Source organism: Sminthopsis crassicaudata, chromosome 3 (genome assembly GCF_048593235.1).
Source record: "Sminthopsis crassicaudata isolate SCR6 chromosome 3, ASM4859323v1, whole genome shotgun sequence".
NCBI lineage: Eukaryota > Metazoa > Chordata > Mammalia > Dasyuromorphia > Dasyuridae > Sminthopsis > Sminthopsis crassicaudata.
Window position 1 is genome coordinate 226,932,480 of NC_133619.1, and position 135,543 is coordinate 227,068,022.

At 37.2% G+C, this 135,543-nt stretch overlaps 1 protein-coding gene across 3 annotated transcripts; it reads left to right on the forward strand.

Moving 5' to 3' along the window:
* Positions 1–6,323: 6,323 nt before the first annotated feature.
* DPYSL5 (dihydropyrimidinase like 5) lies at positions 6,324–113,338 on the forward strand. 3 transcript variants are annotated; one of them, XM_074300127.1, is made up of 13 exons: positions 6,324–6,910; positions 56,691–56,955; positions 84,433–84,591; positions 86,253–86,432; positions 87,224–87,292; positions 88,249–88,293; positions 89,967–90,042; positions 93,760–93,916; positions 97,122–97,263; positions 98,665–98,807; positions 99,670–99,877; positions 109,347–109,515; positions 113,030–113,338. In XM_074300127.1, exons 2-13 carry the CDS (start codon positions 56,695–56,697, stop codon positions 113,113–113,115), a joined length of 1,695 nt encoding a protein of 564 aa, XP_074156228.1. In that variant the 5' UTR covers positions 6,324–6,910; positions 56,691–56,694; the 3' UTR covers positions 113,116–113,338. The 3 variants fall into 3 exon arrangements, with proteins under 3 accessions (XP_074156228.1, XP_074156227.1, XP_074156229.1); XM_074300126.1 differs by having other exon boundaries at positions 6,845–7,053; XM_074300128.1 differs by lacking the exon at positions 109,347–109,515 and having other exon boundaries at positions 6,845–7,053.
* The last annotated feature ends 22,205 nt before the right edge of the window (positions 113,339–135,543 follow it).

A 135,543-nucleotide genomic window follows, 5' to 3' on the forward strand; every position in this document is an offset into this window, starting at 1 on the left:
GACCCAGCAGCCACCAGCAATCTGGTTAGGGGAAACCATTTCCATCTGGACCTGTATCTGTAGAGAGTTGGATTGTCCTGAACTCTAATTAAAGGTATCAAGGACTAGGGGTTCTTCCCCCAAGCAAAGGCTCTGTTTATATTCTAGATAGAAATTAGGTCTCCCAGTTGGGTGAGGTCTCCCATATGCCCTGTGGGTTAGATGCAAATTTCATCATTCAGCCATGACCTTTAAGAGATTTACTGACCTTTTCTGGAGTTGGGTTTTAACAGAAATAAAAAGAAAAGAAATCATAGATTAATACTTAGTTATTAATATAATAATTAACTATTTATCTATGAGAGAAGCACTGCTTCAGGTCATTTACCAATTTATTTACTTCTTTTTATGCAAAAAAAAATTCTTGTGGCCCTTTCACCATCAAATTTGGTTTGAAAGAATAGCAACTTACCTTACAAGTTCCTGAAAAAAAAGGGGAAAAAAAAGAAAGCACTCTTTCTTCTTTCCATCAATTCCCACCTTTTCCCTAAGATCTGTACATACAAGAACTCCATAATGAAAGGACCATACCTTAAGGACTACTAAGATGGAGGAATGCCCTCTCCCATACTATAGTAAAGTACTTTTGTTCTCTGGAGAGATCAAAAACCTTTCCTCAAAACCCTGCAATATAGAGCCACATATTTCACAATACTGTTAAAGTTGAAGGTCTGGATTTGCACATTCACATCAACGATCTCTTGACTACTTGCTGCTGCATACATCTAACTCCAGATTAATTCAGGATCTTGTCTGTTTCTGTACCACTGCCATGCCATTGTTGCCATTTTTGCTCTGTAATTCCTTGTGTGGCCCAGGCACTCCTTGTCATTTTGCTTCTATGTCCATCCACTGTCATCTGTAGCTGCTTATGGCTCCTTGGAACAATTATACTTTTGTAGGGGTCATGTTGGACCTTAACTCTGGGCCCCAAACCAGCCTATGAAAATTTGCAAAATCATTGATATAAGCATATTCAGACATTCTAAGGCCACAGGAGGGATTCTTCCCAAGTAATTGTTCCTTGAATCCCAAAATCACATTGATGTCCTGACTATTTCTGTTTTCAGTAGATCCTGTGGCTAGACTACTTTCTAAAAAAATACTGTTTCTAACAACCTCTGCATTTTTATAGTAATCATAGCATTCCTAATATGGTTTAGAAGCAAAATTATGGCTTTTAAACTTTCTTCCTCTTTACCCTAATAGCCAACTAGTTACTCTTGCTACTTAGCCCTCCTGCTTTGGTGTAATAAAGTTTTGATTCAAAGAGAATCCTGCGTAAGTGTTCTCATTTTGACTCTGAATTAAATGCTCTCTGAAATTTTAAACTCATGGTCCTTATCCCCAAATCTAGGTATCACTCTGGAAACCTGAGAATTCTCCACAGGATCAGGCAGCTTATTCAACACAGTAGTCATATTGTTTTCTTTCCTAAACTTTCCCTAGGACTAGACATGATTTTTTGATATATCAAATCTGAGGTGCTGGTAGTCATATACTGTAAAATGGAGATGTGGATCTGAAGTTTGGCAGCAACGACAGGGTTGAAGACAAAAATTTGAGAATCATCTGCATAAATGTGATAGTTAAAGCCATGAGAGTTAATGAGATGACCAAGGCAAGGAACAGAGAAAAAGGAAAAAGAGAAGACCAGGGACAAAGCTTTGCAAAATTGTCATTTTAAGAGACCAAAAATAAAGAACCTGTGGGAAAAATGAGAGATTCAAGAGAAAAAAAAATAGGACCATATCTTATCTCTGATGCTAAGAAAGGCCAGAATATTTAATGTCAGCAATGTCCCATGCTACAAGGAGGTCAAGGAAGAGTCATAAAAGTGCAACTGGATTTATAAATCAGGTAGTCATTGGTGATATTTAGGAGATTTGTCTATTTTCTTTAAATACAAGTAATAATTCTGAGAGAACCTTCCTAGTATTTTGGATAGAGATTTGGCCTTGGAACCAGGAACACAAGAGTTCAAGTCTTTGATGTATCTTTGATACAGGTTAACTGTGTAACTGAGCAAATCATTTCTTGGTGCCTCGGGAAATTTTCTAAGGACTATAAATTGCAGAAGTTTGAATATATTCTAATAGAAGCTCAAGGCTTCTTATACCATTAAAATCCTGAGCTACAGTAGGAGAAACCTGGAGCTACAGACCTACAACCTGGGAATAATAACTTTGCTAGAGAGCAATCTGCAAACCTGTGAATGCTGAGCTAAGGATGAGAGAATGCAAAGGTACAAACTACAAAGATGTAGGCTAAAAGTTATCTGACCCCTAACCCTTCAGACATGTTAAAGTGAAGAACAGTGTCTGCCATACAGTAGGTACTTAATAAATGTTGATTGACTTAAGGTAATGAAACTTACCACCAATTCAGGCCAAAGGCATGGGAGTTGTAAAACATTTTCCCATTTCAATTCCAATAGTAGGCCTTGGAAAGTTGTTACTGAGGCAGAAGTGAAGCAATTCAAAAGAAAGTCTTAACCTTTGCAGACGGTTGTCTGGTGATTGGCTTGCTGGTGGAGTTCATTAAGGTATACAAATAGAGAATTTAATTTTGTTTTTTCAGGCAAATATTTATTGAATGCTAAGTAATAGAAGACTTTTTATTCATGAAATAAAAGAAATTAAAGCCAAAATTTACTTTAAAAATGAGAAACAAAATAAGTGAATCAGATGCAATTTATAGAAGAACCAGAAGGTGGCAGCACAACAGAGACCACGGCTCCTGATGACTGAAGAAACTCACAAATGGTTTAGCAGAAAGCTAGTAGATAATCATCTTCAGAACAGCAAAAGATACCAAACCAGATGGTTTCATGGCAGCTTCAGAGTCAGAAGGGCTATCTAGCTTGTCCTAGGTGTGCAGTCGAAGCCTCAAACACTTACTAGCTATGTGACCTTGGAGAGATCAACCACTTTTTGCCTTAGTTTCCTCAATTGTAAAATGAAGAAAATAATACTGTCTTCTTCCCAGGATGATCGTGAAGATTAAATTAGATATTTGTAAAGTGTTTGGCACAGTGTCTGGCACATAAGTAGTCACTATTTAAATGCTATTTGCTTATAATTATCATTTTCCTTGCTATTCTATTTTAATTAAATATTCCTTTCACTTTGAATTAATGTTTTCTCTGTGTTGGTCTAATAAAAGTCAGCCTTATGAGCTAGATTTTCTGTGGATGCTGAGCCATATCTTGAAAGTTTTCATATTTGAAGAGTATGTGATACTCCTGAAGGGTCTGAAGATTCTTGGATTAAATATCTCAGTCTCACAAACAATACCATCTAGATTCAGGGTCTGATAGTCATCTCTTATACTAAATAGATGTAAATATCGGTTTTAAATAATGGACCTAGATAGAAAACAAGCAGGAAACTTAAAATGTGGAAAGATAAGTTATTAAAAAGATACTGCTTGTGCCTACAAGCAGCTGCTGAAAATGTCTATGCCCCCAGAAGCTACTTGTACCTTCTAGTATGCTCTTCAGCTTTAAAGTCAGCTAAAGCTGGCAATGTTGATTCATTTCTAGGAATTCTCCAGGTTGGTTCAGCATAGGTCTGTGCCAAACTAAATTAGGGATTTCCCTCGGGTGTATTGTACTTGTAGCATACCCCAAAGTGTGAGTACCCACCTTCTTAACATGCACTTTGTAATCACACTCTATTACATTCTTGAGTGCCTAGGTTTCATAATGCTGGTGCATGGTTGCAGGGAATACTACAAGCACTCAATATCAACTGGGGCTCATAAGAGACATAGAATCTCCTTAGAGTTGAGTGACTCTGAGCAGATAACACAGATACAGTTGTCCCAGTCACTGTTACTTGCTATGTAACCTTGGACAGGTCAACCACTTTTTGCCTTAGTTTCCTCAGTTGTAAAATGAAGAAAATAATAGTGTCTTCTTCCCAGGATGGTTGTGAAGATTAAATGAGATATTTGTAAAGTGTTGTTTAGAGCTGGAAGGAAACTTAGAATTCACCTTGCCCAATCCCCTCAATTTGCTGGTGAGGAATCAGAGTTGATAAGCAACTTGTCCAAGATCACATAGGGGACACTCCAAAAAGCATTTAAGTGTCTGGAATGGACCAGGGACTGTGCCCTAGGGATACAAAGGCAAAAATAAATAATAAAAGCAAAAACCCTTAGTCTCTGCATTTTAGTAAGGGACATAATATGTAAATAACTAGGTATGCACAAAATATATACATAGTTGTTGAATTTAGCCTGACTATGATTCCATTTGAGGTTTTCTTTGGCAAAGATGCTGGAATGGTTTGCCATTTCCTTCTTCAGCTCATCTTACAGTTAAGGAAACTGAGGCAAATTGATTAAGTGACTTGCAGGGAAGGGGGTCACACAGCTAGTAAGTGTCTGAGCTAGATTTAAACTCAGGAAACTGATGAGTTTTCTGACTCCAGGACAGACACTCCTATCTGCTTTGCCAACTGGCTATTCATGTGAATAATGGGTGACAGTAATGGAAAGGGGGAAGGCTGGGGTAGGAACTTAGGAACTAGAAAAAACTATTTGAGCTGAGTCTTGAAGTCAGGGAAATGAAGAAGCAGAGATGAGTAGCTATGCAAGTATAACGGTCAGGGCCAAAGAGAAAGTGTTCAAATAATTCCAAATTGAACAATGTAGCTTAATCCTAAAAAGTAGCAAAGCCGGGATTGGAACCCAATGTTCTCTGCTCATGTTAACTAAAGAAGCCCAAGCCCAAACAGATACTGACCCCAGAAAGGCAAAGCACAGGACGCCAGGAAGTATCTAAAGGGCGGGGAGAGGAGGGCGAAGAGGGAGAGAGCGGGACCGTTTTGCTTAGCTTTGATTAGCCCTCTTTCCCCGCAGCCTCAGATGCAATACTGCTTTTCTTTGTTTTTTTTTTTTTTTTTTTTTTAGGGGTCCCTCTTGTGACAGTCTCAGGGTTGAAATAATGAATAGCAACTTTGCTTGGAAATCTCCCCGGAGGCATTCTTCTCGTAACCGTTCTAGCGTTACAACATTGCCCTGAGGATCCACCTGGGGAGGTTGGGTTTTTAAGGAGGGGAATCTCTCTCTTTTGCTTCGTTGTTGTACTCCCAGAGGTCCTCTGGAAGCGAATGAATGGGACATTTTTCTGGACCCTAAAGCCATTTTCTTCCTTAAAAGTGTTTAGATTTTGGAAATGAAAGGGTAGGCTACTTGACTATCTAGAGTGGCCACACAAGGATTTTAACATGAGATCCCAGAAAACGAATAGGCAACTTTGTCCCAAAGGTTTAGGTTCAAAATAGCAAAATAAAACAAAAAAGGAAACTTGAAGAGTACAATTATAATGACCTAGTTTGAACCAAAAGAAGAAACGAGAACACGCTTCCCCTCCTTTGAAATCCTGCTTTCAGGAGCTCTGGGTGTGGGACTGGCTCCCCACCCCCCACCTCCCAACTCCGCGCTTCTTTGTTTTTGTTGTTTTAAATTCTTTGTTACAAAAAATAACTCTCTGGACCAGGAATGTTTAACAAACAAAGTGATGTGCAAGCAAAAAGCTATCGCCATTTGAATTTTTAAAAAGAAAAGCTCTGGATTCGGAGAACTGTTTTAATGCAAGAGAAGCCATTCAGTAATAGATGCAGATAACAAATTTAAGATTGACACCCTCAGTAATACAAACAATGAAATGTTAAGTTAACTCCGAGGCTGGAGCGTGATTGGGCCGCGGCCCTGCCCCTCCCCCATAGCCAAGAATCGATTCTTTTTCCTTTTCTGTCAGTTAAAGAAAAATAAATGCACACATGTTTAACACACTCGAGTCTTTATTTTGTGTTGTCAATTACCCTTTCTAGTGGACAGCAACCCAGGGGGCGCCATTTTCAAACTTAAGCTGCCCAGAGAGCGTTGCCAAATTATGTTTCTTAGGGATCAGAGGACCGCGTCAGATTTCTACTCTGTGAGAATGGTGGTAGAGACAGATTGTGTGTGTGCTCCACCTGGTACTAAAACCCTGAAAGCCGCCCCTAGAGAGAGAGGCCCGGAGACAGAGGGAACGAGAGGAGCACCGGGGGTTCAGCCCCGCCAGGACTGGGCCGAGCAGCCGGGAGAGCCCCGCGCAGCACGACCGTAGCTCGTTGGTGCTATTGTTTCGACCTCCACCGGGGCTCTCTGCGGGCTCGGGAGCGGGAGCAGGGCTGAGAGAGTGCGCCTGGGCCTCCTTTGGGGTCCCCGCCCCTCTTCTCTTCCCGAAGTTCTCTTGGGAGATCCGCCTTCCCAGGGCTTTGTGAAGTGTCTTCGGTCACTATGGAAACCAAAAGGGAACTAGGGAAGCGGGGCGTGAGCTGTGCTGCGGGTCCTTCTGCGGCTCTCACTTGTCTCCTTTCCCGGCTCTGCCGCCAGGCCTGACGGGAGTCGTAGTCCGAAGCCTCGCAGCGTGAGGGCTCTCAGAGTGGAAGAGCGATGGTCCCTAAGAGCCGCTTACTCTCAGGCTAGGAGCCCGGTCTGCTGAGTGCAGAGTGGGAGGGGAGGCGGAGCCAAGCGCTTAGTGATTGGTTGAAGCTGATCCCTGTGTGCCCTCTTCCCCGCCCCCATTCGTGGTTCCCTCTCGCATTACTCTTTCCCCCGCCCCGGCGGCTCCTCCCTCTCCCCCCGCCCCCCTCGCTTCCCATCCCAGAGCTCTGGGTTAGTGTGCAGGGGGTTAGCGAGCGCAGTGCGCGGCCACGGCGGAGCCGGATCGCGGCGACAGCGGCAGCAGCAGCGGCAGCGGCCGCCTTTCCCGCTCAGAGCATCCCCGGCCCCCGCCCGGCAACGGCCCTGAGGGAGGTCACGGCTACCGGAGGACGGAGGAGGACGCAGGAGTTTGCAGCGGCAGCGGCCAGGCAAAGTGCGTGATGGCATAGTGGGCAGTGGGCTTCCCCCCAAATGACAGCAGCGGCGTCATCTGCCCCCTTATTACCTCGGCGAAGCCTTACAAAAGGGCGTGGGAGGGATGGGGAGGAAACAATCCCCGAACGCACCAGGAGGGAGGTAATTTCCCCACCCCGATTCCTTAAGGGGGCAGAGGAGGTAGGGGGGGAGCGTGCATTCCATCCCCCACCCCCACCCCACAACTGCCACCACCCTCACATACTCGCACTCGAGGCGGGAGAGGTCAGAGGGCCCGGTCCGGGTGGCCTCTGGTCCGGGCTCCTGAGGATGAGAGGGCTGGTGCAACAGGAGACGGGGTGCAGCGGGAGCTGTTGTTGCGAGGGGTCTGGGGGGGTGGCGTGGGATGAAGGGGGCAGTTTGTGTTGAGATGCTGATGGGCTGCAAGCAGAGGGGGTCGAGCTTGGGAGGGGGGTCGAGCCTGGGAGGGTGGCCCCTGGGGATGAATGAATTCCACTCTTGGCCCCTTCTGGCCTCTTCGAGGTCTCCGGTGGCAGCTCCCCCCACCCCGCAGCCTCTGTCCCTCGGCCGGGTTGTGGCCCCAAGACTCGGGATTTCAGCGGCGGACTGGGCGCTATTCTTTTCCAACCCAGTCCCGCGCTGCGTCGGGGAGAGGGCGCGGCACTACGGCATGCCTCCGCCACCTGCCCAGGGCCACAAAGAAAGCCCTCGCCACCGCTAGCTCTGAGCGCAAGGAAGCTGCCTGCACGTATTATTCTGCTCCCCAGTCTTTCGGGCAATGTATTCTGAAAAAGGAGAAAGCTCCACCTTGCAAGCTTGGGGGGCGAGATGGGATGCATCTTTAGGGCTGGGCTCTTGAAGAAGCTGAGGGTGGAAGGGGGTGGGGGATAGAGGAGGGGGCTGTTGTTCAGAGAGACGGGAGCTTGGATTTCAGGAGAGAGAAGGGTGGAGGCAGGATATTGGGTGGGGTGGGTAGTGCTGTGGGCTTCTGGGGAAGAAAAAGAGCTCTGAAAGTGGGAGTTGGGAGGAAATACTTGATGTGCAAAACCAAGGCTGTGTGGGTATGCATGATCTGGGATCTCTGAGCAGGGCATGGTTGTAGGCTGGCGGGGTTAAGGGAGATGCACTAGAGAAAGGTAAGAGCAAAATCTGAGCCAGATGGAGCATTGTTCCAAAGCCTAGGACTGGGGGAGCGAGATCGGCCGCACATTTAGGGAAAACCCGTCGGATTCCCATCCACCCACCTTTTCCTTGTGGAAGCCCGGCGGCTGTCACAACAGCAGTCCTACCGCCTGAGAACCGCCTAAACGTGTTTTGTTTTTCCAATTTGTGAAATGTGGAAACAAGTCCTGAAATCTTTCAGATAAGCATGTCTGGGAGAGGATACCCCTTTTTCCGCCCATCTCGCGCCCTGGGGAAAACGGTTCTAATTCTACCTTCTTGTGGAAATGAACGTTTTACTTAAGCTGTCTGGGGAATATCCTAGGGCCTGCCGGTGTCACCCAGACCTTGCTTTCTCCTCCCATGGGACACATTGTTGAACCCCGTCTGGTGTGGTGAATTATGCGCTGCTCCAGCCTGCTGAGTGTACAGAGCTCGGCTCCTGGCGCTGTCCCCACCCCCTAGTGCTTCTCTGTGGACAATCTGCCTCGCTCGGTGGCGAGGTCGACATCGGGCGTTCTAGTCGTAGCCGCGTCTGGGTTCTTCCGGAGCCCCTTCGGTGCCAACCCCCGGTGCAAAAACGAGATATTCTGGCGGCGGCTTTCGCTTAAAAGTCGGGGCTTTGTCTCCGAGCAGCCTGGCACGACTGGTTACATGTGCGTGTGTAAAAGGGAAGTCGTCATGGTCGGGGATGCTTCTGGTGAAATTCGGAGCAAAGCTGCTGTAAAAATCATGCCGGGGGTAGAGCGGATCCGCATTTCTTAGTGGTACAACGGGGAAGAGGGACGGGCTCGGGTCGGCCGCCAAATGACCACACCCAGTCTGTCGGTTCGGATCTCACGTATTGTCTCCCGACCTAAATTAGGACGTCGGTGGCCTGAATCGGGGGAAAGATGTTTTTTCCCCGATGGAAGCATAAAATAATCAGGAATTTGGCAGAGTTCTCTATTCTTTCCTCTTCGTCCGATCCATAGACGTGGATGTTGTCAAAGCTGCGATTGAAATTCATGTCTCGCTTAGAACTTGATACATAGAATCATGGAGATAAGGGCCTTGGAGAGACACTGTAGTCCAAGCTGCTGGTTTTATTAATGAAGCAGCAGCTGAGGCCCAGAGAGTTCCACAAGGAGCTAGTGACAAAGCTAGGTTTTGAACCTGTGTCTTTTGACCGTGAATCCCCCTGACACCACATGTGCCTTGTCTGTGTTTTGGTTTGTTTGTTTGTTTGTTTGTTTGTTTGAGAAAGATGTTTCTATAATAACAAAGTTAGAGATGATGCTTATTTAAAGTCAACAAACAAGCATCAATCATTGGAGGGATTGGCCTTTTTTAAATAAGTGAAAAGCAGTCTGGTGCCAAGATACCTTTAAGAGAATAACAGCTGAACCCGAGCTGTGATAGATAAAGTGATTTAATCATGCTCCAAAAGAAAACACTAATTAGTTTTTAGTTTGGCCTTCCATTAACTAATGAGATTTTCCCCTCTCTTCTCCCAAGCATTCACTCAGAGTATGATTTTGCCTTTTAATTTTTAAAATTCCGAATTTAACAAATAACAAATTTCCTTATATGAGATCTCCTCATACAGTAGAACAGAAATAAGATTGTGCCTGCAGGTCTCTGTTGTGCACAGCTCCCTTTTGTTGGAGTGTATATTAAATACAACCTGTAGCTTTTAATGCTATTTTGTTTGTGCTGTTTTCTGTCCTTCCTTCTGTTCTCTTCCCTTCATTTTGAAAGATGATGTCTCACTGACCTCCTTTTGAGAACAAATTCCCTAAAATTCTGATGTGCATACCATATTACAATGAAGAAACACTTAGACTGTTTCCCCAGTCAGCTTTTGACAGAAAATACTTACTGGGTGTGTTACCCCATAAAGCAGCAAGGATTTTTTTGAGTTTGAAGATAGGAATCATTTTTTAAGTAAATAAAATAATCTCCCAATTTCAGAATCCTGAATGAATATTGTTAGCCATCTGAGTTTTTTTTTTTTAACCAAATAAAATTTGTAAGCAGGGGACAGCCAGAATAGCATTTTAAATATACAACAAACCATAGGGCAAAATTTGTGGGAAGATAATAGGAGATCCAATAAAAGCAACAAACCCAAACTCTTGACATTGAGATTTCTTTATCTTATTTTATAAATGGATAGGTTTTTCATCTATTACATGAAGGATTGTTACAAAGAATTTGTGTTTTAGGATAGAATCATTTTTGTGATCTGCTTGACTTCGCAGGGATTTTTTAACTGCTTTTTATTCTTCCACTATTTTGGTGTACTTCACAAACATCTCCCTGATGCTCAAGTTTGATGCACCTTGAGAGCTGGTTGAAGGAATTAAATTAAAGAAATTTAATCTGGAGAAAAGGAGACCTGGGGGAGGGAGGAAAACGAAGGAGGAAACAGGGGAGGGTGTCCTAACTGCCTGCAAGTATTTGAAGCACTGTTTTGTGGAAAGAGTTTGAATTGGTTTTCTTGACATCAGAGAGCTGAAGTGTAGGAGTCATAGGTAAAAATTTCAAAGAACTATATTTAAGCTTATTATAAGGAGACAAACTTCTTAACAATTAGAGATGCCCAAAGTGTAGTGAATAACCTTGAAATTTAGAGATCTTCAAGATCTGTTTTTTTGCCCATTTACCAGATCATTTCCCATGATGAGATTATTTGATTCTTCCCTCTGTGGCAGTGTTAATGGTAGCAAGGTAGATGAAATGATCTTATACAGATCACACTAGCATGTAGGCAAAGTATCGAGAGTATCAATTCCCTCCCAGCCAGTCCCCATTATGCATAAATATGGCTATTTTGGTCTGCTGCATCTCTATCCAACCTTGGATGTTCATGACCCTAAAAATGAGGAATAAAGGAATACAGAGCAGAGAAATTATGTTCCATTGGTGGCATTTTTAGCTTTTCCTGAACATGTACATACCTTGTCAGGGAGCAATGGGTAGAAGAACCGTTATGCAACCAGTTAGCATAACTCTTGCAAATAGCTAACTCACATTTTCCTTTGTTGGATTCCAATTTCTTAATCTTGTTTAAATTTTTTAAAAAGGGATTGAGTCCATATTCTAAAGATATTTATTAAGAAATCAAGAAAATAGATTCATGTTTATATTTATTGAATTAATTGGAAAAACAGCATTCTATATTAGAAAGAACAAAGGATTTAGAGTTAGAACCTAAGTTCAAATTCTACCTCTGTCATTTAGTACCTTGTGAACTTGGCATTCTACATTAGAAAGAACAAAGGATTTAGAGTTAGAACCTAAGTTCAAATTCTACCCCTGTCATTTAGTACCTTGTGAATTTGGGCAAGTCCCTTCATTGGTTTGGTTATATGTTTTCGTAATGAGAGAGTGTTCAATGTGGCTTCAAAAAGACTTGGGCTCTGATTCTGAGCAGGATTCTTGATTCAGGCAATTCCCTTGAATTTAGTTTCTGAGTCATAAATGCGTTGCAATTTGTGTTGAAGAGAGTTCTCACACCATGAAGTTCTATAATGACAAAATCACTAATGTATAGAATGGGCTATCCGAATAAAATTATGTACTAAGTACAATGTTAGCTGCATTGGTGTTCAGGAACCAGTTCACATTGACACTCAAGAGCCTGATTTATTAAATTTTTAGAAGGAACATTTCAGAAATTTGTCAATAATGCTACAAACCAGGACTTAATCTATTGTTTTGTCTAAAAAAGTAATGGAGTAAGGTTGAAAATATGCCCACCTCAACAAATGATTAAACATTTACAAGCATATCTCTAGCTAGATTCTTTCTTGCTGCTTTTGCATTCTATTAGAAATGGGATATCTGGAAAGTGCTTTATAAAAGCTAGCTGCTATTATTATTAATAAAGCCATTCATGCTATGTTGAAAGTTCACTTAATATTAAAAGTATTTTGATCAGGTTACATTTGTGAGTGGGGCTTATAGTACCTCCAAGAGTCCTCAACTGGAATTCTTATGCAGACTATGGATTTCAGTCTGCCAAGTTATGGATTTCAAGACTATATCCACCTAGGCCAAGGAACAAAACAGTACAAATCGATAGGGAGCTAAGTACTTCCAAGCCTTCCTGAGGCTGAGGTACTACCTGGCTATACTTATAAATGTGGTGCTGTGCTAGAGACCCATCCATTTAGCCTTATTGGATGAAGTACTTCAGCCTCTATGGAGAGGGGAGCCTCCAGAGGGGCATTTATGTTTTTTGTCCCTGGCACATAATAGGTGTGGACCCATTTGATTGGTGAGGAGCCTGGGTGGAGATCCTCCATCTATTGAATTGCATTATTTAAATGTTGAGAGTCATGGAATGAGGTACATTTTTGGACTTGGTCAGTAAGGGGATTTGTTTAGCCTGAACAGTACTTATCTGTTAAAAAGGTGGGTTTGGGGATTTTTTGAGGGAATTTTGGTTAATTTTAGTTTTTTTTGGAGGGTGTGAGTGGGAAAAGGAACAGGAGATATGGGAAGAGAAAAAACAAATTATTGATAACTGAAAAAAAAAACTTTTAATGTTTGAGAGAAGTAAAAAAAAATTAATCTTTTATTAACCCAGGAGCAGCAGTATGTGATAAGGGTTCTGAGTTGTAAACCTTTTGGTTTTATAATTCGGTATATTAGTAAATTGAGATAAAGAGGAGAGAATGTAAGTAGGGGCTTGTGTGAAGTTTTAGCAAAAATTCATAGATTCTGAGAACTGCATGCTCAAGAGATTTCAGAGGTCTGTCTTCCAGCCCAGCCTTTGCTTGTGCAGAAACACCTCTCATAAAACATCATGGTAGACAAAGATCCCAGAGAACTCCAAAAAAAAAGAGACTTGCCACTCACTAGCCTCCCAAGGCAAAGAGCTAGAGGCCTCAGACTTTTTAGATGCATGTATCTGGTCCGGAAAATGGGCTAAAAAAGGAAAGCAAAGAAAAATCAAAATTTGGAAACAAAAGAAATTAAAAAGATACTGTCATCATAAACAGTTGCTGAAAATGTTTTCTTGGCTCCAGAAGCTACCTGTTTCTTCCCAGAAGCCTTTCAGCAAAAACCTTCAAAGAGCCAACTAAAACTGGCACAGTAGGTTTAGCTCAGGGCATTTTTCAGGTGAGTTCAGTGTTGAGTCCATGCCATGCCTTGTTTAGGGATTTCCCCCAAGTCTATTGCACCTGTAGCAAACCCAGGAGAGTGCATACCAATTTTTACACACATTTATAATTACATTCTATCCACAATTCCTGAGTACCTCATGAGGCAGACTTAATACCTACCAGCTATAATGGTTAAGAAAATGCTCATGTAATTGTGGAAATATATAAAGAAGAATTGTATTTGTTTAACATAGATTTAGATTACTTGCCCCCTAGGGGAGGTGGGGAGAGGAAGGAAGGGAGGGAGGGAGAAAAAAAATTTTTGGAACATAAGGTTTTGCAAGGGTGAATGTTGAAAACTATCTATGATGTGTTTTGAAAATTAAAAGCTTTATTAAAAAAAAAAAGAAATTGCTTATGGTTGTTTCTTAGTAATTTTCTTACAGGGCTTCTGACCCTCCAAAGCCAAGGAAAATAAGCTTAATATGCATGATATTAAAATGCATTAATGCATATTTGCTATCATGAAGAATATAGATTCACTTTGGAATATGCTTTCAACTTGCCTCCTGGATATTATTTTGGTGCTACTCAAGCACACTGGGGGGGGAGGGTGCTACTCAAGCACACTGGGGGGTGTGTGCTACTCAAGCACACTATTTCCTCTCTTTGGGCATCTATCCATGTTTTTTTTCCAGGCAATTCTGGGTTCATCATATCCCACAGTGGATTTTTATTCAGGACATTTTTTGCATTCTCTTTCTTCTGTTGCTTGCTTTTTGATGATTTCTCTTAGGAGCACCTCAACCAGATTTGGAAAGGAAAAAGACAATAAAATGAAATATTGCTGGCCATTTTGCTATGTCATATTGTTTGACAAATAGTTTTAGTGTCAAAGGTTAAAATTATCATCCCAGATTAAATTTTGGGAATGTGTCACTCTTATTGTCTTGATTTAGAAAGCATTGTTCCTGGAGGAAAAAACTCTCTCTGAAAACAAAAGCTGCAAGTTTCAAATCCCATCTCTGATATTTATGACTCTGGGCAAATTATTTAACCACCTTGTGCCTCAGTTTCCTCAAATGTAAAATGAAAAGGTTGTTAGGTGGCCTCTAAAGTCTTTCCTAGATCTAGATCTCTGATTCTGTGAGTCCATAATCTATAGCTCTCCTGTACTCCCTAAAACTAATTTTTAAATTAATTAAAATTAAAATTACTAAAATTAAAAATTAAAAATACCTAATAGTTTTTGTTGTTTAGTTGTCTCCAATTCTTTGTGACCCATTGGGCTTTTCTTGGCAAAGATACTGGAGGAGTTTGCCACTTCCTTTTTTAGCTCATTTTACAGATGAGGAAAGTGGTTTAAATGACTTGCCCAGGATCACACAGCTAGTAAAGTGTCTGAAGTTGGATTTGAACTTCAGGTTCCAAGGCCAATGCTCAATCTGTTTTGCCACTAGCTCTGCCCCTTTTTTGTTGTGTTTTGTTTTTGTTTATATGGAGGCAATATGAAGCACTGGCAAACCTCATAAATCTCTCAGTACCCCCAGCCAGTTCTTTAAATTACTGAGTAAGCTGTTAATGTGCACCTGTGGAGGAAGTTCCCATACATATCCACAGTGAATAAGTCAATACTCTGGACATCCTCTCCCTCCAAATTTCTTTGATAATTTTAAGAAAATTACCTCCTTTCATCTAATTCCAGATAGAATGGGCTGTTTCCTTGTTTTTTCCTGTGATTAATTTTTGGGGATTTTTTTTCCAACTTTACACCTGAAACCTTGGGAGGGAGGGAGAGAGAGAATTGTGTTATATAATTAGCATCTTAACAAATATAGGTAGACCAGAACATAAGAAGTTTCTAGTTATGAACATCATCACTGGATACTCTTTATGTAAGCAGCAATATAAGAACATTAACTGGTTCTGGGGTCAGAGAACCTAGATTCAAATCCTGTCTTTGGCATTTAATACTTGTGTGACTCTGAACAGTTCACTTAACCTCACAGGACCTCATTTTCCTCATCTGTAAAGAAAGAATGTTCAACTAGCTGGCCTATGATGTCATTCCAGCTCTAATCTATAGATCAGTTAATAAGAAATAGTATACATGTAGATTTCTTTTTTTTTCTTTTTAAATTTAGGACATAATTGAATAGATGTCATAGAGAAAAAAAATATTGAACTTTCCAAGATTTGGAAAGCAATTTTTTTCTATTGAATCTTTCCATATTTATGCTTTTTTGTGTATGTTCTGGGACATATCAAACTTGTTTTTGTCATTTGAGATTTAGTAATTAGGTATCTGTAAGAGATTGGCAACAGAAGAATAATTAGTTTAAATGTTTAATTCAGTAGGGATAAAAGTCTATAACATAAGAGTCCCATAGAACCAAACTTGATTGTTTGGAATTTTTTTCAAATAACAAAAAAAATTGAAGTCTTGGTATTAATATGAGGGAAAAAATGGATAATTATGTAATAAATAAGAAATATAAAGAGGGATGCTTTGCTCTAAAAAATAAATTTCTTGTGGAGATAGAAGTTTCAAATTTTGTGGCATAGTAGATAGAACACTGGACTGAGTCAGAAAGACTGGGATTCATGTCCTGCCTTAGTACTAGAGCTAGGTGATTTTAACTCCTGTAATCTCAGTTTCTTCATCCATAAAATGAAGGGTTGAACAAGACTTTGAGGTTATCCTTAATTCTAAATCAGTGATCTTATGGCCTGGATTCAAATCTTGCTTCTGATATTTACTAGCTATGTGATCCCATGGCAAATCAATCTTGCTGAGTGAGACACTCAGTTTTCTTATCTGCAAAAGTGGAGGTATAAAACTAGCATCTGACTTGCCAGATTGTTGAAAGAATGAGATGAAGTCATATAGAATGTGCTGAGCAAGATTTAGGTGCTATATAAATGTAAATTATTATTGCTACCAGAATACTTAGTATTTTAGTAGGAAATTCATCAGAACTCCCATTTATAGCATTAAGTTAGCTGGATTTCATTCCTAGCCTTTTTTTGTAAAAAGTTGACTGACTCAGCCACAAAATACTGTCTCTCATAATTCCCTATTTCCATGTTAGTCATTTTTTTATGTTTCATCTCAATTCCTCAATCTAAACATCCATATAACAGGAACCCTCTCATCAAATATATGTGAATTTCATTCAAGTCTCCAACTCCAAAATAGTTTTTCCATTCCTCAGTTAACCCTTATTAGAACTGATTGGCAGCAATGAGGAAGACTCCATGAAAGCAAAAACAATAATAATGATGGTAATAGTTTGGTATTTATATAGAATTTTTGAGGTAGCAAAGCACTTTTTATTGTTGCATTGGATGCAGATAATTGCCCATCTTGCTATTTCAAATTAGAAAGCTTATGGTGATGTAGTAGAAAGAACACTATATTTGGACTCATATAAATAGTAGCTCTACAATTTGCAACCTGTGCCTTTGGGGCAAGTCTCATCAATTTATGAAATTTATTTTCTTCAACTTTATAGTAAGAGTTTAGAGGTGATGGATCTCTAAGATACAGTGGTGTGATGGTAAATGATTAATAACTAACTTTCTGGGGGGAAAATGTGTGCATGGTGCAGTTTTTAAGTTTAATATAGATGTTAACTACATTTTATATGTAGCGGATTGCTTGTCATCTAGGGGAGGGAGTAGAGGGAGGGAAGGGAAAACTTGGAAAAATGAATACAAGGGATAAGGTTGTAAAAAAAATTACCCATGCATATGTACAGTCAAAAAATTACAATTATAAAATTAATAAAAAAGAAAAAAATATAGATGTTAACTAACATTTTCTCCATCACTTAAGTTTAGACAATCAAAAAAAAAAAAACAATAAATCAAATCCTGATTTGTATGTTTGTATATTTCCAAGATGTAGATGCTTAAATAGAAAATTTAACTAATGGCTTTCGTGAGCCCATTTGAGCTTACTCTAGTATGTCCTTCCCACTATGAGCCTCAGGGAGTCTGAGGTGATTTGTATAGAATTATACAACTTCTAAGTGACAGAACTCAGACTCAAACCTAGGACTTCTGACGATGAGGGTAACATTCTTTTCATTCTACTTAAGCTTCCCTATTCCCTCAAGCACCTATTCTTTTCCCCTTCTTTTTTTCTTTTTAACTGACTTGCCCAGATCACACAAGTAGTGTCTTAGACCACATTTAAATTCTTTTTTTTTTTCATTTTTTCTGTTTATTTTATTCTTTATTTTTCCAAATTATCCCCCCCTCCCTCCATTCTCTCCCCCCCCCATGACAGGCAATCCCATACATTTTACATGTGTTACAATAAAACCTAGATACAATATATGTGTGTAAACACCATTTTCTTGTTGCACATTAAGTTTAGATTCCGAAGGTATAAGTAACTGGGTAGATAGACAGTAGTGCTAACAATTTACATTCACTTCCGAGTGTTCCTTCTCTGGGTGTAGTTATTTCTGTCCATCATTGATCAACTGGAAGTGAGTTGGATCTTCTTTATGTTGAAGATATCCACTTCCATCAGAATATACCTTCATACAGCATTGAAATATACAGCGATCTTCTGGTTCTGCTCATTTCACTCAGCATCAGTTGATGTAAGTCTCTCCAAGCCTCTCTGTATTCCTCCTGCTGGTCATTTCTTACAGAACAATAGTATTCCATAACCTTCATATACCATAATTTACCCAACCATTCTCCAATCGATGGGCATCCATTCAACTTCCAGTTTCTAGATACAACAAAAAGAGCTGCCACAAACATTTTGGCACATACAGGTCTCTTTCCCTTCTTTAGTATTTCTTTGGGATATAAGCCCAGTAGTAGTACGGCTGGGTCAAAGGGTATGCACAGTTTGATAACTTTTGGGGCATAGTTCCAAATTGCTCTCCAGAATGGTTGGATTCTTTCACAACTCCACCAACAATGTATCAGTGTCCCAGTTTTCCCACATCCCTCCAACATTCATCATTATTTGTTCCTGTCATCTTAGCCAATCTGACAGGTGTATAGGACCACATTTAAATTCAAATGCTCCTGACTTCAGGTCTGGTTCTCTATCCACCATACCCCTTAACTGCCCCCTTAGTCACCCATTCTTGAAAGACTTTGGAAGAACATCAGAAAATAGTATTTCCTATTCTTTATTCACTGCTATTAGAATGACATGCTGTGATAATTGTGGAAATATGTATAGAAGAATTGCACGTTTAACATATATTGGATTACTTGTCATCTAGGGGAGGGGATGGGGAAAAAAAGAGGAAAAAAACTGAAATATAAGGTTTTGTAAAGGTGAATGTTGAAAATTACCTATGCCTATGTTTTTTTAAATTAATTTTATAATTATAACATTTTTTGACGGTACATAGGCATAGGTAATTTTTTTTTTACAACATTATCCCTTGTACTCCCTTCTGTTCGAATTTTTCCCCTCCTTCCCTCTACTCCCTCCCCTAGATGGCAGGCATTCCCATACATATTAAATATCTTATAGTATATCCTAGGTACAATATATATGTGCAGAACCGAATTTTGTTGTTGTTGTTGTTGCAAAGGAAGAATTGTATTCGGAAGGTAAAAATAATCTGGGAAGAAAAAAAATGCTCACAGTTTACACTCATTTCCCAGTGTTCCTTTTCTGGGTGTAGCTGATTCTGTCCATCATTGATCAATTGGAATTGGATTATATACGTATGTTTTGAAAATAAAAAGCTTTAATAAAAAAAGAAATCTCTTCTTTTCAAATTTCTTTCTATTCAAATTAGTTTGCTATTTTTGACATGTAGATCTAAAAGGCTGTTAAGAACATAGATGTAAAAGTATGCAATATGATGCTTACATTACCAAAAAATGACTTATGCTGGTCACCATTCAAAGTATCTTTTGTCTCTGAGAACTCTATTGACTTAATAAGGGATCTTCTAGGCCCTTTGGGCCTAGAATGGCACTCCTCATTCTCCAAGTCATCAGTTACCCTTGGGTCATTCATGATGATGATTTTATTATTATTGTTACCTTAGGGTGACCATAACTATGATTTCATTGATACACACACATACACACATAATTTATATTCTTGTGGAGCCTAGGTCACATAGCCAGTTTTTATTAGAAACAAGACTGAATAATCTAGGCTTTCCAGATGCTGAGGCTTGCCTTTCTCTTTACCACATCACACTACCTTTACTAAATGTTATGTCCAAGATTCTTTCTCCAGTATCAAACAGAAAAAAAGAGTATTTGTATTTGTGTTCAATAGTGGTAAAATATAATGAATGAAAATGTTCTGGCTTTCTCCAGTTAAATATATAGTTTCTTAAATGCGCTTCTCAGGTTTAACTCTAATGTATATTCAAGGTTTTTAGATGATATTTTCTGGCTCTTTCTTGGGTGGCATGCTAGATAGAATTCTGGGTAGAAGACAACCTGAATTCAAATCCTGTTTGAGAGCCTGTTAGGTTTGTGACTTTGGGCAAACCATTTGATCTTTCTCAGCTTCAGTTTCCTTAAATGTAAAATAAGGAAAATAAATAGTACCTAACTCACCACAATGTGGTTAATTCAAATGAGTTAAAAGGTTAAAGTACTTTGCAAATCTTAAAATGCTATAAAAATGCTAGCTATTACAAAGATGATGGACTTTAATCATTTAAAATATAGCATGGAATCCTCCCCATCCTAGCTTGTAGCACAAAGTATCTTGCATTGTCATAACTATTCAATAAATACTTGTTGAATTAATAATTGGGGAATGTTTTTAGATTTGTATATAGTATCATTTTCCTGTTGCTCAGACCTTTGATTCTCTTTTTAAAATTAAGATGAATTAAGTCCAACTTTGGTTTAAGAAAGACTTAATGTTATTGAGGGAGGAGAATGTCTGTATTTTCAATTGAGCGAGAATGTCTGTATTTTCAATTGAGCACTGTGACTGAGTTTTTTTTCCCCTTCCATCCACCCTTTTTCACCAGAAAGTTTCCTGAGACTGTCACTGCCTTGACTTCTCATGAATGTTTGTTTCATAAACATTCTCTGTGCACCAAGAGACAATCTCATTATCTTTGTGTTCACCTCAGTTTCCATTTCCAAACAGCCTCTTTGTTTAACTTCAGTCCCTCTATGGGTTTGCTCCAGCCTTTTAAATCTTGATTCTCTGTACTCCCTCCCATTGTCTGCTACAGGCCTTTTCTTTGTCTCTCTGCATGGTGAAAGGCACACTGTTGATGCTGAAGCCTCCTCCCTTATTGCTCCATTTATAGCCATATTCTTCCATCATTGATCTGAGCTAGGTCTTTCAGGTTTAAAATCCCTTTGGAAGCTTGAAATTTTCCATCCTATTTCCTTTTCTGTCTTATTTCAGTGCCTCTTTAAAGTCTCTTCAGATTTATTCAAATTAGTTTGCTATTTTTGACATGTAGATCTAAAAGGCTGTTAACAACATGGATGTAAAAGTATGCAATATGGTGCGTACATGACTATTTTCTAGGTCCCTAAAGACTAAATTATACTTGATAGGGATTGATCAGATTGCTTTCAACCCATTTAATGCCTTAACAAAAAAGTGTTCATTTAAGCAGTTTCAATATGAGCCCACATAGCCTCTCAGTTCAGTGAAAACAATTGTCAAGTTAGTTGTTGAATACTGGAGTTAACAGAACAACTGATTGGTTCACTGAAAACGTCCAGTTGTCAATGGATTGTTCTGCCTTCTGCCTCTTGCTGGAGCTCTTTGTGTTGAGAGACAAGAAAATAGGAGGCATTGTAACTCTTGGTACATGAGGCAGAAGATCATTCTGTCGACCTCCTGGTAGCCTTAGGAAAGATTGGCAAGTGATTTTCATTCTGAATGTAAACTATTCTGTGTTTCCTTTTGACAGACAGAATGGCAGTTTTGAGTTTTAATTATATTCTTTGGCTTGCACATTTCCCAGTTTTAAAAAGTGTCAATTTAGAATAACAAAATCAAACTTCTTTATTTTGGAGATATGATTACAAAATGAGAATCAACATAATGTGTGACCACTAGTAGGCCACTAACCTCTCAGTGGCCCAGCGACTCTAGATAAGATTATAAATTACATATGACTATGGGTTATAAAATAGCTGCCAAGATTGAAAATTTTATCTTTGCATTCCTGGTTATAGAAATAATGAATTCTTGGTTGGTTGGTTGGTTGGTTGAAAGAACTTCTCTAGCTTGAATTCCCACTTTAGTGAAATCATAGATGTGGACCCCCTCAAAAAATGCATATCATTTTGTAGTCAGTTAGCATTTAGTAAGTATGTACTATTTACCAGACACTGTGCTAAGTTCTTTTGTACTTTTGACATAGGCTTACAAATTTACAGTTGCTTTGGAACTATTATTTCTTTCATGTATGATTTTGTTTTCAGAGAAAGGAATGATACTTTTATCTGAGTTTGTAGGCATTGTTTCTTCTTTCACTAATTATTTTTGTTCAGATTTCAAAAAGAAAAAGTATGAAACTTTAGGAAAATGGAAAGAACTGACTGTGTAATCTAATATTACCCTTCCAAGTCCAATGCAGAAAGTCAGTAATGAATCTCTGCCAGTGTTTGGCTCATCTGTTCAAAAGCATGATGGCATTTTTAATCACTTCCTTTCCAATACTATTTCTAGTCTAATAAATATAAAAGTAATGACACTTTCCTCAGGACTTAGTTCAGATTTTCTTTTGTCCATCTTCCTCCTATTAATCACTGATCTTCTGTGTGACTGAGAGCTGGCACCCTATGGATACAGGGTGTGGAGGGGAGGGGAGAAAGGGGGAAAGAGAATCCTCCTTTGTCCTTCCTTCCACATTCTCCTCTTTCTGGGTTTTTGTTTGGATGAGGTCAGGATTAGCTGATTTACTATTTAAGAGCATTGTCCCTGGCTCTACATAGCAGTTTAGAATAAAGGCTCCTGTAGAGTCAGCTTATTGTTTTTTTTTGTTTGTTTGTTTGTTTGTTTTTTATCAATTTTCTGAAAAGCCAGAGAGGCAAGGAGTTTGGAAGAGTTGGTAAGGAGGAAAACCAGGAAAAGAGAATGTACCAAGGGATTTACTGCAAGTACTTAGCGAACTCAGAAGTATCCAAAGTAGCTCATATGTCTACATGGACTGCTTCTGATATGTTGTACACAACCCTGGCTCTCTGTGTTCCTCCTGCACCCCACAATCAGGTCTTTGTATTTCTCAGTCCAGGTGTAGGCTTGAAACAGTGTCATTCTGTGAGAGTTATATCTCTGATAGAGAGAACAAGAGGCCATAGAATCATAGGGTTAGAGTTGAAAGAGACCTTAGAGGTCATCTCATGTAGTACCATTTCCTTATTTTATAGATAAGGAAACCAAAGGCTAGAAGTTAAGTGATTTGATCAATCTTGATTCTCCCACTTATTACCTGTGTAGTCTTGGACAAATCCCTTACAAGTCACTTAGTCTTTGCCAGCCCTAGTGTCGTCATCTACATAATGAGAAGGCTCATTGGATGACCTGTAAGGTCCTTTCCAACAATAAATCGACTCTTTAGCCCTGTACTTTGTGCCCATCCTGGTCCAGATACAAATATTACTAGCATTACCTGCTTTAAGGGTTACTGGGGGGAAAGTCTTTGAAAACCTTAAAGTTAGATAAAAATATGATCCCTGATATGATGAAGATGATGATTGAGGATGGTGAAATCCTTAGCCTTCATATCTAAGCTTCCACTTTCTATACCTAACATTAGCTTTTGTCAGTTATTTTGTCAGAAAGACAAAGAAACAACTTTGGAGTTAAGTCCTTATTGTATCCAATTTGATTTTGTAGATGTGCATTAAGTGCCTTCAATGTGCAAAATATTATAGTAGAACCATTAGATGACATAGAGATGAGTAAGAAAACCTCCCTCACTTTTTTAGGGCATCCTTGTGTACAATGAGAAGCTTATAATGTACCAAAGGAGATAAGACATGAACTATACCACACCCATGGTTAGCATTCCTTTTAGCAGTGGCTAAGGGAGGATAATGCAAACTCTTCTTCTGGCCACTAAAACCTCTTCAGAATTCAGTTCCAGTTTTATCTTTCCTTTTCTTCTTTTTAAAAAATTCAGACACCATGTTAAAATCTTAACTAAAACCTAAAATAAAAATCCTTTCTGCAGTGTTTCTGACAAGCAGTCAATCCAGCCTCTTTGAAGAACTACAATGATGGAGTACCTGCTTCCTCCTCAAGCAGAACATTCTATTTTCAGATAGTTTTAATCGTAGAAATGTTTTTCTTATATCCAGGCAAATCCTATCTTAAGCTTCCATCTATTGCTTCTAGTTTTGCCCGATAGGCACTAAGCAGAAAAAGTTTAATCAATCAAGGAAAGACAGTGGGGAAAATGTTAGATTTATAATCAGAGGACAAAACAGATTGAATTCTGGTTGTGCTACTTATTCCCTTTTTGGTTTAATTTCTGAGCCCTAATTTCCTCATTTATAAAATAAATGATCTAAATGACCTCTCAAGTCTCTTCCAGTCCTGAAATCTATGATCATAGACTCTCTTTTCTGTAAGTTATCATGTCTTCCTAAATCACTTTGGGACCGAATATCCCTTGTTGGATCTTGAATCCCTTAAACATCATGGCGACCCTCCTCTGAACATCATGTAGTTTGTTAATTGGAGATTAAAGTTATACATTAATATAATAATGGAGAATGTGATGTGAGGTACTGAGAGCACAAGTGGAGGACTTAAGCTATACTAAGAGAGATACTTCTTCCCTTGTGAGAGGAAATAGAGGGGAAAATGTAAGTGAAGTTACAAAAATTAGTTGTGAAGTAGGATGAGATTTCACAGTAGAGAGCTTCTTCTCTCATTGACATAAATCCCCTTATTAGATAAGTGACTACTAAGAACTGCCTTGTTTAGTAGCTTTAGAATGGGACAACTGAGGGAAAACAGGCTACAATTAAGTTGTTTTATTTTTTTTTTAACTTTCACTCTTTTTCAATTAATAAGTATTTATTTTTTTCACTCTCTTAACTTTGTTTCCCTATATCTCAAAGATCTATCCTTTCCCCATTCAAACATAGAATAATGCTACTTTTATTTTATTATTTAAAGCATTATATGTCTTCTTTTAAAAGTGATATGAATCAAGTCGAATTATAACAGACTTCTAGGAATAAAAATTCTCCCTATAAGTTTTATTATCAGGAATGTGGATTTAGGCAAAAAGAGGGTTAGAACACTCAGTTGGTGAGAAGGAAGAGGAAAAGAAGAGTTAGATGTGCTTTTCCTTCCTTTATTCCCTTTCCAGTACAGTATCTGAAGTGAATTAGAAATGTGCTGTGGGTGAGGACACTGTTTGGTTCTTTGAGAAATACAAAGCAATGTTACACAATGTAACAAAAGATAGTCAACATTACTTTTGTTGCTTGGATGAATCCATTTTCATTGCTATACTCTTCACCAAGTACAGATATTAATACATCTATCCCTTCTTATATAATTCTTATCTGTAACATTCTATAAATCTCTTCCACCCCAAACCAGAAAATTAACCATATATGTTGATATCCCTCTTCTGACTGGATGTTAGCATAATCCTTGGTCTGCCTCACTTCCTGCTGTCCATTGCTTTGCTAAGTTATTGGCCCAATTCCTTTTTCTGATTAGATACTTTCTGGATGATATTCTTTATACCACTTCTCATATTTCAAGCCCCTTTTGGTAATATGCTGCAGTATATTTAAATACTCCATTATTTTAAAATGCCCTTTGAGACCCATGCAATTTTGTTTCTTCAGAAAGCATGGTGGTTTATTATTCATAACCACATAGCATCACTTGGAAACATATTCATGTTTTTTTTAAAAAAAGATGGATTTTGGTCATAGAAAGAAATGAGATAATTGGAAATACTATTTAATTTCCCAAACATGATTCAGCCCTTCCTCCTCCTAATCCTATTTTCATCCTTGCTCCAACTTCTTATCTTTCCACAGTGCCCTTAGAAGATATATTTACTGATAGACCAATTCAGTGGACTGCAATCCAATTGCATGTCACAATTTAAGTAATATTAATTCTTCATCTGCTTGGTTTTTCCTGTGTGGATGACTAAGAGATATCTCTTTAGAGTAATCATAGATTAAATTGAGGGGGCTTGATAATATTATGGGGCTTGAAGTAATTAATGAAATGGCATCCACTTATGGGAATAATATCTGATAAACTTTACCTTATAGAGAATGATTCTTCCATTTGAACTTTAAGACATCTTTCATTACACCTTCTATACATATAGTTCTGTTAAAAATATTTACATAGGACTTCAAGGTTATAGCAAACTTTTGAGTGCTATATAAATACTATCATTATCATTATTATTGCTAATTGAGAAAAATTATCTCTGCATATGTCAAGGAATATTATATAATCTAAACTTATGAATATGGAAGGCAATATGTTAAAGCTCTGTAGCAGGTTGAATGGCTAAGCCTAAAAAACAATTGAGTTAACAAAATGAGTTTTCTTCTTTGGACTCACATCTCTAGTGTAATGTCCTCCTCTTCACATCATCTATATTATACTCTCACAACAATATCCCTTCTTCTTATCCCTTGATTAATCTTTACCCAAATGTTCTCCAATATATTTCCTTCTCTCCCCCCTGCTGTTCCTCCCCCCCCCCGCCCCACTTTTCTAGAACCATATTCTCATCATAGGTCTCTTCTGATTTCAGAAGAGTCTTTTAATGTTGTGCATATAACATTTGGCTCAAGAGGTAAATTAGAAGCCAGAAATCTTGGTATCAGAGGGCAAGGGATTAAAAATTAAAATTTCCTCAAGTATGAGGGTTAGATTGAGCTATAAACTACAAAACAATCCAGAGAAAATCCACAGGCTGGTCATTACCATTCATTTCTTATTTCCCCAGAAAAGTGTAGTTTTCCACTTTTTTTCCCAAAGGTAACACCTTTAGATCAGTTCCTCCCTGAAGAAGGTAACGGTTTGCTACTAGTGAGCCTATTGGGATTCATAGCATTAAGTGATACGATCTAGCTGGTAAAAATGCATATGAATGAAATAGATTAATGTCTAAGTAAGTCATGAATGACCTTTCCTTCTTCAGAACTCCTCTAGTTCTTTTCTTGTACTTCTTGGATGATTGTTTATCATATATTGTATTGTAGTTATTTGTATATATATCACATCTCCTTATTATCCCTTATAATAGGAGTTCTAAAACTTTTTCCACTAACAATCCCTTTTCATCCAAGAAATTTTACATGACTCCAGGTATATAAGTGTATAAAATAAGTATACAAATCAAACATTTACTGATAATAAATCATAACTTTGCCACTCCCACATTCAATTTAGAGACCCCCCCATAGGGTTGTGAACCACAGTTTTAAGAAGCTAAACTTCAGAATATGTCTGGAAATGCTACCTATTCTAGAGACCAGGGGTTCTTAACTAGCTGTTATTTTTAAAAGTAATTTTGGCAACTAATTCAATAGAATTACTTTTCTTTTTAATCCTGTGTGTTTTATTTTATGACTTGCATCACCCCTAAAACTATTAAGCTAATGTGGGGAGGTGGAATTGAAATGAACTGACAGGAGGATAAGGTAGCAGAAGGCTGTTCTATAGATTCACTGTAGGCTACTCTGTCCAATCCAGAAAAATCAGTATTCCAAATAGCATCTTCACCATTAAAAATTAAAAATTTGTATCAATAAAAAAGAAAAGATAATAACTAGGGATTAGTCAGAATTTCCCCCCAAATCCCCCTTTTCTTTCTTTCACAAAACTTTCTTAAGAGAAATTACCTACTTAATTCTAATGATATTTTAAGACATATGCTGTTTCCAATTGTTATTTCTGTACTGATATCATGTATTACACTTCATTTCCACTCCACATTCTAGCCATATCATCGACCCCTTGCTGTTATTCATATATAATGTTGTATCTCATTTCTGTGCATTTACACTGTCTGTCCCTTCTCACTTCAGCCTCTTGGAATTTCTGGCTCATTCAAGACTCAGCTCAGGCCTTACATATGAAGCCTTCTCAATTGTTTTTTCCTCCATCTTCATGAACTACTTAGTATTTGTTTTTTATATATCCTTTTTTTAAACTTATTTATGTAAATATTGCTTCCTTCCTTAAAGGGAGGAATCGTTTTGGAAAGCTTTATCTGTCCTTCTATCCCTATTGCCTAGCACATTCCTGAGACAGAGTAAGTATTCCGTAAATGCTTGTTGCATTTGGGGAGAAATAGTGTAGCAATATTTATAACAAGTGATTGTAAATGCAATATATCAGCTGAGCCAAGGAAGTCAACATTGATTAAACTTGGAACCAACATTTCTTTTCACATTTCAATTCAATTCAATACTGCCCACTATGTATACTGCTACTAGGCTGTGATAAAAGATAAAGGCTACCCTTAAGAAGCTTAAGGGTACAGTGGGAATTAGATATATGCACAAATAAGGACAATACAAGGCAGAAAGTGATAAGTCTATAAGGAGTTCCATTTGGGCAGGATGGGGACTCTAGGGCTCTGATCACAATGGCAGGAGTGGAGGTGAACTAATCTAATGGTTCAAATAATACTTAGTGCATCATCCTTTTTGGTATAAATCCTATATATGTTTGTGCCTAGCGACCTCAGCCTGACTTAAAGAGGCAGAGGCAATTTGTGAATAACCAAAAGATAAATGATGAAATTTTTCATGTACTATAGTAGACGTTGCTGAACTTGATAAGCTTATAGCCAAGGAATCTCTGCTTTGAGGATCCCAACTTTATCCTTTCCTTTGTTAAGGCAGTTTGTTACTCTATGCTATGACCTTCAGTCCTGCAGTGACTGGATACATCACCCCTTTTTCAACTCTGATTCAGTTGCCAAGGATAGACATTTTAAATCCCTAATACTTGATTCTTTCTCACCTAATACTGATAGAATGTGTTGAACTAGGCAAAGTGGTTTGGAGGCCAAACTTGGGCCTTGTATCAGTCAGTCAGTCAGTTAACATAACACTTATTAAATGTCTAATATATTTCAGGCACTGTGATACAAATAAAGGATGAAACAATCTGTATTCATAGGTACTTATGGTCTAATGGGTAATGGTGGTAGACAATAGGGACATAAGTACATACAGAATAAATATAAAATAAATTAGAAATAAATGTTAATGATAAATTAGAGGGATTAAATAAATACAAATTTAAATTTAAAGAAGGAAGGACAATAACAATTTGAGACAGTCAGCCAAAAAAATACCACCTAGCTCCAGCATGAGATGAGAAATAGGCAGCTGGTTAGAGATTTAGGCTAGGGAATCTGAGTGGTGTTCTAGGCTAAAGAATCTGAATGGTTTTCAAGCCAATTGTGCTGTTGGGCCTTAGTTAAAAATTTATTGTTTTGAGACCCTAGGATCTTGGAACTTAAACATATCTAGAGTTAATATAGTAATACAACAAAATAGATTCCAGAGTTTTTGATAATATTTTACTTCCTAGTAAGGTTTGCCCCACCCTACCCCATTCCCTCTGTCCTGGTAGATGATTGAATTGATAGTATTATTTTTCTCACTCACTTAAATAATTAATTATAAACAGAGCTGATAGTATTTTTTGATGCTGTTTCTAGGTTTTGAGCATTTGTCAAGCTAGTGCATCCCTAAAATATCAAAGGATGATGCCGTCTTTTCACCTAGTCAAACTATTCTCACTTTTCCCCTCACTGCCAATGATCCCATAGTCTTCTAGACTCAAAACTTTGGCATCATTTTCAATTTCTCTCTCTCTTTAGCTAAACCTTTTACCTCCTGTCACATTTCATATTCAGTATATGATGATTTACTGTCAATTCTTGGTCTATAGTGTCCTGTAGCTCTTAACTTTTTTTCTACTTCTATAGCCAAATGGAGTACAGTAGCTGCCTACTAGTTGCTTCTAGTTAAACAAATAATAAGCACTTATCAAGCACCTACGACTGGTCAGACACTGGGGATATATATACAATAAATGTAGTAATCCTTTATCTTGTCTTTTACACACAGAATCTCTAATCATCTTCAGTTAATATAATCAAATTTTAACCTTACTTTAGAACCTAAAATAGGTGCCAAGCATCTCTCTATATAAAATACAAACTCCTTAATTTGACCTTTAAAGCCTGTTTACCATCTATTCCATTTTATCAAACTCTTTTTCAACTCAGCTCAGTAACCTTTTAAGTACCTACTATACACAATGATGATAAAATAGCCCCTGCCCTCAAAAAGATTGTATTTATTGACCAAATTGGATAGGAATAATATTTATGCAATTAAACAAATAGAGAAGATATACAAGATAATTTCTAGAGGGGACAAAGTGCTAAGTAACTGATGGCATCAAGAAAAGCCTTAAGTAGGAAGTTTATGAGTTGGACTTTGAAGCAAGCTTCCACTTTAAAAATAAGAAGTTCCAGTGATCTTGTGATGAAGAGAGCCATCTCGCTTCTCCATATTCTCCTCCCCTCAACAAAAGTCTCCTTCTGATGGATGCCTTGTCATGATGTGGAGGCAGGAAGCTTTAGCTGAGAGGATTGCAAGATCTACCAGATTTGACCAAACTGAGAAGACTCCAGCATGGACCCAGCAGTGGGCAGGATATCAACCAGCTGAGTCTATTGAAGTTTGGTGAAGGCAGCGGCCACAAAGGCATAAATCACAAGCTTGACCTCAAGTGATGAATTTTTTCAGCCATAGCAACTCTGGAAGTAGTGTATCAAATTACAAAGGGATGTGATCTTTGGTAGAAGGAATGACCATCTGAAAACTTTTGTATCCTTGTATCGCAAGAAGAAAGATCATCTGTCAATCAACAAGTTTGAATTACTAGATGCTAGTACCAAACCTGTTCCTTTTATGCATTTTTCTGTGTCCAGTAGTATTCGGTTCACAAAAGAACTCCTGAAAGTCTAATGTCCAGTATATAAGGGCACCTAGGTGGCACAATGGATAAAGTAGTGAGCCTAGAGTAAGAAAAACTTCTCTTTCTGAGTTCCTAGCTGTGTGACCCCCAGGCAAATCGTTTAATCCTGTTTACCTTTAGATCTCTTCTCTAAAATGAGCTAGAGAGGGAAATGTCAAATCATGCCAGTATCTTTGTTAAGAAAACGCCAAACAGAATCATGAAGAGTCAGACACAATTGAAAAATGACTGAATGTCATAATTTGGGGGGGTAAATGAGGAAGGAAAGAGGTCTGGATCTGTGATTTCATTGGTAGGGAATTTTCAGTGAGAAAACTCCCTATATCATTGCAGGTAGCCTTGTGATTTACAGTCCTGATTTCCCTCCCTCTACCAATACAGATAGCCACTGGATTATGATTTACAATCCTGATTTCTTATGACACTGAGAGGTTAAGTGTAGTAAAGGGCCACAGCCAAGCATGTGTCAGGCCCTCCCATAACACATATATAATGAATAAAAAGGAAAGTTATGGAAGCTAAAAGTTTTGTGAATCCCCTTAAAAACCAAGCTTATGGAGATATTATGGAAAATAAGTGAGATTATGGAGATATTATGGAAAATAAGTGAGAGGGATCAATAAGTACTTCTTGTTAATGCTGACCATCTCAAGGAGTTCTGTTTTTCATCTGTTGCCCAAGAACCTTAAATACCAAGAATAAGATATGAATCCAAGGAAGTTTCCATTTGCATTGTCCGTCTTTGCCATTCAGATTCCAATACTTCCAAATAAAGAAAGGTAAGTAAAGGTAAAGTAGAAATATCAGATTGATTTTTCAGGAATAAAAATTTCAACTCAGGAGAGACTATTAAGAACATCCAAGAGTAAATTGTCTAAGCTGGTCTGGACACCTTTTGTGAAATGCAATATTATTTAGAAATCCAAGTCTTATATAAGCAGTCTTTTTCAGAAGGGAGAAAAGCAGGTTTTAAGTGAGATATCAAGAACCTGAAAGTCATTTAAGTGGTAGATTCATGAGCTACTCTAAATCTGAGTTCAAGGCTTTCATTCTGAGTTCTTGGCAATTTTTTATGATATAATAGAAAAAGAAACTGGGATAACTCATGGATTATTAAAGTGCGTAATGCCCAAAGGCACAATCTTAATTTTTTATATATATTTTTGTTTGCATATTATCTGAATTTCTGTACCCATCATTCCCCCTCCCATTCCAGAGAGCTATTCTTTATAATAAAAAATAGGAAAAAAATAATTCAGAAAACTGATGAATTTGCTGAAAAAATTTAATGTTGTATGCAGTGTTTCATACCCATGGACCTCCATTTCTGCAAAAGAATTGGGAGAAAAATTACCTCATATCTGTTCTTTGGGACCAAGCTTATTATTTGTGATTTGTGGTTCATTTTTTGATTGCTTTGTGGTGATTGATCTTTCTATTTAGAGTATTGTAGTAATTATGTATATTGTGTGATTGACTCTGCTTACCTCACTTTGCATCAGTTTATGTTTTTCCCATGCTTTTTAAAATTCATCATTTCATATGTCCTGATAATCCATGTAAGTTATACTTAGCCATTTTCTCAGTCCATGGACATCTATTCTGGTTCCAGTTCTTTGCTATAAAATATACAAAATATGCTGCTATAAATTATCTGTTATGTATAGGAACTTTCTTTGTATTAGATCAAATTTTTGAAGACAGAAGAATAATTTCATGACCTCCTAAAAAGAAATGGGATTTCATTTTACCCCTTTCTAAGAAATTATCATAAGCTTTTAACATTTTAAAAGTAGAAAAAATTCTCCCTTTTCCTTACTGCCTGTGTGATATTAGAGAGTTGCTTTACTTTTTCAGAACTCAGTTTTCTTATCTGTAAAATGAGGGAGATCAGAGAAAATGATCTCTAAGCTCCTTTCTAGGACTTAACCCTCAGATCTTCTCCCTCAGTTTTTTTCCTCAAAAAAAAAAAAAAGTATCTTAAACTGATTTAATGGGAGAGCTCAGATCATTGATGCTCTCTCATCAAGGCCCTTTTCCTCATGCCCCCCCTTTTTTCAAACTAATAGGCAAAACCATAGACTCAAAAGAATGTTCCTCACTCTTTTTGTTGAAATTTTTTTTGTTGAAAGGCTCCTAATTCTACCTCATTTTTTGGCTCTTCCAAGTCCTTGGGTCCAATCTGTTGGCCTGATGGAATCAGGTTGTTGGGGAGCAGCTGTACTCTCTTTTAAAGATCTTAAGGAATTACTTATAAAGGTCAAAGACAGCTGGTATGACGTAGACCAAAAAGGGCAGGGCAAATGAATATGCCTGAGATCCAGCTGTTGTGGAAGGATTTGGGGATGGTATACGTGTCATCAAGAGCCCTGGAATTCTCTAGGGAAATTCTCACTGAAGATGTATGAGAGATTCTTGCTTAATATGTTCACATCCTATTTTTTGCCTTTCTTCAAAGACTTGAGAATCAATGTAGCAGAGCTAATACATAATTTTGAAAAATACATTTTTAAAAGAAAAGACATGACAATTTCTCTTACCCAAGCTGGAAAGTACAGAGACTATTTGTGGACCCAGTTTCACCACTAATTAATGGGAACTTTGACCAAGATCTGACACTTCTGACCCTGACCCCCAAACAGTTTTCCCCTCCACAGAGCACTCAGTGGTCTCTTGTCCCAGCCAACCCTAGAGCCAACATAGCCCACTGCAACCTCGGAGCTCAAAAAAGCCTCTAGTCTTGGATTCCACAATTAGCTGGAAACATAGCACTATGCCTGGCTATATGTATACTTTGCTTTATTTTTATTAAAGCTTTTTATTCACAAAGCATATGTATGGTTAATTTTTCCAATATTGACCTTTGCATAACCTCCTGCTGCAAATTTTGCCCTTCTTCTCCTCATCCCCTCCCCCACTCCATCCCCTCCCCCACCTGGCAGACACTCCAATACATGCCAAATGTGCCGACATTGGATTGTATACTTCGAATAATTATTTTAAATAGTTTTTGTTTTAAAAATATCAAAATAAATATTTGCCCAAAAATGACTTCCCAATTTCTAAGTTATAAAGCAAGGAAGTAGAAATCTTAAGTCTAAGCAATTTTTCTTTGCTTATTTATATCATAATTACTTTACTTTGATATTCTGTTACCTGTTGTCTCTTTTGTACCCTTTGTTGGCTTTTTAATATATCAATCTATTCACCTTCTATCTCCCTTCCAGCCTGGGGAATTTTTTTAATTCTTTTTTTCCTTGTAAATTTATTCATTTTTAATACACATTGCTTTATGAATCGTGCTGGGAGAAAAAAATCAGAGCAAAAAGGAAAAACCATGGGAGAGAGGAAAAAAAACAAACAAAAATGAAGTGAATATAGCATGCAATTTATATTCAGTCTCCTTAGTTCTTTTCCTAGATGCAGATTGTATTTTCTATTCAAAGTCTATTGGGATTGCTTTGGATCACTGAACCACTAGTAGTTCATTGACATTCTTGCTGTTATTGTGTATAATGTATTTCTGGTTCTGCTTGTCTTGCTCAGCATCAGTTCATGTAAATCTTTCCAGGCCTTTCTAAAATAATTTTGTTTCTCATTTTTTATAAAGTAATAATATTCCATTACCTTCATATACCACAACTTGTTCAGCCATTCCCTAATCGATGGGCATCTACTCATTTTCCAATTCTTTGCTACCACAAAACGAACTGCTATAAACATTTTTGTACATTTGGGTCCTCTTCGTTTTTTTTTTTAATTAAAAAAAAAAAGCCCTCAAATACATAGCAGCAAGTCTGCAAAACAAATTCCCACATTTGCCATATCCAAAATGTATGTCTCTTTCTGGATTTTAATATCAGTACTTCATCTATTTGGGGGGGAGGGAGCTGTTCTCTTATTTCAGCCTTGCCCTTCTCATCACCATTATGAATTCCTCTCAAAGAGCTTACAATTAATTATTAATCTTCCAAAATACCAAAGCAATAGCATTGTCTCTGATCATCAACAAGATCATCAACCATTTGGTCCTCTTATACATTTAGGACTTCCCAATCTTTTTTTTTTTTTTAGAATTTTTTTTCCCACAGTATATATGCATGAGTAATTTTTTTTATAATATTATCCCTTGTATTCATTTTTCCAAATTATCCCCCCCTCTCTCCACTCCCTCCCCCCGATGACAGGCAATCCCATACATTTTACATGTGTTACAATATAACCTAGATACAATATATGTGTGTAAATACCATTTTCTTGTTGCACATTAAGTATTAGCTTCCGAAGGTATAAGTAACCTGGGTAGATAGACAGTAGTGCTAACAATTTACATTCACTTCCCAGTGTTCCTTCTCTGGGTGTAGTTATTTCTGTCCATCATTGATCAACTGGAAGTGAGTTGGATCTTCTTTATGTTGAAGATTTCCACTTCCATCAGAATACCTCTTCATACAGCATTGAAATGTACAGCGATCTTCTGGTTCTGTTCATTTCACTCAGCATCAGTTGATGTAAGTCTCTCCAAGCCTCTCTGTATTCCTCCTGCTGGTCATTTCTTTTTTTTTTTTTTTTGTCTTTACATGTAATTTTATTTTATTTTATTTTTTTATTTTATTTTTTAAAATTCATTTTTCCAAATTATCCCCTCCCTCCCTCCACTCCCTCCCCCCGATGGCAGGTAATCCCATACATTTTACATGTGTTACAGTATAACCTAGATACAATATATGTGTGTAAATACCATTTTCTTGTTGCACATTAAGTATTAGATTCCGAAGGTATAAGTAACTGGGTAGATAGACAGTAGTGCTAACAATTTACATTCGCTTCCCAGTGTTCCTTCTCTGGGTGTAGTTATTTCTGTCCATCATTGATCAACTGGAAGTGAGTTGGATCTTCTTTATGTTGAAGATTTCCACTTCCATCAGAATACATCCTCATATAGTATTGTTGTTGCAGTGTACAGTGATCTTCTGGTTCTGCTCATTTCACTCAGCAACAGTTCATGTAAGTCTCTCCAAGCCTCTCTGTATTCCTCCTGCTGATCATTTCTTACAGAGCAATAATATTCCATAACCTTCATATACCATAATTTACCCAACCATTCTCCAATTGATGGACATCCATTCAACTTCCAGTTTCTAGCTACAACAAAAAGGGCTGCCACAAACATTTTGGCACATACAGGTCCCTTTCCCTTCTTTAGTATTTCTTTGGGATATAATCCCAATAACCTGCTGGTCATTTCTTACAGAGCAATAATATTCCATAACCTTCATATACCATAATTTACCCAACCATTCTCCAATTGATAGGACTTCCCAATCTTAAAGCACCCATCCTTCATTTGACCCCACTTTCTCTTTCAACCACCGCTTGATTGTTCTCTTTTTTATGGCTAAACTTTTTAAGTAGTCACCTATACTTCTACTTTTTCAGTGCTTGATATCCATTGTCTACATTGTGAAGCATGGTCTTTTCCCTCACAGAGGGGAGGGACTCTAGGTTTCCTCTGTCTGACTGAGACAATGTTTCCTCTCAATTACAGCCACAGGTTTGCAGTGATAGGTAGACCTATAAAGAAATTTTTTTCAGGGAAAATCGGATGTTTGTACTTTTCAGTGCCATCATAGGTAGCGGGCTAGAAGATAAATCAATCCGACTTAGTATGACAATTCTTTTATATTCTTAAAGAGGATGTCATTGGTGACTTGAAGGCAGTTCCAGCAGGAAGTGTAGAGAGGAATTTTACATTACAGTAATGAAGATGGGTAGAAAATGTAGCAGTGGAAATAAAAAGAAGGTTGGGGGAATTTTTGAGATGCTGTGCAGGTAAAGTTGAAAGGAGTTCGTAATAATTGAAAATATGAAGTTAAATGAGAGGGAAACTTCAAAAGCTAATTCCCAGGTTAAGAAAATAGAGGAGTTAAGTCAGTGGTAGTGCCACTGATAGAACAAGTGCAACAATCAAGAAACATTTATTGAGCATCTACACTATAGAATAAATGTCACAGATCTGGAGAGGGAAGGAACCTTAGAGGCCATTGAGTCCAGCTGCCTTATTTTAATAAATGAGACTTGCTGAGGGGTTACAAAAGTAGTAGCATGTTGAGCAGAAGATTTGAACCCAGACCCTCCAACTTCAGAGTCAGTGTTCTTTCCACTGTACCATCAAGTTTTTGATGTAATTGAATTCTTTATGAGGAGAGGGGGAGGAATGTGCACATGGAGGTATGTAAAAAATAAATCTGTAAGCTTAGAAAGGGTACTGTTAGTGGAGATGAAGTAGAAGGGGAAGCTTGAGCTGTTTTTGAAAGAAGGGATTCTACCAAGCACAAAGAGGAGGAGAGGGCATTTTAGGCTGGGTACTAGCTAGTGAAAAGGTACAGGGACAAAGTGGGGGGTAGTAGTAGAAATAAATTAGATTAAGTAGGGCAGATTCTAAAGAATGCAACTTACATGTCAGAACAGAGAATTCAGATTTTAGTATGTATGTAAAGGTTTTACAGATGGTTTTTGAGTAGAAACTATGAATATTAAGATTCTTCTGTTAGTAGAGAGGATGAACTTGAGGAAGAAAGTCCTAAAATGGAGAAACATTAAAAGCCAAGAAAAACAAGTTTAGACCTCATGGATAAATGCCTGAACTAAGGAAGTCAGTAGTCAACATGGAGATATATGGAAGAAGTGTTTTAAAGAATGCTATATAAGGAGGGCAGCTAAGTGGCTCCATTAGGCACGAAGCACCAGGCTGGAATCAAGAAGACTCGTATTTCTGAGTTCAAATCTGGCCTCAGACACTGTGTAATCTTGGGCAAGTCACTTTACCCTATTTACCTCAGTTTCCTCATCTGTAACATGTTATGGAGAAAGCAATAGCAAACCACTCCAGTATCTTTGCCAAGAACATCCCAAATGGAGTCATGAAGTGGAGGAAGATACATCTGAAATGACTGAACAGCAGCAGGTGTGTGAGAAACTGAAAATTCTGGTAGATTGTAGAATGGAAGAAAAAGCAAGTGGAAAGATAGGCTGGGGTCAGATTGAGAAGAGGAAAAGATACGTGAAGTTTGGTTTTTGACATGTTGAGTTTGCATGTTGAAGTTGGATGGGGCAGCCAAGCTGCGGTCGTTGGTCTGGAGCTCATAAAAAAAATGTTAGGTCTACAAAATAAAGACTTTTACCTCTCCATGACCATCATTTGACATAGAGGTAATGATTGAAACCATAGGACTAGATGCAATTGCCACGTGGAAAACGTATAAAAAGAGATGGAGGGTAAAGAAAAATCCTTGAACACTATCTTCCCATGCACAAACAAACTTGGAGAATCCCTTCTTCTTTTGCCAAGAGACCTGATGTGGCCAAACTTGGGGCAGTTAGAGAATTGGGGGTTTCGGCAGAGGAAGAAGAGCAGTTGGAAGAAACAACAGAGAAGAGCCTCTACAATCCAAACAGTCTCCTCAGTAGCTGTGGTCTGCTGTTGATAGGATTTCCACCCTAAAATATTTACCTAAAATTGCTTACCATGCTATGCTAATTGTCAAATTCCATCACAGATCCATTTAAATTAAGAAGCCTCTTTAAAGAGGTTTAGCTCCAGGAATCTTTTGCTGTGAAAAGGTTAATGGTCTTTCATACATTAGTATGAATTAGTTTAGTAAGCTAGGATGGCACTCCACTTTGAATATCACCTAGGATTTTTGATAGTGGGGAGAAGTAAATAATTTTGGATTATGGGGTACTTTACAAAATGGAGACAACCTGTTGCGGTTTAAGGATTAAAAGTAGCATGTGGCACTGAAGACTTGAGATACAAGTTTGCTCTTCATGGAGAAGTGCCTGGACTAGTGAGTCTAGTAGTGAAAATGGAGAAAGCATATATGGAAGAAGCAATGCTATGTGAGAGGAGGACACCTAAATGCCACAGTGGAGATAGGGTGCCAGGGCTAGATGCACTTTCATGAGTGTAATCTGACACAAGGTGTTTAAGGACCTGGAAAAAGGGGGATACCTTGATGTCAGAAAGAAAGGTGAGAGGCTGTCAAAGATAAAAACTGCTTATTTCAAATTTCACTTAGGGTACCATGATCCCAGAAAAGGAATAGGAAGCTTCTGTTCTTACATTGTATGGTCTCTACTTCTAAGACTCACCAGGTTTGTGGAAGGGGCAAAGTCAAATAGATTATACCTTATACCAAGCCAAAGAATTTAGGCTTTATATCCTATATGCACTGGGGAGAGATATAAATGTTTCTGAACAAGAACTATGATTCTGTTGATGGCAAGAAGGATGAACTTAACAGACAAAGGACTGGAATAAGAAGGCATGGAAAGCTGAGAAACAAGGTTAGGCCCCTTGGAGAAGCATCTGGCTCAGGAAAGTAGTAGTGAAAGTGGAAAAGACATATTTGGAAAAAGTATTTTAAAGGACTGATCAATAGGACTTAGGGACTTATATGTAGGTGGTAGAGGAGAAAGAAGAGTCTTTAAGCTTGAATAATTTGAAAAATGGTGGTATAAATATCAATAAATTGATATAAGGAACGATTTTGGGGGGGATAAGAAGTTGATTCTGCTTCTTCATCCATGGTTATCAATCAACAATCACAGCAGTCGATTATAATTAGCATTTATTAGCCTGCTAGGCACTGTTATGGATGTTCAGTTGTGTATATCCTTTCATGATCCCATTTGGGATTTTCTTGGCAAAGATACTGGGGTGATTTGCCTTTTCCTTCTCCAGCTCATTTGACAGAGGAGAAAACTGAAGCAAACAAGGTTAAAATGATTTGCCTAGGCTCATACATCTTATGTAAATACCTGAGGCCAGATTTAAACTTAGGAAGAGGAGTCTTTCCAATTCCAGACCCCAGAACACTATCCACTGGGCTATTTACTGCCTAGGCACTAAAATATATATATGCAAGATCCTTGAGGGCATTTTTGATCTTGCATTTTTTTATTATGGAAAATGCTGCATGATGGGGCAGCTCTATCAATTCTATCACAAAGAAGCTGTATCAACTTGGGGATCAGAAAAGAGTTCTATGAATTGATCCTTGAACACAGAATAACTGGTTCTAAAAGATAGAAAAGGAAAAAAGAATTCGAGGAGTGCACGAAAACCTGCACAAGAGACATGAAGATGAGATAACATGTCATTTGCAAGAAACCACAGTTTGGCAGGAGCATGGAATGCCTGAGGGGAACCAATATATAACCAGACTGGGAAGATGAGCTAGAGCCAAACTCTGGAGCACTTTAAGTGGCAAAAAAGAATAGTTTTTATTTTATCTGAAAGAACTAAAATTTGTTGAGCATGAGGGTGAAGTGGTTTAATCAGTCTTTTGAGAATGTCAATGGAAAGACCATCATTTACCACATGTTGATGACCTCCTTCCAACAAAATAAGATAATCCAGTCCTTCTAAAAATGTAGGCCTTTTGGTACTGAAATTTGAGTCTAGTGTATGAGTTCACTTTGCCTGAATGACCTAAAAATGGTCAATTAGCATATTAGATGTTCCATTTCTTTGTATATTTGGAATTGGAAACAGAGCATTCATTTATTCATTCATCCATTCATCTTCAAAACACTTATTGTGCTTGTACTATATAAGACTTTTTATGTTAGGAGCTGTATGAGTTTTATGGTTGCAGATTGGCTAGTGATAATGTGGCTTCTTTTGTATATAGCATCTATATGAACTACAGATTTAAAATTTTGTCTGGTAGAAGACTATATATAGCATCTATATGAACTACAGATTTTAAATTTTGTCTGATGGAAGGCTAGAAAATACATACTCAGATTATATAGGGAATCCAGCAATTTCCTGTTTGCTAAATTATAAACTAAGCTCTCATGCAAAATACCTGTTCTGATCTTTCAGCCAGGTGATCTATTTCTCCCCCATCTCTGGCTAGTGTTCTGTCACTATTACCTGTAGAGGGCTGAAGCTCTAAAAAGGTATGCTTGAATCAGACAACCCAGAACTTAATAATGACTCTATTAGCATATGTTTGGATAAATGGCTCTTCTTACTGTTGGTGCTTGCTAAATGTTTGATGTTAAGAAAATGATAGGGCAAGGGTTGGAGGGCAGAGGGAGGGAGGCCAGAGGCACCTGGCAGCGGACTAGGAGGAGAGAGACTTCTCCCCCTAAAGACCAAGGACTTTAATTCATCCTGATTCTGGCTGACCCCAAGGCCTCCAGAGAGCTATCCCATACTTTACAATTATCCAGTAGTTAAAGAAAAGAGATTTTTTTCCCCCTAGGCCAAATCCCAGGTCTTCTTTTACTCTCCTTTCCGTTTTGGTGGTAAGTCCTTCCCCAGCCCTTCTACTGCAGAGAATCAGACTGTTGGAGATAAGAAAAGGAAGACAAAAAGCATCACTGGGAGGGATGGGAATTAGTAGTAGTTCCAGAAGCATATTTTATCACTTTACCATTTTATCTAGCTCTCTGGAGAGTTAAATAAACAACAACAGTAGCACCTTACCTTTATCTACTGTTCTAAGGTTTACAAAGCACTTTCCTCACTACAAACTAGTGAGGCAGATGGTGTGAATTTTATTATCTGTATCTTATAGATGAAGAAACAGTCTCAGATGGTAAATTACTTCATTGTTACACAGTAAGTTATGTCATAGCCAAGGCTCATTTCCAGATTTTCTGATTTAAGACCATATTGGTAAAACACTGGAAATTTTTTTTTCTAATGAACAAAAATTTATTTCTCTTCCTCTCCTTCCCTTTAGAAAAAGGAAAACAAAACTCTTGTAACATACACATAGTCAAGATAAATTAATTCCCATATTTAAAATTTCAAGGAAAAAAATTATCTCATTCTGCGCCCTGAGAGCCCCCATTACTTCTCTGTCAGGAAGTATTTTATCATCAGTCCTCTGGACTGATCATTGAATTTCCTAAATATTTCAAAGTTTTTTGTCTAGTAAAACACTTTTGGCAGAAATACTCATATATTTCAGGAAAAAGTACTTTTGAGGCCTTCAATAATTGCCTTTTATTTTCCATTTTGGAGTGTCATATTTGGGGGAAAGTCAATCTGATTTAGCTGGAATGTCATATTTGGGAATAAGTCAATCTGGTTTAACTGGAATATCAAATGCATGATGGGCTAGAAATGTAACCTCTGGGCAGCTAGGTGGTTTAGTGGATACAGCACCTGGCCTGGAGTCCAAAAGATGAGTTTAAATCTGGCCTCAAATACTTGCTATAGGTATGACTCGGAGCAAGATTATTTTGACTGCTATATGGAGGATGAGTTAGAGAGAGGAAGAGATTAGAAATATTGCAATATAATCTAGCTAGAAAGTGATACAACCTTGAACTAGGTTGATAGGTGGTAAAAAAAAAGGGGGGGGCAGATGTGAGAGATGTGGAAGTAGAATCAACAAAGACTTACTAGCTCATTGGATATTTGTGGGGAAGGGATAAAGAGGAGAGAAGAAGAGAGGATTTTTCTGAGGTTATGAATCTGGGTGCCTGGGAAGATAGTAGCACCCCCTATAAAAAGGATATTTTGGAAGCATAGATGAGTCCTATTTTGTGCATGTTGAGTTTAAGATGCCTGTCGAGCTGTCCAAATTGGCAGCTGACAAAATGGGGTTGGAGCTCAGGAGAAGAGATTAAGGCTGGCTGGATAGATCTGAGAGTCATCTGCATAGAGAGGATAATTGAATCCACTGGAATTGATGACGTTACCAAAATATAAAAGGAAGAGAATCAAAGGGCCAACCTCAGGGGACACAGTCAGGGAGCTGGGTATATTCATACTCTTCCATCTATCAACAGAATGGAGTTAATATCCCAACATTCTCTAGCACTGTAATAAGTTTAGTTCTAAATGGGGATCTATCGTATCTCACTGGGGTGATAACTGAAAGGGCTACTTCCAGTAAAGAGAAAATAGGGGGAAAGCAGTAAAATTAAAGGTCAGAGCCTTTGACAGACTCCATTCCTTGGTACTGGAAGCAAAAGTTAATTGGAGGGAATAGGATGTGGATAATAATCCAGTAATAAAGCAGAATAGGGAATGGTTATGTTCTTAGACTCATGTTATATAGAATGTGTGTGTGCTGACAGAAGTTGATTTCTTTTACTCCTTGGCAATTGTCCTGCATGACAGAACAACTGGTACCCCAGACACTTCATTCTTTGACAGATTCTTGACTTCAGTGGAATAGATATGCCTTTTACCTTTTTTAATTCTATGTAATTCTTGTTCATGTCTTTCCATAAAGGCGACACAGAAGATGTCCTCAGTGCATCAGAGGCCTTCCTTTGGTTATTTTAATATCTTGAGACCAGTGTAGAGACCTTCATTTCACCCCAAAGCCATCACATCACATCAAAGAGGTTTTAATTTTTCTCTTGATTCTACATGTGTCCATATGGGTATTTGAAAAGTGCACACATCCTTTTCTTTGCATGTGGCAAAAATATTGACTACATTAGCACCATTCATGACACAGTGTCCATCAACGCCTTTTGCCAAGCCAAAGTCTGTCAGCTAAGCTGATGTCAGCTAGCAGCCATATGGAATCGTGTGGCTTTTCTAATTGTGCCCTCCTGGAAGAGGCATGTGCAGAGAGTATTTAAGAGAGGCAGACAAAACACATTGTGCTGTTGTTGCCTCCCTGATAGACTGCCTGGAAATGTGTGTGTGTGTGTGTGTGTGTGTATGTGTGTGTGTGAGTGAGAGAGAGAGAGTGTGTGTGAGAGAGAGAGAGAGAGAGAGAGAGAGAGAGAGAGATTTATTTTTAACTTATTTTTAATATTCATTTTTTTGAAAAACTCTTTTACTCTCCCATCCATTGAGAAGGCAAGACATGTGATACCAATTAGACATGTGAAATAATGTAAAACATATTATTTTATTAGCCATGTTGCAAAAAAGTAATAAAAATGGTGAAATATTATGCACCAATCTGCACTTGCATTCTTTAGTATTCTTCCTGAAGGTTGATAGCATTTTTTTATCATAAATCCTTCAGAATTGTCTTAGATCATTGGCTAAAGCATTCATATTTGATCCTTGTACATTATTGCACAATATTGCAATTACTGTGTACTGTGTTTTCCTACTTCTGCTCAGTTTACTTTGCATCATATAAGTATTCCAAGGTTTTTCTGAAACCATTCTGTTCATCATTTCTTATAGTATATTAATATTCCATCACAATCATATACAATAATTTGTTCAGCCATTCTCCAACTGATTAGCATACCCTCAATTTCCATTTCTTTGCCACCACAAAAAGAACTGTTATAAATATTTTTTATATATAAATCATTTCCCTTTTTAAGATAATCTCTTCGAAATACAGAGTAACAATGGTATTTTTGAGTCAAAAGTTTTGCACAGTTTTATAGGCTTTTTGGCCTAGTTCCAGAATAATTGGAACAAGTTTAGAAGTCCACCAACAGTGCATTAGTGTCCCAGTTTTTCCATATCTTCTTTAACATTTATCATTTTGTCTGGAAATTTCTTTTTAAAAAAAATTATTTGTTTTTAACACACATTACTTTATGAATCATGTTGGGAGAGAAAAATCAGAACAAAAGGGAAAAAACCCATGGAAGAGATAAAAAAAAAACACACACAGAAAAAAGAAGTAAACATGGCATGACATGATTTACATTCAGTCTCCTTAGTAGTTTTTCTGGATGCAGATGGTATTTTCTATCTAAAGTCTTTTGGGATTGCTTTAGATCACTGACCACTGAGAAGAATCAAGCCTTTCATAGTTGATCATTGCACATTCTTGCTATTATTGTGTTCAATATATTCCTGGTTCTGCTTGTTTTACTCATCATCAATTCATGTAAATCTTTCCATGCCTTTCTAAAATCGGCTGGTTCATCATTTTTTAGAACAATAATATTCCATTACCTTCACGTACCACAACTTGTTCAGCCATTCCCCAATTCGTGGGCATCTACTCCTTTTCCAATTCTTTGCTACCACAAAAGAGCTGCTACAAACATTTTTGCACATGTGGGTCCTTTTCCCTTTGCTTGGAAACTTGTAAGAGTTTCATAGGAATCTCCTGAAATAGAAGTGACTACTACTTTTCCTGTAAAATTTCTATATAAGAATAGTCCAGTGAAACAATAAAGTCAACAAATACTTACTAGGTGCTCACTGTGACCCAGATATGGGAGCTACAAAAACGCATTTTGTTTAATTAGGAAGAGAAGTGTTTCAGTTGATGAAGTTTTTGTTTTGTTTTGTTAACAAAGAGTTTTCAATCAGGAGACATTTATTAGGCACCTACTAATGTCATTTCTAAGCACTTCTAAGACTTTAATATTAGTGTCCAAGGTAGTGGTTCCACTGAACTTAATGTAAAAAAAAGTTTATTAAAAGTTTTTGAAATTCTTTTCAGTTTTCCTCCTGCCTGTAGTTTTCCTTCTATTTTCATTCTTAAATGATCTAGGGATAACTTTGCTTAAGTTAGATAACTTGTCATACTTTCTTTGAAATTTTTTTTTACTTTTACTATTTCCTTTTGGTTTATGTGACAGTCTGACAGTTATGAATTTAATCACCTTTTTTTGAGCATCTAACTCACAGATATTTATATATTCAGTTATAGGCTCCTTCACAAGTTTCAGTTCTACATCATCAATTGCCTTTTAGACATTTTGTACTCAATGTTCTGCAAGAATCTCAAACTTGACATGTTTAAAATAGAGCTTGTTATCTTTGCCCTGAACACATCCCTCTTCTATACTTTGCTAATTGCACTACAACACTTCCAGTCATCCAGATTCCTAATTTTAAAGGCTCTTCGCTGTCACTTTCATAACTCATCAATTTATCTTATAGTTTCAGCCTTGTGGCATCTCTCACATGCATCTCCTTCTCTCTACTCAAATAGCTACACCTCTTCTTCAAGCCTACTTCACTTCTTTTGTGGGAGATAGGTTTGGTAATAGGCAGGTAGACTTAATCGGTCTTCCTAACCCAAGGCTTCCCCACTCGATTTTTCTAAAGCACATCTCTGACCACTTCAGCCTCTTATTCGTGGTTTTCTATTAATCCTAGTATTGAATATAAACTTCTCTGTGTAGCATTTAAAGTTCTTTATAATTTTGTCCCATCCTACCTTTTGAGCCTTACAATACATATTTCTCCCCTCTGTACACACTTTGATCCAGCCAAACTGGAGATCTTTTTTTTTAATTAATTTTATAATTATAACATTTTTTTTTGACAGTACATATGCATAGGTAATTTTTTTTACAACATTATCCCTTGTACTCCCTTCTGTTCCGAATTTTTCCCCTCCTCCCCTCCAACCCCTCCCCTAGATGGCAGGTATTCCCATACATATTAAATATCTTATAGTATATCCTAGGTACAATATATATGTGCAGAACTGAATTTTGTTGTTATTGTTGTTGCAAAAGAAGAATTGTATTCGGAAAGTAAAAATAATCTGGGAAGAAAAACAAAAAATAAACAAATAAAAAAAATGCTCACAGTTTACACTCATTTCCCAGTGATCCTTTTCTGGGTGTAGCTGATTCTGTCCATCATTGATCAATTGGAATTGGATTAGCTCTTCTCTATGTTGAAGATATCCACTTCCATCAGAATACATCCTCATACAGTATCATTGTTGAAGTGTATGATTTCCTGGTTCTGCTCATTTCACTCAGCATCAGTTGATGTAAGTCTCTCCAAACCTCTCTGTATTCCTCCTGTTGGTCATTTCTTACAGAGCAATAAATAATATTCCATAACATTCATATACCACAATTTACCCAACCATTCTCCAGTTGATGGACATCTGTTCATTTTCCACAAACTGGAGATCTTGATTTTTTTTACACTCAACCTTCCACCTTCCATGTCCATGCCTTTGTCCTAACTGTTCCCCATACTTGAGTGTACTCTTCCCCCATGTCCATCTGTTGGAATCCTTGGGTTTCCTTCAATATTTAGCTTAAGCACTACCTTCAGCAGGAGGCCTTTCCTGTTTTTCCCACAAACACGTGCATGTGTATCCATGTAAATGTTGTCTCCCCCATTAGAATGGAAGTTCCTTGATAGTATGGATTGTTTTACTTTTTGTTTTTGTTTCCCAGTACCTATAGCACAGTGCCTGACTCCTACTAAGAATCCAATAAAAGCTTATTGGTTGATTGATTTCTAGATGAACTAAAGGAATCTTGATTTCAAAGATTACCGAGTTCTTTGATGTCAGATCACTTCTCTAATGTTGAAATTCCTTAAGCCATTATGTAGCAGGACTATGGTATAAGAAGAACTTAAAGCTTTGTATCAGACTCTACTGTCAGTCTAAAATCAGTCTGGTGCTGGCTGAATTGTATAGATGTTGCTATACCCAAGGTGACCAAGTCCCTTGGTTTTTTTCTGAACTTTCCTTTCTAGTATTCTAGTGAGTAATTCTGTTTTGGAATCTCTTCAAGGGCATAGCCTGGGAAAGACCCCAGGAACAAATGACTGACTCAGTTCTTCATGTTATAAGCAGGATTACTCTAGGTTCTTGGAAAACCGTGTAACTTACCCTCTCTCCCTCCATGATTCTAGCCTTGGAATGATGATAGGAAGGCAGTGCAGCCTTTTTGGACACCATAATGTGAAGCAAAAGTACCCTTTGGACCTGCTCGGGTCAGAATCAGCCTTTTATTGAAACCCAAAACACCTGGTAAAAACTGAACCAGCCTTGGGCACATAGTCAAATGTTCATGACTCTTATTAATCAGTTGCCAAACCTTGAAACTAATAATATATACAATAAATCTTTGACATTATTTGAAACCAAAGGGCTATTTTTGGAAGATAATGGAAATGAATTTTTAAAATCCCATTTTGTATAATATATAATTGATGTACAAATTAATTTTTTTAGCACTGAATAGTTCACTGATCTGTTCTTAAGTTTGTGATTTCCATTCTCACAAGTTCATAGATTTAGAGTTGGAAGGTGCCTTAGAAGCCATCTAGTCTTAAGTCCTCTCATTTTACAGATGAGGATGTGAGACCTAGAGAGGTTAATTAACATGCCCAAGATTACATAGTGACTGAAATAGAAGTTAATCAGATTCCAAGTACAGCACTCTTTTCATTGTATTTTCTGGTCTTTCAAGACCCTCTAAAATGATTCTTTTCATCTAGTATATGCTTTAGGATAAAAGAATTCACCTTGGAACCAAGGAAATAACTACTAGAAACTCTACCCCTATAAAATTTTTAAAAAGGCCTGGATCCTGTTTCTTACATCAAAAGGAAAAATAAATATGTTCTTATCCACACTTCTGGGAGAGAAGATTTCAGGATTTGTGTGCCTTCATGGTTCATGGCACAGAAACCAATAAATTGAAAGTTATCAGCAAAATGAGACAGATGGTTGGGCTGAGATCTAAAGAAGGGATTTAGTGCTGTGAAGGACCCATATGTTTCTGGATCCCTTCCAACTCATTCATAACCTCCTCCTAAAATCATCACAAAAAGTCCTGATTTGGGAAGAGCATAAATAGAGAGGCTATGAAGCTCAAGGGTTAAGGAAGGAAAAATGTGAAGTTAGAGAATTGTTTTGTATTACAAATGCTGGCATTTGTCACTTAGTGCTCCTCATTTTCTAGTTTTTCTCTTTCTATACTCTTTGCATTTCCCCTGTGAATAGGATTGGAGATTTAGAGCTGGAAGGGACCATGAAAATCATCTCATTTTACAGATAAGGACACTGAGGAAATAACTTGTCCAAGATCACACAAATATGAAAGATCATGAGTGGAATTTGAATTTCAGTCCTCTTGATTCTAGGGATAATTTTTTTAGGGTTTTTCCCCCATTGTATCCCACCATTTCCCGTGTTGTCCTCTTCCACTCTACTGCTTCTAGTAGTCTGTTGGCTTTCTTTTCTAGGTCCTCTCTTTTTTTTAAATGGTATTTTATTTTTTCCCCAATTATATGTCAAGACAATTTTTAGCATTCATTTTTACTATACTTCGAGTTCCAAATTTTCTTTTCCTTTCTCTTCCCTTCTCCCTTCTTAAATGGTAGGCAGTTTGATATGTTATAAATAGTCCATCACATAAAACATTTTTGTATTAGTTAATTGTGAAAAAAAGACACAAAGCAAAAGGAAAACAAAAACAACAAAACAAAGAGAATAAAGTGAAAAAAGTATGCTTCTGTCTGCATTCAGAGTTCATCAGTTCTTTATCTGGATGTGGATAGCATTTTCCAGCCTGAGTCCTTTAACTTGTCTTGGATCATTTTATGGCTGAGGAAAACTCAGTCACTCATAATTGATCATCACACAGTGTCACTCAGACTGTATACAATGTTTTTCCAGTTCTGCTCATTTCATTTTGTATCAATGCATACAAATCTTTTCAGATTTTTCTGAGATCTTTCTACTCATCATTTCTTATTGCACAGTGGTATTCCATGACATTCAGATCACCTGGGTCCTCTTTTAAATATATTTTGATAACTCCCTCCAAATCTAAGGATTTATTAAGTAATACTTTGTGCAAGGTATAACCCTGGATGAAAAGAAAAAGACAGATACTCCCAGGGATCCCTAAGTATTTTCTCTTTCAAAGGCTTATAGGTTTATAGATCTTAAACTGGAAGGGACTTTTGAGAAAAAACTTTCGAAAGCACTTTATAATAAATGCTTATGGATTATCAATTGATTGATTTATTAGAAGGTAGCAGACCTCACAGTCTAGTGGAAAGAACACTGCAATTGGAAGTCATAGTCATAGGACCTGAATCTGAATCTCTGCTCTGATACTAAGGGCTATTGGGTCTATCAGTGGATAGAGTGTTGGGCCTGAAATCAGAAAGACTTATCTTCGTGAATTCAAATCTGGTCTCATATACTTACTAGCTGTGTGACTTAACCCCATTTGCTGCCATTTCCTCATCTATAAAATGAGCTGGAGAAGGAATTGGAAAGCCATTCCAGTATCTTTGCTAAGAAAAAGTGGGATTTTTTGAAATTATAGATTGATGATCTTACCTTTCACAAATGCTAAAGTAGCCCACGTCTAGCAGTAACCCACGTCTATCAGTAACCCACGTCTTCTCCCTTTTCTTCATACCTGACACTCCCAGTTCCTGACTCATTCCCTTTTCTCTGACTATCCCCCATGTTTGCAATGTTCTCTCCCTTCACTTCCACTCCCTGGCTTTCCTATTTCCTTCAAGAGTGAAGTCAAATCCCATCTTTGCAGGAAGTTTTTCCTAATGTATTTCCTATTGCATTGTATATTTTACATATATTTTCTATAAATTGTTATCCACATTAGGATATGATTCTTGGTCAGGAACCATATTTTTTTTGCTTTTCTGTATATCTCTAAAATTTAGCACAGTGTCTGATGACATAGCAAGACTTCAATAAACACTTAAGTTATGACCAGACTGAATGGCCACTAAGATCCCTTCTCTTCTCTGTGATTTGGGGAAAAATTTTAGCAATTGAGTTGAGCAGCAAGATTCACATATTATTGTTTAAGGTTTTTATTTTAGGGCAGTGCTTCTCTTGAGAGATTCTGACAACTCAGAGATATCAGGATCCTGTTGTATAAAATGTCACTATACACAGTCATCCCATGAGTATTAGGAGCATTTTTTCTTTGATAGAATTAAGGAAAACCTGAGGGTAAGCACTGAGATAATTAATTGTTAATGAACTCCAAAAGGAAAGGAAGGCAAGATCATCTGTTTTTAACTTTTATTTTCAATTAACAAACATTTATCTTTTCTCTTCCTCCCACTTGACCATAGTGCATAGTCAAAGAAAACAAATTCTCAAAGTGACCATGTACAAAAATTTGTATTCATTTCTGTATATTGAGCTTATCACTTCTCAGTAGGTGCTTAGCTTTATTTATCATCCATCCCCAGGAATCATAATGGGTCATTGCATTAACCAGAGTTCTTAAATCTTAAAATCGTTTGGCTTTACAATGTTCTCCTGGTTCTGCTAACTTCACCGTGCATCAGTTCATACAAATCTTCCAAAGCAATATCATTTTCAACAATCACCCACAAAAAGAGACTGGCAAAACTATACATTTTGATATAGAGAAGGGAATTGTCGAGAGTCTTGTATTATTATTATCACAGCCATATAATTTAGTTCTTTGTTCATCTTTCAGAATTTTCTTGTGTAAGCTTCTTGGTAGTTTTTAAAACCAGAATGTTTACATCATGTTTTATAAAATTTTCTGCAAAAGTACTAAACTAGGCAAAGGCATATCCTCAAAAGGAGTAGTGATAAATAATACATTAGAAAAATTATTGTTTTTCTACAATGATCTGAAAGTAAGGTTCAGGCTATGTGCGGTCTTACAGCTTTTGTTTATCTCCAAGGATTCCTGATATTTTGAAATTTTGTGGCTCATATTATGGAGACAGTACAGTAAAATTACATTTCTTTTTATTTCATTATCACAAATTTAGCAAATAATTTGGTTCTTCTGACTCCACAGGTGTTTTGCATCCTTCTGTGGAAATTTCCATTGCTTTGGCTACTAGTCTCCTTTCTTTTGTCTCCCCTCTACTGTCTTCCTTCCCAAGACTCTTGAGGTTGGGATTCTTTTCCTTGCCAGTCCTCAAACCTTTCCCCCAAACTGATATATACTGTAGGCCAGCTCCCTTCTTTTCTCTTGGGGGTAAGAATGATACTGAGGAGCAGAAGTCCATAGGATCATATTATCTAAGTGTAAAGAGAGCTGGGTTTGCTATCAGATGTTTCTTTGGAGCTGTCATCCCGCCAGGGAATAAATGGCTTTTTTTAATGTTGCTAATTGGAAAGCACTCTGTGAGTTGTTCTTCATATCCTCATCATTAGCCCCAGTTGAGAAACTTAAAGGATTGAAACTACATAAGAATTATTTAATCCAGTGTCTAAATACAATGGCCTCCAGCCTGTGTGATGACCTAGAAATCAAGACTTTTCTACAGTGTTAAGGGGAAAAAGATTTTTCAGCTATTATTAAACTGCATAAGGGGAGGGACTGCTTTGAATTTGTCTTGATAACTAACCCCAGTGATTGATTGGCCCAGTGCCTAGGACATAATAGGGACTTAAATGCTTGTTGATTGACCTCAAATATCAAAAGTGGAATTCAGTTTTAACATTTATTAAGCACCTACTTATGCTGAATACTATCCTAGATTTTAGGGCTAGGAAGATAAAAAACAAACCATTCCCTACTGTTCAGGTACTTAAATATTGCTGAAATTATAATATCTGTAATATCTGACTTTTTTTTAAAATGACAATTGCTTTTTTTTTAATTCATTTTTCCAAATTATCCCCTCCCTCCCTCCACTCCCTCCCCCCGATGGCAGGTAATCCCATACATTTTACATGTGTTACAATATAACCTAGATACAATATATGTGTGTAAATACCATTTTCTTGTTGCACATTAATTATTAGCTTCCGAAGGTATAAGTAACGGGGTAGATAGACAGTAGTGCTAACAATTTACATTCACTTCCCAGTGTTCCTTCTCTGGGTATAGTTATTTCTGTCCATCATTGATCAATTGGAAGCGAGTTGGATCTTCTCTATGTTGAAGGTATCCATTTCCATCAGAATACATCCTCATACAGTATTGTTGTTGAAGTGTATAGTGATCTTCTGGTTCTGCTCATTTCACTCAGCAACAGCTGATTTAAGAATGACAATTGCTTTTTAAAAATCTATTGTCTCCTTTGAGCTTCCCAACAATTCTGTGAGGTTGTTATTTCAGTTTTGAAAATAAAGAAACTGAGGTTCAAGAGTTTTGTGTCAGAAATAGAATTTAAAGCTAGGTATTCCACTATCCACTATAACATGTTCTGCTCCACAGGAAACTAAAAAACCTAAACAGATATCCATGATACCACACTGAACAGGTGGTGCTACAGAGTCTGCTTGGTGATTTCCATAGAAATCTACCTCTGGGGACAGCCCATTTTATTTTTGGAAAGCTCACATAGTTAGGTCATTCTTGGTTGATATTAAGCCTTTAGGAAGAAAGCATTATAAAGGTAACTGTCATCTTGGGGGAAAGAACCGGCCTTCATTCCTTAAAAGTCTAAAATGAAAATAATTAGTGTCAGTACCCTCTATGATCTTAATGGCCAGGAACTGCATGTAGTAGAAGATAGTTTTATGAACCTTCTGGCTCTGGACTTACACATTAAGTCTCATTCTAGACATTAAAATTATAACACAGACACCTTGAAATATTTCTTCAAAAGAACTCATTTTTTTTGTATTTAATTTATACTTTAACATATTTACCATGTATTGGTCAACCTGCCATCTGGGGTGGGGGGAAATTATAACAAAAGGTTTGGCAATTATCAATGGTGTAAAATTACCCATGCATATATCTGGTAAATAAAAAGCTATAATAAAAAAGAGCTCATTTTGCATGAGAATAGGGAAGTACAGTAATCTTATTGAATTCCTGTGGTCAGACCACATCTAGAATATTACATCCAATTATGGACATCACACTATAACAGAAATATTGAAAAATTAGATTGTAGGTAGCAGAGGTTGAACAACGAGAATTAAATTGTAAATTCCTTGAGAACAGGGACTGTCTTTTCATACATTTATTGATGTCCCCCATTTAGTATAGTTTCAAGCATCTAATAGGCTTCATTGACTGGTAAAGAGCCTGAAAATTTATTTCTGATGAGGATAATTGGAGATAGAGGAAGAGAGGAATCAGGGAAATCTGGGTTCAGATTCTGCCTTAAATCTGTACTCTGCAATTCTAAGCAAATTGCTTAAACTCTCAGTGCCTCGAGGTCATACTACATCCAAACTGCATTAATTTCCCTGCCTTGATGAAATTATAGGTCAAAGACAAAAATATTTTAAGTTAAAATATGAAATTTTTAACAACTAAAACTATTCAACAATGGAGTAAAGGCTCCATTTGGGAGACGCCTCTTAACGCTAGAAGTGTTAAATCAGAGGCTAGGTGACTGACCATTTGTCAGGGATATTATTGACTAAATGACCACTTAAGATTCCAAAACCTTGAATTCTATGGAAACAACATTTCAAATTTATTTCGAGTAGAGAAAAACCAGTGTGGAGTCCATGAAGCTGAAGTGGTTTGCTACTTATGTATAAGGATGAGTCTTTTATCCCCTAAAGAGACATTGACCTACATACTGCAAAAAAAGCAATCTAATCTATCCTTTTAGAGAGAAAAGGTTCAGCTTAACTGCTTTAAAAATTAAAAACAGAAAATAAAATTTTACTCCATAGCTACAATAAACATCTTAAAAACTTAAGTCCTTTCATATTATAGTCAATTAAGGAAAGAGGGTACCTGAGAATGGACTGTAGAAAAGGAGAAGGATGGAGAGGGAAAAGCAAGTAGGTTAGGAGGAAGAGAAAGAAGAGGAGGGGAGGTAAAAAGAGGGAAAAGGGAGAAGGGAAAGAGAGCTACATAGCTTGAGAAGCAAGGGAGAGGAAGGGATTGGGATGTAGCTTAATAGAAAATAAACTGGTTTTTGATGGTATTTTACATTTTGATGGTATTTGCTTCAGAGAAAACTGCAGCAATACAATAATCTGTTTTGATTCTGATTGATCATGAACTGTTTTTAACTTAGTTGATAAGTCAGAGGTTTGCCTGAATCTCAGGAAGGGATGGCTTGTCTAGGATCAGTTAGCAAATGTTAATGGTGGGATTTAAGTTCAAGCTTCCTTTCACTCCAAGTCTACCACTCTATTCACTGTCACACTGACTCAGAATAATTCACATTGGAGTTATAAATTCTTGGGTTCAAATCTTGCCTCTGATATTATTGATCACAGGCAAATCAGAGCCTAAATTAAATTAAATCAGCATCCTAAAATTTATCTGCTAAGTTATAGAAGGACTGTGATTCGCATTGAAGGAGTAAATTTACAACTGGGAATGCTTCACATGGATGCATTTGCATAGTTATTCCACTAGAGACTCTGTTCTGAATATATATCATAGCAGTCCACACTAAGAGGGAAATAAATCATTTTGGTGAATAGAATTTAACTCTCCAACACACACTGGGCCAAAGTCAAGTTAAAAGTTCAGTCTGGCCCACAGACTAAAGATTCCCACGCTTGTCCTAAATGTTTAAATTGCCACACGGTGAAACAACTAAAATGCCATCTGGAGGAACCTCTCATGTAAAGCATTTTAATATTGTGGTTATATGATACAAATTCATTGTGATATAGGACAATGTATTAAGAAATTTGTATGTGTTCGGATTCACTCCTATAAATGACGCTCTCAGACTCAATTGAAAATGAAAGTAAGGTTTTAATCAAATAGGACAAGGTATAGATAGTTTAGATTTGCATAAAAAACAGATAGAAATAAGAACAATTAACAATATGACAATTACAGCAGATAGAGGAAGAGAATACATCACCAATTCAAGAGAACCTCAAAACTCAAGTGGCTGGGAGCCCCGTTACAGCCTCAACAGCTTGAATTGGGAAAAGATTTTCCCGGGCAAAGCGTCCTTCCCGCGGGTGAAGCTCAACTATGGTTTAGAACACGGGTTTTTATATGTTTTCAAACAAATAAGGCTCCCGGCCAAAACTAGCTATATAAGGTTTTTTGACAAGACTTGCAACATGTGCAGTTTGTGTGACAAAGCTCAATATATTTTTGGGGACATACTCATGTTGACTCATCCCAGACCTCTGAGGCTTGACATATGTCCTTATTAATTGCATATGATCAGGGAGGAAGCCACCCAGCCCTAAGCATAAGCATTTTCCAAGAATGGCTAGTTCCTGGTATCTATTGTCAAGAATATGCAGAGTTCTTGGAAAGGTAAAGTTCCTATAATTTAGAAGCTCAGGCCTGTTAGATTTGAGTGAGCTTATAATTCTAATATGAAATCTTAATTTCTTATTCAGACAAATATCTCATTTATTGTTAGACAACACACCAGTCTTAGAAATGCAGATTAAAGCAATGATAACTTTTAATTTCATCCTTAAAGTTGGAAATAATCCATTTTGGGAAAGACTACAGGAAGATAAGCACAGTGTTAGTAAATTTATGAATTGCTCTAATCATCTTGGAAAACAGTTTGAAAAAGAAAGAAAAAGAAAAAGAAATCATTCCTGTTCATGACCCCAGGTATCACATTTCCAAGTCAAGTATGTGAGACACAAAAAGAAAAATCCCATGCATGTATGACAATATTCATAGCAAAACTTTTTGCAATAGTAAAGAACTAGAAACAGAATAGTAAAGAATAGAAACATCCAGGAAAGGCTGTGGTATGCAAATGCTATAGAAGAATAGCATACTTATTTAAAAAAATTAAAAGGCAGTTAAGTGCTGCAGTGGATAGAGCACCAGCCCTGAAGTCAGGAGGACCTGAGTTCAAATTTGCCCTCAAACACTTAACACTGCCTAGCTGTGTGACCCTGGGCAAGTCATTTAGCCCCAATTGTCTCAGCAAGAAGTAAAAAAAGTAATATAAAAAATTCAGAGATACATGGGAATACATAGGAACTGGTGCAGAATCAAGGAAATAGCATAAACAATGACTACAAAAATATAATAGAATAATAAAATGCAGCCATATACCATGGAATTTAAAAATTTCATCTTGGTCCTAGAAATGCCAGGAAATGCTCTTTTTTTTTGTTGGAAAGGTATTCTATCTATATCACCTTCTAAGATTTACTATATATAAAAGGAGGAGGGGAATAGCTGAAAAGACATTATTATAATTGTTTGTGTCCAACTCTTCATGACCACATTTGGGGTTTTCTTGGCAAAGGTATCAGAGTGGTTTTGCCCTTCCTTCTCCAGTTCATTTTACAGATGAGAAAATTATGGTAACAGAGTTAAGTGACTTGCCTAGAGTCCCACAGCTAGTAAGTGTCTGAGGCCCAATTTGAACTCAAGTATTACTGTGCTCTGTCCATTAAGTCATATAATTACACTGATCTAAGGAGCACTTGATGACTAAATCCTCATGTCAGTGTAGGTTAGCTCCACATCTGCAACTGTTTTTTTAGAGAGTTAAACAAAGAGCTTCAGAATCATACAACCAGTGTATGTCAAAGGCCATCTCTGCGCTCAGGGTCCTTCTGGCTCTGAGGTACAGTACTTCCTAACTTCCTCTCCATCTTGAATTATAAAATGATTTACATTCAGTAGATATTAAATGTTTTCAGTATCACAATCCATATAAACTAAAAATAGAATTTAACAGTATTATTGTTTTATAAAAAAGATAGTTATATGATAGTGATGATGATCAATGACCAATGTGATAGTGATCAATGACAACGAGAAATGATCAAGAAAAAACAAGACACATCAAAAATGTCTTTAAAAAGGAAAAGATCAGTGGACTTCTCTGCCCAGGACTCCAGGACTGGAACAATATTTTGGCCATGATGGGAACTGAAGTGATCTGAGCTTTAACATGTGTTGTGTTCTCTCCTTAGGAAAATGCTTGCCAATTCAGCCAGTGTGAGAATTCTCATCAAGGGAGGCAAGGTGGTAAATGACGACTGCACTATTGAGGCTGATGTTTATATCGAAAATGGCATCATTCAGCAAGTGGGAAGAGAGCTCATGATCCCAGGCGGAGCCAAAGTGATTGATGCAACTGGAAAGTTGGTGATCCCTGGGGGCATAGATACCAGCACTCATTTCCACCAGACCTTCATGAATGCCACCTGTGTGGATGATTTTTATCATGGAACAAAGGTAATGTGGATATGGCTTGTGGGTCACTCTTTTGATTCATTCTGCCTGTGAAGAAAGCAGCTTGTTTAGAACCAAGGTATTCCCCAATGTTATTAGTAAATCTGGGAAGACACTTGGAATTTGAGCACTTCATTGGCTGTGCCCGGGGGAGGGGGGGAAATAGTAATGTCAATTTTGAAGAATTTACTTCTCAGCATGACCTTGGAGTGATTTCCTTTAGTATTCTTTTAGTCTTGGAAGAAATTGTGGAAAGGGAGCAATGTAAAACTACTTGCAACTAGATAAAGGTGGTGGATGGCTGTGTCCCCAAACTAATTTTCATGTGTGATAGAGATCTGGAAGACAATGCTAGTCAAAAGGGTTGGGTTGGTGAGGGGGAAGGCTTCTTTGCTTTTTAAGGTATAGACCAGTACATTTTTTATATTCTTGGAAGGCTACATGAATTCTCCTTTTCAGAAAATGAATTTGTATCTCATTTGGAGACTAGAAATTGGAATTTTGGATCACTGTCATCCATCATTATTACTATCATATAACTATTCTTTATATAAAACAATAATGCTGTTAAGTTCTATTTTTAATTTATATAAGGATTGTGGTTCTGTAATTGTGTCGCAGTCTTAATTCTGGAATAAAGATGCATCCTCACTTATAATATGTGGGGGTGTGCATGTACTTTTTTAAAAATTGAACTGGACATGTGATTTACTGGTTTAGGGAGCTAAAGCATCATGGTCATCAGGAAAAATTAATCCTGGGACAGATATCTCTCACCTATTCCATACACCTTCCCAACTTCCTCTCAGATCAAAAGATGAGAGACAGACAAGAGACACAGACAAATGGATATAGTGACAGGTAGATAGATAGACACAGATAGAAATAGACAAAGATAGACACAGATAGTTACAAATAGAGAGATTACAGCCTGATCTTCAATATTAATTCTAACCCCTAAAATGATAATACTAATAATAGAACTACTCAAGAAGATGGATTACTTAATTTGCAAGTCAAGATATTAAGACTTAAGAATGCTATGTGCTGTAACATCTTGGTCTTTCAATGGCCTTTGCTTTCATTGGTGTGGGGGCTCCCTCTCCTGCCCCAGATTGAAACTCCTTCTTTATTCATGTTCTTGCAAATGATCAGACAAAATATTGAGAGCCTGTCTTTTAGGTCTTTTAATATTGGGAGATATATCAGTGGTAATATTCAGACTATATCCCTATCATCTTGATCATCTCTTGCTGAATAATGGTGATAATGATGATATCAGTGATGATGTTCATAGAGCACTTTTAGGATTCGTAAAACAATATATGTAAATATGTGTGTATATGTATATATTTACATATGTGGTCATATATATGTATATATTCTCATTTGCCCCACAAAACTAGACCATCTCCTTTTCACATCTTGTATATAAGCCATCATTAGTAACATGCTTTAATCTACTTACACTCATGATATTTCTTTCCATGACACTTTTGGTAACCCACAATTTACATTCTCTGACCACATGAAGCTCAATAATTTGCAGCTCTGTAGGATGTTGTTGATGTTGAAAAGTGATGTTGAAAAGATGGGCTTTTGTGTCAAACAACTTGGGATTGAATGAATGAATGGAAAAGTATTCACTAAGTGCTTACTTACTGTGCATAAAGCACTGTGTTGAGCCCTGTAAATACAAAAAGTAAGACAGTCTTTGCTCTCTCAAGGGATTACTGAAAATGTTTGTAGTTTCCCAAATGCAATTCATTCAGCTTGCCTTCTATTCAGTTTTTGGCCCAGCTTATTGCCCATGTCTACATACATATCATATATACATATACATTGTAGATATATGTCCTTGTGAACATTGAGTTTGGTCTAGAGCTTGATGTCACACTAATATCACAATATCTGATGTTTTCTTTATTCCCGGACTAATCCATTGTGGGCTTTCCCTGAGATGCTGGTGAGATACTTGCCAAATGAAATATTTACAAGACTGTTGGCAACCTGATATTTCTCTTAGTGACCCATTTTGTACCTCTCCCAAAGGTAAGGTGTTGGCTCATTTTTAAGCATCAGTTTAGAATGATAATCCCAAGGAAAGCCCACTTAGGTGATTAACTGAGACGGAGAGATCAAGTTCCATTGTGTTGTTTGGGGGAGTTTTTGTCCTTGACAAAAGAATCGGTGGAGTTTTGGACTCTATGGTTCCTAAATTGTTGTCTATTTATCAATCTAGCATCAACAACCAGAACTGCAAGAAAACTAGCTTGAAAATCCTACTTTTCAGAATCTGCAGGAATCTTTACATCTATCTACTTTTAAGATTTCTCTTAAACATGTTTTCTTTCTTAAAGTAATCATTATCCTGTACTTCACTGTGTCCTAGTCTGACACCAGCCTGAAAGCAGCTAGGTGGCTCAGTGGATAGAACTCTAGGTCTGTTGTCAGAAAGATTCAAATTCCAATTCAGCCTCAGACATTTACTAGCTGTGTAATCTTGGGCAAGGCATGTAATCTGTCTGTTTCCTCATCTATAAAATAAGATTAATAATAGGACTTATCTCTCAGGGTGAATGAGATAATATGTGTAAAGCATTTACAAACCTTAAAGTACCATATAAATTTTTCACTATTATTCTCCTTAAAATATATATATAATATTCATATGTATATACATACATATATAAACAAATATATGTGTGTGTATAATTCCTCATTAGAAGAGTTGACATAAATTGAAAATAATAAATTTTATCATTCTACTCACTGTGACATAAAAAGGCACTGTAGGCAGCAGACAGCAGCATGGCTTAGATAATACATGACCTCTGAAAATTCTTTCCAGCTCTAAATCTCCGATTGAATGATTATATGATTGTGGGGAGCGTACTGGTCTTAGAAGCAGCATATTAGACCTCATGTTGTAGCCCCACTATTTATTAGCTGTGACTTCAGACGCATCCTTAGATTATCTGAACATCAATTTTCTCATCTTGTGCATAACAGTGTATATCCTCTCTATGGGTTACCATAGAGAAGTGAAGAAAGCACTTGAATCAGTCACATAATAAATAAGCAAAGCTCTGTGATCATTATTTCACTATAAAGAATGATTTTTTAAAAAAAAATGAGCTGTGCTACTCCTCAATTGACACAGATTTTATAACAATAGCAGCAAAAAACCTTATCTTATTTTAATTAGCTTAACAGGTGAATATCAAGTTTACATTTCAGTTAAAAAAAAATCAATTGTTCAACAACTTACATGACTTAGGACAAATTATTTAACCTGACTGATCTTCATTTTATTTTCTCTTCTGTAAAAAAGAGGAGATTGACATAGATGAGACCTCTAAAGTGCTTTCCAGCTTTAGATCTGTGATTTCATGGGCCTTTTTTGTATCAGTTATGCATAATATCTTCACTAGGAACTTCGCTCATCCTTAGTGGCTGTTTCCACTATTTCTTTTGCCAATTGGTCAGTCATTAGATATTTATTAAGCATCTGCTTAACACAGTACCAAAAACTGTATTAATCGAAAAAATACACAGAGAGGCACAAGATAGCCCCAGCCCTCAAGGAGCTTACAATCTGATAAGAGGAACAACAAAATAATAAATTTGTACAGACAAGCTCTATACAGGGTTAATAGGAAATAAAGAAAACAAAGTTGACACATGAATTAAGAGGGTTTACAAAAAGTTTCGTATAGAAGAGGGGCTTTCCAAAGACAGTTTGTCCTTTTAAAATTCTTTTTCATTGTGTCCTGCCTTCCTTTTCTTGGCTTTTCAAATTCCCTTGCCAAGGTTTCCCCCATTAAAAAAAAAAAAAAATTCCCACCTAACTTTTTCCTTTCTTCTGTGATGGAGGCATGAGGGGTCCTGCCCATTTTGTTTCCCATTTGGCTTTTTCTTCACTCCCATAAATAACTCTTTTCCCCCTTTAAGTCACAAGGCCACACAGGGTGGGCTTGTTATCCTTTCAATCTATCTCTCCACATCTTTCAGTTGAATGGGCTCTTGTAACTTTATGTGCCAACAGCTGCACATCCCTAAGAGACCAATAGCGAGATTGAAAAGAGGAGCTAAGTAATTGGGACAGTTTGATAACCAATGGAATTCTCGGCTGAATGAGCCCAGCCCTCTCCAGCTCAGGATCCCTAGTTCATAACCACTGTATATTCGTTACTTCTTACCTAATAAAGGCCACCCTTAACATTGCACAAATCACACCAGTTTATTACCCTCTGTGATGGCCATTATAATAATAAGTGGATGCTTTATCTGTGTATTAAAACTTTATTGGGAGCTTTTTTTCATTTGCTAAGGACAGAATCAGAGGAAATGGAATTCATCTGCCTCTGCTAATTAAGGATTTAGATTACTGTTGCACTGAGTCAGAGCTAGTTGGGACCTTAGGGACCTTTAAATTCAATCCTTTTGTTTTGCAAATGAGGAGACAGAGGCTAGAATAGTGGCGGTCACCCAGGTAGGAAAAGGCAGAGTCAGAATTTGAACCCAAATCTTTAACTCCAGACCCATCACTCTTTCTAGTATTTTACACTGTCCCTAGAAGGGTACTAGGAAGAGCTTCTTGGGAGTGAGACATGATAGGCAGGGAGGCCATAAAATTGGAACCTATAGAAGTGATGGAAGGCAAAGACTTCAGTGGATCTGTGCCTAAAATCCAGTAGGTTTTCTTTAGTGAATACTGAAAACAGTTATAAGGAACAGGAAACAAATACCTATGATTTCATACCTTTGGTGAATTCTTTTACCAATGCAGGCTGATATCTTTTTGACAATTTTAGGTCTTCGAGGATTATCTAGTGTGCTGAGAAACTGTCAATCAGCAAGCATTTATTAAGTACTTACTAATGTCTCAAACATTATTAAGGGATTTACTTAGTGTCAAAAAGCCAATATGAGAAAATGAAATTACAGATTAGGTCTTCTTGCTTTGAGATTGATTTTCTTAGCCTCTAAAATACAGCAATCCCTCATATTTTTTTTTTTAGTATTTTAAGATTTTCTTCTTTAAAAAAATTTTATATTAAATTTTAAATATTTTATTTTCTCCAATTACATGTAAAATGTTTAAACATTATTTTAAATTTTTTTTAGTTCTATATTATTTTTCTCTTTCCTTTCTTTCCCTTGAAAGGAGAAATTTGACAAAAGGTATATGTATGTACAGTTATACAAAATATATTTCAATATTAACCATGTTGTGAAAAATAAAAGACAACAAAAAAGAAGGAAGATAAAGTAAAAAAGTAGCTTCAGTCTTGATTCATATATACCATCAGTTCTTTCTCTGAAAGCAGATAACATTATTCGTCTTAAGTCCTTTGGATTTATCTTGGATCTTTGTATTGCTGGGAATAGCTAAGTCATTCATAGATGATTATCATAAGATATTGTTGTTACTGTGTACAATGTTCTTCTGATTCTGCTCACTTCACTTTGTATCAGTTCATGTAAGTTCAGGCTTGTCTGAAAGCATGCTGCTCTTCATTTCTTATAGCACAATAGTATTCCATCACAATCATCACAACTTGTTCAGCCATTTCCCAAGTGATGGTTGTGCCCTCAATCTCCAATTCTTTGCCACCACAAAAAGAGCTATATAAATATTTTTGTACAGTATAGAAAAAATCTTTTGGGGAAAAAAATATTTTGAGATGCAAGCCTAATAGTGATATTGCCTGATCAAGAGTATGCAGCCTTATAGCCCTTTGGACATAACTCACAATTCCACCAACATTACATTTGTGTCCCAATATACCCATATTTCTTCCAAAATTTGTCATTTTCCCCTTTTGTCATATTAGTCGATCTGATAAATATGAGTTGGTACCTCAGGAGTTTTAATTTGCATTTCTGTAATCAGTAGAGATTTAGAGTATTTTTCATATGACTATACATAATTTTTTTTCATCTTAAAAACTGACTATTCTTGTCTTTTGACCATTTATCAATTGAAGAATGATTTGTATTTTTATAAATTTGACTCAGTTCTCTATATAATTGAGAAATGAGGCCTTTATCACAGAATGCAAAGCCCTTGTGAAGCTGACAGTAGAGACATTAGTATTCTCAGTTTATAAATAAGGAAGGTAGGGCTCAGGAATTATAGTTTACACAGCTAGTAAATGTCAGAGGTAAACCTCAAACCAGGTCTCCTGGCTCAAGACTCAATACTTTTTGAACTACATCATAATATCATGGCTAATGCTACAAAAGTGACTCCCATCCTCAAAACAAAACAAATGTCACGAGCCAGAAGAACCTTAGATTTATATTAAATATTTAAATAAAATATTAGCAAGGAGATCACAGCAATACATCATAAATGTTATATACTCTAACCAGGCAGGATTCACAACAAGAATGCAGAACAGATTCTACAGTATGAAAATGATAAGCGTGATTGATCATAGTAATAACAAAAACATATATGAATATTAAAAGAATATATTTTAAAGTGATTCTATAATAAAATGGTAGGGACCTTATATTATATATTATATTATACATAAAAAGGGGAGGGATGTAAGCAAAAAGCCATAATTTGAGGAAATGATGCCCAAGAAGTGAAAGGAAACCTGTTTGAGGGCAAGATAGAGTAAAAAGCTTCTCTTTTGAAGCTCTAGTGGTTCCAAAGTTCAAGGTTATTAGGGAACAGGAACGAAGAGGATGATAGCCAGGCCAGGATACAGGCTCAGTTCAGAAATGGTGGAAGTCAACCTAGAATGGTTCTAGGGGCAGAATCTAAGGTTTTCATGGAAAAGAAATGGCAGAGGATGAGAATGATGGCCAGAGTACAAAGGCATGGTTTGGAACTCATGGCTGGAAAGTGGTAGAATTAATATTTTTGATATTAGATAATTTCTGAGGTCCTTTATAACTCTAAAAACTTCTATTACTTAGGTAATTCCAATGTCTAATAGGTGAACAATTTAGGGCTAGAGCCCAGTTTTTTCTGTCTTATTAGTTCAGTGTCCTTTCTACAATATCACATTGTCAGGGGAAAGTGTGCCCCTTTTTTTCCTTCCATGCTCAGGCCCTGCCTACAATGATGAGTAATGTATGGGAGGCCGAAACACAATACAAACAATGACTTATGTAAAAGAAGTAGAGAATTATGATCAAAGAAATGTTTGCCTTATTCCCAATCTCCTCTCAAACTGGAAAACTGGATCTCCAGAGAAAAGCTGGCTATTTTGTCCCTATAAGTTCCAGGGATAATCCAGAAGATTTGGGTATCATCATCTAATTCTATTGCTCAAGAGCCAGTAACAGTATACTTTCCCAATGATTATCAGTTAATATAAATTAGCCATCAAAATTTAATTAATTTTTAGAAATTGATATTTACTAAGGTGGTGTGATAAAAGAACAAAATATTACCTCCAATATCACCTCCAGAGAGTATAATCTCGGATAAGTGAGTCCAGGGGTAAATCGCTTCAAATTCAGAACTTTTACGGCAAAAGGGATAATTCACTGCTCCATAGAAAAATTTAAAGGATGAAGGCAGGATAAATATCTCTATTTAATGATAGTGGGCAACATTAAGCCTTTGGAAAAAGAACTTAATACCTTCCAGGGAAGAAGGCAAGCATAATGAAGGAAAGAGGGATTTGGATGGATAGTATGGTAAAATATACTGGAGCAAAACTGAGGAGCTCTCAACCAATTGTTAAATTTTTCAGCATAAGATTTACACCCCAGAAAACTATAATTTAGGCCTTGATTTATTGCTTTGTTGATTGTCTAGACTTAAGAAAGTACAAATAATGCAAATTAGATTTAAAAATGTGTACATACATCACACTCAGCCCCATATCTTTTTTATTAAACATTTATCAGGAGGACTACTTATTATTTTATAAACCTTGTTTGAGCTCACCAGGAGTTCGGTACAAGGCTCAAGAAATAACCTGACTAGAAGCCTGATGACTGTCAATTAATAAAAATAACTGGCATTTATATAGCATTTTAAGGTTTGTTAACTGCTTTATATCCATTATCTATTTTGAGCCTCACAACTCCCCTGAACATTTTTCTTGACCTCTTTTCTATGTTTGATACTATTGATCACTCTCCTCTTGGATTCCCTCTCTTCTCTGGGTTTTTGTAATGTTGCTCTTCCCTGCTTATTCTACCACCTTCCCAAAAGGAAATCTTTTCAGTCTCTCTTGGTGATTCATCTTCCATCCTCTCACTTGGTGACCTCGTTGGCTCCCATGTGTTCAGTTGTCATCTCTAAGCAAGTGACTCTAACATCTGTATACCTGTTTTCTGAGCTCCAGTTGCTTTCATTCAAAGTGTGAATCCTCAAGTCCCATCCCAGTAGCTTTCCTCTTTCTAAGAATATCAATTAGCTTGGGACTTTGTTAGAAATCCTCCTACAGGTGCTTATTCGGTTTTAGACTTTTCCTTCCTTTCTAATGAAAAGGAGTTGGCTAGGGGAGGCATTGTAACAAAGGCCCTTTCTTTGAGTCTTTATTTTTAAACAATTTCCACTGAGCTATTTGTTTCTCAGACGGTCAGCCATTTTCTTTTCCTGGCTGCATGGCTACCTTTGAGGATCATATCCTGTTTCCATAGTAACTGCATGTCAAGAGCCCGCTTCTTCTATACTCTGGCTTTGTATTAAACACAATGAATTTAAATTGGATTCTCTGCAGCAGAGATAATCATTCTGGATTGGAGAAAAGGCCCAGAACACTCTTTTCCAAGATTTTACAAACCTCAGCCAAATTCTCGATCTTAGCTTTGTGATGAAAAAATTCATATCATACCCACCCTCTGTTCCTGAGCTGTTGGTACTTCAGTATCCTTCTGTCTTTGAACTCTCTCCTTGCTTTGGATAGAGGAGATAGCATTGAATAGCACAGGCCCCATGCAAGGCCCAGATGGAAGGGATGCTGAAAGTAAATGAAGCATAGTAATTTTCTTTCTTTTTTTTTTCTTTCTTTTTTTTTGGGGGGGGGGATGGCAGATACAAGTGCCAGGGAGGCCTAATGACTTCAAACAAGATGTCATTTTTAACAAACCATCTGGTTCTGTATGTCTAGGAAAAATGCTGTCCTTCCATCTCTTAAATATTAAGAATGCTACTTTCAGAATATAGAGTAAATGTTTTCTAGTCACAGAAATGTGAATAGTCTGGAAAATATTATTTATAATTTATTTCAATATTTTCTCCAGTGAATGTTGTATGGGGACTCTAGAGCTGGAAGGTAGAAAAGTCTCAGACAGTGTGTGGGTCCACCCCATTTTTAAAAGGCGTATTAAACATTCTTCTTCATGTGACAGTGAGTCATTGCATTTCTAGTAGTTTTTTTTTATCTTTTTAAAAATTATTTTAATAGCATTTTATTTTTCCAAATACATGCAAAGATAGTTTTTAGCATTTACTTTTGCAAAACCCATGTGTTCCAAATTTTTTCCCTCCTCAAGAGAGCAAGTAATTTGATATAAGTTAAATGTGCAATTCTTCTAAACATATTTCAATATTCATCATGCTGTGCAAGAAAAATCAGATCCAAAGGAGGGAAAAATCACAAAGAAAAAAAAAAGCAAAAAAAGTGAAAATACTGTGTTCTGTATCCAAATTCTCTCTCTGAGTGCAGATGGCACTTTCCATCTGAGATCTATTGGAATCACTTCATTATTGAAAAGAGCCAAGTCGATCACAAGTGATCACATATTCTTGTTGCTATGTACAATGTTCTCTTGGTTCTCCTCACTTCATTTAGCATCAGTTCCATGTAAGTCTTTCCAGGCTTTTATGAAATCAGTCTGCTCATCTCTCATAGAACATGATAATCCACTACATTCATAAACCATAATTTATTCAGCCATTTCTCAACTGATGGGCCATCCACTCAATTTCCAGTTCCTTGCTACTTTTTACAAAAAGAAAAAAAAGCTGCTACAAACATTTTTGCACATGTGGGTCCTTTTCCCTCTTTTATGATCTCTTTGGTATACAGAACCAGTAGAGACACAGCTGGATCAAAGGGTATGCACAGTTTGATAACTTTTTGGGCATAGTTCCAAATTGCTCTCCAGAATGGCTGGATCCTTTCACAACTCCACCAACAATGTATCAGTGTCCCAATTTTCCCACATTCTCTCCAACATTCATCATTATCTTTTCCATGGATCATCTTAGCCAATCTGAGAAGTATAAAGTGATTCTGAGTTGTCTTAATTTGCATTTCTTTAATCAGTAGTGATTTAGAACATTTTCTAATATGACAAGGAATGGCTTTAATTTCATTATCTGAAAAATGTTCATATCCTTTAATCATTTATCAATTGGAGACTAGCTTGTATTCTTATAAATTTGAGTCAATTCTCTATATAATTTAGAAATGAAGTCTTTATTAGAAACATTGGCTTTAAAAAAATTTTCCCCAGCTTTTTGCTTTCCTTCTTATCTTGGTGCATTAGTTTTTTTTTGGTGTTTTGTTTTGTTTTGGTTTTTTGCAACAGCTTTTAATTTAATATAATCAAAATTATCCATTTTTACATTTTATAATATTCTCTAATTCTTTTTTGGCCATAAAGTCCTTCTTTCTCCACAGATCTGAGAGGTAAAATATCCCTTGTTCTCCTAATTTGTTTATATTATCACCCCTTATGTCTAAATCATCATTAATTCATTTTAATCTTATCTTGGTATACAGTGTTAAGGTGTTGGTCAAGGTTTCTGTCATACTATTTTCTGGTTTTCTTAGCAATTTTTGTCAGATAGTGAGTTCTTATCCCAAAAGCTAGAATCTTTGTGTTTATCAAACACGAGATTAATGTAGTCATTAACTACTGTGTCTTATGAACCTAACCTATTCCACTGATCCATTACTCTTAATTTCTTAGCCAGTACCAAATGTTGACTGCTGTTTTATAATACAGTGTTAGGTCTGGTATGGCTGGGCCCACCTTCCTTTCCAAGAGTTTTTAAATATGGGTTCTTGTAGCCTACACTGCAGAGCAGCTTAAAGAATGCCATTTTGGTTCCATGGCACTTGGCCTAGTTAGGGGGGCACCTCTTAAGGAGTCTCTTTGCTTCTGTAATCTTCCTCAAAGTTCAGAGGATTCATGGGAGAACAGGTAAATGATGGGGGCTCAGATACCTACTTTCCTTCTTCTTTGCTCTCTGCCAGAGTATATAGACTACTGAGGGAAAAGAGGGAACGGTAGCTTTCTTCCCTTTTCCCCTTCAAGGATCTTCTAAAACATATTCACCTCTGCCCAGAGAAGATTTGCTGGGGTTTTAGGTACAGAAGAACCCACTACCAGCCGCCCTGTAATAGAAATTTAGAAACAGCTGATGTCCCCATAATCTTTAGAAATAATGCTGCAAAAGAGAAACTGTGTCTGAGGAGAACGAAGTCTATTAAAATGGCTTTCTTGTTATTTTCTGTGCATAATATTGCCTTTCTTGTCCCCAAGCCTCTGGGCTTGATATATACTTCTTTCTCACCTTTTTAAGTATCCTGGCTCTCTTCAATGCTAAGCTCCATTGCTACTACATGAGGCTTTTCAAGATTTTCCTCCAAATGTTAGGGCCCCATCCCTTCCTATATTAATTAATGTGTTTTTTACAATAGATTTTTCATTGATATCTTTTGCTGTTGGACAGTCTACTTTCCCCATTTCCCTCTCTCCTTATACCTCCCAGAGAATCATTGCTTATAATAAAATTCAAGAAAGAAAAAAGGAAGAGGAGATGTAACTGTCTTTTATGGCTTTTGTATTTATATGGCAGTGTTCTTATTGTTTCCCTCTGTGAAATATATGCTCCTTGAGGACAGAGACTTTCACTTGTGACCTTGTATTTACACAGCACAGTGTGTGAGTACTGTGCACTTAATAAATACTTATTAAATTGAATTGAATGTGTTCCCTGTCTTTGTATTATCTATCCCTACCCAATAGTCTCTCAGGCCAATCTAGATCATCATCATGGATTTGGGGGTCATTGAGGGAGAGGAGAGATGAAAAAAAGAATAGGAGATGAGGAGCTCCATTCATTATGGAGGTTCATGAATTCATTCTGCTCTTTTTCATTTCCAACATAGGCTACTTTGTGTGTGCTTGAATTTTACTAGTTCACATAAAGAGGCCATACTTATAAGGTTACTCTAACTGTATTGCTTTTAAATTGGTAAACTTTCTAAAAGCCTCTTGACACCATGTATAGGAGCTTGGATAATGGATGCTGCCCTTCACCAATGGTACCTGATGCTATAACTCTACTGGCTGCATGGGCAGATTTAAATAACAGTTTCCTGACCTCTTCTGTGGGACTTCAATTAAACAGTTTATTTGAACAGTAAATTGCCTCTTATCAGTAACTCTGCATATCTTAATGGGGCTGGAGAGAGAAAATAATTTTGCCTCTTATTAGCACCTCTTTGTTTGAAATGGAAAGCTTCACCTGCAAAAAATGGTTCACTTTCCTTGACAAAAACAAACCCAAGTTATTCCCATGAAAAAGTAATAAGATGCATCCTTGGCGCCATTCTGTATTACTTTATCATCAAGATGAGTTTTTGTTTATTGCCAGCTGGAGGCAAAATTGTCATGTCCACCCCCTACTACATTCATTGTACAGGAGGGCCCTGGCTCTCCAAGGCTGTGTCTGTGGAATGCTGGTTTTTATAGTGCCTACTGAGCTTACAGAGGTGTTTTCTGTAACCATGGCAATGGACTTACATGTGTCATTCAAGGACCAGGCAACCTAGGTTAGAGAGGCTCAGCAGACGGATGACTAGTTCTAAATACATTTTTTTGGCCCTGGTAATTCATGGAATTACCTACTAAAGTGAAGATGAGCCTGTGGTTTGTTATAGTGTTAATAATGCCTTTTGATCTCATGGAGGGATGGCATAGTGTAATAGACAGAGCCTTGACTAGCATCAAATGCATCGAAAGAGATTGGATCTGAGATAAATGCTGGTTCTACTCTTTACTATAGAGTATTTCAGCACTCCCCAAAGTCTGTCAGAGACAATTCATTAATATACACAGATCCCTACTTGGAGAAAAGCCCAAACAGACCATGTTTCTCTTGCAATTGAAATTCTCTCTCTCTCCCCTAAACAATTCCCAGTAATATTTTATAGCAATCCTAAAATCAAAGACAAAATTTCATTGTAAAATGAAAACAAAAGCACAAAATTTAGAATATTTGGATTTACTTAGAGAAAATAATGTTAATATCTTAATCTCAAAACAGATTGTAACCTTTTCTGCATGAATCTTTAACTTCAGAATTTCAGGCACTCACTAAATGGCCTTGGAAAATTTACTGGTTCCCCTGAAATCTGTTACTTTGCCCACTGAGATAGTCTGTCCTAATTCTTCTCCTTCTGACAGCTATGTGTACGCCTCTCTGAGCTCTCCTTCAAGCCTTGGTCCATGAGCATGTGATGCATACAAATAGGTTCTGGAAAGTGGATATTAAATTTAAATGTCCCATTGATTTTCCCATTGACTCTATACTTGGCTCTTCCTTTGGTGCTCAGTGATTTTCAGTGAGTTTTGTTTACAGATAAGAGACATTAGTATATCAAAATAGCTAATAAATAAAGGGAAGCCTTGATAAATGTCAGAGTGAAAAATCTTCACATTAGAATTTTCATATATGTAACACAGTAATCACAAAATGACAGTAGAACTCATGGCCAGATAATTATGGTATTTGTGCTGATGAACTATGATAGCTGCTTTTCAAAAAAAATTTGCTATAATTTCAATACAATGACATTGATCTCTGGAATGATGTTTAACCTTTTTTGCAAGGATTTCCTAATTTGATTGGTTATTGAGATAAATGTAAGGGAAATAAATTAAACTCCTTAAGTAGGTTCTGCTCTGCTTTGCCTATTTCAAGATCTGTCAAATCTCCAGTTCCACAGAACTAGGACTTTGGTTCAGTTAATTCACCTGTCAGACAGAAAATCTTTGGACAGTTCTGTCGTTTGAGTTTATAAAGAGGTATTGTGATAAAGAATAGAATGCTACCATATTGAAGTCAGAAAAAGCCAGGTTTGTTTCATCTGTCTGTGTGATATCAACCACTATTTCTGAAATTCAGTGTCTTCTTTTATAAAATAGGGAATAATATTGCCTATTATAGGGTTGCGGTAAGGATCAGATGAAGTACATAATAGGTAGAAAGAGTTTTTAAAACTTTAATACTTTAAAATGTCAATTATTATTCTGTCTCAATGAAACTTCTATAAAATGGTAGTGCTCCCTAGTACATATTTTTTGTCCTAATTATCATCATCCACAGTCTCTGGATTCTGACAAATGGTTCATAATCACCCACATGTCCCACACTTTAGAAATACAGCTTATCAACCCTTCATCAGTTCCTGATTGAATATCTCAAGTGCTTAGTATGACATGTGTGGGCTTTTGAATTAAAAGAGTTTTCTAGGTAATCAGAAAAGCATTTTATTATCAGAATAAAATTCCATTGCTGTTTCCTTGAACTCCAGAAAGGGGAAAAATGGAATAAGTTTGCATTCTTGAACAACTCTTTCATTTCATTTCACTGGTGATAGGAAATGTTTATACCCCTTACAATAGGGCATCATTAATCCTGGAAGTGTCAAATGTACCATCATAAGATAAATGATCTTAGCCCCTGAATGAACTTCTTAGGAACTCCTTTTCCCTCATAAGTTCAAGTCCAGATCTCTAAACTCTTGAACTTTTGAGGACTTCTCTGAATATAGGATTTTGGGTTTTAGGAATATTATCTAGGTAAGACTGTGGCCTGTGGGTGAGCTCCTTGTTTCTTCTTAAGGAAGTCATTTATGGCTTAATAAAGAATGTCCTTGAGGAAAAGGCACAAAGGGAAAAATGCGAAAAGAAAAAAAGAGCCAGCAGCAGTCTGTCTGCTCTTTTATACAGGACAGTAAAAGGGTAAAAATCTTAGCCAACCAGAGCACCTTGGGGGGCAGCTTCCAGGCACTGAAACCCATCTCCTAGGAGACACTGAGCTGATGCTTCAAACCAAGCATTTCGTCTTGGGGTGGTCTTAGTTCCTGAGACGTAATCAAGAGTTGTCTTTGGCCCCTTAAAGGTTCCAGTGGACATGAGATGTTGTTGTTTAGTAGTTTGTCATTTACTTGGAAAAAATAATGGAGAGATTTGCCATTACAGATGAGGAAACTGAGGCAAGCAGGGTTAAGTAACTTTGCCAGTATCACTCAGTAAATATCTGAACCCAGATTTGAACTCATCTGGACTCAGTCTTCCCAACTTCTTGACTCTAGATCTGGTACCCAGTTCACCCAACCATCTAAGACCCAAACCAAGAGTTTAGGTTGTACGTTCATCAAATTGATCTCATCATAGGAACTGCACCTGAAGTTAAAATATGTTAAGTGCATAGAAGAGGGAAGACAGTATCATGAGATATATTGGAAGAGCTTGGGATTGCTTCTAGGGGATGGGAAGGGAGAATCAGGGAAAGCTTTATGGGAAAGATCCATCTGAGAAGATTTAAGAATTTTAGCAAGTGAAGGCTACAGGTGACCAAATGTACAAATAACCAAATGCCCAAAAATGGAGGTGGCAAGAAAGGAATAGGAAACAGCAGGTCTACTGGCCAGAAATTAGAGTGAGTTGATCTTGAGGAACTACTGCTGGATCCACAAGCTCTGCGAAGCTATGTCCATTCACTTTGGTATGCCCAAGCATGTGTTTGAGCTGCTTTCAGTTCTGGGGAGTCTAGTTTTTACTTAAAGGGGAGTAGGTTCCATGCTCTCATGCCATTTGTCTCATTAAAAACCTTACACCAGTACCCTGGGAACAAATTTACTTACAGCATGAATAAGGCATGGGACAGGTAATTTATGTTGTATACAAAAGAAATGTTAAACATGAGACACACGAAGAAAATATTAACAACTTAAAACAAGACTCAGTATAACTCATAATTATTGACATAATCTTCTGGAAAGATGATAAAAACTTCAGAACATAAAGCAGTTTGCAGAATGACATTGTCTTTGCACGATCCAAACACCTTCTGTTATGTCTTCTGTTCAGACCTGTATTAATCCACTTGATAATTAAGAGGACTACCCGTGGTTCTCCTTCCTTGCAGCTGTTCAGCTCATACTTTAAAGGACTTTAGGACTTCAATGAGCCTTTTAAATTTCTAAGTTCATCTCCAAGTATGAATAGCCATATCCATAAGGCAGCTCATCATTAACCAAATATTAAGGAAGTACAAAAACAGCAAAGAGTAGGCAGAGGCCCAGGTGCAAGTGCCCCAGTTGAGTCCTCCTGGATAAATTGCCACAAAGTTTCTATCATTCTGGCTCTAGAAAAAAGGTCAGCCTTTTCCCATCCCTTAAAGGAAATCTTAGTTACATAGTATCTCTTAGAGAGTTGAACAAAGAACTGGAGCCAGATGCTGTCAGCATCTCATACCCTTTCAAAGGCCATAGTGGATTAAGAGAATTGGAGGGCTACTTGGATTTTGCTGTGTCATAACAAAATACCAAAGCCTTTCCAATGCTGTATCCCCACAAGGCTGGAAGCAGGTTCCCAAACTCCCTCCCACATGGTCAGCCAGAACCAGCAAAGGCATCTCTGAGTGGTCTCCCTTGTTACTGGTGAAAAAAGGGAGTAATGGAGTTTAGATTATGTAAGGTCTTCAAGACCAAATAGAGAAATGTTTTTCATTTGGCAATTATGCACTGAATTCACTTAAATTCTTTTAAGTGGTCACATGTCTTGATCAGATTTGTATGTTAGAAATTATGTGCCATTTACATGGTACTTTTTAAGATTTACAAAAATGTTATCATATATCATTGTATTTGTGCTTCATAATAATTCTACTATGGAATAATGGGTATTTTTAATTTTTGCATGGACCTGTGTTTTATTTGTGTAAGAAAATCCCCAGATACACATCTTCTCTGAAACATACAGTCTTAGAGCAACACCACAGACACTGAAAGTTGCCCAGGATTACATTGGCTCTCTATATTTTTATGATTCCAAGGCCAGCTCTTTGGTCCCTATACCATGCTGCCTCTTGAAATATGTATTATTACTACACTATCTCTATTTTGCAGATAAGAAAATTTAGGCTTAAAGAGGTTAAATAATTTTCCCAGAGTCATACAATTAGAAGAAAGTAGTGCTTTAGTGGATTTTGAGCTTTAAAGAATAGATATTCTAATTCTAAGAATATCTGGCCCCTATTAGAGTAAGCGAATTTTAAAAATGAAAGAATTTGTGGAAAGCATTTTAAAAAAATATCTAGAGAAAACTCAAATGGTTCTGGAATTCATGCAATTGGATTTCTAAAAAAATTTAAGAGAATTTCTCCACATATCTAACCACAGATGACCCTCAAAGATAAACTGGGAGCTGAAACGGGACCTTAGAGACTATCTAATCATAATTATAACTTTCATTTTATGAAAAATTCCTCAACTCTTTTATAAAGAATGGAATAAAATTTTTAATGGAACTGCAAAGAATTTGAATGAACTATATAGCTAGGTCCTTTAAAATCTGGGCTCCCATTGTCCAGGTTTATTAGTTTTGGAGATTATCCAAAATTATCATTCTTAGTTTACTGCCCCTGTGAAAGATTTACTCTTAGAAGATTTCCATAAATAATAAAAGGATTCTCACAAATGTGGATTAGTTGAATTGGTCTTAAGCTTCCTTATAAACATTGAAGGTAGTAAATGCATATCAAATAGAAACAATCTTATTTTATCCTACATAAAACATAAAAGTTGTAACAGACTCACAGAATTCCATAAATAGAGAAAACAAATACAATACTCAACAACAGCACATGAACTCCCTTTGAAGGGAATTGAATTTGAGTTTGCCATTGAGATAACATTTTGGCATTCCAGTAAATCCTCTCTCAGAGGTTTCTATGCAGTCCCTTCCAGACTCATAGTGCCAATCTGTTGTTTGGATTCCCTTAGAAGGCAAATACACTTTAGGGATACCAGATAGACAACCACCAGCTTCCCATCAGACCTACACTGTTCAAATAACTCATGGTAATATTAGAAAGCAAAATACAGGCAGCATTCTCCATCTGGTGACTTTAAGTCCCTTTCCCTTTCTCCTGCTGCAGGGGACAAGAGGATGCACCTTTTTCTTTAAGAAATCTTTATTTTCCGATTAGGAAGCTACTGTAATCTGGAGGTCACACAGAATTTTTTAAAAAGAGGATGATCTGAATGAATCGGTGTTTTTGGAAAACTCTGCAGAAGGGCATGTGTGTGTACACACACACACAAATAGATATATAGCACAAAGAGCACTAGATTTTAAATTAAGGGAGCTTTAGGGAAGATCTTGGAGGGGGCCCATTGACTGAAGCCAGAAATTAGAGATTCTTAAAAGACTTAAGGAAGGAAAAAAGGTATGACAGATAGATAATCTGTGCAAAAGAACAGGTCAGAAGATAGAATCACCTGTACAGGGAATATCAAAAAGGCCATTTTGACTAGAACTAAAACAAGAGGAATAATAGGAAATTGATGTGGAAAAAAATAGGTGGGAGGCAAGTCTAGGCTAATGAATAGAGTTGGCTTCATTACCAGGCAACCTGGGCTTTCAAGCCTTATACATGATATACACTGGCTGTGTGATCTTTGGTAAGTCCTTTAAACTCTCAGTGATCAAGGCCAGGGATGTCAAATTCAGATACAAACAGGAGTGCCCATTGACTTAGAAAACAACATAGGAATATTAGCTATGTTTATTGTATTTTTATTTATTAAAAAATATGTTCCAATTACACTTTAATGTGGTTTAGCCCTGCTGAATCTCTGATCCTAAGGCACACTCTTAAGATTATAAATTGTAGACATTGTCGGGGTAAAGAAAAATTCTCCATCCTGAAATTCTCTATATCAATTAAATCACATCCTGCTTGAATGGCAGAAGTCCAAGTAGCTTTCTTTTTGGGATACTTGTCATGGACCTTCATAATCCATGATTATTTACTAGAATACTCATAATCATCAACCTTATCAGATAAATGTAAATACAAATTAATTTCAGGAGCAAAAGAATCCTAATAATTGGGGATTTAGGAAATGCTCTGTGAAGGAGATGGTACTAAACTGCTCCTTGAAGGAGGTCTTGAAGGATGATGATGATGTTCAATGGTTTTTAGTTATGTTCAACTCTTTGTTGACCCTGTTGTGATTTTCTTAGCAAAGATATAGGGTTTTTTTTCCCATGTCCTTCTCCAACTCATTTTACAAATGAAGAAGCAGATAAGCAGGGTTAAGTGACTTGCCCAGGGTCACATAGCTGATAAGTGTCCAAGGACAAATTTGAACTCAATTTTTATGATTCTGAGCATGGTACTCTACTCACCAACTGTCCTAAAGAAAGCTAGCAGTTCTAAGAGACAGAAGTAAGAAATAAGTGTCTTCTAGTCATAGGAGATGCACCCTGTACAAAGGTAGGAAGATAGGATATAGAATATAGAGTTTGAAAAATAGTCTATATGGCTAGAAAATAGAATTCACAAAGGAGAGTAATATGAAATAAGAGTGAAGAAGACAGGTTAAAGGACTTTACTGTAGGAGTCCTGAGGAGTTTGTATTTAATCTTAGAAGCAATAGTAAATCACTGATTTTTTTTTTTGAGTAGGGATATGAATTTGGCATCTTTTGTGATAGATTGCTTGTAAGACTGAAGCACTGGAAGCATGGAAACCAATCAAGAAGCTATTGAAATAGTTCATGTGAGAGGCAACAAAAGCCTAGATGGAAAAAATGGAAATAGAATTGAGATTTGACAGCTGATTAGATATTATATGGGTGAGAAGGGAGAGAGGCAAGAATCAAATATAATTCCAAAGGTAGATGTGCTCTTTGACAGCAATAGGAATGTTTAAGGAAGTATTAGGATAGAAAGGCAATGAGCTTACTTTTGGATATGTTGAATTTAAGATGATAATAAGATGATAATTTAAGATGATAATGGTATATTCAGGTGGAGCTGTTCCAACAGGTAGGTAGTCACGTAGGACTAAAGTTCATATTAGAGATTAGACCTGATATGTAGATTCAAGATTCATCTAAATAATAATTTTTTTCTGATAAAGGTCTGATTTCTAAGGTGTGTATGTATATATATATGGAACAGTCAAATTTATAAGAATAAGAGCCATTCCACCAATCAATAAACAGTAAAAGGATATGAATAGACATCTTTTAAAGGAAGATATCCCTAGCTTACTAATAGCCACATAAATTTTAAAACAACTTGTGATGTACAAATCCATCAGATTGTCTAAAAGAAAAATAACAAATGCTAAAAGGGCTATGAGAACTTTAGTTTACAGTTGGTGGAATTGTGAATTGATCTAATCATTCTGGTAAGCAATTTGGAATCATGTGGAAAAGACTATTCTTTGACACAATAATACCACTACTATAGAGGTCTATTTTCCGAAGGGAACAAAGAAGGACCCATGTGGACAAAAATATTTATAACAGCTTTTTGTGGAAGCTGAGAATTAGAAACTGAGGGGCCTATCCAACAATTGAAGAATAGTTGAACAAGTTATGGCATATGAATGTGATAAGAAATGATGAAGGCTATAGTTTCAGAAAAATCTGAGAAGACTTATATCAACTGATGCAAAATAAAGTGAGCAGAACTAGAACAACAATTTATATAACAATAAGATTAATATTGTAAGATTAATCAACTTTGAATTTCAAAGGATTCATATTGAAACACTCCATCCATCTCCAGTTAATGGATTCAGTGTGGAATGATGCATTCTTTTCCTTTTTTTGTTTTTGTTTTTGTTTTTGTTTTTGTTTTTTGTTTTGTTTTGTACATGGCTAATGCAAGATTTTGTTTTGCATGATTATATTTCTGATAAAATTTGTTTTTCTTTAAGCCTTCTGAATAGAGGGGGGAGGAGAAAGGGAGGGAATTCAGAGATAAAAGTAAAACTGAATTGGAGTCATCTCATAGAAATCATTGAATCCATGAGAAATGATGAGATAATTAAAGGAGAGAGTATAGAGAAAGAAAAGAGGGCTTATGAAAGAGCATTGAGGAACTCCCATGAATAGTCAGGAAGTAGAAGATATTCCAGGAAATGTAACTCAGACAAGGTAGTAAAAGAACCAAGAAACCAGCAGAAGAAAGTGAATGACCTTGTCATAAGCTGCCATAAAGTCAAGTATAATAAAGATTGAGAAAAAGGCTAATAGATTTAGCAATTAAAAGACTGTTGGTAACCTTGGAGAGAATAGTTGTGCTCTAGGGACATGATCAGATGCCAAATCACAAGTAATTGAGAACAGGCCAGTTTGGCTGGAGTTCAGAGTATGGGAGATGCCAGATTGCAGAGAGTTTTGAATGCCAGACCTTTAAGGTTTTGGGGATTTATTAGTAGGTGACAGAGAGCCTTTGAAAAATTTTTTGATACTGAATTGATATATCAGATCAGGGCATAACAATTAATCCTGAATTTTAAGGAGCTGGTTAAGTTGTTCTGGGTCAAGCCTAACTCAGGCTGGTCCAGTGGTTCAGTTTTAAGATTGTAATGAAACGAGTCACTTTTAAGCCACTTATAAGTAAGTCTTGGCTAAATTAGCAATTGCATGGAAAAGATTGTTCAGTGAGGATACAATAAAAGTTCAGATGAATACAACTACCCTTGTCTTCATAAGGAGATAGATCCTCAATAAGAAAGATGTCTTAATTCCTACAGCAACATGGAGTTAATTCTTGAAGCCCTAAGAACCTTTACAACTGATCAGGATGAAGTTACATCAGTAATTTGAGTCTTAGTCTCTAGGACCAACTAAGTCTCAAATAAGAGTTTCAAAAACCTAGCACTAGACTTCAGGATATATGTTGTTCATACCACAGAAAGTATTTCAATGATCCAAGGAGTAAATGAGGGCCTAGTTTAAGGTGGTAGCAATAAGAAAGGGTTAAATAGATATGTAAATTTTCCCAAAGAAAATTGACAGGACTTAGCAACTTCTTAGGCAGAATAGGTAAAAATAAGAAAAACATCAAAAATGGCACTAAGGTTTTGATCTAAATTGACTGAAGAATCATCCAAGTATTTTGCTAAGCAATTAGAAATGTGGGTCAGGAGGCTAAAAGACATATTTGTCAGGACTAGAGATACAGATTTGGGGTTCTTCCACACTGAGATAGCATGGGAATCTCCAAAAGGAAGAGTCCAGAGATAGAAGGAGGAATAAGATGGAACATTTAAAGAAGCCTACATAATGGGGGCAGGTGGTATTTGAGTCCTTTTACTTTGTGAGCATTCTTGCCAGCTCCACAGTAATTTAAAAAAAATTCTTAGCAATTTTTGCGATAAAAAGGAAAATGCATCTTCTATTGCTCTCTGGACTAATCTCATAGGCACCTCATGTTCAAAAGCCCCAGGAGTAGCAATCATGGTCACTGCCAATCAGACTGTCTTTCCTTTTGAAAGCATGTTTAGTCCCTTCAGCTCCTATTCTGCTGAAATGCACAGACAGAACTACACAGATTTGAAATGCCCCCCTCCCCAAAATTTCTTCTTTTGAAGGAGGTATTGTGTGTCTCAAGTTCATACCTTGGAGAAGACATACTTTAAGATTCCATCATTTTGTCCCTGTCTTTATATTTGTCTCTAAGTGCTATTCAGTAGATCAACAAATTGTTTAATTGATAAACTGAACATAGCATGGTACCGGAATATAGTATATTTTTAAGAAATATTGATTGATTGAAAGTTGTGAAGTATTCTCAACATTAAATTCAGTAATTTTCTATTGACTAAGCTGATGTTTCTATACAACATTTTTTTAACTTTCAAATGCTATGTAAATGTGAGGAATTATTATTGTTACTGATACTCTCTTTTCCATAATGCTTAACAAATTTGTAGTATATAGTAAGTGCTTAATAAATGCCACCATCTCCATGAATAGATTCTTCCTTTCCCACTCCTCAAATTCTAGTGTTCTCACCCCCCCAAAAAAACACTTTTTATATATTTTGTATATACATAAATATGTACATTTATTTCCTTCTATAGAATGTAAGCTCCTTGGGGAGGAAGGGACTGTTTTCCTTGTGTTTATGCATTAATTGTGCACAGGTACTTAATAAATGCTTGACACATTAATGATTAGTTTCAGCACCATCTCTGCAATTGCCCCCAAACTACCACTTGGTGGCAGTGGTGCTATAATCTGTAAGGTTTTATAGAACAAACAACTTTGAATTTTGCGCTGGGTATCCTTATACTCAAATACTCCAGTGTGTGTGGGACCTCATCAGAAGGGGGCATTCCCTCCAATGATGTAAACCACACACTATCCGGTGCTTGCCTTCTCTGTGTAGTTCTCATCTATCTCCCCATAAATTCACCATGCGGGGATTAATCCACGTCCTAGAAGGCTTCCAGGTTGTTTTTGAACATGTGTGCTGGGCACCTGGCTATCCATAGGTTATTCTTGATTCAGTAATGTGAAAAAAGTATTTTAGAATGATTGATATTTAATTAAGCATTAATTGTTAAATTCTATCATTTTAATTACCTGCATTGACATTGAAAGAATTTTTAGGCAGCTTCATGTAAACTGCAAGGAACACTAGACTTCTGCCACTTACTAGCTGTGTGACTTTAGGCAAATCACTTTCTGAGCCTGTCTTCTCATCTATAGAATAGGATTAATAATACTTGTACTACCTACCTGATGGGGTCAGGAAAGCCCTCTTAATTATCAAACACTAAAAAAAAGTGAACTCTTGCTCTCTTCAACTACCATCATTAAGAGCAATCTACTCATCCTGAGATAAAAGTAAAATTCTACATTTAGGCTCAGAAAACTCAGTTACTTGACCACTTTCATTAATTTCTATTGTTCTCAGTTTCCTCATCCAGAAAGAGGAAGCAGTATGAAAGGATGAGGAACAGTGGTCTTACAGTCAGGAGCATCTGGCTTTGACTCCTCCTACAGACATTTGATTTACTGTGTGACTGGGCAAGTCCAAGTCCCTTAGCCTCTCTTGGCTTTCAGCTTCCTTATCTGTAAAATGGGGATAATAATATTCATTTTACAGTATTATTGTGAGGATCAAGTGTCAAGCATTTTGTAAATCTTAAAATATTCCATACAATGATGGGATTTGACTAAATAAAACCTCTAAGGTCTCTTCTGTTTCTAAATCCATGATCTTATGATCCTAATAACAATAATTATAGATAGATAGATAGATAGATAGATAGATAGATAGATAGATACACATACATATACATATACATATACAAATACATGTATATATATACATTTAGCATATGCCATATTGAAGACCATTGGATGAAAGTAACAGAGATAAATTTCAGTGCAGTGTAAGGAAGAACTTAGTAACAATTAGAGCTGTCCATCAGTGGAAAGGGTGAGATCTCAAAATAATCTGTCACTGGAAAGCATTCAATAAGGAAATGACAAATTATCTTGTTAGTTATATGTAGGAAAGGTTCTTGCATCAGGTAGGAGGTGGACCTTTATAGGTCCCTTCCAATGCAATATTCTATGAAATTGTAAAATAGAATTTCATAACTCCTCTTGAAATAATTAAAACTGACCTAGAACTGAGAAGTACTCTTAGATAGAGATTTGGAGGCTCTGCCAAGGTCAGCAACAAAGCTGGAGCAAATATAGACCTATTTCGTACCTGACTACTCTCACTGCCTATAATGCTTCAAAGTAATTCTTCAATCAAAGGTAAAATCCCCTTTAGCACAAGGAAGATGATTGCTTTCTAAGACAGGTGCCACATAGACGGAGGTGACCTTCTAGTTATTTCTGAAAGTCCTTTTCTGACCTAGCAGTGATATGACAGCCGAAAAAAATTCTTTTAATTTAAAATGTTCCAACTAAAATAATCCTTTCAGAACTTCCCTCTCTACCATTTGATGGGAGGAGGACTTGCTATAGTAGAATGCTACCTGTGCAAATCAGGTAAAGAAAGAGGAGGCAAGAAAAAATGGGGGCAACTCAATCCTTCCTAAGAGATGTAGGATAGCTTAAGATGCCCAGAAGGGCAAGGACAAGGTCATAGTGTTCTAGAATTTTAGATTTAGGGTTAGAAAAGGGACCCTTGGATTGTAGAATCCAGCTCCCTCATGCTGATAAAAAAACAAAACCTCAGGCTGAAAAAAGCAAAGTGATCTGGCCAGCAGGTGTTTGAGGCAGTATTCAAGTCTCCCTGACTCCATCTATCCATCTTCTGCTCTATCTTGCTGCCTCAGTTAAGAAAAATCCTTCTCTGGGTCTTGACAACATAGGAATGCAAATTTCCTCTTGGTTTTAATAGATTCAGTTACTTCTGGGGCCATGCCACATTAATTGTTAGCCAGCCTCATGACAGTCTACAAATGGAGCCAGCCTTCTTCAGGATTACAAATGATCCAAGTACAAGTGAGAGATCATGATGTATTGGAAAAATCCTATACCATGACATCGTCATGGTAGGTTCTCTTAATAAATGCTTATTGAATATAACTTTAGGTGTATCATTTAACATTTCTGGGCCTATAAAATTAGGGGCTTGAACTAAAGGAGCTCAAAGATTTCTTCTAGTTCTTAGATTATTGGTGATTGTTATGATTTAGTTTTCTCCATAACACATTTATTAGGATCTTGAAATAGCAAGTTTTTCTTTGTATTCCTACCCCCAACCCTTATTTTTGGAATACTGGCATCTACTTATTAGAATGAAGAATTTTGGGAGACTCTGCTAGGCTGTGAATTGAGGGTTCGGACCTTCTATAGATGAGACTTTTTTATTCCTTGTGATTCTGAAAGACATATAGTCTCCCTCTCAATTTATCCAAAATCTACTTATCTTGACTTTCTTCTCAGAGTCTTGATATCCGGGAATTAGTCTGAGTTTTAAATGTTTATATATAAATGTGTCTAGTCTTGCATGTAAACATATATTCACTCTGTCTGGTTTATTTTCAGTTGCCAAATTGTCATCAAATTATTATTAAAAGAAATTAGAGCATATACTGATTTCTAGAATATTAGAGCTCTTATAGCTTATATAGCTCTTATAGCAAGGTGCCTTATGCACCTTGGACATCACTAGACATAAAGAATCCATTTCATAGATGAGAAATGATAAGGCTAAGAAAAGTTAAATGATAAAGCCAAGATCACATAATTACAGCAGCACAGCTAATCAGGCAACTAAAACGCTTATTATGTTTGTGCCAAACACACTGATAGGCACTGGGATAAGATGATTTTTTAAAAATAAAACAATTCCAGCTCTCAACGATCCTATGTCCTCTCCAGGAGACAGTTTGTCCATATGTCAGAATACAGAGAATAAATACAAAATAAACACAAGGCAATGTAGACAACTGTGATGGTCAAGAAAGGCTTTTTAAGTAAGAAGTGATGCTTAAGTTTCACTTGAAGGAAGTCAAGAATCCCATGAAGTTGATGAGAAGATAGTGCATTAAAAGTGAGGAGGAGAAAAGAGAGGTAGCCAAAATTTTGGGGATGAGAGATTGAGTATTATGTATGAAAGAGAGAGAGAAGACCACATAATTTTGGAAGCAAAATAATGTATAAGGCAGAAAAGAGGTCTTGTTCAGACTATAAAGAACCCCAGGTCTCTTACCTCCAAATTCCAGTCCAGATTCCTTTATATTTTTTAATTGTATTTATATTTTCATTCATTTCTCTATTATTCTCAATTCCTTCTATATCATAAGCCTTTTAAAATTTGAACTTTTTCCTTCTAGACATTCCTTCCTTACATATTTTACTTCAGTCTCTAAGAAAAGTAGGATTCTTTTTTTCAATTTTGTATTTTTTGTTAATTGAGTCTATTCTTAAAATAGACTATTCAATTGGAATACTACTTGTTCTATCAAATTGAAATGAAATTTAAAATAACTAGAAAGATACATGGTCAATATAATGTGGAGACAATTTTTTTTGTTTCACCATATCCAAAAAAGACTTTTATTTCTATGTACAGTAATATTCTTTCCATTGTACTACTTAGCCTCGCTGCAAAAACAAAACAAAACAAAGCAAAACGGGGAAGCTAGGTGGCACAGTGGATAGAGCACCAGCCCTGCAGTCAGGAGGACCTGAGTTCAAATCTGGCCTCAGACACTTAACAATTCCTAGCTGCATGACACTGGGCAAGTTAATTAACCCCAATTGCCTCACCAATAAATAAGTAAAATAAAATAAAAACAAAGGGCCTCCTGTTGAACAGAAGCTGCTTGCCTAAACCAAATGGCTCTTTAGTCTTTTTTTTTTTTAGTTTTAGTTTTAGTTTAGTTTTAGTACCTCCACTTCATTATTGTGCAATTGAGGGCATGACTAAAACTATTCTCATCTCTCTTCTTTCATCCCACAGGCTGCACTGGTAGGAGGAACAACCATGATCATAGGCCATGTTCTACCTGACAAAGAAACATCCCTCCTGGATGCCTATGAGAAGTGCAGGAATTTGGCTGATCCCAAAGTGTGCTGTGACTACTCACTTCACATGGGAATCACCTGGTGGTCTCCAAAGGTAACAGTTTCTCTAATTAGATTATGGCTGTCTCCTGGTGTATATTTCCATCAACTAAAATTTTAGCCTGTTGCTCTCCGGGGTGTTTAATATCTTTGTATACCTGATCTTAGAAGCCATCTACACAAAACAAAAGAAAAAACCACAGAAGTGGTTATGGGAGAAAGAAAAGGGGAAAGGAGTCAGCTTTTTCCTTAAAGTTGGTCAAAATTCCCACAACATGGTTTTCCATTACATCATACACTCTCGATATTCTTGATATATCATAAGTTCTGCTAAATATCTTTAAGGGACCCTTATAACATCCAGGGAATACAATTAGAGATCTGTACTTACTCATCACTGAGACAAGGAAGCTAATAATTTAAATGGAAAATAAAGCCCCAAATGGGTGTGGAACTTCCAGACAAGTGATTTAAGTTATTGGGGTTGATTACTTAAGGTTACCTAGAGTTAAAGGCAAAGATTATCTTATGGATTTGCAGCCCCTAAGTATATCAAACAGGCTTCCTAGATTCAAGTCACAGTACATCAAGAAGTCTAGGTCTGCTTAAGAGTAGGAGAAAGAAAATGAACATGAGCAATCTCCTGTTTTCTGCCACTGCTAGATGAATAGACAGTCACTTTAGATGAGTACATACCTAGGATATACCTAGATACAACCATCCTAGGTATGTACTCACCCAAAGTTGGAGTCATCCCTTTGAGAACCTCTATAGACATCAAGCTGTTCTGGGGAAGAAGGAACACAGGTTGATTTTCTTCTTTTTTGTCTTTTCCTCATTGTCTTTCTCTTTAGGAAAGGCCTCTGTAAGCCCCAAAACAGGCAGTAGAATTTTTATCAAAATGATATCTACTCGTTAAAATTATGTAATTGAATTTGGAAATAAATGTAATCCTCAGACTTGTTTTCCATACTATCTATCCATTCCTATACTCATAATAGGTATGACAATATGAGAGATATTGATCAGCCTTACAAACTTCTCCAAAAACTAGTCAAACTTATAAAAAAAAAGTCAGAAAATTATAATTATATAAAACAAGAGCAAACAGCACATTAATTTTTCTCCTACATATTCCTTCCTATAATGCTAGGGCAAACAAAGAGAGTCCTAATGAACTAGAGATATCAAGGTACCACAATGGATAGAGTACTGGGCTTGGAGACAGGAAGATGACCTGATATCCAATGTAGCCTCAAATCCTACTAGTTGTGTCATTTAACCTGTCTGCCTCTTGTTTCCTCAGTCAAGTGGAGATAGTAATGGAACTTACCTCACAGGGCTGTTGTGATGCTCAAATAAGACTCAAATGTGAAGTGCTTAATACATTTTTGTTTCCTTTTATACTCTTCCTTGGGTAGAGAATCTCTGCTGAGTCCCTGAGATGCAAATATCCCAGTTAAAGTCCCATCCCCTAATATTATTAATAATTGATATCAATAATAATGAGGATGAAGAGGACAGTAACACTTGACAGTTTTCAGAGTTCTCCTACAGCAGTTTGAAGATTGTTTTCCTATTTCCCATGACTTTTCTGTGTCTCAGGCACCTTAAGGGACTTCTCAAGTTCACACAGTTGGCGCACACTGTGCAGGTATCTAGGGCCCCATCCTTCAAATTCTTGAATATGTAATGTTGATCCTTTCCTTCCATCAGGTGAAAGCAGAAATGGAGACTTTGGTGAGAGAGAAAGGTGTCAACTCATTCCAGATGTTTATGACCTACAAAGACTTATATATGCTTCGAGATAGTGAATTATATCAAGTGTTCTGTGCTTGCAAGGATATTGGTGCGATAGCCAGAGTCCATGCTGAAAATGGAGAGCTTGTGGCCGAGGCAAGTATAGAGACAAAATTCAGAAAGGAGTGGGCAGTGAAGGTAGATCTGGTAGTTGGACTTGTCAGCGAGGCATCTGAATGAAGTTTTCTGGTTCTAGGTGCTGCCAACTAGGTTGTGAGCTCTTCAAGGATAAAGAATCTAACCTCTTGTAATTCTTAAGTATCTCCCATGATACCTGTTTAAAATCACTGTGTGATATTTAACTCCTCTTATTTGTTTTTTCTTAGGTTAAAGTCCTACCCCAATACCTCATTGTGTCCTTAAAGTGACACTGGGTTCACCCTGGGCTATACTTCCAAGCTCTAACAGGTCCTAGCCAGTTGAAGAGACTTCAAATATAAGCCTAATGTTGGACTACATGTTCTTGTTCCATAAGGACCAGCCTTGCTCTAGGTTCAGAAGAACTGTGTATACCAGATTGGTCATGGGATGGTTAATGGGATGATTAATTTTTCAGTGATAATCATTCTCCAAGATCATGTATTAATCTTGAGAGAGATTCTATCAAAAGATTTCATATTGATGAAATTCCCAAACCCTGATTTATCATTTCACCTGATTACTTAGAACACATTTAGAAAAATAAAAAACATGTTCAGTCATTTAAAAATGTGAATTGAACAATCTTATTGCAAGAGCCCAAACTTAAGCCTTAAGGCTTTTTTTCTTTTTAAAGAAAAATAATGATGAAAAAAAGAAAAGTGCTGAATTTTTGTATAGTTTTTCCATCTGAGATTCTCTGATTTATCTTAAAAACAATTTCCAACTTTTTCTTTACTATTATTTAGGGTGCCAGAGAGGCATTAGATTTGGGCATTACAGGTCCTGAAGGAATAGAGATCAGCCGTCCAGAGGAGGTAAGAAAAGTTTGTTGTGGCTTTTTTTTCCTATCAGCCTTCCCACAGGGACTTAGAATGGTATGGGGGTTAGAGACACCTACAAATATGAATTAGATTTTATGTATTTTCTTCTTTATGGGAGAGAAAATACCAATTGACTATTTCACAGAGATCGCCTTTTTATATTTTCAAAGAAGCTTAGTGTCCTAAATGATAATTTAGGACAAGTACACCCTAAAGCTTTCCTGAAATTTTCTGAGCAGTGCCATAACTAGGAATTTTTGTGCTTAGCCAAACAATTTGGGCCCATGTTCCCTCAATCAACTTTATAATTCATAATGTAAAAATAATGCAAGTAGTGACTGAGACATTTGACCTGGAAGTTAGAACTAATGATTATTGTAGCAACTCAATGATGAATACTACTGAGCTAGATACTAAACTCTGTTGTTTCTATAGTATATGTGTTACAATTTTGCTCTCTTTAACTTTTGGTGCCTTGGAGCAAAGCCTCAGTCACTGTATTCTAAGGACAGCTCTGACTCAGAGGAAACTGGAACAGCTTTGGGTTGTCCTTTCATTGATAAACCATTCCCATGGACTAGGGGATAGTCTGGGCAAAGCTGAATTTAAGAAGGAAGAAAGAATGAAAAATATTAGAGTCGGAAACCCTCTTCCCTTTGGGCTATTATTGAAAAATCATATGGCTAGTAAGTATAGGAAGAAGAAATCAAATCCATATCTCCTGACTCACTGTTCAAAGCCCTGTTTTTGCACATGTATGCAAGGGATCCCAGGCAACATATGGAACTATAAAATGGATGATCTCTGTAATATATATGACACAGGCATATATGGCACACATAGCACTACATGACACTATATCTAACACAATGCCTTACATTAAAAAAAATGCTAGGATTTGGGCCGGTGATGAATCTTGTTTCCTTCTTGTGTTTTGTTTCTCTAAACAGTTGGAAGCCGAAGCAACCCACCGTGTAATCACTATTGCTAACAGGGTAAGCAGCATTTCCTCCTCCCTCCTGGGATCAGAATCCAACCTCCTCAGCTTGCAGAAGTTATAAGAGCTGACTTTTATAATTTATTCTTTATCGTTCTCGGATACCTCTGCTGCCACTTCTCTCAAAATACAGTCCCCTCCTATGGTCCACTTCTAAAAGTTTAAATAGCTCCCAGTCAATACTTCCATTATAAGAAACTGATTAAAGGTGGTGAGGAGGAGAGGGACAATAGAAAGCATAGGCGAAAGAATTCCAAGCTTGGAGATTCCTTTCTGGTACAGGAAGTTTTCATGATCCCTGATTCTACCTACTACTAGATCCTTCTCTTTAAAACTCATTCCACTTTCACTTCACTTACTTCCCAGCTGAAAGTTATGACTCCTCCCTCAAATTTAGACTTTTCCTTTGGAATTAATTGCATTTATAGAATGAAAATTGAACAGATAGAGAGCTAGAAGTGTCTTTAGTGATCGTAGAGGGTCATCTAGTCTAACCCCCTCATTGTACAAATAAGGAAATTGAGGACAATTTAGTTAAGTGACTTGCCAAGGTCAAACAGGTAGTAAGTGGCAGAGGCAGGATTAAAAGCAAACTCCTCAGATTCCATATCCAGCATTAGACCACACTGCTTTCATCCCTATTATAAGACTGTAAGCTGCTTGAGAACAAGGTCTGTAGCTTTTATGTCCCTGGTACCTTGGATATGTTAGAACTTCATGTTTGTTGTGTGGACTGGAAAATAAAGGCTGCATCAATAAGAGCAGTATTTTGGAGAGACAAGCTATCTGTCCACTTAGTTTTTTCCTCTTCTAATAACTATTCCTCCCAGTGATAACTTATTCCTTGTTGAAAGGAACCTCTGGAAAGCCAAGAGAAGGCCCTTAATTTTACAGATAAGAAAACTGATGAAAGTTGATTTGTCTAAGGTAATAAAACAGTTTGGTAAAGTAGAAAAAAGTTCTGGATCCAGGGTCATAGAACCTGGGGTTTACCTGGTCCTTCTAATTTTTAACTATGTGACTTTGCAGATCTTAATTTCCTCTTGTAACATGAGGAGAATGGGAGTCAGACTAAATTACCTCTGTGGTCCTAGCACCAAGTCTAGGAGCTAGTTAATGACAGAGCTGTTCCTAGAACCCAAATCCAAAAGCAGGCTTATTTGGGCCAAACCCTGTGTGTTGGAATTTGATTTAGGATGTATTTTGCCTAATTAAAATGTCATCTGTCAGAGATTAGCCCTTATGGTATCTGATGTTCTATATGCCATCCACTGTGTGTTTAATCACAAAGCTTTATTAGTAAATTTCAAGTCACATTCAGATACTCTTTTGTGATAAATTATTAAATTTTCCCAGATACAATGAGCTCTATGGCATGGAACAGAGAATGGAGTTTAAGTAGGTTTGATTAGTGGTTATCAGCCTCCTTGTTTATAGACAAATGTTTCAACCAGAATTTGAGTTCTTTCTATATCAATTGTATGGGCAGGGCATAAAATTATTGGGTCTGCCATGACCACTCTGTGGAGAAAGGAGACTGGATATCCCCACAGTTCTTTTGGCAGTAGAATTACTTTATCATCATTATTGTGCCTATGAAAATGCTACCTACCTCCTATGCCTGGTTTGTTGAAAGATTTATTGTGTGAGAACTGTTTCTCTTGTGTTTAGACTCATTGTCCAGTTTATCTGGTCAACGTTTCCAGTATCTCTGCCGGAGATGTCATTGCTGCTGCTAAGATGCAAGGTAAGTCTGAAGGCAGGGATGGAAGATAAGGCTAATGAAACGTAGATTAGGTCATAGGATTTAAAAAGTGATTGGAGTCAAGGTTGGCTGGCTTCTTCTTTAACTTTTCACAGGGGCTAACTTGGGTCTGCTAGGATTTCCTCTCCTGTTTTTCTAATGACCCCTTTCTTCCAGTCATCTTACACTGTCCTGGATTTGGTCAGTTGGGGCTAGCATTCCCAATGCCCATGTGTTTAAAGAATTGTATATTCATACATAAAGAATCTATGATTTCACCGGTATGAGATCTACCTCCTTTCACCAATCTTAGCTGTGACTCATAGGCTCATAAGATCATCATTGTAAAGCTGGAAGCCCATTGCTCATATAGTCCAGTCCCTTCGTTTGACAGATGAAGAAAATGAGGCTTTAAGAGTTTCAATGAGTCGTCTAAGGTCACAAAAGCAACAAGTAACAGAGTTTGGATGCTTTTTACACTAAAGCAAAATCTGAAGTTTTGAGGTACACAGAAGTTAAACAACTCCCTCTAGGTTCTGTAGCTAATAAATGTCAAAAGTAGAATTGGAATTCAGGTCTTCCTGACAGAGTTCAGCCCTTTTTCTCCTACAACCATCATGGTTCTAGAATCAGAGTGATTCATGGCTAAGGTTCTTCAGTTTTGATTCTTTACCACCTCTTCGGAGTTTTCTTAGCAGAAATAGTGGAACATTTTGCCATTTCCTTCTCTAGCTCATTTTATAGATTAGGAAACTGAGGCAATCAGGGTGAAGTGACTTTTTCAGGGTCACACAGCTAGGAAGTGTCTGAGGCCAGATTTGAATTCAAGTATTCTTGCCTCCAGGCATGGTGCTCTATCCACTGAACCAACTGTCTGCCTCTAGGGGTTACTTAGGGTCATATAGACAGTATTTTTAAGTGGCAGGACCTGAACTGCTTGTCTTAGAAAGCATAATTTATTTGGATATCCATGTTCTGAGAACAGTTACAAATTATAATAACATTAATAATCCCCTTTATCGTCAGATTAAGAATCCCTTCTATTTTATACACAAATTAGGGGGAATTTTTGCTACTCTTAGGGCAAATAAGTCAAGAACATCATCATGAATGAATGAGCAGAGTTATCTTTTAATTAAAATTGTATAACTAGTTAGCTTATAGAATTTAGGCAAATTCCAGTTTGAAAATGAATTTTATTTCTCCCCATCTGACCCAAAACCAAGTTCCTCATAGTTCATTTGTGACTTTGAACGCTGCCCCCTCCATAGAAAATCCTATAAATGAGGGAGGGTGAGGGGATGTTCTTAGAAACAGGTTTTTAGCAGCAATTTGAGAAAACAAAGCAATAAAAAGTTTATCACCTCCCCAAATAATGTATTTTTGAGTTACCTACTAGACACAAGGCACTGGGGGAAAAGAGGGTTCAATTCGTCATCTGTTTTCCAGAGTTAAGATTTGTCTCTTATCCAGCATTTTGTTCAGTTTCCAATATTCATATTATTAATTAGATAATTAATCCAAATATAGAGAAAAGTCCAGACCTCAAGGCTAAAATACACATTCAACTTCTCATTAGATACTTCCTAGATCATCAAGCTTACTTGCACCCAAAGTGAAGTGTTGAGCTGAAAACAGGAGTAAAAGGTAGTCTTTTTTGCATTACCAATGATGTTCAGTTTCAACAATGATGCTGAGTGAGTTCAAGATTATGAACTTAATCACCACTTGATTATCTGTACTGTTATTGTCAGCTTCCATTGCTATCCTTCTCCAAACTTGTCTATTTATGTCAAAGGTAAGAGCATCTTCTAATTCTTAATAGTCATCCATCTTTAATTCTTTTCCTCTTTCCTTTCCTCTACCTCCAATTGTTTGCCAAATCCAATTGATTCTACCACCACAGTATCTCTAAACTCCTTCCTAGCTAGCCATGTCCTGTCCCTCCTGTGAGCTATGGCAGTATTTGTTTAAACCCTTATTACATTCTAGAGAAGCAATATGGTTCACTGAAAAGAGGACTGGACTGAGGAGAGCTAGCTTTAAGTCTAGATTCTTTTACTTGCTTTTTGGACACCAGTAAGTCACTCATTTCCACTATGTATCTGTAAAAAAAAAAAAAAAAAAAAAAAAAAAAAGATTATTTGAACTACTACTCTTAGCTATCATTGCCGGATGATGTTTTTTTTTTCTTTTTTCTTTTAACTTTTCTTCCTTCTCAACTTCTTTTCATCATTTTTTTCTTCTTCCCCTACTTCTTTACTTTTCTCCTTCCTTGCTCCCCTTTTTCCTTCCTTTTTTCTTTCCATCTTTCCTTCCTTCTTTCCTTCAATTCTTCCTTCCTTCTTTCCTTCAATCTTTCCTTGGTTTTCCTTCCTTTTCTTCCTTTCTCTCCCTCCTTCTCTCCCTATCTTCAGATCATAGTACTAGAAAGGACTTCAAAGGCTATTTTGTTCATAATCTCCTCACATTGTAAGTGAGGTTAAGTGGCTTCTACAAAATTATATGTTGTAGGTATTAGGAACTGGGTTTCCAGTATAACTTGGTATGATCATAAAATTATCGTGTTAGTCCTAAAAAATTTTTTAAAGTATTATTAATTCATGTAATAAAAATTTTGCTGACTAAATTTTCTTCTAAATGTTTATTGATTTTAAGTGAATCCACAATAATAGCAGGCATTTATACAGCACTGTTAAGCTTACAGAATACTTTACAAATATTATCTCATTTGATTGTCACAACAACCTTGAGAGATAGGTATTATAATTATCCTCATTTTATAATTGAGAAAACTGAGCCAGAAATATGATTTGCCTACACAGATAAGTATCTGAATGAAGATTTGAATGAATCCTTCCTGATTGAGAGCATATAGTAATCTATCCACATTATGCCCTGGTGAACTGATCTCTCGGTTTTGCCAGTTTATTGGAGACGATCCAAACCAGGAAAAGAAACCATTAACAATATAATAAAACTGTTTTCTGAACTTAAGCTTAAATTATAAAAATTATATTATTGTATAATTTATATGTTTACATTTATCTGTAATTTATATGTAACATTGTTACTATCACCATTTTTTCCTTTAATCATACTGATAATAGAAATACGGAGTTGTTTCAAAATGATGAGTTCTCATCTCCAAATACTTCTAAAAACTAAAAGCTTAATTGAATTGAATCAACTTTAATGATTTTTCAATTTTAATTTATTTCTTGATTTGATTAATTTCTAAACCCCATTTTGTTTATTCCACATGTTGCAGAAGATGATAGAATTTGAATCAGGCAAAATAGAGAATATCTTTGGCTGACAAAGGCCTTGCCATATGTATGACAAGATATCCCAGACTGTATTCCTGGACCAAACACCTTAATATACTCTTTATTTTCCATATGCAAGCATCTAATCCACATACAGCCCTCAATGCACTATTTATATTATAGACCACTGAAATATAAGTGCAGACCTATCATCATCATTTATGCCTTGAATATTGAATGCAGGAAATTTATAGCGGCATGTATATGGACTCCTATTTCTTAGTAAAGTTTTTTTTTACTTTATTTCTGTACTTAGAGGTAAAGATACATCTGAATTCTCAAAAAATAGTTTTGTAAAGAATAGCTAGCAAAAGTTTGATTCAATGAAATGTTTGCTTTAAAAAAAAATGGATTTACAATGCCCAATAATGTTCTCTTATCTTTTTCTTAGGTAAAGTTGTCTATGCAGAGACCACCACTGCACATGCCACATTGACAGGCTTACACTATTACCACCAGGACTGGTCCCATGCAGCTGCTTATGTCACAGTGCCCCCTCTGAGGCTGGACACCAACACTTCCACCTACCTCATGAGTCTGCTAGCCAAGTAAGGAATTTTCTGTGCTGTCTTCATGTCATCATGACTAGCATGAATTACTCTGTGTGTGTGTGTGTGTGTGTGTGTGTGTGTGTGTGTATCAGGGTGGGAATTTATAGATTCTATAGATACAGAACAGAAATCTGTGTTCTAAGGATGAAGACTCTATCCCCCACAGACCACACTGGCTATCAGTTCAGTTTCTCCTAGCTCATGGGATAAGATCACTCTTATCATGTAGATAGAACTCCAAAAATAAGTTCAGACTAATCTGTTGAATACTTAGCTTATCCAGGGTAAAAGTGTCTGAAGGTTTAAGAATTTAAAAAAAAAAAAAGCAATTGTCGAATTGTGACTAAATATTGATTAGAATTTTAGAGGACATCAGTAAATCATTCTGAAACCCACACCCAAGGGAATACTAAAGCACCTCTACTTTTGTATTCTTTCTCCCTCCTTTTTTATGTCTCTCTTATCTTTATCCCTTTCCTTATCCTTTCATCTCTGTCCTGCTACCCATCCCTCTATCAGTCTATCCATCCATCCATCTGTCACAAACACAGTGCACATGTTATAAGGGCTGCAGTCTGTCCCTGAGTGATAATTCTGTTGGAAGGCTGGTTGTAAGTGGCAAAGAAATTGCATACAGGTTATGTGTTTTAGCTGGTAGATGTGCCTTGAACAGACGATTCCACCTGTCTTACTACTGTCCCCTTCTTTCCAAACATCGATTATCACTTTCACATTAGAGAGCTTCTTTCCACAGGCTTGAAGTCAAGTAAGTGAAATCTCTTAGCTCATGAAGCTGGACTAGAACAATGCTAAGAGAGTTCAGAGAGGCAGTTTTCATGTTAGAGAAAGAAATTTCCTAATAGCCAGAGCTGCCTAATAGTAGAGTGGGAGGCCTCAAAAAGTAGTGAGCTCCTAATCACTGGCTGTCATGAGACAAAAATGATATGGTCACTTGTTGGGGAAATGGTAAAGAAAATTCTTCTTCACTTGAAGTTGGGCAAGATGACGTGTATGTGCTGTCCCTTCCAAATGAGTTTCCCTTTTCCTTTCCAGTAACCCATTCCCTAATCTTCTCCTAGACTCTCCACTGAGCATAAAATGGAATTGAAGGAAATAGATGTATGCACATACACATACATGTACATGTATGTTGTTTGTATGTGTATATATAATATATGAGTATAAGGTCTAAAGTATATATTGTGCATATATGTACATGTATGTATGCACGCACATATTTAATATCATCCCCATTTGTCAAAGCTTTATGTTCCTTTTTTATAAGGAAAAGTTCAGCATTTTAAATTGCTTTAACAAAATAGCTTTTCCCTTTAATAAACGCCTTAATATAAATGATAAAACTGCAGCCATCCTTAAAAGTTAGAGTAAATGAATTAATTTTGAAAGGCAATGAAGCATAGCCAATAGAAAGCTGTTCTGAGTTAGGAAGAACTTAATTCAAAATCTACTTCCAGCACATATTTGCTGTGTCACCTCCCCCAGTATCCTTGGCAAATCTCTTAAGTTTTCAAGCTTATGTCTATTTGCCTTGGTAGATGGAGTTTCCACACTAGGAGTCACCAGTGAAATCACAAGCCTAATCCAAAAAAGTAAATAAAAGCCAAACTTCATTTCTTACCATCTTTAATGATTCATTCTGAGCTTTTCTATCAGTGTTCCTAACAGAAGCAACAATAAAGGTAACAGCTGTGTGCATTCAGGCTCCTGTCTTAGAAATTCTCAGAGAGCTGTTTTGAAGCATCTTTTGAAGTCTACCAATGAGCTGCTAATTGCTTTTTATGGTGAAATATAAAGTCCTTGTGGCACATTATCATGAAAGTGTCAAGTAGGCCCTATGTACTGAAAACTGAGAAAGACAGACTCCAATGACATGCATTTCTGCTAGCATTGCTTTGGTCCAATGCTGAATAACTGTACTTTGTAGTTTTGAATAAACTGAGGAGATGGGGAAGGGAAAATGTCAAGTCAACCTTTTCTTCTAAAAACTGCTTTTCACTTTAAAAAGAAGAAAAAGAAAAACAACCATCAATCATCAATATGCATTTTGGAGCATCAACTACACTGCTTTGAGTGTAGCTTTAACATGGAATATTTTAAATGTCCCACTTGTTTCAGGGAAACTTAACTAAAAAGTAAAAAAACAAAAACAAAAGCAAAACAAAACAAAAAACATACTGAGGCATAATACAGCTTTTGAAAGAAATCTGGGTCATTCAAGTTGTCCCAAATCCACCTGAAAAACCCTTTTCAATTCTAAGATAATAAGGGAAATTGAACTTATATTTGAATTAGTTTATGATAGTTTAACATTTTTAGGTCAAATTTGTAAAACTGTAAATGTTGGGATTGGCAGGGGGAAGCTTCAGTGTAAAAATTTTAAAAATAAGTAAAATATTTCTAATGATTTTAAAAATTATACCTGTGATTTCATTTGGTATAGAGAGCTCCCAGTGAGGAAATTTCCTCTACCAATGCAAATTGATAACTGCACTACAATTTATAGTTCTAGAGAGTTGCCTGGATGTTAGTTGGCTTGTTCATAATCTTATAACCAGTATGTAGCAGAGGCAGGCCTTGAATCCAAGTTTTTCTGATTCCAAGTTAAGTCTCTTATCCACTATAATATTATATTTTGCCTCACTATTTTTAAGTGTATTTTAAAAGAGAGAAAAATGTTTACAGGATAGAATTATCATTTTTGTGTGTTGTATATATAAATATGTTCATTGAGATCCTTTGCATCAGCAAAGTAATTTTTGTTATTTTAAATTAATTTGCAGGTTAGTTGCTATATCTTCACTTTATTATTGGTCAAATATGTAATATGATTGTTGCTCAGTCCTTGTTTGGAAATATACCTGTCAGTTATATCATCATTTTTATGGGAAAAAAGATATAATCCAGTTTTTTATATGCAGGAAATAAAAGACTCTGTGGCCTTTCCAATATCTATTCCATTATGCCAATGGTACCCCAGGGATATATTTTCTATATTATGTAATTTTCCATCATACAGATTACTTCTCTCTGTCCTTAAGCTTATTAAAAAAAAAAATTGGTTGATGACACTCTGAGATTTCTAACCATTAATTTCTTGATTGGAAATGAGCTGTTTTTTGGCATTTTGGCCAACCATAAGTAGTAGCTAATTGGTGCTCATTATATCTTTCTGTCCCTTCAGTGACACTCTGAACATTGTAGCTTCTGACCATCGGCCCTTCACCACAAAACAGAAGGCAATGGGCAAGGAGGATTTCACTAAAATCCCTCATGGAGTGAGTGGTGTACAAGACCGGATGAGTATCATCTGGGAGAGAGGCGTGGTAGGTTTTCTATGTCCCTGATTTTTTTTTTTTTTTTTTTAAATAAATTTCCCTATCTCCTGCCTCACATTGTTTTGTACTGGATGTTTTGCCTAAGCAGGTTCTTAGGAGGGCTCAATCACCTTATTGCAACAGCTTCTTATCAGAAGAATTCTGCCATTTTACTTCAGGTTTAAGTTTCTTTTGCTCCATGACAGTAATCTGGAACACAATGTCAGGAGAGGAAGTATTGATCTATATCCCATAATTAAAAATGATTACAAACATCTATATTCTTCCCCATCCTTCAGCCATTAAGAATCTAGTAGGAGAGTAGAAAGTTTAAAAACGCACAAAGGAATGCTGAAGAAGTTTTCTCCACTGGAAAAGGTTTCATGGATGAGAGTAGGACCTAATTTTGAAGGTCTTATGATCTGCCACAGACAAAAATATCACTTAGAATATGAGGCCCAAAATTCAGTGATATATTATTTAGACTATAAGCTGCCTAAAGAAAGTAAAGTATAAGTTAACAAAGGTAAAAAAAAAATAACATCTGCCAAGGCAGAGGATGAAAATCTTTAATATAAAAATCAAAAGTCTTTCTCATTTCTCAGAGGGCAAGAAAAATTGAAATTAATTAAACATTTCATTTAAATTTATGATAATTAGCCATATTAGCTTTAGGTAAAATTCAAATTAGCATAGAATTTTAACTTTTATGTTCTGTATCCATGCAGCTATGTTCATTGATATCTTTGAATAATACAAATTTTATATTATATCTATTTCACAGGATTTGGAGCAGAAATTTTGCCATTTTACCTAATTATAAATATTACCTACATCTATGTTTTAATGGCATATGATTAGTGAGGTCTTTGATATATTTAAATCTGTGTTTTTGACTAAAAATGTAACATGTGAAGGAATGATAAGGCTATCCCTACCTACCTTAGTGCCCTGAAAATGTTCAGGAACTATTGGATGCCTTGAAAATGTGCAGGAAATATTGGGAATTGAAATTTGAAATTACAAAAAAAGTGGGATAACTATACTTTCAGCTACACAAAATATACATATAATTATACATTGTTACTGGTTTGTCATCAACAGATTTTACTTTTCTGTAAGTTAGGAGGAATATATATTACAATGCTTTTATATTCATTTTATATTCATTCAGTGGATTTATACTTCACAGCTCTTTGCAGCACTGAGGTAAAAAAAAATATATATATATATATATATATATATACATTTTATATATATATATATAAAATCTCATTAAGAACATGATCTCTCCAGCCAAGCTAATAGGCCTCTGGAAGGAATAAAGGGAAATAATGGAGACTGCATGGTTTTATGAAGGAGTCTCATGGCACTGTGATTTTATGTCTTCTACGTTTCTTTTTTTTCCAGGTAGGAGGAAAGATGGATGAAAATCGTTTTGTGGCTGTGACTAGTTCAAATGCAGCCAAGCTTCACAACCTGTATCCCCGAAAGGGTCGCATCATCCCTGGAGCTGACGCTGATGTGGTTGTGTGGGACCCAGAGGCTACAAAGTAAAACCAGACCCCAAATTAGTTTGAGGAACTTAAGAGAGATAGTATTCTAGAATAAGGGCAGACAAAATGAGACTTTCACCCATTTTTGTAAACCCAGAGCCAAAAGTGGTTTTTACATTTTTAAATAAAGTTTTGTTGTATTTTAAAATGTAAACCTTTATTTGGACCTCAGACTTAGTTTGTTGACCCATGTTCTAGATCTTTTAGAATGATAGAAGCTTTTGAAGCATTGATTGTATTTAATTCCATAAATTTTGTTAAGAACCTACCATGTTGGAGGCAATGTTCTAGATACCAGGGATAGAGAGAGAGGTGATAGTTCCTACTTTTCAGGATCCCATTGTATAAAGAACTGCATGTGAATACCTATAAAACAAAAGAGAGTAAGGGGATAAACGTAAAAAAAAAAAAAAAATTAATCCAAGCAAGTTATTTTAAACCTCTGCTTAAACTAACTAAAACTAATCAGTCTTATCCAGCTGGATTGTTGGTGGGGGAGGGGGGGGCAGAGTGGGACTGGACCTCTGTTTTCATAGTATAGGGAACTTTCTCTGTGGAGGTAGACTAATATCCTTTTTGTAGTCTTGGATAATTGCCTAAAACACCAAAAAGGTAAATGACTTGTCCAGCATCACAAAGCCAAGATATGTCATAGTTGATAATCTGTTATTTCCTGCTGCTTTCTGAGTGGCTGATTAGCTAAAATTCATCACTTGTTAATGGTTCTTTTACTGTATTCTTAGATCAGTGTGGCAATCCACAGTAACTTTTCTAGAATTTAATAGTACCTCTACATAAGCACTGTCTGTAAAGTATGTTATATTTTACCTGTGACACACACATCTCCCTCCCCACTCAGGACCATTTCAGCTAGCACTCAGGTGCAAGGAGGAGACATAAATTTATATGAAAATATGCGCTGCCATGGGGTACCTTTGGTCACTATCAGTCGAGGACGAGTCGTGTATGAGAATGGAGTCTTCATGTGTGCTGAGGGCACTGGCAAGTTCTGCCCACTTCGATCCTTCCCAGATACTGTGTACAAGAAGCTGGTCCAGAGAGAGAAGGTAAGAGTTGGAGAGGGGAATAGGAATATGTGCTTGCACTACTTAGAGATGTCTGAGGAAAACTGGTACTCATGCCAAATCCTTGCACAGTCTGCCTGAGGCCTTGATTGGCTTAAAGCCTTTTCTCCTTCATTCCTCACTTTGCCAAAAAACAAAGAGTAGAAAATGTCAGTGGAGCAAAATGAGATTCAGAAAGAAAAGCTTTCCTGATTCTTCCAGCAGGAAAGCAAATGAAAATATTCTTAGCATCTATCCTTAGATGTCAGAATGTTAGGAAATTGTGGATATATCAGCATTAGATGGAGTTCTACTAAAAACCCGAACTTCTTCAACATCTGAATTTATCACAGGAAATCTGAAACATAGATCAGTCCTGCCTGTTAATCATACTCTTAACATCCAAGCTTTTCCCCTACAGAATCCCATCAGGCAATTAGATAGATAGATCCAGAGAAGACTGTGATCTCCTATATTGCTTAAGAATATCGAGATGCAGTGAACAGAGTGCCAAATGTAGAATCAGGAAGACCTGAGTTCAAATCCAGCCTTACACACTACTATGCCACTCTTGGCAAATCACTTAGCATCCATCTGCTTCAGTTTCTTCATCTCTAACATGTAGATAATAAAGCTAATAATAAACAGAATTGTTAGGAGATAAAAATGAGCAATTTTTGAAAAGCACTTTGCAAACCTTAAAGGGCTAGTAAATGCTAGCTGTTATTTAGGAAGAGGTGTTTAACATTTTGAGTCTAGCCTTGAGTATACTTATATTAATATAAATTGATAACTTTGAGCCCTAGGTACTTCATTTCTTTCGGTCATTCCAGGCTTGTCACATGGATGAGGGCCCTAAGGGACTGGAAGAGATTCAGTGAAGGAAAAATATTCCTGAAGGCACTTAGCTATTTCTCTCACTCTTCCTATCATGAGTTCCCTAAATAATCTATAATAAAATATAGATAGTAAAATATAGATTCAACCTAATGTTACTTTAAAATGCATCTAGTCTGATATATTCCTGGTACTTCCTTGTCTATTCTACTAAGTGTAGAGGCATTTGGGATCACTTATTCTTTTCTCTAACTTCTGTCCTCAAGCTCCAGTGCTCATAACCCCTATCCATCAGAGTATAAGAGGGCTCCTCTCCCCACCCACATATTGAGAAGTCCCTTATTTCAGGGGCTATGAAATCCTTAAAAACAATTCATCCTCTCCTCTCCCCCAACTTCTTTATCTGCTTCTCTATTATACTCAGAGTTGGAAAGGACTTCAGTGTTCATTTATTCTATGCTTCACCTTTGGATTAGTCTTAGTTCTTGTTTTCCCCTCGCTATTTTCTCACTAGTTCAGTGCTTAGAGCATAGTAGATTCTCAGAGTTTGGGAGGGGGTGTGGGTTTGATCCTCTGGTTTTTGGCTATATGATACCCAGAGACAATTCCCAGATAAGTATCAGGAAAATTGACTCAGCTCAAGAGTCTGATACTGCCCCTTGATCTGCAGTTCTTAAATATAAGTTTACATTTAAGTAGGACTAGGCAAGAAAAAGATATTTGCTATTCAAAACAAACGCAAGGAAGATGTTTTCTTGGGTATCTACATAATTGTAAGTCCTAGTTGTCCCCAGACCAAATTTTTTCTCCATCCCCAGTTCTAGAATCAACTCTGGGTTATAGATTCTATCCAGAGGCTTGAGTTGGGAGACAGATTCCCACCCCACTCCTCCTAAGCATCTGGTATTAATCCCTACTTCTATCTACTCATGATCATTAGAATCTCTTTACTAGGAAACTGGTTGATATTATAAATTAAAAGAGTGGATTTTTTTCCCTCATTTCAGGGGATGAAGCATTTTTAGATAGGCCTTTTATAAGAAAAGACAAGTAACAAACTGACCACATTCTGTCTGATTTTTACTCTAAATTTTCTTTTTTTGTTGTTTTTTCAAACCTTTAGTAACTAGTTAACAGTGTTTGGAGTCAGTAGCAGTACTTCTTTCCTAATTGTTTAAGTTAACCATTAGAGGTTGATCATCCTTAATTCTATCCAAAAGATTGCCTGGATGGCTGTTTGAATCATACCTCAAAATCAGCCATCTTTTCCTCCTTATTTATGTAAGTTTTTTCACTGAAAACTTAGTTTTCACAGAATTTCAGACTTGGATGAAATTTCAGGGGCCATACTAGCCAACCCAAACTCAAAAGAAATCCCTATCATAAAACACCCTAGTTATCCAGCCTCTGCTTGAAGATCTGTAAGAAGGAGGAATGCATCACATCCTGGGGAAACCTATTCCAATTTTGGATAGCTCTAATTGTTAGAAAATTTCTCCTGACATAAAGCCTAAATCTATCTCCTTGTGCTTCTGGTTCTAGCTCTAGAGCCAAATCTTTTATTTCTTTGGGCAAGAACATTCTAATTTGATGCATAGAGCAAGGAGAGAAGAAAAGGTTTCCTATGTTCTCTTTGGGATGAAATGGATGGTCTATCTGCATGATCCTTCTGATCCTATATCTGAGGACTTTTATTCTTCAATCTTTTAGTTTTTTCTGCAAAAAGCTTTTCATAGAAATTACAAATTTATTGTTTTAACCTATACCTAGCTTTATTATGCTGAATGGTTAGTATGTTAGGGACAATAGTATACTTGATTAATAATGGAAAATAGTATCTTTTTATTCAACAAGCATTTACAACATACCTACTATGTATCAAGCATTCTATTAGGCATTGAAGATACAAAAATGAAAAATTACTGCCTCTCAAGCTTATATACTTTGATCACCAACTGGATTTCTAAAATCCTCGACAGACAGGTTTGAGCTCCAGGGTACTTAGGATTGTCTGTTGTATAGCAGAATTCTCCCTCCTGTTACCGGAAAATTCTCTTGGTCTACAAATTTATTGTACTCTCTGGGTTCCCACCATTGTATGATGCTTAGATACTTCATATTATTAATGAGGTAAGGAACATTATTTAATTTCAGTGGATGAATTTCCTATCTCGTTTATACAGATCTTCAATAAGGCAAAAGTGAAAAGTGAGACTAATTCTTTGTACCAAAAGATCAAAGCTCTCAATAATCCTATATCCTGAAAGTTCAGAATGTTCTCAAACACTCTTTTAAGAGCCAACAAAGATGAAGAAAAGAAATTTAATACCACATAATCTACACAAAAGAAGTTTTTGGTTGCTAGGAAATACACATTTGAAAATTGAAGATATTAAATCCAAGAGCAAACCAGGTAGTTCCCATCTATGATACAGTGCTGAGTCAAAAACAAAATATAATAGACCACAACATAGGATCTAAGAGGTATTTCATATTGAGCCAAAAGAGTAATACAGGATATTAACATTTGTGATAATCTAGATAATCTCATCAACATTTGACAATGATTCTATGAATTCTTATAATAGGTCTTCCCTCCCCCCCCCAACTCCCATATTAGCCAGGTATAGTATGATCAAAAAAAAATTAGGAAAAATATTTCTAAAATATTCAAGTTTATATCTAAGAATACTTCATAGGATTTCTAGTTAATAAAAATTCATTCCCTAATATTATCTCAATAGATGATGATTCCATGAATAAAAACTCATAAAAGAATCTTTGGTAAAAACATGGTCAAAAAACTATGAAAGCTATGGGAGATGAATTGAAGAAAATCAACATAGCACGAGTTGGATCTCCAAACCCAGCTTTCATCCATCTGGCTAGAAAATATACAAAAGTCTGTCTGACTTATTTGGTTAATTAGTCATCCATTATTTCATAAATAGGATAAAGCAAAAGCTTAATTACATTATACCTAAGGAGTAGAACTTAGGACCAAGGCCTCTATATATCCTAGACAAGGTCTGAAAATTGCACTTGTTTTTGTCTATAGGGTGAAAATAATCTGTTAAGATTTCTTTTTTTAAAAGAACCAGATTTCTCTCCATTGCTCTTTGGAGTGACAGTGGAATCACTGAATCTGGATGTTAATGTTACTGTTCTCAATGCTATATAAGGAAGTGTAAATAGTTCTCCAAGAAAACAAAGTTGGGAAGAACAGTTGTGCTATATCACTGTACTTGGAGAAGGTAGGCTATAGGCAGCCTAAGTATTGACTGACAAGATACTTGAAAGTGGAAAATGCCCAATTCTTGAAGAGAAAAAATTTATAAAACTTGCCATTACCCAAAACATTTGATCAGTAAAATATCACTGAATTTTGGAGTCAAAGGGAACTCAGAAGCCACCTGGTTGGTATCCCTCATGCTCAGAAGACAAAAATGGCATTGCCCATTGGAGACAAGGTACAATGTGTCCAAATGTGGTTGATCAGATCTATTCAAGCTCAGAAGAGTCTATCACAAATGGGATTCAAATAGCCCATATGAGACATTTATAGTGGAGATGTGCAAATTTGCCAGCTCACAGGCCTTTTGAACTACTGCAATACTGCTTTTGGCAGGTAAGCATCTCAGTGCACAGAGCGCTGAGCCTGGAGTCAGGAAGACTCATCTTCCTAAGTTCAACGCTGGCCTTAGATACTTACTAGTATCTGTGTGACCCTGGGCAAGACCCTTGGCAATGTTTGCCTCACTTTTGTCACTGTAAAATGTGCTGGAGAAGGAAATGGCAAACCACTGCAGTATCTCTGCACAGACTTTGAAAGATTGTGGAAAATACAAGGGTCTGGAATGTTTGTCATGGAGTCACAAAGAGTCAGACATGACTTAACAATTCTGCTTTGTTGTTTTTTTCTCACATAAAGCCCAAATTTTCCCTTTGAAAATACCACCTATTGCTCCTGGTTTGAGTTCTCCTATAGCTAAAGTTACTACTTCTTTCACATGACAGTCCTTCAAATGCTTGAATTTTTTCTTCTTCATACTAAACATCTACCCTTCATTTTATATATTTATGCCTTCAAAGCCTTTCATCATCCTATCAATAATAATTGATCCAGCTGCTGTCTTCCCCATCTTTATGAGCTTAATCTACAGAGGTATTGAGGTCCATAATCACTCAGAAAATTTCAGCCTAACTATTCACACAGAAGAAACCCAAGTGAGTGAAGAATGTCCATTGTCCAGATTATCATGTGTACCATATCAATCTCTGTGTCTGTGTGTATGAAATCTTAGACAGGCATTGCGGCTTGACTCTGAATTGAACTAAGAATTTTATTGCTTTTTGGAAAATCATGCAATGCTTTTCATGATTGCAAGCTTCTCCCTGAAAGAAGACCCATCTTTTATATTAATAATTTAATAATCTTCTTATGATTTGGTATAACCACAAATCTTCACTATATCACAGTCTCCAGAAAATTAAAGTCAGAAGCCACCCAAAGAGCAGTGAAGAGAGCCAATGTGACTAGGCTGCAACGTATCACCAATGAAGACCTGCATAAGAGAAGCTGTGTATAGGGAGTTAGCAGAGTAATGGATATTTGTAAAAGATAGAGCTAGTCATGTATTCATAGGGAAAGATTGCCAGTGGATAGCGAGTGTGTTCCATTTTTATCTATATAATGTCATGATACCTAGAAGAAAAGCAACAGAATGCTAAGTGGACATATCTGGAGCATTTTAGGAGAAGATACAAACAAGAATCAAACAGAATGAGAAAGCATAGATAGGTTGCAATCTGTACTGTTAGAAAAACCACCCACATCATTGAGATCAAAAATTCTTCAAAGTGTTTGTCAGTTTCCAAAGTTTCTGTTCACCAAAGTCTTTGAGCTTTATTTAGTCTGGTAAATAATAAGTGGAAGAAATTTTCTTAAGAGTATGAAATGGGAATGTTCAGTGAAAACTGCTAATACAGCTCGTTTGAAATATGGAATGTATAAAGGGGAGAAGAATGAAATTAGGTGAAGAGAAAGTCCATGAGATATAGAAATGTCAATGGAAATGAAGACAATGTATGACAATCAAAATGAGAGGCAACACTTCCTGCCTCCCAGAGCAAGAAACAAAGAAAAAGGATAAATTCATGAAATTAGAGTTCTTGTGAACTCTAAAGATGAATGAGATAATAAGTTGAAGCTGATGGATTTGAAGTGGTTGCTGATACTTAAACAATAGAGTGTATTTTGAAGGCTGTTAAAAAGTAAAAATCACTAAAAGTTCAAGGATCTGTGCTCAGTTGGGTATGCCTTGTGCTGACCTAGCACCTCCTTTGTGGCCAAGTAAGTAGTTCAACAAGTTTCTGTATTAGCAACTTGTTGGACAATGAGTTTCTCAGAAGTGAGTGTAGATTAGTACTCAGATGATAAACATATTGCCAATGACCTTGAATTTTTCCCAGTTTGGTAGAGCTAGCCATATCTGTATTCCATTAGTATTGCCTTTCAGCCCAGGTCACTTCCGTACCATGATCGAGCATCAGAGAAAGATTTTTAGATGAATGAAGGATACTGAAAAAAGACTAAAAATTGGAGGGTAGTAATTGAGATACAGAAACAGTTTGGGGAAAGGATGAATATTATTAGGCACAAATTTTATTTTTCAAAGATGCTATGTTATATTCTCCAGAACAATCATTAGATTCTACATAGACATCACTTCTGTAAGAGCAAAGCAAATGACAAGAAAGCAACTTGATCTATGGAGTTGCTTCAGGAAAACAAAAGTGAATATTTCTATTAGTATGGATTTAGCCAAATTCCCTATTACAGATGAGGCATGAAAAAAATCACAATGATAATAACTTTAAGGTCTTGAAAAAAATGTAAATTATATATTCAATATATTCTTGTTAATAAGCCTGGGAAATTTGAAATAAATAGATATAAAGTTATACCTAAAGCATTAATCATTTCCCAAAAGCATGATATATCATAACTGATTTGTATGGCTCAGGGATTATTAAGAAGTATAATATTAATTGAGTGATTTTAGAGAGAAAAGGAGAGATAAAGGGCACTTCTTAATGTGTGCACATACATAAGACTATTAATTTTAAGATTTTTCTTACAGGAAAAAAGTGATATGGGAAACCCTTGTTGAACTTTGTTGTCTGAATGCCAATTTTAGAAATTGCAGCTAGCTAGGTATTCTAAGGAATTTTTGGACAGGCATATGCTAAATATATATTCTTTGAAAGTGTTAATAATGGAAGCTTGAATTTTTTAATTACAAAATACCTTCATATACATTAAGGAATATCTCGGGGGGACATAAGTCTTGACTTTCTTCCAAAAAAACTTACTTTTCTGGCTCCTCCTCTCCCCTTACACCCCTTATCTCAAGCTTTGACTTTGGAGTCAGCATCCTAGACGTCAATAGAGAGCACATAAGAGGGTGTGATAGCTTGTCAAGTTCCATATCTGCTTCCAGCATCTGGCAGAGCCTTGTTTCTATGTGGTATTCAAAGGAGACAAGTTAGTTTATTACTGATATTTATAACTACATTGGTCTCACCCAGCATCAACACCTAATATGATGCTATAGAAAAATCTTAGATTCAGACCTAAAAGTCCCAAATTCAAATCCCAGCCCAGTGCACAGGGATGTTGTACCCTGACGCATCCTTCTTTCCTTTCAGCCCCCTTTCTCTCATTTGTGAGTTCCTCTTTTGGTCTCTGTTTCAGGGAGGGCCCTAGGCCAACCTGCTTCTGACTTAAAAAGATTTTGCCACCATGTTTCCTCTACTCCTCAACAGATACTTTTTCCATTCCCTACAGCTTTCTAGATCCTTTTTTGTGTGTGTTCTTCTCTCATTAGGATGTAAGCTTCATGAGGGCAGGGGACTGTCTTTTTTTAGTGTTTAACAAAGTGCCTGGCACTTAATAAGCTCTTAATAAGCTTATTGCCTGTTTTCCCTGGTTGACTCTGTGTGACCTACTTTGAATGACTTTTCTGGACCTCAGTTTCCTCATCTGTGAAATGAATGGGTTGGATTAGGTGACCTTTAATGTCCATTCCAGTTCTAAATTTGTGTTTGTGTGTATGAGAGAGGATGACTGGATTTCAGTGACTCCTGGGGACCAAGAATCATTTCCCCAAATTTGAGGGCAAGGCAAAAAAGAAAAAAGAGCCTTACTCTGCATCCCTAAGTTATGTAAAACATAAATACAGCACCTCCCCCACCATGTCCTTAGAACACAAAGTAGCATGGACCCCTGTACAAGATATATGCCTAATTTCACCCCCACACTAGGAATCTATTTCACTGAGAGCACAGGAAAGGATGGTAGACTTTCTGGCTCCTGTAGTATAAGAGAAAGTCATCTTCACCTGTCTATGATATTGGCATTTTATAATATATTTATTTAATGAGGCCATTCATTTTTCTCTTCTCTACTTAGTAGCAATTTTGTGTGTGTTCTCTTGAGATCTCTTAGATAAAGGTTCTCTGTACTCCTCTGGCTAAGATGGTCATCCCTTTTTTATAACTGCAAAGAAAGGAACCAACCAAATCATCCTAATTAATAGTTAATAAGTTAATGTTAATCTAATTAATCAGTAAATAAGATACAAGGTTGGCTTATTATTTCCACAATCTAAACTTTAAATGCTAAGTGAATAAATTTTTCTTACTATTTGTGCTTCTATAGTAGGAAAATAGGTCCTATCTAAATCGTATCTTCCCACCTGCAGCATGGCGAATTTTCTGAAAAATTGTTTATCTCTTTGGGACAATACTTTAAAATCAGTGTTGTAACACAGTTCAATTTGATAAGCATTTATAAAGTGCCTTTTGTGTTTGAGGCCTGCTGTTGGTTGCCAAAATAAAATAGCCTCTACCTTGGAGAAATTTAAATTCTGCCAGAGCAGAATTGGTGGGGTGTGATGTGGAAAAAGTCTGAAGAAATACAATAAGTAGACAGATAAGTAAATACAAAGTAATAGGGTTGGAGAATAGTCACTAACAAGTAATGGAAGTATCAGGATCAGAAAAGGCCTCTGGTAAGGAACAGCCCCAGAGCTAAGCCTTGAAGGAAGCAAGAGATTTCAAAAGGGGAAAGCAAGAAGGGATAGTAATCCAGACATATGAGGGATGCCTCACTCTACAAAGGGACAGTGGGGGAGATGTAATATTTATATAACCACTATTTCCGTAATGAAATCACAGTGACAATAAGCATTTTGGATATTAGGCTACAGGAATGTGTCTGAACCTACCATTCATTTTATTCGGTTTTAATTATTCTATATTATCAATGTTCCTTAATGTCCCCAGAACCTATATACTCCAAGGACCAGGGGTGCCTCCCCTGTTTCCTTGGGTATCTCTAGTGTTGAAGATGAGCCTGGGGCTTTCTCTACACACACACACAATTCAGGGACACAAAAAAAGAATTCTTCCTTAGAAATCAGACCGTATCCGTTGCTCTAGAGGTGAGTGTAGCTGCATGCAGTATTCTGTGGCCACCAAGAATATCCCTGGAAGAAGCCCTGAGTCAAACCACTTGGCTCTGATGGTGTTGTCTTTTTTTTTTTTTTCCCTCCCCTCCCCCCTTTATTAGAGCTTAAAGGTTAAGGGAGTGGACCGCACTCCCTACCTGGGGGATGTAGCTGTGGTTGTGCATGCTGGGAAAAAAGAGATGGGAACTCCACTTGCAGACACTCCCACCCGGCCAGTCACCCGACATGGGGGCATGAGGGACCTTCACGAGTCCAGCTTCAGCCTATCTGGTAAGAGCAGGGGCAGCACAGTGTGGGGATCATCGCTTGGGCCCTAGGGGGGTGGGGGCAGGGGGGCAGGGAGGGCAGAGGGAAGAGGCGAAACTGACGCAGCTACGTCAGGTAGGAGGAAACTGCCTGAAGTACCTGTTCATCCCTCCCCCACTCTCTGGAAGCCAGTGTTAAGAGTAGTAGAGCTAAGAGTTTTGGCGCAGGCAAGGATACGATTTGTCCCTAGAGAGTTCCCGGGAGCTACTTCCTTTAATCAGTGTGGTCACTACTTTCTCTGCAACTTACAATCTTAAAATTGTGTGGGACTCTTAAAAGATTAAATGACTTGCCCTCCATCATATGGCCATTGTGGATCCAAAACTGTACTCGAACCCAGGTCTTGTGGCCTGTGAAGCCAGCTCTCTAACCATCATACCGCGGTGCTTCTCATCACTCTTATGGAGCTAGGTGTTACATTAGACAGACGCTGAGATGAGACAGGGACACTGGGAGAGGGCCACCTCTCCTGAGACTGTCAATTAAACCAATATTTAGCATTTCCCACCCACCCCTTTTCCATCTACTTGAGGCTTCAATATATAGCAAGTTCTACTCTAGCAATGAATCAGCACCCCAATGTGGATGTCAGCTATCCCTGTGGATTCTGGGAGCCCACCTCTTAATTTCTCCAATCAACTTTCTGGCTCTTGCCTATTCTGTAGGATTTCTTATTTCTGATTTTTTTCCCCTTTCCCTAACGTCCATTCTCTCATTCCCCTCCCCACTCTTTTCCTCCTTTCCCCCCCCCTCTCTTTTTCTATTTTATCCACACACATCATTTTTCAGTTTTCTGTCCTTTAATCTTTTAAACTTTTTTCCCCTGAGGCAATTGAGGCTAAGTGACTTGCCCAGGGTCACACAGCTAGGCAGTGTTAAGTGTCTGAGAACAAATTTGAATTTAGGTCCTTCAGGGCTGGTGCTCTATCCACTGCACCACCTAGCTGCCCCTAAACTTATATTTCCTAGACCTCTGTTGAAAAGATGCATTATTTCCTTTTCTTTTTCTTTCCTTATGAGTTCCAGTTTCTTTTTTTATCTTTCCTCATAGTCTCTCCCTAACAGCCTGTAAAATCTTGGGGATCCTTGGAGTATCTGGGTCCAATTCCAGGATCTTTCATTCCTTCAAAAATGGGATTCCAATTTGATACCTGAGCCTGGGGCCATGGGCTGCTTCTTGGCAAAGAGAGTGTCCTCATATGCTCTGACATTTAATAGCAACATATGGAAAAACTACTTCTTGCTGGCAAGTGCAGAGATTTTGGAGTTTATAAAATGTGCTAAGACCTCCAAATTACTCTATGTTAGGAGGAACTATAATCTCTCCTCTAAAAAGGATAGTGAGCACCAATCTCCCAATGTTCTACAGTTAAACATTTGATTCATTGTAGAATCTCACCAGCATGGCAATTGGATTGAAGGAAGGATCTTATACACTGACTCAGGAATAGGAAGGGCCTTTTATTTTTCCTTTTTAAAAAAATATTTCTGTTGATGTTTGTTATCTTAATTTAATATATTTGGAGCTTAAAAAAAAAAAGGACCTCAGAGATCATGTAGTACAACCCCTAACTCAACAGATGAGGAACCTGACTCTCTATTTACATCCTAAACATTAACCTTTTAAAGAAATTTTTGTTTTTCATTTAACCAGAATTTTTTTTTCTCCCAACCATTTCTGGTCAGAGGGTATGCACAGCTTAGTGAGATCATTTTGTGATTAATCATAGTTATTTCCCAACCACTTACAATCTATACTGAACTCTCCTTTGTGACAAAAAAAAATCAATTTAAGTAAAAACACCAAAAGTAGAGAAACTTTGTCTGACAGTGTATATAATATTCTTTCTTAATAGTCCCCCCCCCTGCCTTTTCTGAAAAGGAAAAGGTTTATTTTCAGTTCTCTCCTCTAGAACCTCTTCATTAGTTTTCCTATTACTCAGAATTCACCTTCCTCTTGTAATCATTGTGTATTTTGTTTTCAGGAGTGGGAGTCTTTAAGGAGTGGGAATTATCATGTCAGAAGTATGCAAAAGAATACAGACGTTCTTGCAGGGCAGAAATTTTCCATTGCTATCATTGCTCCCAGCAGTTATGAGGAGTGGAATACAAAATAGAAAAGGGAAACCCACCCCTTCAGTAGTCTCTGGTGGGAGGGGGGGGGAATGGTACTTTGAGACTCAGAATGCTTCCATATTTGATGGTTTTTTCTTACTATTATGCAGTCTAACTCAGGTTCTTTGGTATGTTGATTACCCATCTCCTCCTGGCCTACCAGAACCACCAACTACCCCATTATAATTAATTGTAGAATTGTAAAAAGCATACCCTTCCCCATGCAGAACCACATATAGTCATATCTGTTCTATCCCCAGCAGTAAATAGAGCCTCTATCCTCACCTTAGCTTTCTGAGCTACCAGTTCTCTTCTTTCTATGCAGAACTCAAGAAAAAAAATAGTATTCCCGTAAGTATCTAAAGATACATATCTAAAGATTGGGGGGAGAGGTCATAGACAACTAGAAGAAGAGATCCATGAGGATGGTGAGAGGGTCTAGAAAGATGCCCTACAAGAATTAATTGGAAAAACTGGGGATGCTTAGTTGAGTTTAAAACTCAAGAAAGGCATCAGAGCTGTTCTTAAGTATCTATAGGGCCCTCATTGGAAGAGGGATTATCCTTGGCCATGGATGGTGGAGCTAGGAACAGGAAGTTGTTGAGATGAGAGGCAGAAATAGGTTAGATTTCAGTAAAAGCTTCTTGACAATTAAAGCCATCTGGAAATAGAGTGGGCTGTTTGTTATACCAAGGCTGGATTACCATTTATCAGAAAAAACTGTAGACAGGATTATTTGAATATAGATTTTCTAAGAATCTCTTTGGCTCTTCCATGTTTGTTTCTTCCCACCTTAAAGCCCTTCCCAGGCCCTCTCAATGATCTGGACGTCAATGCTGTGTTGGCACCTTAAAGCTAGAACTCAGCTGGCTCCATTAGATTTCATGAATCTCTTGTTGTAACTAAGTCTTGTTATGTCTTGCCAGGGTTTTTGAAGTCTGGCTCTTTCATTTCTCAGTACATTGAAAGATTTTTGAATTGGAAAGTAGTGTGGCAAGAAGGATATATTTGGTTAGCAGACCCTTTCCAAGAGAGAGGGGCCCCTGCCTGCTTTTAGACCCTTTTACTTTGTATAAACCATCAGAATCCTTGGGTGCCAAATATATACTGATTATGCCCCCAGCCCAGGACAGATCCATAGAATAAAGAACAGACTGTCCAACTGAATCAATCAATCAATAAGCAATTGGTACATGCTGTGTGCTAGGCATTTTGCTATATTCTGGCAATATAAAAAAGGCACTTAAAAAAAAAAAAAAAGGCCCTGCCCTCGAGGAGCTTGCAATCTAAAGCCTGAGGGACAGTGTAGCGGGCCATGGACAAGGTTAATAGCGTCTCATGCTCTGTCGTTCTGCCCTTACAGGTTCTCAAATCGATGACCATGTTCCAAAGCGAGCCTCGGCTCGGATTCTCGCTCCCCCCGGAGGCAGGTCGAGCGGCATTTGGTAAAGACGCTGACCAGCCTCCCATCTAAGGATGCAGCAGCAGCTAGCCAGCCCACCTTCTGGCCACCACTGCAGGTTGCATGGGGAGGCTGGGCCAGACAGTCCAACACCCTAGACGGCGGGAGGGGGGAAGGGAAGGGCACACAGGACACTTGGGAGCACTTCACATGTCTGAAACGTCATTCACTATGCTTTGAGCCAATCCTAACAAGCACTTTGGGACGATGCTCCTCTTGCTGTAGTCCTTTCCTTTCCCGGCCTCAGCAGGCTGCATCTGTGGGCCAGGGGGACCCGGCACTATGCACTGACTGCATTGCATAGGCAGCGACCTCGCCCCAACTCTCACACTGGCCTCGGGCTGTTTGCTTGGCGAGGAAGCATCAGCTTGAACGGCCTTCTTCCTAGCCTGGCCAGCCACTGTCCAGGGCACTTTGGCAGAAGTGTTTCAAAAGAAGTCGTCTCCCTCCCCCGTCCCAGGCTCCTTCCCATCCCCTGGCCCTCCTCGATAGCCACATTTCCCAGTTCTGCTAGAGTCTGTGTATTCAGCCCTGTCCCAGACTCCCTCCCCTCCCCATAGTTACTGAGCTCATCAGTGCTCCCGTTCCAAGTCAAAGCATTTACACGGATGAAGCAAATGAACCCTTTGCCAGCTCCCCCTGCCCTCCCCTCTTCTTCCAGTCACCTTCCCGCACTTACACAAAGAGCAAGCAGCCGAAGACCGAGCTGGGAGCCGGTGCGAGGCCTCGTGCCATGCGCGTGTAAATGATTTTGTTTTGCACGTTTGGTTTGAGCAGTGGTTTGGTTTGGTTTATTAGTGCATCATGTGAAAAAAACAGTGCTTTGTGTCACTTAGCGTTAGGATAGAAACGGGGATAGACATGATCTCCAGAGATGCTGCAGTCAGCACCAGCCCAAGCGGCAGGGCAGGAGAGAACAAGCCCCCATCCCCCAACTGGGTCCTCCACTTGGTTAAAGGGCAAAAACAGGACCTGCATCCACCCTCCCCCAAGCCTGTTAGACACAGCTCCCAGATCCTCCCAGCAACCAAAATCAAAAAGCTGATCCTGTAAGAATAGCCTGGGTATCTATTATTTTAAAAATTCAGACTTGTATGGTCTTAACCCTCCCGTTGCTGATCTTCCTGAGCTGATTGAGAGCTCTCTGGCAGAAGCCGGAATGGTCCTCCTCTGTGACTGGCAAGAAGCCTCCCATCTTCCAAGAGAGGAGGAAAAGGAGAGGAGAAGGGCCTGGAGAAGAGGGATGGGGAATTTAGGCAGGAAGGCTGAAGCTATAGGAGTCAGGAAAGCTATCCTTAGGCCATCCGGACCAAGCCTCCAGCCAGCCCCACCCCCACCCCCCATGTCTCTGGCCAGCCCACCCCTACTCCCAGTGTCTCAGCCTTATCCTCCCCTGCCTGCTGCCAACATCTTCCCAAGGTTCCTGCTGCCCTAATCCAGCCCTTCCCTGATATCAAGGAGATTCTTTACTTGAAAAGAAATGTAATTTTAGGAAGGATTTTCCTTCCAATATTAAAGACCACTGGGCTTTTCATTTGGGATACTCAGATTTTTGAGACTTCAACCACATGAGGGTGGGGTCTCTCCATCTACTACTGAGTGGCATTCTCTCTTGACAGAAGGATGGGAGGACTTACTCAGGCCAGGAGATAGCCTCCTTTCCTTGAACTCTATTTTAGTTCCTTAGTTTTAGCCTGCCCTTGTTTAACTGGTCTTCCATCTCCCAGGAAGCCAATCCCTCAGGGCTCCTAAGCTCCGATGGGACTTCACTGTGTCCCTTGCTAGTCTCGCCAGAAGTTGCCACAATTGCCCCAGCATCTCTGATCAGGCATCCTTGCTGTGGAGAGGAGGCGTGAGACAACTTCTGGTTGCCAGTCCTCACCAAATAATTGCAAAATCACTTGCAGAAGTGAATCATTAACAGGCCATGTATGCATTTGCTTGTTTTCTCTGATGGCCATTCAGTCTAAAGCAAAAATCCTTAAACCTAAGTCCTTGGTGTCTGCGCTAGGACTAGTAGAACATTAGAAGCTTGCTCTGTGTTTTGAACTCTAGTCTGCCATGGCAGTTTTACACCCAGCCTCGACTCCCACCCAATCTCAGTCTCAGGAGCACGCTGGAGAGAGGAGGTCACTGCTAGCCAGAAGATAAAAGGCAAAAAGATGGTGGGGCCGAAGTGTATTAATAGGGAGTTATAGAAATGGTAGCCAAGTGGTCAGAACAGAGCACTTAATGACAGAAACAGGTCTGGGGAACGGAGTCCAGCTTGGCCCCGTGAGGATGTAGATGCCAACAATGGCTGCTCTGGTTGTGGTTCTGAATAAAACCATTAACTTTCTCCCTACTTTCCATGTAGTGCGATTTGGGCCAATGCCAAAGAGCATAGGAGAGAGCTGGCCAGCAGAGTAGGCCAGAACTACCACATATTTTTGCTGGGAGAGCTTTTTTCCATACAGGTCCCAATATTGCAATTTTAGAATTAAAATGCCCAGTGCAGGGAGGAGGGAAAAAGGGGAGTTGTGGAACCACATTCCTTCTCTTATCATAATTGCAGATCTAAAAGGTCATTTCTCCCACCCACCCACCCCCACCCTTCTGACCTCTCTCCATGACTCACCCACATCCAAAGCTTCTAGCTAGAAAATCAGGAGTTGTTCCAAAATGTCATAAAAAATAGCCAGCCTCTCCCCTTCCCCTCAACCCGGATTCTCCTTGCCCCTTTACAGAGCCCAGAGCCACCTGGAAGACATATATACTTGTGTCTTATGGCTGGAATGAAAAAGGGTCTCTGGTTGCATTGAATGCAGCTCTCAAACTGGTCTTGTACTTGCTGGAATAAATGCTGTTTTTCTTGCCTTAGCTGCTCTCTAGGTTTGTGGGGTTGTGTTATGGGAACATTGTGCTACTACTGTGTGTGTGTGTGTGTGCGTGTGTAGTGCTAGGAATCCACAGTAGGTCTCTGTTAAGTCTGTACCGTGATGAGGGCTTTTTGAACTCTGACCCAGAAACCAACAGAACCAAACTGAAACCAAAACCACCTCCAGCAGCAACAGAGGCGGCAGGCATGGTCTGGGGTCAGCATGGAACCACCCCACAGCCCAGGCACCCAAGTGACTTTCCTTATGCCTCCGTAATGTTATGGTGCTAAGAACGTGTCAGTCCCCAAAAGGACACACTTTTCCTGTGCTTTAGCCACCTGTTTCAGACAAAACAACACACACACAAACACCCAACACATTGTGTTCTGGTGCAGGTTTGTATTAAACTGTAGCTACTTCTCACTTTGTCTCAGTCGTCTTTTTTCAAGGGAAAAATGTGCATGGAACCCCTTTTATTGAACTTGGGGTGCTTAATATATAAAAGTCCTGAATACAGGAGAGAGAGAAAATGTTCTCTGTTGATTTATTCCCCCTTCTCCAGAATCAACCTTATTTTTATTTATTTTTTTTTAGCCATTTGTAAAACCTTGGCCCAAATCTATACTCATTCTTAGTCTGTGCTTTCAAAAGTTGGTTCCCCAACTGCTAATCCTCTACCTATCCTTTTATTTATATACCTGTTCCAATGGAGAAGCTTGATCACAGAAGTGACCAGAAGCAGAAGCGATTCTAGTCAAAAATTTGAAAGACAAAACTTGACCCCAAATCCCATATATCTTCCCTTCTGCACTTCCTTTCTCCCCCCTCATCACCAGCATCCTCAGTACCACCTCTGATTGTCCGAAATCTCATCCTCCAAAGCTCTACAGCTACCTTCCCTAACCATATCCTGGGTGATGGAATCAACTTCCCAGGGTATAGCACATTTGTGAATTTTAGAAATATCTAGGTTAATCTAAAATGAACCTCTGATGGTGGATTTTTTTTTTTAATCATGGTAAAGTGGACAAAGAATGTGGGGAAAATAAAAGGGGAAAAGGGGTCTCATATCATCCATAGCATGTGATGATATATCATACAAAGTAAAAGAATTCTTGAGACATGACAGGTCTTGACTGAAAGAACTACATCTGTAGTACTATAGTTTATACTGTGGCTATGATAGAATTTTAGTTACCCAGAAGGGTTGTTGGCCAGGTCTTATATAAGAACGAGCACCTTGCTGTTAACCCAGTGCTCCTCTTCACGGGATTTGCACTCCACAGAACACTACTTGGGACTTGGGCTCTCAGAGCTGGCTCGATCTCCCTTTTGTGGTGGCTGTGCTTATCCTAGGGTTTTAGTGTGGATTTAAAATCTACTCAGAATCTTGGCTTAATGCCCCCACCCACTAAGGGAAAAAATGCCAGCCCTCCAGTGCCTGCTGTTTCAATGGAATTTACTCCTAAAAACATAATAGGAATTTACAGAGTTTTTGAAACTTAGGAAGGGGGAAAAAGCATAGGTATTACCCCATGCAGCTTTTCAAATTACAAATCCCAGACCAAAATATCGGAGCTCAGATTCAAACCTCCCCACTTTGTCAGCAGGCAAGTCAAAACTCACTCAAAACAAAACAAAGTGCCTGAATTCAAATTTTCTCCTCCCACTACAAGGAGGGAACAATATTAACTAGCCACGGCAGAGCAAGTCACTGAGGCTATGGGACTAGACCCCGCCCCCAGATGCCATTCTTCCTCTTCAGCCTCCGTTCTGATGGTCCCTACTTCGATTCACTGCCATCACAGCTGCAGGTCACTCAGTGTTGGCCATGCTCCCTAGTTCTTATTTTACTATATATATACTCCTTCCTGGATCTAACACAGAGTACATTGGCATTAATACTAAAAAGTCATGGGCTAGATGGCACAGGCCTTAGAGTCAGGAGGACTTGAGTTCAAATCCAGCCTCAGACACTAGCCATATGATCCCAGGCAAGTCCCTTAACTCTGTTTGCCTCTGTTTACTCCTCTATAATATGAACTGAAGGAAAAGGAAAATCATTCCAGTGGTTATTGTCAAGAAATTACCAAATGCAATCATGAAGAATTGAACATGACAATTAAGAAATCAGGATTGTGAGTCAGGATGTCTGTCATTAATAATTTTACCAAAGTGCTCAGTTTAACATCACTCCTCTGGTTAGACATTCTCCTACCTTGTTCTAGCCCACCTTCCCCCATTCCCTAGCCTAGAAAGGATAGAAGGACTAGAACGAATTCTACAGCTCTTCAGGGAAGAAAGAATGTAGCCCCACCCACGTCGAATGGGATACAATTGAGCATCTGTGACTATCACAAGCAACATCATATGTAATAGTCATAATTGATCATCCCAACTACATAATACAGGGCAGATATAGATACCTAATACATTGAATTTATACATCTAACATTAATGCATGTAGCAAATATTCTAATAGCTTATCGATAGCCATTAAATATCTGCTGTGTGTCAGGCACTGCTAATCTCTAAGGATATACAGAAATAATTCTCTGCCTTCAAGCAGCTTATATTTTATTGGAGACAAGTATGTGTATACATATTATATATATATATACATATATATATATATATATGTATATATATATATATATGTATGTATTACTGTGCAGTATCCCAAAATTGGATATTGGGCTGTCATGAATAAGAAATGGAGAGGTGACTTTTTTTTTGTTGGGTTTTTTTTTGTTGTTGTTTTGCTTTTTTGGCTGAAATGAAGCATATAGGGGGAGAGTCCTAGAGACTGAGAAGGTAGCTTGGAACCAGATTGTGAAGAGCTTTAAATGCCAAGAGGAAGAATTTGTATTTGCCTCTAGAGATGATGGTCATTAGTCTATTAAACTGAAAAGTGTAATAGTTGAATCTGTGCTTTTGGGACATCACCTTGGCTCCTGTTTGAAGAATTGCTTGAAGAGGAAGAAACAATTATAACAACTAACATTCATGTAACACATAAAAATTTACAAAGCACTTTGCAAATATCTAACTTTTTCTCACAACAATCCTGGAAAGCCAGTGCTGCTCTGCTTCTCATTTAACATGTAAGAAAACTGAAACCAGCAGAGGTAAAGTTTCAAGCAGGGTCATAGCTAATGTTTGAGGCAGAATTTGAATTCACGTCTTCCTGATTCCAGGTCCAGAACTTTATCCACAGTGCCATCTTTCTCCAAGACAAGGCAAGGTGGTCAAAGATTATTGCAAGAATCCATATAAGAGATGATAAAGGATTAAAGTAGGTGGTAGTTTTTTGAGAACAGAATGGGATGGAAAAAATTATATGGATGTAAAATTGACAAGATTTGTCGATTGATTGGATATGTGGCATAAGTGAGAATGAGATACAAAGGATGCCTCCAAGGTTACAAACCTAAGTAACTGGAAAGATGGTGGTATCCTGAACATAAATAGTAAAGTTAAGAAGAGGAATGGGTTTGAGAGGTAGGGAAGAAAATAAATTCTGTTTTGGACACATCTGTTTTGGGACATCAAAATGTTCAAAATGTTTTAATGAACAACTATTGATACAAGACCACTATTCAGGAGAGAGACTAGATCTGGGAGTCATTTGCATTATGATAATTAAATCCATGAGAGACAAAGAGGTCACCAAGAAGACAGAGCTTTGGGGGGCCCCGTAGGAGACAGATAGGAATGGTGATCCACTAATGAAGATTGAGAAGAAGTGGTCAGAAAGATAATAGGTGAATCATGAGAAGGACATCACAAAAACCCAGAGTATCTAGGAGGGGAGGGAAGTCCGAACTGTCAAATGCTACAAAGAGCTCAAGAAGGATGAGGATTAATGAAAATCCATCAAATTCGGCAATCCACTGGTCACTTTGGAGAGCAGTTTTAGATGAGTGTGGGGAAGGTGGAGGACATTGCAAAGATTTGAGGTGGGAGAGTAAATAGCTTTTTATGGGAGTTTTGCTATGAAAGAAGAAGATTTGGTAGAGTCAAGTGAGAGGTTTTTTTAAGGCTTAAGAACTGGGCAGATTAGAATGCAATAGAATAGAAGTCAGCAGATGAGTTTAAAGATTGGAGAGCAGAGGATTGAATCTAGAAAGAAACTACCAGTAGAGATGGGAGGAAATGAGATTTGGAGTTTCTATAAAGGGCTTAGAAAAGAACTACTTCACTAGAGACTGAAGTGAAGGAACAGTGGAGAATGGAGGATAACATCAGGGAGAAGTGTAGAAAAGGAACCTCATGGCAATGATCTCTATTTTTCCAGTAAAGATTTCAAGGTTCTCAGTTGAGGGATAGGAGGAGACATGCTGTCTGAAGTTTGAAAGAAGAAACGGTTTGGAACAGCCTCTTCATGAGTTCAATAGAGAATCAGTTGGGCAGAAATAAAAGGATTGCCTTGCTACAATGAAGGACCAGTTGAGGTTAGGTAACATAAATTTGTGATGGATTCAGTCAGGATAGCTGCATGTTTTCTTATATCTTTGTTCAGTTGCCTCTAAATAGAAGCAAAGGAGGAAAATGTTTGGGGTAATTCAATATGGAGGCTTAATAAAGCATGAGTAATGATAAGACAAAGAAAAAAATGGACTTGAGAGTAGAGTATAATTTATCTTGGTAACTCTAGATAGGGTCAAGACTGAAGGAAGAAAAGAGGAAAAAGCAGAGGTGATAGACAGGAAAAGTAGTGAAGTAATAAGTGACTGGACGTCACTGTAAGGATGAAAAGTAGTTTTAGGAGGAGCAATTAATAGGAAATGATGGAATGAAAAGAGACTAAGCTCAGACAAAAGAAGTTCAGAATTCTTAATCATGGAAATGAGTAATGGTTAAAGCAAAGTGTCATCGTCCAGGATGGGACGGAGGTGGAGTCAAAGAATAAGTCATAAGCAGTAAGGCAATTGAGGGACTAGGAATTTCAATTATACTTTCAGGTGACAAAGGTCTATTTCTCTTCATGTCAGAAATTCCTTAATTCCTTCACCAGCTATTTGCATCCCTTTATGATCACAGCCTATAGAACATTTATCACTTATATCCATAGTCTTCCTGACCTATAATTCACAATAAGCTCATGATGGACTAATGCCACTTCCCATTTTTAAAAAATCAGAATCAAACTTAGTGTTATAGTGTTTTGAGTTAGTCAAAATGAAAATGGATTATTGACAGTCCATACTTGAAAATGAACTCCATATATGTAATCATCAAACTTTTTAGTGTCAGTCAGTATAGGAAAATGAGACTCTATGAGCAAATTTTCTACTGGAAAATACAAAAAGTGTCAAAAGACCATTATTCTCTTGATACAAAATTACTCTCAAGCCTTCAAGGCTATTCTCAGAGTACAACACAAAGAGCTTGTGTGAGTTTGTAGAGATTATTAGTATTGATGCATGAGTGAGGCAGTTGATCCAGTCCTTAAAAACTCGTTCACAATTCTCATTCACATGATCATTAAATAGTTTTAAAGGAACCAGTTCACATTTCCTTTTATTGCCCTTCTGCCCTCAATTCTTTTCAACCATTTAATCATGAGTAAGATAGATATATTGATCAAATAGGATAATGCTGACAAAGCATCAAATTGAAAATGTGACAAGTATGAATTATTGATATTTTTCAAATGCCATGATACAATCTAAAGAGCACTGAACACAATCACAGAACATGGGTTCAAATCTCATCTTTGCCACTTGATAATCTATGGGACTTTGGGTATACCATCTCTTGGGGTCTGAGTTTCCTCTTCTGTATGCTGAGAGGATTGGACTAGATGGCTTCTAAGCATCCTTGCAGCTCTAGATTTATGATCCTATGAACTTAACCTAGAAACCAGCCTCCAAGACGGTTTCCTTTCTATACTCTATGGCAATTACTCCCAATGCTGGTTTTGCAGTATTGCAAGATGTTCTAGATTTTATTTTTGTCTAAATCTGTGATTTCACCATTATAGAGAGTTCCCAAAGAGAAAATGTCCTCTATTAATCTAGCAATCATTCTGCAATTAATCTTACTGAGTTTCCTAGGACACTGAAAGGCTGTGACTTGACAAAATATGTCAGAAGCAAACATTGAATCTACATTGTCCTGATTCTTCAATTTCAAGTAATAGCTGACAACAATGTATTGATCTATATTTTGACTAGCACCAAGGTTGACCTCTGCCCCCTCCTCCCATTTAGATAGCTTGAAATAGTAAAAAAAAAAAAAATCCCTCAAGCACTTTAGTTTATTTCATTTATTTAATACTACATGTTACTTTTAAAACTTGAATATATCATGAAACTAAGCAAATAAAAAGAGTATTGTAGAGTAACAGCAATATTGTACTAAGAACAACTTTGAGTGTTTTGGGTTTTTTTGTTTTTTGTTTTTTGTTTTTTTTTTTTGTGAGTCTTGCTGTGATGTCAACCCTGCCTTAGCATCCCCTCTCAATTCTAAATTTATGATCTAATGATTCCCAAAAAGTTTATCTAGAACAAGGGTAAGAGAGACAGTCCTTCCGGCCCAATTTGGCAAAGATGGTGAGGCTTCCAGCAGTCCTGCCTCTCAAGTATAATTCTGAGGCTTCTTGCTGTCCTGCCACTCAGAAGGATAGTTCTTTGGAAAGCTTGGTGTTATCTACCAATCTAAAAGGTGAGCTCCAAGGATAGGTATTTCCACAATGGCTCAGGCATGCTGTACAATAGAGAAAAAGAAGAAAGTTCTGTTCTTTCTTGATCAATAATCCTAGTTGTATATAGTGAGGGAGGGAACAGAAACCTCTCTGAATAGATATATATCATGTAGAATAGCTCAGTTACTTGTGAGTTTGGTAATCTAAGTTCTCTCCCTATAATATAAATCCATGCCCCTCTATAACTTCATAATAGCCTTCAAGATCTGTTGATAAAAATTGTGAAGTATTCATCACCTTGTCACCTCAAGAAGCAAAAAATAAAAATGCAAATACTTAAAAATAAAAGTTTCAAAAAGTCTTTCCACCCAGAGCCCAAAAGGGGGGATGAGGTAACATCATTGCATCTGTTTCCTTTCTCTGTCTCTTCTAAATAAAAGTGTCAGTGCTCCAAGAGTTTACCATAAAGATTTTAAGCAACCAAAATATCTAACCCAGACTCTCCTTGACCCTTGTAGGAGAATAAAGAGAGGGGAAGTGGGAAGTTATTAAAAATTGAGATTTCATCACTGGACCTCAGGTTCCTCATTCATTAAGTGAAGGACTTGAATTGATGATTTCTAACCTCTATTTCAGCTCTAAATCTGTGATCCCATGATACTGAACAAAGATTCAAGGATTTGCGCATCGTCATAAGATAGATAACTAAAAGAGTAATCGAAGGATTGCTAGAACCTATTTTTAAAATTATACTTTGAATGTCATTAGCCCTCATCTATCCTATGCTGGAGTCTCTCACACAACAATAAATTTGCAAATAAAATGATCACTGAGGAAATAAAGCCCCTAACAATATCCCTTCCCAATGGAAGCAAGACCTTCAGTCCATATACTATTCACTGAACGCATGAAGAAAAAGCCCAGAAAAAAAATTTATATTTTTTTCCATATTCAAGAACTGCCTATTTCCAATTTGGCTTTAACCAGCCATCTCTTCCAACCCTATTTCAACCTATGGGACACAGCTCTTATCATTATTTTCCTTTTCCTCAAGGTTTCCTTTTCTATGTTTTGGGCAAGGAAGCCTTTGGAACCTGTTAGGGAGCTGCATTATCAGTCCCCTTAACTCACTGGGATCTGCTTTGTTCTCAGGAGAGAACAGATCTACAAGGTAGATGTAGAATATCTTGACTCCCATATCCACAGACTTTGTCAGATTAGGAAAGGCTAACTCTCTTCATTCAGAGTTCCCCTTCCCCAATACAAAGTCACTTCCAAGACCAATCTGAATAGATGAGAATACTCTAGATTAGGCTCTTGAGTTATCCAACCCGGGAGTTTGAAGGGCATCTCAATTCATGCAAGGGTAAATTCAAACCACAATGGCACAACTATCCTTGACACACTCATTCATTCAACATGTTGACTTTCTACACTAAATTCCTTCAGTCAAAATAAATAGGCAAATTCCTCTTCTTCTAGAATACTGTTGTCAAATATCTCATACATATGGAATCAATCCCTTTTCCCATTTTTAACTGAATTCTGAGACAGAAATCAAATGCATATTACAAATTCATCAAATACTGCTGTCATTCTAGAAGTTTTACAGTATATTAAAATTCCCAAAATATTAGAATTTTAACCTACTTCTCTCACCTTACAAATGAGGAAATTAAGGTCCAAGAAACAAAAGAGTTTGTCCACGATCATATAATTAGCTAGGTGCAGAGTTAAGACCCAAGACCACAATGAAGGTAAAATATGGTTCCATTATTCCAATCTAAATTTTTATTATCTCAATTTCTAGTGAACCACAGAATACCACTGAATCTCTCTACATATTTTTAGTCTTCCTAAAAAACTACAAAAGCCACAAATCATATGCATATTAAGGCAGATTACAAAAACTGGACATATATCCTGTTCATTTCTACATTATTCCTACCATTTATGTGGATCCTCTAGACTAAGCCGAATAAACTTTTTGAGACTATTTAAAATCATAACTTTTGCTCTAGAGTCACCTGGGTCTGAACCTGTACCATAGCATCTGACTTAGAACTGGGCAGGCCTTTAAAGTATATTTTTAAAAATAAGCTGTATGAATCCAGAAACACCCTAGGAAGGGATACACAACCTACAGATCTCTGCAGGCCATCTTTTCCTTGACCAGAAAAGAACATACCTTAGGAAAGTGTTGAGTTTTCATCTCCATGTTCTATGTGATAGATTTCCCTTAAAATGATCCTGTTCTATGTGAAACAAAACAAAGTCCCCTCTTGGCTTTTTTTGCTGAGAGTTGTAGAATAATAAACTCAGTCTCCACACTGACTGCTAGGTCTTTCCCTATCTCCTACAAGTTATGATATCTACTTCTCCTAGATCCTCTTCCACCTCATCCATCCTGAGCTTTTCTTCTGTAGTAGCAAATTACCTCAGCAGGCATAAACTTTAGTTCAGGCCCTCATCACCTTTCATATGGATTACTATGGTTTAGCTCGCTATTTGTTCTATTTCCAGTCTCTTCCCTCTCCAATCAGTTTTCCACATAACTACACATAACCACATAACAATAGCATAATTCTATATAAGGAAATAATCTGTGCCACTCTCCTGTTCAAAAGCATAAAATAAAGATTCCTCTACAATTGAACTCCAATGTTTTTGGACATATTTCCTATTATTCCTTTTTACATATTCTACATTCCTGTCCAACTGGCCTCTGTATTCCATTTTCTATTTCTCCAGGCCTTTTCCTTATGCCATGGAAGAGCTCCTTTCACACTTCCACTAGCCCTTTAGAATCTTTACTTTCCTTTAAGCCATCACAAAATGTTAGTTCCTTAATGGCAGAGACTTTTGTTTTTGTTTTGAATCTTGCATTTCCTCTGAATTAAATCGAATGCTTTATTTTAAACACAGCAGTCCTTGGGTTCTCATTGATAACTATATTAATAATTTTAAGAGAAAAACAATAGCTCCAAGAATTCTTTTCTCTGAGAAGTTACTCAGAGTTTTTCTTTGTGGCATCCCTGGTCTATGTCTACAAGAATCCAGCATGTAGTAAGAGGAGATAAAGCCCTTTTTTCAGGGACTCTTACATATCTCCTGGTGTAAAGAGGAAAGTGTTCATGGTAGTTACCAAAAAGGAGAATAGAGAGTGCAGGGCTTCTAGGGTTTTACACTTGGGCTGGAGAATGGTGCATGTACTTGTAGGTAAGTTAGTCAATAGCTAGCAAAGAAAATTATTTTGACAGAGACTTTTGGAATGGTTAAGATTAAGCATTAGGAGGAAGAGAAACAAAGATCCAAAATATAGTGTACAGTGTATGTGTATGAACACAAGTAAGTACTTGAGTCCAGCCTAGTATTGAAAATTACAGTATTCTCTCAGGCAAGATAGTTGTTCTTTTTTTGTTTTTTAAATCATGCAATATCTCCTTTGGCCACTAGATAGCACTCAACCAACAAACATCTAAAATTTCCTACAGGTAAGCCCCCTGCCCTTGATTTGAATTAATCCTTTCCTAGCTGGATCTGAAATTATCCTGGGGGTGAAATAAAATATTACTTAAAATATAAAAATATGAAATATGCCATCTATATCTAGCTCAGCACCCCATTAGGTCTGTGATCATTTCTCAATTCACTGTTTTTTTCAGAGATTCAAAGACTTAGCATGCTATGATCACATTTTTATTCTACAGAGAATAACCTGAAAAGATAAACTATACCAAACATTCATGTAGAGAGGTATTAGTCTATTAGTTTACAGACACCTCCTAGCCCTCCTTTCAGATCTTTTCCAGAGCTTTTGGCATGAAAGGGAAAGAGTTTAGCCTCTCATACCAGAAAATCATGAAAAGCAATGGCTGAAATGAACAAGGCAGTTCTCCAGATGGAACCCAAGAGATTTTTTCCAGTTTAAACATTTTATAGCAAAAAAGAGATTATTAGATAGAAGAACAATGGCTAGTTGGCTCCCTGTTAGAGAAATAGATATTGGAATCATTGAGAAGGAAAAAGCAATGAAATGAGGCCCCCTAGAACAGGAGAATTAACCCAAAACCTAAGAGGTCACTGCAGGATAAAAAAGAAAGGTTGGGAAAGAAACAGGACAAATTTCCATTCTTTGACTAGTAGCAAGGAATTATATCAACTGAACTTTATTGCTCGGGATTCAATCCCCTATTTCTGAACCAACTAGTCCCAAAGAAGAATAAAAAACAAGAATCCAAACCCTATATATATTCTAGTTAGACTCTCACCAGCTTAATGGAAGATATTGAATTGCGGCAAAAATGGATTATAATTGAGGAGGGAGGTGCACAGACTAAAACTCAAGTCTTCATCAGCCATTTCTATTATTCCCTGAGGATCCAAGGCAAACGGCTAAAGAGAGCAAGTAAAATGGAAGGAACTGAGTAAGGAACTTTGCGCTTTGTAAGGGGAAAGAGGGAAACTTTCTGGGTAAAGTTATCTGACACTATCCAAAAGCATGAGTCCTTTTGATACCTCTCTCCTCCTTCCTCAAAACAAAACAAAAAAAAAAACATATTTATTTTGAATATTTTTTGCATATATTTATAGGTGTTCATGTTATCTCCCCGAATAGAATGTTAAGTTCTTTGAAGGCAAGAACTATTTTCACTTTTGTTTTTATATTCCCCATAATGTGGCACAGTGCCTGGCACATAGTAGACAATAAATAAATTTTTGTTGATTGATTGGGAGAAAAGAAAAGAAAAAGAAATGAGTGGGAAGTCCAGTTGAGTTGACAAAGTAGTAACAAAACAGCCCAAATTCCACACATGTACTCCAGAGAAGATAAAAAAACAAAGCAAAACAAAACAAAACAAAGGATCTGTCTAAACAATGATTAAGAAATAAACAGAGACATCTATCATATTGGCTAATAGGACAGAAAAGTAAAATGATATGACAGAAAAGGAGAAGATGTGGGAAAATCGAAATTTTAATGCATTATTGGTGGAGTTACTGACTGATCCAATAATTCTGGAGCAGTTTGGAACTATACCCAAAAGGCTATAAAAGTGTGCTGTATGTGTAAAATTGTGCCCTTTTTGACCCAACAATACCACTACTAAGTCTATATGCCAAAGAGATCATAAAAAAGGGAAAAGGATCTATGGGTACAAAAATATTTATAGCAGCCTTCTTTGGGGTAGCAAAGAATTGGATACTGAGGGAATACCCATCAATTAGGGAATGACTGAACAAATTGTGGTATATGAATGTCATGGAATACTATAAGAAGTGATTTCAGAAAAACCTGGAAAGACTTACATGAACTGATGTGGAGTTAAGTGAGCAAAACCAGGAGAATAATATAGAAAGTCTCAAAGGATCAACAGACAATTTTCAGATGGTGAAATTAAAGCCATGTGCATCCAGAAAAAAAAACTATGGTGAATGAATGTAAATCAACACATGATATATTCACTTCTTTTTCTGTTTTTTTTTTCTCTCTCTCTCCTGGTCTTTCCCTTTTGTTCTGATTTTTCTTTTCCAACATAAATTTATAAAGAAATGTATATTTAAAAAATTAATATACATGTATGACAGAAAAAAAAATTCTAAAAAAAAACTATTGTACAGTCACAGCAACTTTGTCAGATGATCAACTGTGACAGACTTTGCTCTTCTCAGCAATACAATGTGATCCAAAATAATTCCAAAAGAGTCATGATGAAAAAACCATCCACATCCAGACAAAGAACTTTAGAGTCTGAATGCAAATTGAAGCATATTATTTTCACTTTTGTTGTTGTTTTTTTTATCTTGTGATTTCCCTTTTTGTTCTGATTTTTCTGTCACAACATGACTAATGCAGAAATATGTTTAAGATGATTGAACATATATAACGTATATCAGAATCACTCATTGACTTGGAGAGAGGGGAGGAAAGGAAATGAGAGAAAAATTTGGAATTCAAAACCTTACAAGAATGAATATTGAAAATGACCTTTGCATAAAAATGTGGAAAATATGCTAATAGCTGCAAAAAAAAGACCAAGTGAAATAGTTTGTATATATAAAACATTTTATAAATTATATTGCATACTAGGAATGTATAATTATTAACCAGTTGAACTAGAAAAGTAAATTAGGCAGAATATTAAAAAAAAATAAACAGAAACTACAGTTAAATACTACAATTCAGCCTAGGTCAGCAAAAGGGGATATTTAAAAAGTTGCAGGCACTAAGATCAGAATCACAGTCAGAGAAACTGGAAAGAATCCAGGAGTAATTATTTAGAGGTCTTTCAACTCCCTTACCCTAAGGGTGCTCCAGCCAGAAAATGTGAACCAATAAAAGAATCTGTGAATACTCCTGTGAAAGGGCCCCAGAGCAGTTAAACTCAGGGAGGTCTGCACCCAGATGGGAGGCAAAGCTCCTCCAAGGAGGTCAGTTATCAGTTGACACACTTTAGGAAAGTTTGTAGAAAGCTGATAATGAGCCCTCCAACCCTTATCACCTTGAAGAACTCAGTGCTCTGTACCCAAGATACAGGCCAGTCTGGGACCTATCTGCACTTTGTGTCTAAGAGATACCTGTGGAAGGCAGAATCAGTGGTAGAACAGGGACTCACTGTCCGATCCAAGTATGTAGGAGCAGTCAGAACCTGTCTTTAACAAATATGATGGAAGGGATGTGGAAAGTGAGTGTCAAATAAAACTTCACTTTCCTCTGAACTGAACAAAGTAGGATTGAACATACAAACACAAAGACTTGGCTATAGAAAGTGATTAAAATTAATATTAAAATAGACCAGAACAACAAGAGGAAAGGAAAGTATTAAGAGTGCAATACTTTGAGTGAGAGGACCTGGATTTGGAACTGATATCTGCTTAGGGCACTATTTAACCCCTCTTGGTCTCAGGTCTCCATCAGTGTTGGACTTGATGGCTTCTAAAGTCTCTTCCAACTCTAAATCTGTGATCTTACATATCACTTATTAAGAGGAAAGATGCAAAAATGACTAAAGTTGTGGAGAAACTAACCAATGAAAAGGTTTTAGAAAGAAGATAGGAAGCTTTGATCTCACATTGAATGCCTTGAGGCATTCAGATAAATTTCTGCAAGTTTAAGCTAGAGAGAGAGAGATCTGAAAATTATCTTCATACCATGTAAATTGATTTTTAAAAATCATATGAGGAATAAGAATTTAATATGACATCATGAATGCCAGAAGAGGCCACTACTTGAAATAATGATAATCATAATATTTATGTAGTTCATTAAGGTTGAAAAGACTGGCACTTTTTGTGGAAACAACTGGCTTCCAGTCAATTTGAGGAACAGCTGCATAAAGTGTGGCACATGTATGTAGTTGAATAGTATTGAGGAGGGAAATCAGAGAAAGATGATAAGACTTGCATGAACTGAGTGAAAAGATCCACAAGGAGAACAATGTATATAATGATTACAATTATGTAAATGAAAATAGCAATAAGAGATAACAAAACTCAGGTTAAATGTAATAAATATTCTTGGTCCAGTAGAACAATTGAGGGAATATCTCTCTCTCTTCTTGGTAAAGACATGGGGCATTATGGATATAGAATGTTGCATATCATGTCAGATGATAGTTATTTAATGGGCTTTTCTGAATTGCATTTTTTTAAAAAAAGGCAAGGAGAGGGAAGTATATTAGGAAATAAATGAGCCCTCAAAAACAAAACAAAACCCAAAAGATATCAATAAATCCTTTTTTAAATCGTTAACACTTTAAAGTTTTGAGTTTCAAATTCTATCCCTCATACTCTTCTTCCTTCTCTTCTCTCCTCCCTGAGATGGTAAGCAATCAAATATAGATTATACATGTACAATTACATAAAATATTTCCATGTTAGTTACTTTATACAAGAAGACCAGAATAAAAGAACAGAATTAAAGAAAGAATGAAAATAACATGCTTCAGTCTTATTCAAACAATATCATTTCTCTGGAGGTAGATAGTATGCTTCATCAATAGTTCTTTGGGATTGTCTTGGATCATTATGTTGCTGAGAACAGTCATTCACAGTTCTTCATTGAACAATATTACTGTTATTGTGTATAATGTTCTGGTTCTGCTCACTTCACTATGCATCAATTCATGTAAGCCTTTTCAATTTCTCTGAAATCCACTGTTTTATCATTTCTTATAGCATAATAATATTCCATTGAAATCATATATCATAGCTTGTTTAGCCATTCTCCCATTGATGGGCATCCCTTAGACTCCCAATTCTTAGTCACCACAAAAAGAGCTGCTCTAAATATTTTTGTATAACTAGGTCATTGCCACTTTTTTGTATTTCTTTGGAATATAAACCTAGAAATGGTATTTCTGCATCAAAAGGTATGCAGTCATATCTCATTGAGCATAGTTCCAAATTGCTCTTTAGATGGGTGGGTCAATTCACAACTCTACCAATAGTACTTTAGTTTACTAGTTCTCTCACATCTCCTCCAACATTCAACATTTTTGTTGTTGTTATTGTTGTTATATTAACTAATCTGATAGGTGTGAGGTAGTACTTCAGAACTGTAATAAAAATGTTTAAAGAAGGAAATATAGGCAGTATTGTATTAGGAAAATCACAGAAGTTCAAAGATAATCCTGAAGGACTTAAAGATAGGAGATGGAAGAAAAGAAGAAAACGTTTGAGTAATAGTAGAACTATTGAAGCCAATAAAGGTGGAATTCAGAAGACTTTTAGAAGATGAGAAGGAGGTGATGTGTTCTGTTAAAAAGAGTAGTAGAAAAACACTTTCCACACAAATTAAGTCTGATCTAACCAGTTGGAAAAATATTAAATGCTCTTGGATATGGGGAGCAAATATAGTAAAGATGACAATACTACCTAAACTGATCTATTTAACGCTATACCAATCAGACTCCCAAAAAACTATTTTAATGACCTAGAAAAAATAACAACAAAGTTCATATAGAAAAACAAACGGTCAAGAATTTCAATGGAATTAATGAAAAAAAAATCAGATGAAGGTGGCCTAGCTGTACCAGATCTAAAATTATATTATAAAGCAGCAGTTATCAAAACCATTTGGTATTGGCTACGAAATAGACTAGTTGATCAGTGGAATAGGTTAGGTCCAAAGGACAAAATAATCAATAACTTTAATATCCTAGTGTTTGACAAACCCAAGAATCCCAGCTTTTGGGATAAGAACTCAATGTTTGACAAAAATTGCTGGGAAAATTGGAATATGGGAAATTAATATGGCAGAAACTAGGCATTGACCCACACTTAACACTGTACACCAAGGTCAGGTCAAAATGGGTTCATAAACAAATTAGAGGAACATAGGATAGTTTATCTCTCAGACTTGTGGAAGAAGAATGAATTTATGTCCAAAGAAGAACTAGAGGTCATTATTGATCACAAAATAGAAAAATTTGATTATATCAATGTGAAAAGTTTTTGCACAAACAAAACTAATGCAGACAAGATTAGAAGAGAAACAATAAACTAGGAAAACATTTTTACAGTCAAAGGTTCTGATAAAAGCCTTATTTCCAAAATATAGAGAGAATTGACTCTAATTTATAAGAAATCAAGCCATTCTCCAATTAGTCAAAGGATATGAACAGACAATTCTCAGATGAAGAAATTGAAACTATTTCTAGCCATATGAAAAGATGCTTCAAGTCATTGTTAATCAGAGAAATACAAATTAAGACAACTCTGAGATACCACTACACACCTGTCAGATTGGCTAGAATAACAGGGAAAGATAATGCAGAATGTTGGAGGGAATGTGGGAAAACAGGGACACTAATACATTGTTGGTGGAATTATGAATATATCCAGCCATTCTGAAGAGCAATTTGGAACTATGCTCAAAAAGTTATCAAACTGGGCATATCCTTTGACCCAGCAGTGTTGTTACTGTGCTTATATCCCAAAGAGATCTTAAATAAGGGAAAAGGACCTGTATGTGCAAGAATGTTTGTGGCAGCCTTATTTGTAGTGGCCAGAAACTGGAAACTGAGTGGATGTCCATCAATTGGAGAATGGCTGAATAAATTGTGGTATATGAATATTATGGAATATTATTGTTCTGTGAAAACACCAACAGGATGATTTCAGAAAGGCCTGGAGAGACTTACATGAACTGATGTTGAGTGAAATGAGCAGGACCAGGAGATCGTTGTATACTTCAACAACAATACTATATGATGATCAGTTCTGATGGATGTGGCCCTCTCCAACAATGAGATGAACCAAATCAGTTCCAATAGAGCAGTAATGAACTGAACCAGCCACACCCAGCGAGAGAACTCTGGGAGATGACTATGAACCACTACATAGAATTCCCAGTCTCTCTATTTTTGTCCACCTGCATTTATTTCCTTCACAGGCTAATTGTACACTATTTCAAAGTCTGATTCTTTTTGTACAGCAAAATAACTGTTTAGACATGTATACATATATTGTATTTAATTTATACTTTAACATATTTAACATGTATTGGTCAATCTGCCATCTGGGCGGGGGGAAGAAGGGGAAAAATTAGAATAAAAGGTTTGGCAATTGTCAATGTTGTAAAATTACCCATGCATATATCTGGTAAATAAAAACTACTAAAATAAAAAAAATTAGTAGTAGAGTCAAAGAGAAAAAAGGATTCCTTCTTAGACTAATACATGACTATAAAGATAGTTAAATGACCTGGGTAAAAGGAGGAGGATATCTTTAGCCAAGAACACAGAAGCCAAATTAAACATGTCAAAAAGAGAGTTAACTAAAATAAAATGGCAATAATGATTAAGAAGAAGAATCAAAGTGAAAAATGTAATGAATAAAAGGGGAGCCCAGGCAACCAGTCCTTTTTTGAGGGGAAGGCACAACTAGGGGCTTCAGAAGAGAGACGAACAGCTACCTGAATATAGGAAGTAATTAGTGATAAAGTTGGAGATGAGCCTTTCTGGCACAAAATACTAGAAGCTGAAAGCAACCTCTGCAGAGAGCTAGTCTACTATAGTACAGACTAAGGCATACATTTTTTAGACATGGTGAATATGTTGACTTGCTTTACTAGGCTTACTTTTACAAGGGAGCCTTCTAGTATGGGTAGGAGGGATTTGTTGGGAAGTCACAGTGATGAAAAAAAGAAAAGAAAATGTAATTGGAATGGGGTGGTGCACAAAGTCAGAGTTATTTGTCCTCTCCACTGTCAGAGACTTTTATTTGTCTCCTCTACTGTTAACTCATTGCCAAATGATTTTTTCCAAAATAAGTATTCTTTTTCTGCTCTGGGAAGTTGAATCTATAATTTTCTCTCTCCTGTTTTTGCTTTTTTCTTAGCTCTGAACCCCTAATCAGAGACTTGGAAAATATCATCGTTATACTTCCCCCTCCCTCCTGGAATACCTATTCAATTACCTATTCCTATCTGCATTCTTAATGAGCATATCCAACAAATAAAGGAAATACAGTTTTAAGATACAGACTTGCCTATGCCTAGTGGCAAGGGTGCAACCTTCTATGAGGAATTCCAAAGAGAAAAAGAAACTAAAAATTACCACCATAGCAAAGAATGAGAAGGGGTTGGAGGGAAGATTGAAGGGGATAGCCGACAATTGGGGAATGGCTGAACAAATTGTGGTATATGATGATGATGGAACACTATTGTGTTATGAGAAATGATGAAAAGAGTGGTTTAACGAAAAACCTGGGAAGACCTATATAAACTGATGCAAAGTGAAATAAAAAGAACCAAGAGAACATTATATATAGTAACAGAAATATTTTAAGGATGATCACCAGCAAAGGACTTAGCTACTCAGACCAATACAATGATCTAAGAAAATTCCAAAGGACCCATGATGAAAAATGCTATGATAAAACTCTGAATGCAGACTGAAGCATTTTATTTTTCACTTTCCTTGTTTTTTTTTTTTTTTTTTGCTTTTTTTGCAACATGGGTAACATAGAAATATATTTTACATGACTTTATATTAATAGATGTCATTATTGCTTGCTTTCTCAATGGGTGAAGAAAATTTGGGACTCAAAGTAAATACACACACACACACACACACACATACACACACACACACACACACACACACACACACACACATATATCACCATGAATTGTATAGGGGAGTCTTGGGCAAGAAAGGGACGGATGCCCTGAAATATCTCATGGCTCACTGCCATGACCCACTCCTTTGGCTGCCTCTCCAAGCTTCCCCTCTTCCAGCTCCATGCATTTTCAGTGCTTACACCTAGGAACCGGAGCAGCCAGAGCATGGTCCTTCCAAACATTTGACCAAGTGGCTGGCTCTGAATTCCAATACAGTCAGGGAACCGCTTCACTCTTTTTAAAGGGAAGACTAGACTGACTCTTGTATAAACTTGGGCATCAAGGTGCTGTGGGATTCTGGGCAGGTCACTTAGCCCCGTTTGCTTCAGTTTCCTCAAAGGGAAAATGAGCTGGAGAAGGAAATGGCAAACTGCTCCAGTATCTTTGCCAAGAACACCCCCAATCGGATCATGAAGAGTTGGATTCGACTGAACAGTAGCACATAAATTAATATCTCTGTTAGCTACCTTTTACTCTTTATGGCTATATCAGCTGGAGAGTAGTGGAATCAAATTTTCCCTCCACTTTTACGAAAAGAAGAGCATGAATATTTTTTTTTTAATCGCGGGCAAAGGGGACAGAATTCAGTCATCATGAGCTTAGGCCATGATGGGGAATCCCATCACAGACCACGAAGAAGAAATATGAGTCCGTCTCAGCTCCCTCCTTTTGCTACGCATCCGAGCTCATCTTCTCCTGGCTCCTATAGGTTAAGAACGTGTTGTTTCCTTCTTCTAAGCGACTGGTTTGAAAAGGTGGGGGAGTTGTCACCCGGTTGCTA

Excerpts from the sequence above, each read along its gene's own strand:
- DPYSL5 (XM_074300126.1), top strand. The coding sequence starts at position 7,016 with ATGGGGAGGAAACAATCCCCGAACGCACCAGGAGGGAG. Across the intron at positions 90,043-93,759 it reads TGCTGCTGCTAAGATGCAAG|GTAAAGTTGTCTATGCAGAG; the intron begins GTAAGTCTGAAG and ends TCTTTTTCTTAG. Across the intron at positions 99,878-109,346 it reads AGCTGGTCCAGAGAGAGAAG|AGCTTAAAGGTTAAGGGAGT; the intron begins GTAAGAGTTGGA and ends CCCCTTTATTAG.